The sequence below is a fragment of the Labeo rohita genome, chromosome 1, assembly GCF_022985175.1.
Source record: "Labeo rohita strain BAU-BD-2019 chromosome 1, IGBB_LRoh.1.0, whole genome shotgun sequence".
NCBI lineage: Eukaryota > Metazoa > Chordata > Actinopteri > Cypriniformes > Cyprinidae > Labeo > Labeo rohita.
In genome coordinates this window covers 17,230,190-17,374,368 of record NC_066869.1, presented here as the reverse complement: position 1 = coordinate 17,374,368, position 144,179 = coordinate 17,230,190, and the positions used below count along the sequence as shown (strand labels likewise).

The window sequence follows — 144,179 nt, the reverse complement described above, 5'->3', positions numbered from 1 at the left end:
GTCATGGTGAAGTTCTGTGCAAATGTACAGTCTAGTGTTTGACCCCACCCTCCAACCCCCCCGGCCCCACCTCTTAGATTAGGCCCCTCCCCTTATACTCCCTGTCTAGTCATTACTTACCTAACCATCTGTCTGTTTAATCCCTATCATCAATGGCCAAGGGAATACAGAAATCAAAGACTCCTTTCATGATTTCACACAACACCACAGCATCGGCTGAGCGGGGTTCTGTAAATATTTGCTGCCTTTCATTTGACGATGAATCGTTTCTTCGACAAGAGGATTCGTGGGTAAACAGGGAGCATTTCTGGAGGACCCCGTGGCCCCGACGAGTTTGTTTACAGTGTTTCTGCTAGCGTGCGTGCACTCGATGTCCTTCCTGTTTCCCATGGGCTTCTGTTCTATCTCATCACTCGGCCTTCCTCTTTCTCTATCTCCTCCTCATCGACCAATCGTCCTTCCTCCCATCCCATCTCAGCACCTCTCGCATCTCCCATGTGCTGTGTCCTTGCTTTGATTTCTCGCCTCACTGCCATAAACATTCCTCCCCAGTGGTCTCCTTCAATTTTTTTCATCTTTTGAGCATTTACTAAACGGCATGACTTTGATAAAGCGTGTCTGGAGAAAACTGATCAACTGCAGACAGCGCTGTGTTGGAAAATATTTGCACCCTTACAAACACGCAAACATCGGTTTATCCCAAGATACTGATTTAGCATCGGTGTTTGTTGACGGTGATCACCCAACATGGAAGTATCACATGTTGTGCCCATAAGAAATACCCAGATATGAAATACATACAATACAGATATTTATTTTCCATGTGCCTTTTTTACTGACTTCCATCTAATTTAAATTAAATTTATATTTAAATTATATAAAATATATATAGATGTAAAACAGATAACTCACCAAAATCATGTTTTTTTAATGTTATCATGTTTTATCGTGTTTTATTGTGTTAGTTAGCTGTATTTTTTTAGTTATCTTTACTTTATGTAATATATATATATATATATATATATATATAATACAGGAAAAAACTGTAAGATTCTAAAATATTATTGAAATTTTAAATAATGGTTTTCTATTTTAATATGTTTTAAAATGTAATTTATTCCTGTGATGCGAAGCTGAATTTCCATCAGCCATTACTCCAGTCTTCAGTGTCACATGATCCTTCAGAAATCATTTCAGTATGCTGATTTATTATCAAACTTTTTTTTTTTTTTTTGGAACCTGTGGTATTTTTTCAGGATTCTTTGTTGAATAAAAAGTGAATAAAGAACAGCATTTATTTAAAATAAAAACATTTTGTAACAAGATACACTACCATTCAAAAGTTTGGGCTCACTATTTTTTTCTGTCTTCTTTTGAAAAAAAAATTAATACATTAATATATAATTTCTAAATTGATAAAAAGTGATATATATATATATATATATATATATTTATATATATCTTTATATAGATATACATAGAAATTACAGTTTAAATTTATTTACAATTTATAATTAATAAATAAATAGAAAACATTTACAATAAATGAGGAATCTAGAAAAGATCATTGGTCTAAAATCTGTCTGCACAATTGTTCACAATATATAACTCATTATGGCTCTTACATATAACAAAGTTATCATTTTAAGATTTAGATGAATAATGGAAGGCAGACAAATTAAGATCAATATGAAAGTTAATGTTTAGCTACATTTGTGAGTTTAAAATGTGATGTCAGTTTGCCTGAATTCTGATTCAGTGTCTTAACTGAAGTGGTTTCCATTGCTAACAGACCACTGATAATAACTATACCCCTGTGCGCATCAGACTCCATTGCCATCTGACACAGGATCATCGGCACTGATACGCTGGGCCCCTAAAGGGATCGTGGCGAGCTAGTGGATTGGATCCCAGGGGTGACCAAAATGAAGCCCTAATCCAACCTCATCCACACACAGCGCAATTTTGCTGTCTGTTCAGCTCCACTGTGTTGTTTGTTGAAATAAACCACAGCTCGCTTTTTTTCCTCCATGATCCACAGAGTCAACTATGAAAGAGATTTAAAATATGTCAGCTCACACAGTTTTGGAAACTGTAATGAAAATTACTTGTGCATTGTAATCTACTAATTTAAGTTAATGACCTTCACCTAATAAACAAGCACATTTTATTGTAGCTCAAACAGTAGAGCATGGTGCAAGTGATGCCAAGGTCATGGGTTTGATTCCCAGGGAAAGCAAGAACTGGGAAAAAGTGTAATTTGAATGCAATGTAAGTAACTGTACATAAAATAGTCTTCCTAAACATGCCTGAAGATTTTAACAAAGAGGATGCAGTTGACCCTTCGCAAAAACCCACCCTCCCTACTGTTGCTATGTCCGACAAACAATGCGACTCTGACAGTGCACATCATGTTCTCACGCAGTGAAAATTACATTGTAGAACAAAGAAGAAACTGACAACACACCAACAGACAAGAAAAAGCAGGTTACTTCTGGTATGAAACAATGTCTCAGCTTTAAAATGTACAATAAATGTCATCTTTAATGTATTGTGACAGATCACTTTATTGCTTTATTAGATCAATCAACGTGAACCGATCGTCTTTCTTCTTTACTTAAATAAACATGAATGGATATCAGAATGTATTTTATTTCAACTGCGGAAAGATATTAATACACACAATTTTTCAAGTTTAAATCCACCAAAGTTAATCTACTGTCCTGTCTGATTTGTTGGACATAATGGCAAATTCAGCGTTATGATTGGTCAGGTAGCCTGTCAATCAAGCTGTTTGTGAAGAGTCAATTTTTTGTAGGGCTGCCCCCTAATAGTCAACTAACCGTTAGTCAATGAGAAGAGGCTTGGTTGACCAAAATTTTATTAGTCACTTAGTTGCAGGAAAAAAAAAAATCCACAGGAAGTGGTGAAGTCATGCAGTCCGTGACACACAGATCATTAACGTCTGTCACAATATAGCACAGCTCACCTATCATTCCTCGACCTCAAATATGGCTTATCATCTAAAATATGTAAGTAGTAGCAACTTTACATGGCCGCTTAATCTAATGTTAACCTAGAAAATTGTGCGCTATTCAAGTGTCTGTGCGGAGCGAGGAAGCTGAATGACAGATGGAGGCGCTGGTGAGGTCAGTTGCTCCACCATCTTTGATCATACAGATAAAAGTAATGCATCTTTCGAATCTGTAAAGGCTCTACATTTATTTGTGTGCACCCACAAAAACAATGAAACGTTGTGCTTTTGTAAAATAATGAAAGCAAACAGGATGAACTTTTTGCTGTCTAATTCTCTGTGAACTTGAGCGCAAAACTTGAAGCAACCCCAATAACATGATATTTAGCCCCTGGAAGGTGTCTCTCACATTGTTCCACAGCAACATTAAAATAGTGTAGATCAGTGTACAATGTTTTGTTCATTTAGCATATTTAATATTGGGGGCATGCAAGTTATCTGACATTTTTGAACATTTAAAAAAAAAACGTAACACATTTCAAGCTTTTCAACACATTACAAGCTTTACATACATTTCTCAGATCTGTGAGGCATGTATTTGTGGAGATTCAGGTTGTTTTATTTATGTGTCTTACCCTGTTTATTTTATTTATTTTACAAAAGCACATTGTTTTGTTGATATTACGATGTGTTCGGGTTGAAGCGGCCCCAATAACGTGACATTTAGCCCCTGGAAATTGTCTCTCACATTGTCCCACAGCAACATTAAAATAGTGTAGATTAGTGTACAATATTTAATATTGGGAGAATTCAAGTTATTTGACATATTTGAACTTATTTGAAAGTAACACAATAGTTACTTTCCCTGGTAATTAGTTACTTTTATAATGATGTAACTCAGTTACTATTTGTGAGAAGTAACTATAACTAATTACTTTTTTAAAGTAATGACAGGATTTTCATTTTGGGGTGAACTATCCCTTTAATGTGTTTACATGACCTTAAAGTGACAGTTCACCTAAAAATGACAATTCTGTCACCATTTACTCACCATCAAGCTGTTTTAAACCTGTATGAGTTTCCTGTTCTGTTGAGCATAAAAGAAGGTATCCTAAAGACAGTAATCTGCAGTCTTTAAAATATCTTCTTTTGTGTTCACCCGCTGAAAGAAACTCATACAGGTTTGGAACAACTTGAGGGTGAGTAAATGATGACAGAATTGAATTTTTGGGTGAGCTTTTTCTTTAAATGGTTATTAAACTGGTGTAAGACACGACAGTGTGCTCTGTTCACCTCTACCCAAGTGAACTACACCGTATGACCCTGTCGAAAGCACATTTGCACGATGATGGATAGCATCATAAATCACATTACGGGAATCTTCCTCTAATCTGAATATTCCAGGACTTTTCCCCCCGTTTTTAACGAGGGTACAGTGTGTATTCTGGGAGGATGAGTGTCTGGCTGATGGTGGTGATTTGTTGGAAGGCTCCATTGTCCCGTGTTAATGATGTCCCTTTGTGAGAGACGGGGATGAGGGCTGAAGACGTTGCCCGTGGTAAGGGAGCGGGCGGCTGAGGGTCTTAGTGTGACTGGCAGCTGGAATAATCCTCCCTTTGTACCCTCTGAGGGGCTCGACGAGTGTGCCCCATCGCTTCAGACCAGCCAGATGGAATCACAGAGAGCGGGAGCGAGCGAGCGACAGAAAGTATTCAAAGCCACACAAAAGCCTTCAGGCCAGACCACATTTAGCTTATCTTAGGTTTGGTTTTCGAGTGGCGAGGCGCGCGAAGCCTTCGGTCGCGTACGGCAGCGGCGCGGCCGGCCCGAAGCGTGGCAGAGAGCTCTTTGATTGGAGCGTGTCTCTTTGTGGCTTCGGCTCGGAAAAGCGGCCTTTAGTAAACCTGCGGTAACTCGGAGCGTCCAACACACTTTATTTATTTTCGCTGCAGGCCTCGGAATGATATACAAGTGTGTTTTACAAGAGTTATATAAGAGTTGCTCTCTTGAGTTCGGTTGACATGGATTCTGCCCAGTTGTGCTTGGCTCGGTCACGCGATGCGGTTCTTTCCCAGCAGTCTGTGCCGTTACGGCTCGAAAATGTCAAAGGCGAGCCTTCGGCGATGACGCGACGGCAATCGCGCATTCTGTCGGCGGTTTCGGGCACCGTTAGATCTGAGGGATCACCATTGTTTGCGCACGGCAAGCAGTCTATCTTGATGTTCGTGTTTAGATTGCAAGTGAAACCCTTAAAACTCCTAAAACATATTATGATCCCCTGAAACCAAAATGTAGATGGCAGCTCTTTGATTTCCAGTGAATGAGCCTCCTCACTCCGAACTTCAAATGAGACATTAAGCAAAGGGATTTGATGTGAAACAAACTCCATTGATCTTCTAGCTTTCTTCTTAATTTTTGACGAAACTGTTGGATTAACACCAAAAAACTTTTCGAAAGCCTTCAAAACAGTCATTAATTCCGGCTCGGTAAATCCAGTTCCTGTGCCGAATGCTTTTCAATGCGGCGGAATCCCCTCAACTCAAACATAATTTTCCAAAACGTTTAGCTACACGAGTCCCTCGCAAGCGAGCTAATCGTTTGCTCAAACGACAGATGGGAGCGATTATATATTTAGAATCAAACACGTAAACAAAAACGAACGCTAATATCACGGAACGTGTGTGCGAAACGTCAACACGTCCGTGCGTTTTAGCATAATCTCACCAAATCGGAGAGAATCTGCATATTGTGTGTACGGCAACAGACCGTCCGAGTCGTGAATAGCAGTTTGGGCTATGAATCTATTGCCTGTTGAATAAATTGGCCAGAGAGAAAGAAAATAAGGGTTAAGAGATGTCTTGCTTGAGTGTACAAATCCCACTGAAGGGGCAACAGTAGCTTTGAAATGAGACTCAATTCTTTGTGAGTGACTGCGCGTGTGTGTGTACGTGTGTGTTTTGCACATGTATAATGAAAAGCGGTTAGTGAGTGGACCATATCCTTTGCCCTGAGTGGCTCTGGCTCAGGCTCTCTTAATTTAAGAGGGGATTAGGCTTGTGGAAGAACACTACACCCTCCCTCTCTAATTGGAGACGGCTAATAGCTGGACTCCTTGAAAACTGAGCCTTTTATCTTCCCAAGCTGAAACGGACTTAAAACATAGAAAGAATTACAATATATCCATCCGAGCATCACACATGATTTCGCTGGCTGAGCTCCTAAGCACCCGGCGTAGCCTCTCGCTGAATTCGTTTGAATGCACATTGACTCGTGATGATGTCAAAGACCCGGTGGGGCCATTGTGATGTCACCAGCACAAACGTGGTTGGCTTTATGGCAGCGGTTCACTATTAGCTGGCTTCAGAAGGCGAATTCTAACAAAAGTTTTTATTATGCATTGCACAGGCCCCAGAATAAGTGTTATTACCTGTGTTTTACAGCACAAAACATGAGTGGCCTTAAACCATGCATGAACACAGGTTCATTTAATGTAGACTACGTCATATTTTCTTACACATTGTGGAGGTTTTTGAGGATAAGGGCATGTCATGCATGTTGGCACCTCCTTAATTTAACTTTTTTTTTGTTTTTATTGCAACCTACCGAATGAAACACCCTGCTTAAGAGCACAATATATTTCTCAGAATTATTTGTGAAATAAACAAATGTATATCTTATTATATCTTATTATTATATCTTATTATACATTTATATATGTATAATATAATATAAATATATTTTTATTTTTATTAATTAAAAAAAATTATAAAGTCAAATATCTTTTTTTTTATTTACATATAATTTTGTTTAATTAATTAATTAAACGACACAATATATTTTTCCTTAGAATTATTCTGAAATAAATACATTTTTCTTAATCAAACAATTATAAAAGTGTTACTTGTGCTACTTAAAAGTGCTTCTTGTTTTTCAAGCCATCAATTGTTTTGTTGATAAAATGGCAGACAACTAAAATAAATTAAATATAGATATTTTTTTTATTATTTAGATTTTTTAAATATACTTTATTTTGATTAAACAAAAATAATAAATTCAAATAATTGTTTTTATTTTGTTTTATTTTATTTACATATAATTTTGTTTAATTAATTATTTTTAAACAATAAAGAAAATTTAAAGAAAATTCTTATAGCGCTATTAGTTTTTAAGGAAATCTAATTTCTTGTTAATGACAAAATGGCAGACAGCAGCTAAACAAAGATAACTTATATAATAAATAGGTTAAAATTATTTAGATTTTTTTTTTATTTAAATTCAATTTCTTTTGATTAAACAAAAATAATAAACTCAAATAACTGTTTTTTATTTTATTTACATATCAATTAATTATATTTAAACGATTAAAGAAAATTATTATAGTGCAAGCAATCAAATTTTTGTTGCTGATAAAGTGGCAGATAAATTAAATAAAAAAATATTTTTTATTTACATGTTTTCTTTTAAATATAATTTCAATTTTATAAACTAAAGATAAAAATAATAATAAATTCAAATAACTGTTTTTTATTAATTATTATGAATTAATTAAATGGCACAGTTCTCCTTAGAATTACTTTTATTAATTTTTAATCAATTAAAGAAAATGATAGCGCTATTAGTTTTTCAAGCAATCAAAATTTTTGTTGATGACAAAATGTCAGACAGCAACTAAATTAAGATAAATTTAAATAAATATTTTTAAATAATTTTTATATATTTTTTTTATTTAAATATAATAAATAGTAAATTCAAATAACTGTTTTTTAATTTGATTTACATATAATTTTGTTGAATAAATTAATTAAATGTCACAATACATTTCTCTTATCTTAATATTTAAACAATTAAAGAAAATGATAGTGCTATTAATTTTTCAAGCAATCAATTTTTTTTTATCAAATGGCAGCAACTAAACTAAGATAAATTAAATTTAAATATCATTTTAATAAACTGAAATAAAGATAAAAACAAGAATAAATTCAAAGAACTGTGTTTTATTTTATTTACATATAATTTTGTTTAATTAGCTAATTAATTAAATGGTATATATATATATACATACATATATATATATATATATAGATCATATTTTGTCAAATAACTGTTTAACTCATACGAACTACAGGCTGTCAAAAACAGATCGTGCTCAAACTAGTTTTGATGATGCAACATACTTCCAGATGGTGTAATTTATTATTATATTACAATTCAGTTCTTAGGCGTACATTTTTTAATTAGTTTTGGTTCATCAGTTAAAAACTACTCAAACTTAGTTTGGACTTCTTCCTATAAACCCAAAAAAGTTTCATAAACAAAAGCGAATGCAAATGTAACGAGATCATAAAAATTTCAAAATCAACTCTCAAAGTTTATTTACATCAGTATTCTTTGAAGTCCTGTCACAAGTTGCTCTGTCACCACTGGTTATGAATGCTGTCTTTAAATATGGTACTGATTCAACTCATGACAAATCAAAGGCCGACGAGATCATGGAGAAATCTGCGATATTCCTGCTGATGTTCTCTTTTAAACAGTCCTAGCAGTACAGCTTACATAAAACGTTGCAACCGAACTTTTTTTTTCCCCAAACTTCTCGAATTCTATGTGAACTGTACAACGTCTTCGCGAGACTCTCCAAGGGCCGAGCACTTCAAAACTCTCCTCAGAAGCCTTGTAACGGGCCCAAACCAGCCTTAGAGAGCACACACAGAAAAGAGAAAGAGGAAAGAAAAAAGAAGCAAGATCTGCAAGAGCAAAAGAATCTCTAAGAAACTATAATTGAAAGAAAAGGCCAAAAACTCTGGGTTTTAAAGCAACGTCTGATCAGATGAAATAAGCGCACAAGCTTGTTTTTTCCCCCTTTCCTTTGCCTTTTCTTGCAGCTTACTGAAATAAGGCATTTCTTTTTTCCATCTGATTGAATGTAAGACTAAAAGAGGACTAGAGGAAGCGAGACCAGCTTGTGTGTGCCCACTAGCTTTTAGTCCGTAGCCTAATGAGTTCCTGAGGGAAGGGGCGCTGTCAGTCATCCAGTGTTCCCTTTTTTCATCTCCCACCAACTCTGTCTGTACCGCAGAACTGAGGGGCATGACATAATTAGAGATCACTAAGTTACCACAACTTTTTCCTTTTTTTTTAACATGCCTACATTAAACATGGGAAAAAAGCGCTATGATTTGATCAATTACACGATGTCCAGAAAGTAAAAAAAAGGAAATGTAGGTGTGCTGGTTTTATAGCGTAGGATCAGCATCCTTTTTAACCCCTAAAGGTCGTACGAATGCAAAAAGCCTGAGGGTGTGAAAGTGAGAGCATGAGAGATGAAAACAGGGATATTATGATGTTTTCATTTGTTGTATGCGAAAAAGGGTGGCAGTAAGCAGTGAGTAACAAACAGATGGGAGGAGTGCTGATTGATGGGTCATGCGAAACAAAAACAAGACAGGGATTTGGAAACATCTGCATGTGAATGGAGCTCGCTCGAATATGCCGTCGCTGAAGAACAGACGCCGGCAGAAGCTCGAAGTAATTGCCGATGAGCAGTATCAGAGAGAAAAGGCTCTAGCGGTGAAGACAAGAACACGTATAGCGCTCAAGAGGAGGTGTGCGAGACAACAGAGCTCATACATCACGTGTAGCGACTCGGGTTCATTAGAGGAAAATTCTGTCTTTATTTACTCGCGTTCGGCTTCTGTGGAACACAAAAGGGGAAATTTTGAAAAGAGTTCATGAGAGGATGGGCAGAACAACTGAGGATTTGCTCTTTGAATTCATGAGTAGGAATTTGAATTAAATTAGCCTAACATTACTTTGAAATGGAATGACAGGAAAAGGAATTTATTCAATTTTATGCTGCCTTCACATGTGAAACTGGTACCTCCAAGCTGGGCATTCAAGGAAACATAGCACAAAAGAAGCCTTAACAAAACGAAATTGATATATTGTGAACTATGAACATACGTAATGTATTTGATTTATGTAAATGGTTCATTTCTGTCACTTATTTACACATGGCTCTATGATTTCCACAATGCGGACAGAATTGCAGAATCTAGTCATAAAAAAGAAATTAACTGTATAACACAGAATGTCAAAGAATCAAAATTAGATCAGTTCACTTAAATCAGATCACGGTATAGACTAGGGTCTGTGAATATTAAGCCACAAAAAAACATGTATGCTCTGCGTATCTCTGTGTGAATGAATGATGCAGACGAGGTTTCGTTTACTACACATGCTGAAGTGTGTGTGACGCTCATCGTGTTTTCAGCATCTGTGGTCTGACTAAATGAGGACGTGAGGATATGAACATCGTCTCCAGAGCTGTTCTAAAAGTCACTTTATGAGCGTTTTACAGTTTGTTTTGAGACAAAACCTCCGTTATATCATATACACGCACAAACAAAACTCTTCACGACAACCCGTTAAAATAAAAGTCCTGTTAAACTTGAAGAAACTGTGTCGGTGCTAATAGCCTTGTGGGCAGCACGCCAATATGCCGTGATGTTGTGCTCTGGGAATCCCGATCTGTCCTATTCTAATAAAGGCAAAAATGGCAAAAAATAAATCTTAAAAAAAAAAACTTGAAGAAGTTGTGACAGAAATATATGACTTTTGAACAGCAGAATGTATGCCTTAACGTAATGCTACTGCTACTAATAATACATTTATTATAATATTATTATTATATATTTTTAAAGGAATAATCACACAATTTTTCTTTTATGTTTTAACACCCGTTGTGCAGCACTTTGTTTGCAAGAAATCGAAAGGGTTTAATTTTCATTGATTTACGAGAAAAAATAAATTAATGTTCTATGCCTTTATAAATTGCAAAATAAAAGTATTTTCATATGGACTTAAAAATGTCATTAAAAAAAAAAACTTGTAAAAAATTGCCCTTAAATTGTGTAAATTTCATGATTTCATGACATGCTTTTTGATTTATAAACTTTAAACTTTAATTTATTTTTGGAGTCCATAAAAAACAAAAAAACAAAAAAAAAAAACATGAATATTAAAATGGAAAAAAAAACATTTTATGAAAAATTTGGAAATTTAGGGGGAAAATACAGTGGATTTCATAGGGCCCTATAGATAACCTATCAAAACTAAATGTTTGTGTTAATCAGCTATCAGCTGTTTTATGCCTTCATAAATTGTTATATAAAACGTATTTCATAGGGGCCTAAAAATGTAATCTTTGTTAAACTTTTGACAAATTGCTATTAAATTGTTGAGGTGTCAATTCAACACATGCTTTTTGATTAATATACTTTAATTTAAGTATTACATTGGAGTCCAGAAAAATAAAAATAAGGAAAAAATGGAATCCAGAAAAATTAAAGTACGGAAAAAGACGGAATTTGTAAAAAAGTAAAACAGAATTTCAGAAAAAATAAAACGGATTTCATAGGGCCCTAGGAAAAGGTGAAAGTCTAATGATGTTTATCAATTGTTCCACACTTTGATGCTTGAAAAACGACTGAATTACATTATGTCAAACTGAACTTGCAAAATCATAAATTATAATTCCCTACAGAGTAGACTTATTTTTCAGCTGAACTCTATGTAGGTTATAGATATATTACATGATTATAACTATATCACACAACAGTGTTTCAACTTTCCACTTTCCAACATCACACTTTTCCCACTCAATTATCCCATTAAGTAGAGTATTTCCAACTCCGACTGATGGGCACATTTATTCAAAGATATTCAACAATTTCTGGGAAATGAAGTGTTTTTCCACCCTGGACCAAAAAAAAACAAGTTAAGGTTAAAGGTTTGTCTTGACAAACTTTGCTCTTTTAGTTAAAAAAGTATACTTTTTTTTTCATTTTAATGATCTTTTCTGTCATGCAGTAAAAGCAAACAAACAAATCTATATCTTTTTTTTTCATCTACACTCTATAGAGTCTTCTAAAGTGTTTTTTGTGTAAGGAACAGACCTAACACTATTTACAAGTAATCTTCTCTTAAAACTCTTAAAATATTATTCACAATTGCATTAGAATTTTTAGGTATACCTTCATAGAAGAAAAGACCTGCATGAACATTCTTCAAAGATTCTTCTTTTGTGTTCCATAGGGACAAAATGCAGCAACACAAGGGTTTAGGATGGCATGATAGTGAGAAAACAATGAGAGAATTTTGTGTGAGCTGTTCAAATTAAACTGCTGAGCAAAAAAACATAACGCCATTGAAAAAGGAAATCCATTTGCGACTGCACAATGAATACACTGGTCATAAAGAGAACGAAAATGGCATGTTTACCCTTGCAAATATCCAAATTTTAAAGCCAGGCGCCTCTTTGTGATACTATCACGTCATCCCATGCATGCGGAATTTATATCAACCTCGTTTTTTGACCAAACACACACCGTCCCCATTAAGAAGGAAACCCACAGCTTTGGGTTAATTACCCCACTGTCTCCCCACAATGCAAAGGCTGCGATGATCATTTTCGTCTCTTGTGAAACTCACTGGGCGCTCTGGCAGCCAGGCCACGGCCGTGCCAACAGGGAGGAGTGTGCCAGCCTGTGAAAGGGTTGAGTGCGGTTGACCCCCATGGGTTGTGTGGGCATTGGACGCAGATCAAAGGCTTGGAGCAGCGGAGAGGGGAGGAGGTGAACAGCTACGGTGAGGGTGGGAGATGTGCCAAGTCGGATTTGCATCCCTGGAGACACAGAGAGGTGTGAGACAGAGAGAGGCAGACAGACACAGAGAGATACAGGATTTCCATCTCCCTCATTATTTGCTTGCTCATGATAAACCCAACGATGCAATGTGAAAGGTGTCATGGTTTATTTGAATAAAGAAGCGGTCGAGTCAGGTTATACTAGCTCGCTCAAAGCCGTCTACACTTCCCAAATGTCCAAACTGTTATATAAAATCAATGTAGGACGTCTTGGAAAATATTAAAAATGCCTAATCTGCCTTGTATAACCACCTCTTGCTCAGCAGCCATCTGGACAGAAACTTTTGCTTAAGTCTCCTGTTTCTCAGTTTTGTCTCTTTTTCGCTCTTTTTCTCTTTATGGAAGCCTGTTTTTGCTACTAAGTAAAAAATAAAAAAGATAAAGATATAAAACGAATAAACAGATACTTTTTATTTCACAATTCTGACTTTTTTCTAGAAAGTACAAGTTTACATCTCACAATTCTGGCTTTTTTTCTCAGAACTGCAAGTTTACATCTCTCAGTTCTTATTTTGTAACACGCAAACCACGAGTTAAGTCAGAATTGTTAGTCCTTTTTCCCCTCAGAATTGCGTTTTTATCTCACAATTCTGACTTTATTTCCCACAATTGTGATATATATCATGCAATTCTGAGAAAAAAAAATTGCAGGTTATATCTGACTGTTTGTTACAATATCTCGCAATTCTGACTTTATAACTTGCAATTGCAAATTTATATCATGCAATTCTGAGAAAAAAACTCAGAATTGTGAGTTTATATCTCATAATTCTCACTTTATAACTTGCAATTGCGACTTTATATCACGCAATTCTGACTTTATAACTCACAACTGCGAGTTAATATCTCACAATTGTGAGAAAAAAGTCAAAATTGTGAAACAAAAAGTCGCAAAACCTTTTTTCTTTTAATTTAGTGGCAGAAATGGGCTTCCATAAAAAGGTATTTTAGATTGTGCACAGATTTAAGAGCATGCAAAAGTTTGCAATCAGATTTTAAATACAAACCAGTTTACCATAAAATATTTTACAATGAACAAATATTTATGACTTTTGAAAAAAAAAAAAAACCTTAAATGAATAAATAAATAGTGAATAATAAAAAAAAAAAAAAAAAAAAAACTGAACTGAATATTGGTTAGTTTACCATTGCAAAAATCCCAATTTTAACCCAGGTGTTTTTTTTTAGTGATGATCCCTTCACATAAAGAATTTATATAAACCCTATTTTTGGCCAAAGAAAACCCAGATCTTTGGGTTAATTAGCCAAATTTTAAACACAAACCAATGTACCATCAATTATTTCACAAAGATCAAAAGATTTATCCACATTAATTTTAAAATAATTAAATGAATAAATAAACACAGCTCTTTCTATAGTTTTTTATAGTTCTGTACAACTGAAAGCTATAAAAGAGCAACCACTGCAAATAAAAAAATCCTATTGAACCTCTTTTAATGAATTGATCCACTCATTTCACCTCTTCAGCACACACAGCGTGAGATTTACTCATTTATCTGATCACTAACATTTATCGCCGCACTATTTTTCCCCAACCCGTTCTCCGTCGCTCCCCTGTTCACCCACCTCCACACCTGAGTTTGACATCAGGGCCTCATTTAGTGTCAACTTGTGTCTTCTCTTTAATGATGGAGGGATTAGTGTTGTGCAAATGCTGGGCACCCACACACGCACGCACACCCGCGTTCCCGCTGTGAGTGTCTTTTTAAGAGACTGATCAGCGTCACTTTGGCATACTATCAGTGAAGCTTAACATGACTCTACCCAGCATGGGCTGCAATTTTTACAGCTCACTCTGAGATGTTACGGGCTTGTCGAGTTTAAATGGCTAGAGGGACAACAGAGGAAGAGCTAAAGCCCCAAATGCTAATGTCTTAGCCCTCAGTGGGAATCTGGTTTCGGGAGTAAAGGAAATCCATATTTTGCAAAGGAGATCTCATGATTTTCAAATAAACTAAAACTGAAGGTTGAACTAAAAATACAGAAATCCAGCGCTTGGAATTACATTTAAAGTAGCGTGAGAGCTAAGAAAAGTGCCTTTTCAGTCATTCATTTATTCATGTGTTCATTTCTTCTATCTATTGTTTATTTGTTGAGTTGTTTGTTTGTTACTTCCAAACAACAAACTATATATTTACCGTTATACTGTAGTTATTGTTTTTGGTTTGGATGGGCATTTAGTCTTTTTACCTAAAGGTCAATTAAGGTGTTTTTTATGCAAATAAACTTTCAAACCTTGACAGATCCAGGGCCACCTCCTTTCTTTGAATAACACTGTTGTTCCGACCTGGTCCAGACTGAGTCGTCCAGATCATGGAGTAACAGCCATGAGTCAGAGTGTCGGGAATCATGGGATGGGTTGTAAACGCCTCTCTGTCGGTCATCACAGTCGTCGCCTCGGTAAGGCCTCAAACACTTGGAGCAACATTAAAGAGTCGCATCTTCAACATGTGACTGCTGGTCCTGCAAGAGAGAAATATGCAGAAAAAATGATATTGACAGAGAAGAAAAATGCTTAAATGCACGCCAGACAGTCTTGGTGGTAGATGAGGCATGTGGCGCAAGTGGGGAAACTCCCTTTTGTTTTCTGGGGGGTCTCAAGGTGTGGCTCACTTCACTAGAATGCGATCAGCTCCGCTAAAGGGTTATGGATTAGCTTCGGCCTGTGCTGACAACACAGAGCTTATCTATGTGAAGGACGATACCACCAAAACAATCGAAACAAGTGTTTGCTCAAACCCCTCCCAAAGTACAATCTCCAACAAACAGGCCGGTCGGAATTTCCAAAGGAAACTGACAAGAAAAAAAATGATGGGAGATCCCACTTTTTGGGACAAGGGTGGCAATGGCAGAAGTTGATATTTCAAAGCACTCTGTTGAGACCTTGAAAAGCCCAGTGTATAATACATGTTTGGGAAGGAGTCTTTCACCTTACGAAAATTAAGTATGGTTTGGAAAACGAAAAAACATGGTTACCACAGTATATAGTTAAACTATAGTATCAACAAATTAACCATGGTTTTGCTGCACTAACCATAGTTTAACCACTGTATTAGTAGTGAAACTGTGGTTATACAAATGGTACACAATACTACAAAAAACCTTGGTTACTACACTTTTACTATATCGAAACTATGGTTAATTTTTGTAAGGGTTGGAGCATCTATACATGAGAAATGTATATAGAAATGTATTTATGAAATAATTTTTAACAGTATAGTGACAATTTCTCAGATTTTGAACTCCCAAAATGCAGTTTACATGCGGCTCCAAATGATCCCAAATGCGGTTGTAAACGATCCCAGCAGAGAAAGAAGGGTCTTATCTAGTGAAACGATCAGTTATTTTAATAAAAAATAATACAATTTATATACTTTTTAATGCCAAACGCTTGTCTTGTCTTGCTCTGCCTGGACTGTTTTTGTTTTCCAGTTCATGACAGTTATGGTATATCGAAAAACTCCCATCTCATGTTCTCCCTCAACTTCAAAATCACCCTATATCGCTGTTTTACCTTTTTTGTTAAGGGTGTTTGATCTTCTTTGCATGTTCACTTTGCAAAAACTGGGTCGGTACTTCGGGAGCAGTGTAGGGTGATTTTAAAATGATTTTTGAAGTTGAGGGAGAAAATACGATTGGACTTTTTCGACATACCCTAACTGTCTTGAGCCAAAATACACAGAGTTCAAGCAGAGTAAGATGAGTGTTTGAGATTAAAAAGTTTTTAAATTGTATTTTTTTAATGAAAATAACTGATCGTTACGTTAGATAAGACCCTTCTTCCTCGGCTGGGATCGTTTACAACCGCATTTGAGAAAAATGCAGAAATGTTTTCCTCAAAAAACATAATTTCTTTACGACTGAAGAAAGAAAGACATGAACATCTTGGATGACAAGGGGGTGAGTACATTATGTGAATGATTTTGGAAGTGGACTTCTCCTTTAATAGTTCGTAAAGATATTTACGAGCAGTATTAAGATGCTAATATTTCACCTACCTGACTGGAAATGAAAAACAAACACGAATGTTGTCAATATTCTTGACCTGGAAATCCTGGTTCAATTTGGCCAACCACAAACGCCTTTTGTTCCTCAGACAGTTTTTTTGCACTCTTCTCCTTGATTTGTTATAACTTTTGGCAGTCTATAGTGCTCCAAATGTGATTAGCACAGCCCAAACATGATAATAATTGACCAATATGCGAGTTTCGTTAGGTTCAGTAACGTTCAGTGCCGCCAATAAGGCCGATTGATGACGGGTCGTGAAAACACACTATATGACAAAAATAACACAGTTTAGAAAAAAAATAATCCACATTTAACAGTATATTGACGATATTCTTCTCTTTCTAGAGTTCCGTTTTTTAGCTAACAACGTTTCCTGAGGTAAATTTAACATCGGATGACATGTTGTTCATAAACTGATTTATTGACGTGTTTCTGCGGCTAAAACCCTGATTGTGTGATTCCATTTCATTTTAACATACCTTCTGATTCTCATTCATGTTTTCTGTAGTAAAGAAACGTAAAAGAATAGATCCACGGTCCAGCTGCGTCGACGTTTGAACTTGAAGTGAAGCAGATACGATCCGTCACTGCACATCAAAGAATGCCAAGGTACTGTTTGAATTTCGGGATAAAGTTGATGTCATTGGAAAGCTGAGACTATTGATTAATCAAAAACATCAAATTCATTTAGGTTCAACGTCTCATTGCTGCTTCCTACACATAACGACAGAGCGTTAGGAAATGTGTACACATTCACTACAATGGAAGTTGCTTTGAATAAAAACATCTGCAAAATGTAATATATTTACACATAAATAATACAAGTTCAAGACAACAAGCACTTTGCACTACCTTACGTGCATTTAATATCTATTTAAAACTCAGCAGTTTTTAAAGCAGTTCAACATCTAGGAAAATGTCTTACAATTACTACAGCAGATTTTAATTCATGGCAATTTGACTTTTAAGTTCAAACAAGTCAAGTCAATAAATTTAGCTCATGTAATTGTTTTAAAGTTATATGAACATTTTTTTATATATATATATAGTGTTGGTGCTCCAGTGTCATCTCGTCCACTGTCGGTGTTGTTGTTTGAGGCTGCCTGTCGAATCCCCAACAGATCCCAGCCCTCCGCTGAGCTTAGCTACTGAGCCCTCGCACAAGAGCCAGATTAAAAGGTTTGGTTGGAAACACGACAGGGAAAGAGAAGGGTTGCCTTTTCCATTGTCAGTGGCTTTTATCCCTCGCAAGCTTGTGAAAATTCATTCAAAATTAGCTGTCAAATTTGGCGAAGAGAATCATCCACACTTGACAGCAGATTATCGTGTTAAAGAAAGCAAGAAAATACGTCAAGTAATTTATTTTGTTGCGATCGAGAATGCATCTGGTGCTACGAGCAGTTAAGATGAACTGTATTTCATCACAAAAACGGGCCATTTTAATTGATCCTCATTTTTAGAGGCTAATTCTTCACTCGTAGGCTTTCATACTGTAGTTTTTTTTTAACGGTCACAGTAAGAAGGCACATTGCAGCCAGTTAATCGAAAGATTGCTGTGCAGTAACGAACTACGGATTCGGAGAAAGTTTTAATTGGAGAAGAAGAAAGCATCCTCCCCATCATCTTGAGTGAATTGGGCAAATCAAAGTGACTGCAAAGTTAAGACATTCTGAGCACAGGCTTAATGATGAGGAAAAATATGCTTGTCCGTGTGTGTACAAGTGCAGGATAGATATTTGATTGTATACTTATGCATATCTAGGCCTACATGTTAATATATTTGGATGTGTATATTGAGAGCAACTGTAAGCGTTGTCTATTTTTAGGAGGTAAAACTTGCCAATACAAGAATTTATAAAATGGATAGTTGGACAGGCATTTATTTCTACAAAGTATTCCCAGATGAGTTCTTGAAATGTACCTACCGAACATCACCTAAAACTAAAACAACAGTCACACTCCATATAATGACAAACCAGTAATAAATGCTCTATTCACAGCTTAGCTTTATAGCAGTACAAAAACACACACACAAATCAACAAACAACATGAGGTGCTTAAAGGTTTTTTATATTTGGCACAAATCTGACAGCTTTGTCACAGACTTCTTTTCCCGTTCTGTACTGATTTCATTTGTATTTTTATCCCACTTTTAAAATGAATATTTCATTATTCTTAAAAAAAATGCCAGTGATGGCCTTTGAAGCTGCTGTCTTCTCATGCATATTTGTGACATTGCAGGATCCGCAGAGAGATCAAACTCCTCCTCTGGTTAGAAAACATGAAAAGGTATGAATGCAGGACTAGTAGATGTGTTTGGGCAGCTTATTGTTCGGGAAAAAAAGTGATGGCCGCATATTCACGCAGCAGTTGTAATTTAGGAGCTTCTTAATATAGCCTTTTTATCTGTGGTTGTTTTTAGAAAGGATCTTGGAATGGAGCAGTATAAAAATCACACACACACACACACACCAATCTCTTTATTTTGTTAAGGGCTAACTAAAATAATTTTGTTGTCATTAAAAGACAAAGTGCATGCATGCCTTTGTGAGTTCACTGAAACAACTGTGCAAATCTGTGGGTGATGTTACCAAAGCCATTTCATGTGAGTATGTGTGTGTGCTCACTGTAAATCACAGATTGCGTGTGTGAATGACATACAGCTCCAGAGAGAGTTCAGAGTCATAGAGAACAGCGGTACAGCCCTGAGGTGTGGAAATCCCCCTCTACACAACATTCACTCTCCAATTAACTCTTACTGCCAACACCTGTGGATGGATGGATGGATGGTTGGATGGATGGAACTATCGATAGATAGATAGATGGACAGAAGTATGGATAGAATGATAGAACTAACAATGGATGGATAAATGGCAGAATGACAGAACAATGAATAGAAAGAATGATAGAACAATAAATAAATGGATGGATGGATGGATACAATGATAGAACAAAAGATAGACAGAATGATAGAGCTAAAAATGGATGGGTGGATGTAGCATGATAATAGAACAGATAGATAGAATGCTAGAACTATCAACAAGTGGATGATTGGATGGATGGTAGAATGATAGAATGATGGACAGACAGATCAACAGAAGTATAGATGGATGGATGGTAGAGTGATTGAACGATGGACAGACAGAATGATAGGATGGGAGGGATGATAGGATAGGATGGATGGATGGATAGATAAATGATAAATAGCCGGAATGGTAGAACTAACAATTAAAAGATGATGGTAGAATTATAGAACAATGGATAGACAGAATGATAGAACATAAATGGATGGATGGAAGGTTGAATGGACAGAATGATAGAACAATAGATAGACAGAATGACAGACCTAAAAATGGATAGGTGGAATGAGCATGATAGAATGATGGATAGACAGAATGATAGAAGTATCAATGGATGGATGGATGGATGGATGGTAGAATTATAAAACAATGGATAAACAGAATGATAGAACTATTGACGGATGGATGGATCAATGGTATCATTTTGGAATGATGAATAGACAGAATGATAGAACTATAGATGGATGGATGGATGGAATGATAGAACAATGGAGAAAATGACAAAACTATCGACAGATGGATGATAGATGGTAGGTTGATAAAATGATGGATAGACAGAATGGTAGAACTATTGACAAATGGATGGATGAAAGGATGATAGAATTATGGAATGATGAATAGAATGATAGAACTATTGACGGATGGATGGATCAATGCTATCATTTTGGAATGATGAATAGACAGAATGATAGAACTATAGATGGATGGATGGATGGAATGATAGAACAATGGAGAAAATGACAAAACTATCGACAGATGGATGATAGATGGTAGGTTGATAAAATGATGGATAGACAGAATGGTAGAACTATTGACAAATGGATGGATGGATGGTAGAATTATGGAATGATGAATAGACAGAATGATAGAACTATTGACGGATGGATGGATGAAAGGATGATAGAATTATGGAATGATGAATAGAATGATAGAACTATGGATGGATGGATGGAATAAGAAAACAATGGATAGAATGAAAAACTAACGACAGATTGCTGGATAGATAATAGATTGATAGAATGATGGATAGACAGAATGATAGAACTATTGACAGATGGATGGGTGAATGGATGATAGAATTATGGAATGATGAATAGAATGACAAAACTATCGACAGATGGATAGATGGTAAATTGATAGAATGATGGATAGACAGAATGACAGAACTCTTGACAGATGATGGATGGATGGATGGATGGATGATAGAATTATGGAATGATGAATAGACAGAATGATAGAACTATCGACAGATGGATGGATGGTAGATTGATAGAATGATGGATAGACAGAATGATAGAACTACTGACGGATGGATGGAGGGATGATAGAATTATGGAATGATGAATAGACAGGATGATAGAACTATCGACAGATGGATGGATAGATGGTAGATTGATAGAATGATGGATAGACAATGACAGAACTATTACCATATGAATGGACAGATGAATGGATGGATGGATGGTAGAATGACAGAATGATGGATAAACAGAATGACAGGACTATCGACAGATGCAGGATGGATGGTAGACTGATGAATAGACAGGATGATAGAACTATGGATGGATGTATTGAATGGTAGGACAATGGATAGACAGATTGACAGAACTATTGACAGATAAATGGATGGATTGGTGGTAGAACAATAGAGTGATGGATAGAACAGAATGATAGAACTATCAACAGATGGATGGTAGAATGATGATTAAACAGAATGATAAAACTGTAGATGGATGGATGGATGGACAAATTGATGGTAGAATGATAGAACTATCAATGGATGGTTACAATACTACTTGATTACTATAGTGAATTTACGATAGACTTTTTTAAAAGTGAAACACCTTTTGTGAGGTAAATGCAGAAACAAAGGTCTTTAGTTTTAATATGACACAAATTACATTCAAGTGCGGAAGAGATGATTCAGCATAAGCAATGCGCGCGGTGAGGTAAATTAAATCCTGTTGCGAGAGGGCGGATTGTAATGTACAAAACAAGTCCAAACCGAACTTGATAAAATAATCATAAGTGGGTAATTTTCTTAGCAATTCTATGCTACTACTTAAAACCTTTCTGGATGCTCTCACGAGTCCAACACAACACAGGCAGCCTTTTGTTCACCACAAGGCACTGATGTGCTTTCAGTTTCCATGCCAACAGACTTTCATCTTTCATCTTCCTTACCAGCTCATCCTACGCTTCAGATGAATTAGGTTTGTTACAAATTCTTTTGAAGTGTGGAGGCAACCCCCCATCCCCAACCCCACTTCAGCCAAAACAAAACAAAACAAGCCCCCCAAAAATAAAGAAATAAATAAATAAAGCAAGCAGAGTGGATGCACGCAAGCCAATAATCAGTAGCTATTTCGCCTCCTTGGCCGACCGATGGCGTTATGCACGGGAAATCGCGTCTTCATTTCGAGTCAGAATATTCCTCAGCTGCTCCCCTTCATTTTCCCGAGCGGCACGCGTTGAAGTGCGCCCTACTATTCAGCTCCATTATGAAGCCCAAGCTCTGTCAAGATGCATTGTGGCTGCGTAATGATCTTCAATTACGCTGATGTCGGACCCGTAGGGAGATGTCGTAGGGGCAGGGGGGGTCGATGAGGGAAGTGTATCCAGAACAAAGCCTTAAGAGCGGGAAGAACCTCCACGTCCTCAGATATGGACGTCTCTCAAGATGCTGCGGAGAATTACACCTCTAGACACAAAGAAGCAATTTTACGAAACCCCGCGTTTTAGAGTGCTCCAAGACGGAGAGAGCGACTTGGGCATGAATGCTGGCGAAGGCCAGTGTCTTTGAAGAGTTCCCACAATAGTGGCGCGTTCAAAAGCCTGTGTTTCTGACTTCATTTTCATTTATGCTCATTTCAAATGTTTTTCGCTGTGCACCAGGCATTTTGCAAATGAAAAGGGAAGCGTTTCCAGCAGTATGATAGTTTGTTTAGGTGCACGACAACAACTCGTTTTGGCCTTGAACAACACAGAAAAAACTACATTTTCAAAAATACAAGGCAACTCACTTTTCATAACTTTTATTTACACCATTTATTTCTTCTCATTTGTTTCTGGTCTTAGCTGGTGTAGTCGCCCGGTGTAAAACCAGTCAAAACAACATCTTAAGTCATCTAAACAGCTTGGTTTTAGATGTTTTTCAGCTACATCTAAATGTAAATAGAAGCTTTCCAACATTATGACACTTAGTTTATGTGCACAACAACAATGCATAAAATTTAACCACTTTCAACAATGACAACACAGACCAACTCCTGTTCTAGAAGTATCATTTGGAGATTATTTTTTCATCTAATTTTTTTCATGTCATTTGATTCTGCCAACAGTCTTAAAGTTAGTTTTGACTATAGGCTTTGTAGTTTTGGCCTTAAAAAACACAAAAAAAATCAAGGCAACCCCTGTTCGAGAACTTTCATTTGTAGATTTCATCTATTTTTTTCTCATGTCATTTGATTCTGGTCTTAGTTAGTTTTGACTCCAGGTGTAAAACCCCTCTAAAACCAGCCAAAAGAACATCTAAAGTCTTCAAAATGGCTTTAGGTTGTTTTAAATGTATTTCAGCTATGTCTAAATGAAAATATAAGCATTTCCGAAAGTATGACACTTGGTTTAGGTACACAACAACAATCCGTTTGAACCTTGAAAAACATATAAAATTTTACCACCTTCGCAAATACATGGCAACACAGTTCCATTCCTGAACTACTATTTAGACCATTTATTTCTTCTCATATCATTTGTTTCTGGTCTTAGATGGTTTAGTCTCCCAGTTTAAAACTGCCAACAGACCATCTAAAGTCATCAAAACAACTTAGGCTGGTTTTAAATGAAAATAGAAGTGTTTCCAAAAGTATGACACATGGTTTAGGCCTTCAAAAAAAAACAAAAAAAAAAAAAAACAAGGCAACACAGCCCGACTCCTGTTCCAGACGTTTATTTTGGATTATTTATTTTTTCTCATGTCATTTGTTTCTGGTCTTAGTTGATTTAGCCTCCTGGTCTAAAACCAGCCGACAGACCATCGAAAGTCATTAAACCAGCTTAGGCTGGTTTTAGATCTTTTTCAGTTTAAGTGTGCAACAACTAATTTTGTCTTTGAACAATACATAAAATTTTACCACCTTAAAAAATACATGGCAACACAGTCCAACTCCTATTTCAGATTTTTAGGCCTTTTATTTCTTCTCATGTCATTTGTTTATGGTCTTAGATGGTTTAGTCTCTCAGTCTAAAACCCCTCTAAAACCAGCCAACAGACCTTCTCATAACTCGTTTTGGCCTTGAACAATTCAAAATCTTCAAAAAAAAAAAAAAAAACAAAAAAAACAAGGCAACACAGACCAACTCCTGTTCCAGAGGTTTTATTTGGACCATTTATTGTGTCTCATGTAATTTGTTTATGGTCTTAGTTTAGGTTTGGTTTAGTCTCCCAGTCTAAACCCCCCTAAAACCAGCCAACAGATCATCTTAAGTCATCAAACAAGTTTAGGCTTTTTAGTTTTGGCCATGAACAACACCAATTCAGCACCTTAAAAAATTACAAGGCAACCCCTGTTCAAGAACTTTCATTTGGACCATTTTGGTTTGTTTCTGGTCTTAGTTAGCTTAGGTCTTAGCTGGTTTAGGCTCCTGGTCTAAAATCCCTCTGAAAACCAGCCAACAGACCAGAGTTTGTTTGGTGCACAACAACAGCTCGTTTTGAAGAAAAAATCAGCTCCTTCAAAAAAATACAAGGCAACACAGACCAGCTTCTGTTACAGAAGTTTCATTATTTCTCATGTTATTTGTTTCTGGTCTTAGTTGGTTTGGTCTCCTGGTCTAAAACCAGCCGACAGACCATTGAAAGTCATTAAACCAGCTTAGGCTGGTTTAAGATCTATTTCAGTTTAGGTGCACAACAAATCATTTTGGCCTTGAACAACACAGAAAAATTCATTGCCTTCAAAAATACAAGGCAACACAGACCAACTCCTGTTCCAGAAGTTTCATTTGGACCATTTATTTCTTCTCATGTTATTTTTTTCATCCAAATCATGAAAGTTGCATTTCTCCAGTCCCGCAGAGAGAAGCGCTACCGATCGCTGGTGACATCAAGGTGTCTTGCGCCTTTGTGTGCACCTTTTGAAGTTCACTCAACTTGAGGGAATAAAGAAATCAACACAGCACAAAAAACACTATCCAGGTTTTGGAAATCTAGGTGAGGTGTCTGCGATTTCAGAGGTGAAGTGGAGGGCTTTGAAAGCAGGAAACGGTGAGAGGAAGTTAGCAGAAAACCAAAGAAATAAAAGCAAGCTTTCATTCTGTCTGTCAGCGAAGAAAGAAAGACAGTGCAGTTAAATTTAGAGTGAGTTTCAGACTGCAGAAGGCCTCGCTTTATGATGCCAGTCGTGGCAACCGAACATCTGATCGTATTTGTCTGTGGCACAGCGCTCGCAGAGTGCGTCTGATTATTGAAAGCTCTTCTCGAATGAGCTCTCATATTGTGTGTGAAATGAATAAAACCATGGTCTCAAAACACTTTTTCATTAGCATTTAAAAGACTGGCAGCATATGGGCACAAGCGACTATTTATTTGCATCAGAATGAAATGTTATAGATCACCACACAGAGTGAACACACACAAAAATATGGACAATAATTGAGCCGCAGTTTCATTTCGTGATGTCAAGGTCAATAGTTTTTTGTTTGTTTGTTTCTAAACAACAAAATTAATTAGGTGCTGCTTAATTATTAATCATCCATGCAGCAATCAACATAATAAATGAACAAGAAGTATAGAGACATTATAAGAAGGAACCACTAATAGGAGAAATTGCAAAGTACAACAAAATGAAGTGCCACATTACAGATAAATGAGTCAGTTGTTGTTTCTCAAAGGTGCATTAGCTGGAACTGTCAGAAAAAAAAAAAACATTTTTTTTTATCTTGCATTAAATAAATAATGTATGCAAACCCTCTAATTTGATCAAATGGTATTCGTGCACACATAAAATGTAATTAGCGTAATCTAGAACAGTGTCTGTGAGACTATAGTAAATTATAATGAGAATAAAATAAGGAGATGATGAAAAAGAAGGCTGCTATTCCCAGCATGATTATTCTATTTTCTATAAATATCATCTAATGTATACATTACAGTTATTTGAATTCATTCAAGATTTTATTTGGTATATGAACTGCTAAACCTGAGGCGGTATGAAATCATATTAATAATGGCACTAGTACTATTAAAGGAGAAGTCCAAATCCAAAACAAAGATTCACATATAATGTACCCACCCCCTTGTCATCCAAGATGTTCATGTCTTTCTTTCTTCAGTCGTAAAGAAATGATGTTTTTTGAGGAAAATGTTTCAGGATTTTTCTCCATATAATGGACTGATATGGTGCCCCGATTTTGAACTTCCAAAATGCAGTTTAAATGCGGCTACAAACGAACCCAAATGCGGTTGTAAACGATCACAGCCAAGGAACGAAACAATCTGTTATTTTCTTTAAAATAATACAATTTAAATACTTTTTAATCTCAAGCGCTCATCTTGCTTTGCGCTGCCTGAACTCTTCTGTATTCTGACTCAAGACAGTTAGGGTATATCAAAAAACTCCAATCGTATTTTCTCCCTCAACTTCAAAAATAATTTCAAAATCATCATACATCGCCTACAAATACTGACCCAGTCTTTGCAAAGTGAACATGCAAAGAAGATCTACCACCCTTAACAAAAAAGGTAAAACAGCGATATAGGACGATTTTGAAGTTGAGGGAGAACATGAGATGGGAGTTTTTCGACATACCCTAACTATCACGAACCGGAAAAAAAAAAAGTCCAGGCAGAGTAAGACAAGACGAGCGTTTGACATTAAAACGTATATAAATTGTATTATTTTCATGAAAATAACTGATCGTTTCGCTAGATAAGACCCTTCTTCCTTGGCTGGGATTGTTTACAACCGCATTTGGGATCATTTGAAGCTGCATTTAAACTGCATTTTGAAAGTTCAAAATTGGGGCACCATATCAGTCCATTATATGGAGAAAAATGCTGTTGTCATTGCAGTTTCCAACAGAAATGAACACATTAGAGGTGGTAAAACAAGCATTTGTAATCATTTTCATACACAGTTATGATTACAGCTCCATATATTTCGCTTACCGGACATAACATGCTTGTTAGGTAGCTCAACTGGCCCGAAATTGGATTTAGGATGTGGAATCCTTGAGTACAAATCCCGTGAAAAACATAACTCACGATGGCCTAAAAGATGAGTGATCGAAAAACAAGCTAAAACGGCATGTTTGCGATTTCATTTTTACTTCATATTCGCTTTTCTTCATACTATCGGGTAGGTTTAGGTGTAGTGCAGATGGTACGTTATTTTAAAACGTTACGGAGCATTAAAGTTATAGTGCCACTTTCAACTGTGGTAACACATACAAAACCAATGTCGCATAAAACGTACCATATGTATTTTCATCTGTTCCAGGAATAAAACAACTGCTCTTTTACCTCCACTCAATGGACATTTCACATCGAATATGTCACGAAATGCACATGGCGGTATGTATTTCGTGGTACGTTTTTTGAGATCAGGTTGTCGATAACACAGCAAGCATGAGATGAAACGCATTTGCTGAAGCAACCATGCCATTTTAGCTTGCTTCTAGTCATCAGGCTCACTTATCGTGATTCGTACAGAATTTGTATTTGAGCACTTAACATCGCTAGTGCAGTACTGTACCGGGTGAGCTAGCAAGCAAGTTTACTATGTTAAAAAGACCATATGTGACCCTGGACCAGAAAGCCAGTCATAAGGGTCAATTATTTGAAATTGAGATTTATACATCAGCTGAAAGTGAAAGTGTTGGGATAAGACAATATTTGGCCGAGATACAACCATTTGAAAATCTGAAATCTGGTGCAAAAAATCTAAATATTGAGAAAATCGCCTTTAAAGTTGTCCAAATGAAGTTCTTAACAATGCATATTACTAATCAAAAATTAAGTTTTGATATATTTACGGTAGGAAATTTACAAAATATCTTCATGGAACATGATCTTTACTTATTATCCAAATGGTTTTTGTCATAAAAGAAAAATTGAAAATTTTGACCCATACAATGTATTTTTGGCTGTTCCTACAAATTTACCCATGTGGTCCAGGGTCACATAAGTGGAGCTGGTTTTGTGATGCAAATGTCAAAATGTTACATTATTAAACGTCAAAGTATTAGTTTACAAATCATGCACTATGGCAAGAGTGTTTTGAGATCATAAAATAGTTTTGTGCGAGGAAGTATGTGAATATAAGTTGGAATGGAATGAAAGGTTCATGGTGGACTGAGCAATCTTAATGGTTATGTTTCTGTGCACATTACAGAAACTAGAGATATGTGATAAACACCTGTGTTTGTACACATTAACATTTTAAAAATCTTTAAATTGATTTAAAGGAAAGTGAAGAAGCATGCCAGTGTAGCACATGTCTTGAAGAACATATAGATAAGAGTGTAATCAAAGATGGGCAATCCTTGATTTGAAATATCTCTGGCCCTGTTTTTCTTTTTTTATTTCTTCCCCCTAACCAAACTGACTCATTAACTTCAAAGCCACTGATAGAGCTTTTAATTAAGAGGAATGTAACATTGAGGCACAGATAAGCCTCCCCATATTCTCCTCCTCTCCATCTCTCCTTAAACACACATCATTAGAAACTCACTGTAGGTTTACACTGCAGAGCACTAATCACATACAACCTGCACCGCTAATAATACAGCTTTCACCTGACATCATGACAGCTCAGATCATTAGAGAAGATGCTACTGTGCGTGATGTCACTTCCTGTGGGGCAAAACAAAGGCGCATCCAATTAAAGTGTAATATCTATGAATGCAGAAAAAGTATAGCATGGAAAAGCAGTGTTTTTTATAATAATAAGCAATTAAAACAGATCTAATATTTCAAAATGCTACAAACTATACCATTTGTGTTGTTAATTAATCATCTTCATTTCTGTAAATAATACATTTGATACATTTTTCATAACATGTTCAACACTACTGTTCTGAAAAAAAAAACCTGAAAAAAGAAATAAAGAAACCCTGCTGTATAAAGGTAATAAATAAATAAATCTGTAAACTAAATAAAACAGGAGCAAACAAATAATCTAAATAAGCAAGCAACAAACTAAATAAATCTAATTAAATAAATTATTAAATACATAAGCTAACAAATTAAATAAAGAAAATAAATAAACACAAAAACAAACAAATAAAATAAATACATAAATAAATAAGCAAACAAACAAAACTACAAGTTAAAAGAATATTTTCGACAAAAATGAGTTTTTTTTCAAACAAACTAAAAATAATATTAATAAATAAATAAATTAATCTAAATAAATAAGCAAACCAACCAACAAACCATAAGTAATATATGGATATTATCAGGGTCAGAACAAATCTGTGGTCATGTTGTGCAAATAATCATCATAATAATAATAATAAATAAGCAAACAAACAAACTATATAAATAAGGTAGCAAACAAACAAATAAATAAATTACCAAAATAGCAAGCAAAATATAAAGAAAGAAAGAAAGAAAGAAAGCTAAATAAAAATTTAAGCAATATTTTGGATATTATCAGGGTAAGAAGGAATCTTATGGTCATGTTTTGCAAACAAACTATAATTAAAATAAAATAAATAATAAAAAATAAAAAAATAAATACGCTAACAAGCAAAATAAATACATACATATAAAGAAAGCTAACTAAAGAAACAAAAACTACAATAATAATTATACTATAATAATAATACAATTAATAATAATAATAATAATAAATAAGCTAACAAATTAAATAAAGAAAATAAACACAAACTAACTAAATTAATTAATTAATTAATTAATTAATTAATTAATAAGCGAAAGTTGATCATTATTGGCTAAAAATCATCTGTAGTGAGGTTTTTCAAACAAACTAAAAAATAATATTAAATTTATGAATCAAAATAAATAAGCAAACAAACCAACAAACTATAAGTAATGTTTTGGACATTGTAGGGTCAGAACAAATCTGTGGTCATTCTGTGCAAATAATAATAAATAAATAAATAAATAAATAAGCAAACAAACAAACAAACAATCTATATAAATAAGCTAACAAACAAACAAACAAATAAATAAATAAATTATCAAATTGCAAGCAAAAAGAAAGAAAGAAAGAAAGCTAAATATTTTGGATATTATTAGGGTCAGAAAACCCTAATAACCCTAATAAAACCCTAACCAGGAACCTGTGGTCATGTTTTGCAAGCAAACTATAATAAAAAATAAAATAAAATAAATAAGTAATAATAATAATAAATAAACAAACTATAAATAAGTTAGCAAGCAAAATAAATAAATCAGATCACATATTTTATCAAAAATGATCATTATTAGCTAAAAGTCATCTGTGGTGAGGTTTTTCAAACCAACTAAAAATAATATTAAGAGCAAATAAATTAGCAAATAAATTAACTATATAAATAAGCAAACATACTAATTAAATAAGAAAACAAGAAATTACTTTTGCCCTACTGGATCAATTACAACAAAGAATACTTTTCCGCATATTAGTAATTCAGTACAATTTCTCACTGTGCTTGCCCACTATCCTCAGTCAACTTCACCGGCACAGTCTGGCAAACCCACCCTCCCACCGAACACCTCCACCCTCTCGTCCCCCCTACCGCAGGGATCAGTGGCAGGCCGAGGGGAGTGGGGTCTCACCCACAGAGAAGGCTGAATGTTGGCCAGATTAATTGTAGGTTGTGATTGAGCAGCGCTCTGGGAACACACACAAACACACACACACACTGACAGCTTACAGACAGCACACCCCGTATCATGCACATGTCTGTACACTCACGCACGCACGCATGCACGGCCACACATGCACACGTCGTAGATACCATCCGTCAGCATGCTTGCTCCCAGATGAGCATCTACACCCACCCGGAGGTGCTGCTCTTTTGTCTCCAGGTAGCCGAGACCTGGCAAGCGGCCCACTGCCTGCTCCTTTCATGTGGGCGAGGGGAATTATCTCCCTTTATGTGTGTGTGTGTGTGTACGAGTGACTCATTCAGAGGTAGCTTCCATATCGGTGCTCTGGAAGCGGGCCAGCCACCTGTGTGCTTTGTGTGAGTGTGTGTCTGGTTCATCAGCTCCAGAAGCATCTGAAACAGCGGAGCAGAGCGAGGCCAGGAGCCTGCAGGGGACAGAAGATTAAGAGGAGCGCTTTCACACAACGTGTGGAAAAGTGGGGAATAACAACCTGCCTTTAATTACTGTTACTATGAATGTGTTTGTATGTGTGGTAGGGGTTTTCTGAGGAAGACAAGTGAACAAATGAAAGTCACAAACCTCAGAATCCTTGTATCAGTGTCTATCAAATGGTAGAATCTGCTTTGTTGGTACACACATGTATATTAGAGGTCGCATTAACCGAAAATTGTCCGTCACTGACGGAATTTTTTAATCAGTGATGGAAAAATCTGAAGGCCGTCTGTCACTTTGACAGATACCACTGAGGGTGATCTACTGTAAATTGTAGCTGCAATTCCCACTCCTGTCCAGTTGGTGGTGAGTGCACTCCAGTCAGGCAGCAGAGCACGGGATCCAGAACAAAAACGAAACTGTCACAAATCTTTTGCTATGCATTTCATTATGTACAGGAGGGTACATAGAAACTACAACAATCTATTTTCAGCCACATTAAAGAGCGCCAAAACGGTATTTACTGCTTGAATCTCCTAATGAAATGGACAGAATTTGAAATCTGAGACTTTGTTTCATGTCAAAAGTAACACAAAGCTTAGCCTATTGCTATTTATTGGAAGAAAGCCGCACTGTGTACTGCTCATTTATCAGCTGAAAACAGCATAGACCAAAAGATCAGTTGGGATTTAAGAATCATAATTTGTTTAATCAAAATGAGAATCTATTAAATTCAGAAATCGCCTTTTTGTTTTCTTTTGTTTACCCAGCACTAGCATCATGTAGGTTCATGATTACAGTTTTTCTCAGTCGCTTTGGTGCATTTCTCACAACACTATTTACATTTGCACAACAGTTAATGCATTTCTCAAAACAATTAGTACAAACTGCAAAACCTAGTTGATAACCTGCAAAAGCGTGTCACTTGCTCAAAATGGATAGCTCATTCCTCAAAAGCAAGTATTCATGTCAATGAAAGTGTCAGTGTCATCAAGATGAAAAGTCCTGACACCATTGTTTATGAACAAGATAGTCAAATGGCTTTGTCATGTTTTCATTATGACAGTTTACTCTGTAAATTTTTTCCTATGCAAAAAAGTCAGATTTTGGTGACACTTCCTGAAAATGCTCAAGACAGCACTATATACTATTTGCACAGCCATTTGAAAACTACAGTAAAGCTAGACATTACTGTATTTAGTGAGGTATCTGAGTACAAGACACTGAATATGTATGTTTCACATTTTTACTTCATATGCTCTTTGCAATTCTAATTTATTCAAAGCATTGTGCAAACGAATAAATACACCCTTATTTACAACAAACATAAACTCCCTTTGGGTAGAGCTGTGCACAATTGTAAACAATATTGCAGTACATATTGGAACTGAACCTACAACATATAGGTATGTAAATCATTCATGCACATTTGCAGAAATTGTTCAATTTAGAAGACATTTTCAGGAAAAAAAAGATTTAAAATTTTTTATAAAATTTGCTTGACAGATTTTGACAACTAGTTCAACATTTTTGTATGTAATGACTCAAGCAATGAAATGAGGACTATTAGTTTTATATGGAATGACTATTCAGCATTCACAAGTTTAGTTAATTTTGACTGACATGACATAAGCAAATGATAATGTTATAAAACAGCAGAGAGTTGTATGAAAGCAATTGATGCATGTCCAAAAGCATTTGCAATTTGTTGGAAGGAATGAGAAACTGCTACTATGATGTGCACAAATGACTAAATGTTGTGGAGGTTGAAGTAAATGTTGTGCAAATGTAAATAGTGTTGTGAGAAATGCACCAAAGCGACTGAGAAAAACTGTAAAAATGAAAATGTAAACAAAATTAAAAGCAACTAAATGTGTTATTATAATTAAAATATAAAAATAAAATGACAGGTAATAATAGATTATGACAGAATTTTTAGTCTAACCTCTGATTGATATATATATATATATATTAGGGCTGTCAGTTTAACGTGTTAACTTAATTAATTATGAAAAAATAATGCTGTAATAATAATGCTAAACCTGTACATCATCTTATATTTCATACATTTAACTGCTGACAATTATGATGCAGGGCAACAACTCCGCAAATGCAGTTATGCCCTAAAATTCAAGATATTGGTGTAAAAAAATGTCCCTGAATGTGTTTTGTCTCATATTTATATCACATATCACACTATATCACACAGGCAGCAATATGACACGAGTGCTGATTTTGTCCTGATCTATCACAAACTTAAATGTGATTTTATACAACAGTATAGTAAATAAGAAGTTGATACTGTGTTATATTTTAAATACTACATTATGTGTTTTTGCTCAATTTTGCAGAGAACATATGTGACCTAGACCACAAAACCAAGTCGTAATTGTCAATTTTTCAAAACTGAGATGTATACATTATCTGAAAATTTAATAAATAAGCTTTCCGTTGGTGTATATGATATGATATATGATAGGACAATATTTGGACAATATTTGAATATCTGGAATCTCAGAGTGCGAAAAGATCAAAATATTGAGAAAATCACCTTTAAAGTTGTCCATATTACTAATCAAAAATTAAGTTTTGATATATTTGCGGTAGGAAATTTATTAAATCGTTAATTAATATTCTAATGATTTTTGGCATAAAAGAAAAATCGAAAATTTTGACCCATGCAATGTATTTTTGGCTATTGTTACAAATATACCCATGCTACTTAAAGGGGTCATCGGATGCCCATTTTCCACAAGTTGATATGATTCTTTAGGGTCTTAATGAAAAGTCTCTAATATGCTTTGATTAAAAATTCTCAATGGTTTTGTAAAACAACACCCTTTTTACCTTGTCAAAATGAGCTCAGCAAAAACCATCTCATTCTAAGGGGTTGTTCCTTTAAATGCAAATGAGCTCTGCTCACCCCGCCCCTCTCTCCTCTCGGTGGAAAGACGGTTTTGTTTACATTAGCCGCATGTAGCGGCATGTAGCCGCGTTTAGCCGCTAAACTTCCTAACTACCACGTTATAAGGAAAGGCGATCGCAAAGATTCATAAAAAAACCCTTATACTCACTTTTGCTGTAAGTGAAGCTGGATCATGAATGATTCGCGCGAACATAGACAGATATATGTAGATTGGTGCATTCCCTTCACAAACAAACCTAATCTACTGCATGTTCAGCGGCTCAGATGTCGGGAGTAAATGACGACCATTATGTTCACTATTACATCCAGCAACACAACACCTCAATTGCTCAATCGGAGATATTCTTGTCTAACTTACATCCCTGCCCTGGCATCGAAACAAAGAGGGCGGACTGTTACAGCTGATCTGAGGTAAATCGCTCATGTCAATCAACTATTGTGGGAGTGGCCTCTGTCGGTGTGCCGTCACACATCTGAGAACGGCTCGATTTGAAAAAGGGAATATTATTTTTACAGATTAATTAAAAACCACTGCATGAATTTTTATCATTATAGGGTAGATTTGTACATACACTGCCAACACACATTAATGTTCAAACAACATAAAAAAGTGAACTTAGCATCCGATGACCCCTTTAAGGCTAGTTTTGTGGTTCAGGGTCACATGTTACCTTTGAAGCCATAGCAGAATTGTTGCATGTCTCTGAACAACACAGCAACACATTCTGAATGAATCCACGTTTTGAACTAATCGTGAATCAATGATTCAAAGCCCATTCATAAAGAGAGCCATTTACTTAATTCCTGAATGAATCAGCCCTGAATGAATCAAATGAATAAATGACTCATAAAGACATTTACTGCCACCTGCTGACAGATTTAGTTTCTTCTTTAGAATATCATTTCATTAAAAAATAATATCAATAAAAATAAAAACATTAAAGGGATAGTTCATCAAAAAAATGTAAATTCTGTCATCATTTACTCACCCTCATTTAATTTCAAACCTTTTTTTTTTTGTGGAACATAAAAGAAGGTATTTTGAAGACTGTTGGTAACAAAGCTGTTTTAGTTTACTAATGACTTTCATTGTATGAACAAAAAATATTGAGATGTTTCTCAAATTATCTTCTTTTATGTTCCATAGTTTACATTTATGTGTAATGAATTCTATGTTGATTCAAATAAAATATGTCTTTCTAAAGCTACAATTTGCAATGTCTACTTGATGCTTTCTCATTTAACACAAAAATAGCTGAAAATAATCTCTTGCCAAATTTATTTGGCAATGAATTAGATTTATTAATTGAAACGTCATGTAATTAATTAGATTAAAATCCAGATATATATATTGCAGTACTTTGGATCAAATAAATGCAGGCTTGGTGAGCAGAAGAGACTTCTTTAAAAAAATAAAAAAATAAAAAAAAAATCTTACTGTTCAAACTAGGGCTGTCAAACGATTAATTGCGATTAATCACATACAAAATAAAAGTTTGCCTAATAAATGTGTGTGTACTGTGTATAATTATTATGTATATATAAATACACACAAATCAATGTATATATTTAAGAGAAATATGTTATGTACAAAATATTTTTTATATATAAATTACATAAAAATTATAATAAACATATATATATACTTGTAAATATTTCTTAAATATATACATAAATGTGTTTGTATTTATATATATACATAATAATTACACACAGTACACACACATATATTAGGCAAACTCAAACTTTTATTTTGTAATCGTGATTAATCGTTTGATATATATATATACACACACAACAGACATTTATTTGGGGTTGATGAAGCAAGTGTATTATACTGGGGTTTTTTTTTTTTTTTTTTTGGCTAGGCTTTTCACAGGTTTACCAGAAATGATAAAGAGCCAATGGTTTCTTGTAAACCTGTGAAAAGCCCAGCCAAAAAAAAAAAAAAAAAAAAAAAAAAAGAATTAGCATAATACGCTTGCCACATCCACCCCAAATAAAGGTCTACACCTGTGAGCTCCACCATTCTTCCATCAGCGCCGCAGGTATGTGTGGTCTGACGTAAAATAAGGCAAGTCAAGGGCCACAGGTGGCCCCTATAGCGCAAACAAACGCCTCCGGGTTGTTGATGTCTTGTTTGGGGGAAACGCCCCCATTCTCCCCGGGTGCACCTGCATTATTTGAGGTACGTCCACGGCAAACATGTCCGTGTGTCTTCGGATCCATATTAAAGTGTGTGTATGTGTGTGTCTGGCCGCACAGGTGTACTTCTCAAGTGCTCTCAAAGGAGAAAAAGCTCTTATCAGGTACACCATCTTGCTTTATTACATATGGCCTCTAAATTTTTGCAATCATAAAAGTAGATGAATGTAATGGTACATAATGAAATCTAGCAAGTGACTGGCCTCAATGAAATTTGGCATCATTGCAAAAAGATCAAAGAGAAATGCTTCATTGATTGCTGCCTAGTCACTAGCCTCCTCGGAGATAGAAATCTATCTAAAGAAAGTCTATGTGCTTTGATGTGAGGGTGTCTGGGTCTTACATCAGAGCCAAGGTCGACAACCTTGAAAGGCAAGCCTATTAAGAGAAAAGTAACAAACACGTCTCCCCGCTTTTACGGCAACGGGAGCGAGGGCAAATTTCCTCCGACAAATAAACTTTCACTGTAAACCCCATCGTAATTGCTGTGATGCAATTAAAATGCTGCGCACATATTTGCTTGGCTCAAAACAATTCGTCCGCACATATATACAACACGCATCTCGGCATATCAGTTCACATCAAGATCAATGTTCGCACTCTCGTGTGTATGCGCTCGCGTTTGTGATGGAGAGAAAGGCTTGTTCGCACATCAAAGCGGCGGCGAAGCCTGGTCTTGCCGTCGGATAAGGCCGGTAAACTACTCTCTGCTATTTAAGATCCCGTCTAACTCTGTGCTATTTATCTTCATGGGTTTTAAGCTTCACTCTAGACCTTCTCCTCTGAGTCACAGAGGAGCAGCTCTTTAAAAAAACTCATTACCGCCAAATCTGAGCATGTCTCTTGATTCTGCCTTGGTTGTTTGCCCGCAATGGATTTATCGCTCTTAGAATAATTTGCTAGACTTGGATAGATGAAAACATATCATATTAGCTTTAGTTTTTCCTCTCTGGTGTTAGTAGCTTTTTATGATATATTCTCAACATAATAAAATTTTCTGATAAAAAAGTAAAAAAGGAAATGTACATGAATTTGCATGTACAGACATTTTGCACGTACAGTTTTGGTCAAAAGTTTACATACACCTTGCAGAATCTGCAAAATGTTAATTATTTTACCAAAATAAGAGGGATCATACAAAATGCATGTTATTTTTTTATCTAGTGCTGACCTGAATAAAATATTTCACATAAACGACGTTTACATATAGAGAAAATAGAGTTTATAAAAATTACCCCATTCAAAAGTTTACATACTCTTGATTCTTAATACTGTGTTGCTACCTGAATAATCCATAGTTGTGGTTTGTTTTTGGTTTAGTGATAGTTCATGAGTCCCTTGTTTGTCCTGAATAGTTAAGCTGCCCGCTGTTCCTCAGAAAAAATCTTCAGATCCCACAACTTCTTTTGTTTTTCAGCATTTTTGTGTATTTGAACTCTTTCCAACAATGACTGTATGATTTTGAGATCCATCTTTTCACACTGAGGACAACTGAGGGACTCATATGCAACTATTACAGAAGGTTCAAACGCTCATTAATGCTCCAGAAGGAAAAACAATGCATTAAGAGCCTGGGGGTGAAAACTTTTGAAAAGAAAAGAGATGTGTACATTTTTCTTATTTTCCCTAAATATATAAATGTTTTTCACTTAGTACTGCCCTTCAGAAGCTACAAAAGATACTTACATGTTTCTCAGAAGATAAAATAAGTTAAATTTACCCTGATCTTCAAATTCAAAAAGTTTTCACCCCCCGGCTCTTAATGCATAATTTTTCCTTCTGGAGCATTTGCACCCTATGTGATCCCTCCTATTTTGGTAAAACAATTAACATTTTGCAGATTCTGCAAGGTGTACGTAAACTTTTAACCTCAATTGTATTTCACACTTTTACTGAATAATGGTTTCTTCTCACCCATTCCACTTTTATTAACATTTACACTGATGATCTTTTTTAGTAGGATTAAATATTTTGATAAAAAATAAATGCAATTTAATTGCCAAACGCTGAGCTGTTTACATATATAAAAATTGATCATGGAATGCATTATTAAAATCACAAGTTGTGTTTGTTAACATTAGTTAGTTCACTGTGAACAAACATGGACAAACAACGAACAACTGTATTTTTATTAACATTAACAAAGATTGATAAATAATGTAATAAATCAATTGTTCATTGTTCGTTCATGTTAGTTAATACATCAACTACTGTTATCAAATAACACCTAATTGTAAAGTTTTACCAAATTATTCATTCAGGAATAAAACAAGAATGGTTGTATGTTTCTGATTCACTAAAAAGAACCAGTTCATACTAGTCATTCGTTCTATATTCAGACTACACTGATTCAGCCTCGTTGTTAGTTTCCCAACCCTACACTGTAAAAGGAGTTATTTATTAAAAATTTCACACTAAATTGTTGTATCGTGATATTTTATCTACAAATTTTCTCCAATAACATCACATGAAATCTGTAAATATAACAAAATCTGAAGTTGTTCCATGCAGATGTGTTGCTATAAACAATTAGCAAGCTCTTTTTGAGCAGGGTCGGCACGTAAAGCGGGTCTCAAAGACGCTGGGGTTTCCCCTCCACCCTTCTGTGTCTGAACATGACTTCCTATGTCTGTGAATACTGTATTAATATATGGCTACGAGCGCAAGCCGCATATCCTGTGTAGTTTCCATACAGATGGAAATCTTTTTTTATGACCTCACTGCTAGTTAAATGCTAGACACACGAATGAAATATGCCTTTGATAGAGATGGAGAATTGATTTACGACCTGACTTTTATCATCGCTCCCTCATAACCTGTTCACCCTCCAGCGCAGCTTTTGGTGCAGACGTCTCACAAGAGAGGAAACCACCTGCTTTGATTTACTGACAGCAGAAACAGGCCATCAAGTCAGATCTTCCCAAACATCTCAACACTCAGCCAAAATGAGTTAGGCTACTTGCGAGATACTTGACGCTAATATAGATAGGATAAGACGGCGAATTGACCTCCCAGTGGATATTTCGAGAGTAAAACCTTCTCTTTAATTCTGGTTCCATGACAAACCTTTGACACCCATGTAACCTTTATTTGTCTTCAGATTTTTAAAATGTTCTTCCCAGTGAGATAAAAAGACATGTTATTTTTAAGAACTGTTCACTGAAAGGTTCCAAAAGTGGTTGTTCAATGGCATCGCTGTGAAATCCCCCCATTTCAAGAGCGTGGAGGAGAATGAAAAGGTTAACTGCTTTTGTACGGCTAATATTAAAACAACCTGATGCCGCCAAAGCTGGTGCAATCTGCATTGGAAATGAATGTATAGAAGGCCCTGTGGGCACTGCTATTGTTTCACGGCTATCTGCACTCCTACTCACTAGAGTGCGGGGGCACGCCGCACTGCACCATGGGATCTCTGATCACACAGCTGATAGACATCGCAGCACAGATTCCATTAGATTCCAAATTAAAACAGGCACTTCAAAGAGCACAGAAAGAAAAAATAGAAAACGAAGGCACCGCCACCAAGAAAAAAGCTAGTTTTTGCAAAGTTATGGTTCAAAGACCAATTCAAAGCACACAAAATGCATTAACTTTCTTGTTACCATATTTACCAATTATCTAAATTATATTAATTATAAATGATCTAATTTTAGCCATGCAAAACACACTGTCAAATATGAAACTGATTGATCCAGTCTGGTTTGAAATAAATTTTAGGTTTAAAATTGGTTATTTGTTTGAAATATTTAATATTTTATTACACAGGTCTTTGGAATGCTACATTCTGACGAATCAATCACGGAATTCTAAATTTCACAAACGTTCTAAACCTCAAAAAATTCATCAAAAATTCATCAAAAAAACTTTTTTATGATGTTTGCAGTCATTTACACAACTGTTCAAAACTTTGGTGTTATTAAGAATTTTTTTTTTTTTTTTTAAGAAAATTCATCAAAATATAGTAAAAACAGCAATACAGTGAATTATTTTTATTACACTAAAAAATAATTGCTTTCTATTTTAACATATTTTAAAATGTAATATATTCCTGTGATGCAAAGCTGATTTTTCAACATCATTACTCCAGTATTCAGTGTCACATGATCCTTCAGAAATCATTCTAATATGATGATTTGCTCAAGAAACATTTTGTATTGTTTTGTTGATTAATATTTTTGTGGTTTTGCAACATTTGTAACACAAATGCTTGTACTGAACTGTTGATTCATTTTTGCGGAAGAAATTGCTGAATAATTTGTCACAAAAAAAAAAAAACAACAACAACAGATTTTTCAACAATAGTATAAGACAGTATATCTAGTTGGAAAAATTATATTGTGAACAGAAATACTATAATAATTGGATTTCAGTGTAATACAAGACCTGTATTTTGCGACTGTAAATTATCATTCTCATACTATATTCTCACTCCTCAAAACCAGTCCAAAAAGAGGAAAAAAATTCTCAAGGCAGTTGTTTTGATATGCTATTTCTCATTAGATTATGCTATTTATTTATTTTTCGGTCAAGGCTGGAAAATTCATGATTGCATCCCTGGAGTTTGGCTGACCAGGTTATCAGGAAAAGATTAGCAAAACATTTCTCAAAACTAGAGGTAAAAATGCGCTACGTGACCTTGTTGCGATCGCCTGGTGCGATTCCCTGGCCTCTCCTACAGTAAACCGCGTTGATCGAGGTTGTTGGAAAGGGCTTCCGAGAGGATGCTGCTGTGGATGATGGGGCAGAGACCCTACAGCTAGTTGGCTGATTAGATCGCTACATGAGTGTGGCTTCAAAGACTCCCCTGCCGCCCAGTTTGACCAGATAAGGGCACTCAGGCCACGGTTCAGCTCCTGGACAGGAACACACAGAGGGGTCAATGATAGGACCATGAGGGCCCTTATGCACAGGAAGACATCAGGGAAGACACTAAGGAAAACAGATTCGCTGGCCCATGTTAGAACATTCTGGGTTGTCGGGTGTTTTTCTACTGATTTGAAGCACAGCTGCCGTCATATGGGATATTGCTATTCCACTTTTTTTTCTGAAAAATATGTCGAGTGTACAACATACATGGTTCTAGAAAACTGTACTGAGATTGCTGAAGGGAGCAGAAGCCTGGACACGCTTTTTCTAGACTAAATAACACAAGAATTTTTTCTTGAAAATATTCATGCTGATCACAAAGCTGACTTTTTGTCATTTTCTGTAAAAAATAAATAAATATGTGAATGATTTTGTTTGGCATTCTAACACTTCAATAATTATTGAATTAAAATGATGCATAATCATTAATAAAAAAATTGCATATAAGGTTTTACATAAATTTGCAGTAAGCCCTTAACATTTAAGTAATTCATAGAAATATCAGGATATATGAACTGAAATGAAATGAAATAAAAAGAATGAATTTAATTTGAAATTTAAATTAAATTAAACAAATGCATTTAAACAAAAAATTTGATTAAACAAAAATTACTTACAGTTTTTCTCAGTCGCTTTGGTGCATTTCTCACAACACTATTTACATTTGCACAACAGTTAATGCATTTCTCAAAACAATTAGTACAAACTGCAAAACCTAGTTGATAACCTGCAAAAGCGTGTCACTTGCTCAAAATGGATAGCTCATTCCTCAAAAGCAAGTATTCATGTCAATGAAAGTGTCAGTGTCATCAAGATGAAAAGTCCTGACACCATTGTTTATGAACAAGATAGTCAAATGGCTTTGTCATGTTTTCATTATGACAGTTTACTCTGTAAATTTTTTCCTATGCAAAAAAGTCAGATTTTGGTGACACTTCCTGAAAATGCTCAAGACAGCACTATATACTATTTGCACAGCCATTTGAAAACTACAGTAAAGCTAGACATTACTGTATTTAGTGAGGTATCTGAGTACAAGACACTGAATATGTATGTTTCACATTTTTACTTCATATGCTCTTTGCAATTCTAATTTATTCAAAGCATTGTGCAAACGAATAAATACACCCTTATTTACAACAAACATAAACTCCCTTTGGGTAGAGCTGTGCACAATTGTAAACAATATTGCAGTACATATTGGAACTGAACCTACAACATATAGGTATGTAAATCATTCATGCACATTTGCAGAAATTGTTCAATTTAGAAGACATTTTCAGGAAAAAAAAGATTTAAAATTTTTTATAAAATTTGCTTGACAGATTTTGACAACTAGTTCAACATTTTTGTATGTAATGACTCAAGCAATGAAATGAGGACTATTAGTTTTATATGGAATGACTATTCAGCATTCACAAGTTTAGTTAATTTTGACTGACATGACATAAGCAAATGATAATGTTATAAAACAGCAGAGAGTTGTATGAAAGCAATTGATGCATGTCCAAAAGCATTTGCAATTTGTTGGAAGGAATGAGAAACTGCTACTATGATGTGCACAAATGACTAAATGTTGTGGAGGTTGAAGTAAATGTTGTGCAAATGTAAATAGTGTTGTGAGAAATGCACCAAAGCGACTGAGAAAAACTGTAATTTGAATGTATTTTGGTAACAAGACAGACAGACAGATAGACAGATGGATAGACAGACAGACAGACAGATATAGAGACAGATGGATAGACAGATGGATGGATGAATAGATGGATAAATAGACAGAAGATAGATAGATAGATAGATAGATAGATAGATAGATAGATAGATAGATAGATAGATAGATAGATAGATAGATAGATAGATAGACGGATGGACGGATGGATGGATGGATGGATGGACGGAGAGATAGACAGACGGATGGATAGATAGACAGACAGATATAGAGACAGATGGACAGACAGACAGATGGATAAATAGACAGACAGAAGACAGACAGACAGATACATACATACATACATACATACATAGATAGATGGATAGACAGACAGATAGATAGACGGATGGATGGAGAGATAGACAGACAGACACATAGATGGATAGATAGACAGACAGACAGACAGATAGATGGATAAATAGACAGACAGATGTTAGATAGATGATAGATAGACAGATAGATAGATAGATAGACAAACAGACAGATGGATAGACAGACAGACAAATGGATAGAGACGGACAGACAGACAGACAGACTGATGGATAGATAGACACTGATGGATAGATAGATGGATAGACAGACGGACAGATACACAGACAGGCAGATGGACGGATAGACAGACGGACGGACAGATAGACAGACAGCCGGACAGACAGGTGGATAGTCAGAGACAGACAGACAGACGGATGGATAGATAGACAGACAAATGGATAAGTAGATAAATAGATGGATGGACAGATAGATAGACAGACAGACAGACTGATAGATAGACAAACAAATGGATGAACAGATAGATGGATAGACAGATGGATGGACGGATAGATAGACAGACAAATGGATAAGTAGATAAATAGATGGATGGACAGATAGATAGACAGACAGACAGACTGATAGATAGACAAACAAATGGATGAACAGATAGATGGATAGACAGATGGATGGACGGATAGATAGACAGACAAATGGATAAGTAGATAAATAGATGGATGGACAGATAGATAGACAGACAGACAGACTGATAGATAGACAAACAAATGGATGAACAGATAGATGGATAGACAGATGGATGGACGGATAGATAGACAGACAAATGGATGAATAGATAGATAGATGGATAGACAGACGGATGGACAGACAGATAGACAGACGGACAGATAGATAGACAGACAGACAGATGGATAGATAGAGACAGACAGGATAGATAGACACTGATGGATAGATAGATGGATAGACAGACGGACGGACAGACAGACAAAAAGACAGAAGGATAAATAGACATACAGATAGACAGAGACAGACAGACCGACGGACGGATAGATAGACAGACAAATGGATGAACAGACAGACATATGGATAGATAGACAGACAGACAGACAGATGGATAGACAGATAGACAGACAGAAAGACAGACGAATGGATAGTTAAGAGTTAGACAGCCAGCCGGACAGACAGACAGACAGACAGACAGACAGATAAATAGATAGATAGATAGATAGATAGATAGATAGATAGATAGATAGACAGATAGATAGATAGATAGATAGATAGATAGATAGATAGATAGATAGATAGATAGAGAGAGAGAGAGATTGAAAATTTCTGATGTCTTTTGTCTATTCACAAACAGACAGGGATTCATAGAGGCTTAGTAATCCAATGCTGTCATTTCACGGGTGTGAATCACGCCGCTCATGCTAAAGTTGCGCTGCGTCTAAATAACCCCTGCACTTCTGCTTCAGGCTGAGTGTCAGCACCTGGTAGAGCTCATATATCACAGACCGCAGCCGAACGGTCGCAACCCTCTGGGCCTGGAGTATGGAGATCATCCCTCCTACGCTGGCTGGAGTAAGGCTTCAATCACAGCCTATCTATCCAAAAGATAAGAACTTCAATACAACCCTGAGGGAGGTGGGCTTCTCATCCTGCTTGGAAAGCTTTTGGCAGGTAGAGTCTAAGTACAAATGGTAAGATGATTTTCTGTGCAAACAAGCCTCAATTCACCTAATGACAAAGATGTGAGGCGCCCACTACAAGAAAGAACAGACAGAATATACTCAAGAAAATGACATAAGAGTCTAGCTACAACAATGTGACATATGACTCTTCGAAATGACCATATATACCAACTTTTAGCCAAGATGAGAAAAAAAAGTGACACACAAAGAGAAAATTAGTTGTCATAATACATTTTTATACACTTTTATACTGTTTTGTGTCTTTTAAATCAAACAGGCTTACAACACTGTTTAAAAATTTGGGGTCAGTTTCTGCTTTTATTTGATCTAAAATATAGTAAAAACAGTAATAATGTGAAAAAATATTTCAAATGAAAATCAAATGAAATTTCTATTTGAATCCATATTAAAATATAATTTATTTACGTGATGCAAAGCTGAATTTTCAGCATGATTACTCCAGTTTAATATGCTGATTTCCTGCTCAAAAAACTTTATTATCAATGTTGGAAACAGCTGTGCTGTTTAATATTTTTTGTAGAAACTGTGATAAATGTTTTTCTTTTATGAATAGAAAGTTTAAAAAAGTACCTCTAATCTCGCCTTTTGGTTTGCATCCAAGTTATACACAAAAAGAGGCACTAATAATTAGAGATGAAGTACTTCCAATTTGTAATGCGCCATATGGTTATTTAATGGTATGAAAGTTGCTATTCAAATAAAATGATATCATAGTACAACTTCAAGAAGTTCTTGCTCAGAATATGAACCTTTTGTTTTTACACATATTCAAAAAATGGCTCACCTAGCAACACAAATTCATACAATCCCTTTTCCTAAGAACAAACGTATCCGACCTTGAATTTTGCTTGTATCATTTTGTTATTGCCTCATTACGCTGCATTCAAAGAAAACAATAACATCTGATGAATGTAGAAATTACGACTTGGCTAGATCCACACGCTACTTAATGGGAGGTGAAAGGGCTGTGAGTGATTTATAGATGCCCTAAGGAACTAACGTTTAATGATTAATGTTCAGTGTCTTTTGCGACTTATCTTCCCGTTTAAATATGACTCAGACTTTGCGAGAGAACTCCTCAGATCTCGACTTTGCAGGCACCGACCAGAGGCCCGCTCGGCTGCCAGCAATCCTGTTTTGTTTGGAAGAAGTCGCCCTTACATTAAAATAATGGGAAACAAATTGCCTGAGCATGTCCCCCCTTTAACCATGGGATTCCCTAATCCAAATCCACCAACGCGGAGAGAACCGGGGGAAAAGTGAATCACATGGTGAGCAATGCAGAACCCTGAAAAATGAAAAAAGTATTTTACTTGATACTGTATTTCCTAAATGCATGTACTTATTCATGATATAATAATTCTTAATACAAATAATAATTAATATATGGATATTACACAAAAATATACATGCAATACATTTATATTACCTTAAAATATTATGTGCAGACAAGCTGCATGTAATATTCTTTATGCAGGCTACACACCCAAAACAAGCTGGGAACTGTGTATCTGAATTTATTTACACTCTTTCATTGAACAGTAAATCAAGACAGTGACCAACTTCACGCTGGTCCGCTTGGCAGCATAAAAAACAAAACTGTTTTTCAAATTTTGAATAAATTACACTCAGAAATGGAGCAATGACAATGCTAAACCACTTCCATCCCATTATAATCAACAAAGCGGCCTACACTGCACAATAAATCTCTTATTTACATGGTGTCTACGCCTTGTTCTAGTTTTGCAGTGTCACTCTCTTCCAGTATATGTTGGGTGTTACGATGTCTACGTCGCAAATGATTGGCGCCACGTCTATCAAATCTAAAATAATTCCAAATTACAGACAGTTCTTTTTGATTTGGTTCCAAATTTATTAGATGATGTTTCTTAAAGGGACAGTTCAACCAAAATCAAAATTTGATCATTATCTACTCACCCTCAAGTCATTCCAAACACGTATGACTTTGTTCTGTGGACCAAAAAAAAAGAAGTCTATTTTTAAAAATTTTTAATGCATACAGTGAAAGCAATTGTTAAACCTAAGTTTGTTAAACTAAACCTAAAACTATTACAAATTGAAATAAAACAAAATAAAATTTAAAATAAATGTTAAAATATAAAATATAAACATTACACATAAAACTAAAATGAAAATTAGAAAATTAGAAATGCTGCTTTGGCAGCTACTGAAATTAAGTTTAGGCTGAACTACTGGAATTACTAGAAAAAAATAAAATAAAATACAATAAAATGTAATATAAAATATTCAATTTTAAAATATAAAAAAAATTAATTATTTTATTTAAAATATTATAGATTTTAATTTAATTTTATTTTATTTAATAAAATCTAAAATAAAATATAAATATTACACATAAAACCAAAATGAAAATTAAAAAAATTCTGCTTTGGCAGCTACTGAAATTAAGTTTTTGGTTGAAGTACTAAATGACTAAAATAAATTAAAATAAAATAAAATATTCAATTTTAAAATAGAAAAAAAAAAATGAAATATTATATATTTAAAATATATTATGTATAATATATTTTATTTAAAATAAATTTTAAAATATAAACTATAGAATTTTATTTAACATTTTGTATATTTTAAATAAGTCATATTATATATATAATAAATGTTAAAATATAAAACCAAAATGAAAATTAGAAATGCTGCTTTGGCAGCTACTGAAATTAAGTTTAGATTGAAGTACTGAAATTACTTAGATAAATAAATAAAATAAAATATTAAAATTTAAAATATAAAACATTTTATTTAAAATATTATATATTTTAAATATGTTATATATAATATATTTTATTTAAAATAACTTTTACAAAATAAAATAAAAATGTAATACAATTATTATTATTATTATTATTAATAATAATAATAATAATAATAACATAAAATACAAATATTACACATAAAACCAAAATGAAATTCAGAAATGCTGCTTTGGCAGCTATTGAAATTAAGTTTAAGTTGAAATACTGATATTAAAAAACAGAAAAAATAATTAATTAATTAAAGTTTTGAGAAAGTAATTAATAAAAAAAAAAAAAAAAAAATCCTACTTTTTTTTTTTCTTCTTTGATTCCTACCATAAACAGAAACGCACATTAATCACACATTTGTGGATTAGGCTGGATAAACCTCAGTTCTTAAGACTGGCTATCATTATTTAAAGACTTACACACTATTTACCTCTGAATTACCATTAACAATTATTTAAATTGCGGCAGCGTTTCTTTTCCAAGTCGTGTTGCGCGGACCGATAAATTGTGCTGGTTTACCTGTTCACAGCCGTTCACCGCTAAACCTTTAGATTGTTGACCACCATGGTGTTTGTGGTGAAGCTGGTTGCCTCAGAAGTTTTACTGGTTAAGCTAGTTAAATAGCCTGGTGAGTGCACCAACACCGAAATGCAACATATGCCGCTGCTGGTCTTTTCAGCAGGGGAGTGGGGGAGATAGCGAATGCTCCTGGCATGGGAACCCCAATATGAATAAATCACATCATAATCCCAGTCACCACAAAGAAAAAAATGGGAAAGGAAAAATCAGGCCAAACATATGGCTCAAAGAGAGAGAAAGAGAGCAAAAGAGACCACAGTCACGCTGCTGGGGAACAATAGAAGCCTTTCACATGAACTCATATAAGCATTGATGAGATGTCATAAGGGATGAGGGTGACGTATCAAAGATCCTGACCGCCAGAACCGATATTCCACCGTTGTAGAAGAGGAGATCCGCGTTCAACGGGAGGCCTCGCCTCGTAAAGGGAGTCAGGAGTGCGTGTGCATGTGTGTGTGTGTGTGTGTGGCGCTCGGGCGGGGTGTGTGTGTGTATGTGTGTGTGAGGGTTGTTCGAGTCCAGACATGAAAAGGAATTCTTTCATCATTGCTAATCTGCAAAACATAAACATTAGAGCATCCACACAGTCTGTGAATCTTTCTCTGTGTGCTTCGGGTCCTCCACCCTGTGGATTGTGGTTAGGGATGTGGGAGCTCGTGTTTGTAAGTGTGCGTGAGTAGCTCCGACTGTTTGTTTATGCTTGCCAGAGTCATTGTAAGTGCACAGATCGATATCCGCAAAGTCTCGAGGCGAGATTGGAGGAGACACGAGTAATTGTCAGGAGTCGTGGAACGCAAAGTGCACGCTGTGCAGGAACGCTTGTCGTCGATGAATGTTTTTAAATGTGGTTTTGTGCATTTGTGTTCTCAGAAAGAACATTGCATTGCTCAGAAATGGCTCAGGTGAAATAGTCAAGTGTGCAAGTGAGTCATTAGTGGCACCAAGCAGCAAATATAATGCAAAATAATGGTTTCCAAAGCATTTTCACATACTCTCCGTAGGAAAAATAAAACCCAGTAGAAAACAGAAAAAAAATACTGGTGATTTTCTGTCAAAACATACAAAGCCGGTTTCACAGACAAGGCTTAAGCTGTTTTAACTGAAAGTAAGTTGCACTGACTGATCTTAAAATATATTAGTTGCATTGTTATGTATCAAAATGCACACCAGTAGTATTTTTTTTTTTTTTTAATCTCAGACATGTTTATAAAAGCTACTTAAATGTCCTGTCTGTGAAACCAGATCTAAGTGTATAGACATTTTCTTTAAACCTAAAACATAACACAGGGCAATGCATAATTTAAAATATGGATAAAACACTTTTAATAAATCAATATGGAAAATTTCTTCATATCAGCACAGTGGGAACACATTGGACCCTGTTGTACAGACTTTCTTAAAGTGCTCACCCTTGTCTGCCATTGGTCAAATAAACAGATAACCACGCCCCCAAACTCACACTATTGGCCAATGTTGTAGCCACTCCAGCAAACATTTTTAAATCCATTCAATGCTGCTAATGGTATACAAGTTACACAAGTCACCCTTTAGGCATCAGTTTTGTTGCACAAAAATTCTTTAGGATAAATTATAACAGGCATAATTGCACAATTAAATTTGCACTGAAGTCAATTTTGATGTTTGATGTTCATATTGTGTCAAATTTGAAAACAGAATGATTTAATCGTATTGTCTTGGAGAAAGTATTGAGATATTAAAGATATCTTGGTGGTGATTCTTCTTTTCTTTGGGTTTGTATGTGTATCTTCGCTTGTGTGGTTTAAATGTGAACTTACAATGCAAAATTCTTGAGTGTTTTCTAGTAAATCAAAGCACAAAGAAATTAATTTGAGGAGCAACACTGTGTAAGATTTTAATACTTCATAGACTGTACACTGAATGTACAGTTGAGGTTGAAAAGTTTATATCCCCCTTTCAGAATCTGCAAAATGTTAATTATTTTACCACAATAACAGGGTTCATACAAAATGCATGTTATGGTTTATGTAGCGCATAAAATATGTTTATATATAGTCCACAAAAGAAAATGATAGTTGAATTTATAAAAATGACCCTGTTCAAAAGTTCACATATGCTTGATTCTTAATACTGTGTTGTTACCTGAATGATTTTTTTTTGTTGTTGTTGTTTAGTGATAGTTGTTTATGAGTCCCTTGTTTGTCCTGAACAGTTAAACTGCCTGCTGTTCTTCAGAAAATCCTTCAGGTCCCACAAATTCTTTGGTTTTCCAGCTTTTTTGTGTATTTGAACCCTTTTCAACAATGACTGTATGATTTTGAGATCCATCTTTTCACACTGAGGACAACTGAGGGACTCATATGCAACTATTACAGAAGGTTCGAACACTCACTGATGCTCCAAAAGGAAAAACAACACATTAAGAGCCGGGGGTGAAAACTTTTGAACAGAATAAAGATGTGTACATTTTTCTTATTTTGCCTAAATATCATATTTTTTTCATTTAGCATTGCCCTTCAGAGGCTACAGAAGATACTTACATGTTTCCCAGAAGACAAAATAAGTTACATTTACCCTGATCTTAAAATTCAAAAAGTTTTCACCCTCTTCATGAACAACTATCACTAAATAAAAAACACAGTTTTGGATCATTCAGGTAACAACACAGTATTACGAATCAAGCGTATGTAAACTTTCGAACAGGGTCATTTTTATAAATTCAAATATTATTTTCTTGTGGACTATATGTAAATGTCTTTATGTGAAATATCTTATTCAGGCCAGTACTAAAAAAAAAAGTAACATGCATTTTGGGTATCACTTTATTTTAAGGACTAATTCTCAGTATTAACTAGTTGCTTATTAGCATGCATATTACTAACATACTTGCTGTTTCTTTGTACTTATAAAGCACATATTAATGCCAACCCATACCTAAACTTAACAACTAATTTACTATAATTAATTATTAATAAGCAGCAAACAAGCAATTTGTTCAGAAAAAAACTCTCAGTTAATAATGAATATGTGTTCCCTATTCTAAAGTGTTACCGCATTTTGTATGATCCCTCTTATTTTGGTAAAAAATAATTAACATTGTGCAGATTCTGAAGAAGATTTACAAAAGTTTGAGATCAGTATGATTTTTAAAAGAAATTAATACTTTTATTTAGCAAAAATGCATTAAATTCATCAAAAAATACAGTAAAACATCTGTAATGTTACAAAAAGAGTAAAATCTTTTTTTTTTTTTTTGCACTTTCTATCAATCAGAGAATCCTGAATTTTGAATGTATCATGGTTTCCACGGTTTAGATATTAGAAAATGATGATAAGAATAAATCTTAAACGCATATCAAGATATTAAAATGATTTCTGAAGGATCATGTGACACTGAAGACTGGAGTAATGCTGCTAAAACCGTAGCTTTGAAATCACAGGAATAAATTATATTTTAAAATATATTCAAATAGAAACCGTATGTTTTAAATTGTAATAATGTTTCACAATTTTGCCATTTTTACAGAATTTAGAATCAAATAAACCCAGTCTTGCTGAGCGTAGGAGACTTCCATCAAAAACATCAAGAAATCTGACGTCTTCAATGTTTGAACATTAGTGACAAAATGCGTATCTTATCAGAAACATTTGCTCAAAACAAGTCGCAATATCAACAGTGTTGCTTATCATATAAATCCATCCTGTTGTAAAGATTTTTCTATATTTTAACTAAAATTAGGCAAACGGACTAGGATGTTTGCAGTGTATGTGCGGTTCTTTGTGTGCAAGCGCGTGCAGACATGGCGGCCTCTGGCTACAGGTTTATGACTGTGCACAGATTTGCCAGAGACAGACATTTATATTCTCAAAATAACCGACAATTAGTCATATTTTCACGTCTAGCTCACTATTCACTAATCATGTATAAAATCACCATAATTGGGTTTAGGCAGCAAGTGCGGTGGAAGAGCATTACTAGCCACACTCTAGTAGTCACTTGCTGCTTAAGTGGAAACTATCCATGAAGAATTATCCCTCCCTGAACGATACCATAATTAGTTTTTAAAGCACAAATTGAAGTGAAATGTCGCATTGGCCTCAAAGATTATCTTGGATGCCTGAAACTTTCCATTTTTCTCCCCATTGCCATTTCCTTCACATAAACACAGACGGTTCTGCTGCGCAGAAGCCAGACTGGCTTTTTGGGAGCATTTAAGAGATAAACCCAGTCGGTTTACGCCAATGTACCGCCATAATCCAGTTTTCAGCCCCTCTTCCTTTTCGAGCTCCTACTCGGTGGTCACCGCCATTCATCTGCGTATCTGTGACAGATTAGACCAGATCAACCTGGATTACCTTCACCACATCAAGCCCTTCGACACTGACCATGAACCAGACCCACGTTTCCATCTATCTAGCACATGAAGCGTTTTAAAAACGGCAAACGGAGATGCTTGCTCAAACTACGGGACAAAAGAAAGGCAAGCGGCACGTGGAATATAAAATGAGATCGAGGGAAGGGTTGGTGGTGGAAGAAGGGAGATAATCCTGTTTCGTATGGGTTGTACGTGAGACCCTTTTTCACCGTGGTTATCGCCCCCCAAGAGTTTGCTGAGACTACAGGACGAAGGCTGCAGTTTAGCGAGCTAATCCATCCCGAGCTGGGGCATTAAATCTGTCCCTCTATTCACACTTGCCGCTCCAAAGCCAGTGTGTACAACATACTGAGCCCTGCGCTGTGTCATCTGCTGACTGCAGTGTTTAACTCCATTATGAGGGAGTATAATCTCGGCCACACAGTGAACATTCACTAAGGTCTTTACCTCCTAATCCAGGCCTGGAGATGTGAGCATGTGATGTTTGGGAAGTCATACTCGATGTTGTTTTAGGGTTTTTGTCATCCAAAGTTGCCATTGTAACTTATTTTTTGTCAAATAAGGTCTTTATTATAATAAATGATCCTCTGAGGGAAATTTGACCTGAAATATAATAAAAACCTAGAGACGTCTGACTTACCCTCCTTTGTTCACAGTTCCATCTCAATGCACAGCTCCCTCAAGTGGAAGACAAGTGGAGCAACATCTAAAACAGATAAAACAGTCACTAATTAGTCATGTTATGATGAATCTGCTATTATGAAATGTGCTTAATGTCCTTGCATGCACATATATACCACGTTTCATCATATAGAAACATCTGCTTAAAAAAAGATCTGCTTTGTTGACCTCAAAATAAATTTGACACGATTGCCTTTTTAGAGCAAAATTGGCCTTTGTCTCATATTTGATGACATTTGCATCATTGCTTCTGTTTTTGATTCTGATTTTCCTGTTTATTACTATAAAGCTGCTTTCAGAAAATCTGTATTGTAAGCATTGACTTGACCTGATTTATGTTTTAAGGCTTTAAAGGGATAATACAATTCTGTCATCATGTGCACACCTTCATGTCATTCCAAGCCTGCATGTCTTTCTTTTGTAGAACACAACCATTGACTTACATTGTATTTTTGTTCATACACTGGAAGTCAATGGGAACCGAAACTGTTAAAATACACTACTGGCCAAAAGGTTACTTTTTTCAAAAGTAACCTTTACTTTTTTTTTTTTTTTTAAAAAGACGTCTACCCACCAAACCTGTAATCACTTGATCCAAAATACAGAAAAAGCAGTAATATTGTGAAATATTTTTATCTGTTTAAAATAACTGCTTTCTATTTTAATATATTTTAAAATGTAATTTATTTCTGTGATTAAAGCTGAATTTTTAGCATCATTACTCCAGTCTTCAGTGTCACATGATTCTTCAGAACTTCAGAACTGATTTGCTGTTCAATAAACATTTTTATTATTATTATCAATATATAAAACAGCTGAGTAGTTTTTCTTTTTCTTTTTTTTCAGAAGTGATAATAGAGACATTTATAATATTACAAAAGATTTCTATTCAGATAAATGCTGTTCTTCTGAACTTTCTATTCATTAAAGAAACCTGAAAAAATTCTATTTAGCTGCTTTCAACATAATAATAATAAAAAATGTTTTTTGAGCAGCAAATCAGAATATTAGAATGATTTCTGAAGGATCATATGAGTGGAGTAATGATGCTAAAAATTCAGCTTTAAAATCACAGGAATAAATAATATTTTAAAATATATTCAAATAGAAAACAGTTATTTTAAGTAGTTAAAATATTTCAAAATTTTACTGTTTTTGCTGCACTTTGGCTCAAAAAAAATGCAGGCTTGGTGAGCAAAAGAGACTTAAAAAAAACATTAAAATCTTCCTGTTCAAAAACTTTTGACTGGTAGTGTATCTATTTTTATGTTCCACAGAAAAATCATACAGGTTTGAAACAACATGAGAATGAGTAAATGATGGCAAAATATTCATTTTTAGGTGAACTATGCCTTTAAATTTATTTAAATGGACAACAAAGTTCATGTTATCAATCTTATACTACAAGAAATATTCAACCTAACATCTTAACTAATCAATTATCAGCATTATCAAAATATCTGGCCAAAATTTGTCACATAGCAAACACTATTTCCTTCCTCCCATGGCGAACCATATCACCTGAGCTCAATCTCAATGATGCCTATGAACTGTCATCTATGAATAAGAGATGAATGGAACACAGGTCCCACAGGTAGAGTCGTGAACTCTTTATCAGACTCCCACCTCCCGCTCTGAAGCTACAGCGGCATCAGCTTCAAAGATAAGAGCTGGAACCGAGGGATGATGCATTACTTTCAACCTGTATCTGTGAATATAGATATCGGGTCAAAGGTTTAAACATCTTAAGAAGTGCCACGGTCCCTAGTTTGCTCACTGGTGAGTTCCATTAGTGCTTAAAGGGATAGTTCACTCAAAAATGAAAATTCTGTCATTAATTTCTCACCCTCATGTCATTCCAAAACCATAAGACCTTTGTTCATCTTTGGAACACAAACTAAGATATTCTTGATGTAACAGCAAGAGCTTTCTGACCCTGCATGGAAAGCAACAGAAATGACACGTTCAAGGCCCAGAAAGGTGGTAAGGACATAGTTATAGATAAAGTAGTCCATGTGACATCAGTGGTTCAACCATAATGTTATGAAGCAACGAGAATACTTTTTGTGTCATATAAGTGTGATATAACAATAAAAAATTTACAATCTACCAATCAAGTTGGGTCAAAAATGCAAGTTTGACTAGGACCCACTTGCAAAAATACTAGGGAACGCCGTTGTGGTCAGTCTTGTAAATTACTTTTTTATGTAATTGCTGAAATGGCTTTAAATGGAGATTTTATTTATTTATTTATTTATTTATTTTAGCTACAATTTTTGGAGCAAAAATAGAGCAATAATGGAGTTAAAAATGAGCAAAGCATGATTTTTGAACACTAAATTAACAGAAAGAAGAATGATATTTAATCATTTTAATTTACACAAACCAATAAAGCAATGCAAAGTAAAACGAAGCAGAAATATTGACTTTTTTAAAGAAATGAATACTTGTATTTATCAAGAATGCACTACATTTGTAATGTTAAAATAGATTTTAATTTCAAATAAATGTCTATTCATTCTGAAAAAACAAACAAACAAACAATGTATCACAGTTTCCACAAAAATATTAAGCAGCACAACTGTTTTTACCATTGAAAATAATAAAAAAATATTTCTTGAGCACCAAATCAGCATATTAGAATGATTTCATTAAAAATCCTACTAACCCAAATTTTTGAACGGTCTGCACTTTACTAAAACATGTTAACATATGAAAAATGCCACCTGAGGTTGCATTAAAACATTTAACCAGGACCCACCCGGAGAAATATTAGGGAATACATGTTCTTTGCTGGATCCAGTGCGGGTGTCTTTGGGACCCCTTGGAGCAGACACAAAGACAAGACGAGCCAGGGCTTACAGACGCCACAACAACGGTGCAGCCTCATTGTTTTCTGCTCTTTTCATCTCAACTCACTCTCTCAAAATATTTAGAGGAATGCTCTGAATAACACGAAGTACTGAGAAACACTCGCTCTGTATATTGTTGAAAGGAACTCTGTCTGCAGAACTTTTCTTCAAAGTCTATTTTGTTATGTTATATTTAGCTCTTTTTTTTTGTTCCTGATGTATTTGCATTGCGAAACACAATATGAAGGATATCTCATTGTTCTAAGGACTCAGGATGGTGATTGGTGGCCATCTGTCCATTTATTTTTCAAGCTTATCATGATTTGTACACGCAGAGACAAAAAATAGAAGATTATATTAAACATAACATAATAACAAAATAACATAAAACAAAGCTTTTGTTACTTCTTAATTGCATAATCACTATTTTAGCAGTACTGAAAAGGTTAAAATTCAGTCATTGTTTATTTATCCTCAAGTCATTTTAAATCAGTATTTTGATTTGTACAATGAAAGTTAATGGGGTCCAAAACAACAGTGCACCCACAGACTTGTCTTGTTGGTTTGGTAAAAATAAATAAATAATTAATAAATAAATGGACTATTCCTTTAAGGCCCAGCAGTTGAATTGTTATTATCATATGGAACAAGACTAAACGACAGCTTTAACTAAGTTATAAACTACACAAAGATAGAGAAGTGTTGTGATCAGTGACAGCCATCTGGGCACATTTGGGTAGGGCGTACCGCATGCGCCGCTCCCTGTTATCTGTTCAATGGCACGTTCCTTGGGATGCTGCATTGATTAGGCCCTGAGGGGGCCCTGTAGTGCCGCTCCGTCACAGGAGCCAAATGACTGACAGCTCTAATGAAGTGTATAATCATTGGGGCAGAAGCGTCAAAGCTGCCAAAACTTCAATCGCTTTACGTGATGACCAAAGAGTCTGCTCGCTCTTCTGCGGATGCTCAAAAGTAAGTGGGGGCCCCATGGGACCATATGACTCTGTCCCATCTTGGAACATTATTCATGCAGCCTTTTGGTGCAAACCCTGTGATCAGATGGCAGCAGGACTGGGTGATATAACTAAATAGATGGATGACAGATAGATAGATAGATAGATAGATAGATAGACAGCCAGATAGATAGATAGATAGATAGATACTGTAGATATACAGTATAATAGAGATATTACAAGATTTACATATTTGCAATACAGTTGAGGTCCAAAGTTTACATACACTGCATTCAAAATGCATGTTAGTTTTTATTTAGTACTGACCTAAATAAGATATTTCACATAAATGATATATACATATAGTCCACAAGAGAAAATAATAGCCTTATTTATAAAAAGCACCCTTTTCAAAAGTTTACATACACTTGATTCTTAATACTGTGTTGTTACCTGAATGATCCACAACTGTTTTTTCATTCACTGATGCTTCAGATGGAAACATGGCTTAACCAGGGTTTGAAAGTTAGTGAGGTTAAGAATTGTGCTTATAATAGCCCCTACAAAAACAACTCATTATATACACTGTTTTTGATAGCAGTGACAGCATTTTCGACAGATAATATAATTATGTTTTTTGCGTTTGCCTTACTGAATGTGGTATCCTGTCAGTAGGCTTTTTTGAGTGCTGTCAGTTTAAGTGCCAGCAATGCAGTGTTGCCAGATATTGCTATGAAAACAAAGAAAAACTGAAGAAAAAAAAGTAGTTTAAATTTTCTGCAATTAAGATAAGACAAAGATATTGCTAACCCATTTGCAACTTCCCACTTTATTATCTTTCTAAACTATCAAATTAAGTGCAACAGACAAGTTCAAAGATGCTTAGAATACATGGATCTGGCAACAAAAACATTGGCACTAAACATTCTTGTAAACTGTCTAAACTTAGTTACACATGTAGACACTCATATAAGGAGTTTTAAACTGCTAATTAGTCATTCAGACATCAAATTTTATTTTTTTAACATTAAAAATGTACCAAGGTCCAGACCTCATAGCTGGCTACGCCATGGAAGGAACATGCATTAAGAGCTGGGGGGTGAAAACTTTTTGAAGTTAAAGATCAGGGTAAATTTACCTTTTGTCGACTGGAAAACATGTAAGTATCTTCTGTAGCTTCTGAAGGGCAGTACTAAATGAAAAAATATGATATTTAGGCAAAATAAAAAAAAATGTACACATCTTCATTCTGTTCAAAAGTTTTCACCCCCCTGAGTCCCTCAGTTGTCCTCAGTGTGAAAAGATGGATCTCAAAATCATACAGTTATTGTCAGAAAGGGTTCAAATACACAAAAATGCTGAAACAATTTGTAGTACCTGAAGGATTTTTCTGAAGAACAGCAGCAGTTTAAACTGTTCAGGACAAACAAGGTAAACTAAGTGTATGTAAACTTTTGAACTGGGTCATTTTTATAATTTCAACTATTATTTCTCTTGTGGGCTATATGTAAATGACTTTTATGTGAAATATCTTATTCAAGTCAGCACTAAATAAAAAATAACATGCATTTTGTTATGATCCCTTTTATTTGGGCAAAATACTTAACATTTTGCAAATTCTGCAAGGTGTATGTAAACTTTGGACCTCAACTGTATATAATGAGGTTTGTTTTTTTATTATTAATATTTTAATTCAGTGAGAATGTATTAAATTAATAAAAAGTGACAGTAAAGACATTTATAAGGTTACAAATTATTTCTAATTGTCTAATTATTCTTTACTTTCTACTTTCTATTCCTTTTGAACTTTGTTTATCAAAGGCTGCTGAAAAAATGAATCATAGTTTCCAGAAAAATATTAAGCAGCACAACGTTAATAAAATTCAGAAATGTTTCCTGAGCAGCAAATCTTCATTTTAAATTGTATTCAAATAGACAACAATTACTTTAAATTGTAATAATATTTCAAAATATTGAATGATTAAAGTATGACACTTTAAAAAAAAAAAAGTGTAATCAATCCATTCTAATCAACAGATTCAGAAACTTATCAACTCTAATGCCATTTTGAGGCTTAATTAAGAGACAAAAAACTTGTCTTAACGCCACCATTACTAAATTTCCACACTAATGACATGTCTTTTGGAAACCTAATGGCCTGATTGAAAAGCACAAACGACAGCAAAAAAATATGCACTGAACGTATCACCCAGCCCTAGATGACTTTTGTTTCGCTACTCAAGAATATGTACAGAAGTTCTACCCATCATCCCCCGTAAGCGTATGTGTGGGCATCTGTTATCTAACCCGAACATCACAACAGCACAATAATATGTCTTTTTGCATTTAGCATTTGTTTTCCACCCATCAGTGCATTTTATTATGATAAGGCAGATCTCTTTCCACCCTCTTCCCCCCTGCACTCAACAGAGGGGTACTGAAGAGCAGTGGAACCTCAGAAGGCTCATTCTGTCTTTGTTCTATTATTCACCAGCCCGGGCTTCAGAACTCACCCGGTTCTCAGCGGGTTTGGAGATCTGCTTTTACAGCATGCGAGAGACGGATCGGAATATACTCGGATAGATCAAGCAAGCAAAATGCAGCCTCTCTGGAGAGGTGTTTCCACCTTGGACCGGGACCCGCTCGCGAAGCTGCGCAGTTCTGTGCTCATGAAAGCAGAGCGTCATTAAAACGTTGGAAACCGGTGGCACTCATTTATTGATATCATGTTCGTCGTTACACCTGACTAAAGACTTTTGATCTGAGATAAACCATTGTTATTGATCATTTACGCCAAGTCGCAAGGCACCGAAACTGTTTTAATTTTAGCATTCGAGAGTATTTGTTTACCCAGAATGCTCATTTGTACCAGCATAAACAGTTATTTGTGAGCTAAAGGCGCGTGTTTGTTTTTCCTTTTAGACTCTTCGCTGTCCCACGGGCATAACATACACTTTGGTAATAAGGACCAGACAAATGTTTAGCACAAGCAGCGTTGGAAGCTTTGATGTACTTTTAGATTAAGTGAAGTCTACAGTGATGTCTTCAAAAATACAAATATAAAGGGAGCAAAGTTAAACTATCTTCCCATCTGCACTCTCCCCCAAAGCAGCGATCATTAAAGGCTCCGTATGTAGTACTGTGGCAGCTGGAGATTTGTATGGACCTTGTTGAAAACTTCTGATGAACCATTCCCCGATGAGAAGCGAGCTAAAGAAGACCTTCAGAGGGATATTTCTCTGACTTATTATATCCCAGCAGAAACTGTACTTCAGTGAAAAGCAAACTTTAAGCATTAGCTGCTTTGAATCAAGATTGGTTTATTAATGATCTAAAGCCCCAGAGAACCGTGCTGATCAAACTTAGCGTGCCGTATATAAGCATGAGACGTTTTAAAAAATAAGATCGCTTCAAAATCCTGTGCCAGAGTTTTCAAGCTTTTCTTGTACTGTCAATACAAGAGCAGAGTTGATCCCACCGGATGTCTATTTACTGTAAATTACATTACGTCATAAATAATTAAGCACAAACAATTTACAGTTTTCAATATCTATTTTGATTGTTGAATTTATAAAAAAAAAAAAAAAAAAAAAAGGATGAAATGCCTTGTATATTTTATTATTAAATAAAAAAAAAGGTGAGTTGTGTCACAATGCAATACATAAATAAATAACATCATACTCATAATAAATCTCAGCTAATTTCCAAGACAATATTTCTCATTTTCATTTAGTATAACTGGGCATGCCAAGATAACTAAAAATAAATCTGAAATTAAAAAAATTAAAAAAAAAAAAATTGTTGGAACCTGTGATACCTTTTTGTAGGATTCTTTAATAAATGAATAGTTTATTGCATTTATTTAAAATATAATTTTTTTTTTGTAACAATACCTTTTAAAAGTTTGTGGTCAATATATATATATATATATATATATTAATTACAGTTTTTCTCGATTGCTAAAACACTATAAGTAGTCTTTTGAACTAAAATTTCAAAACCATAATGCCATTTTTCAAAAAGCACACCCATTTTCCTAAACTATAAACACTACTCCCCTGCTTTAACACATGAGTCAGATTTGGTGAACTGTTACTGCAAAACTCTACACACAAATCCCTACATTTCTCAGTGCTTACATCATGTGGTCATTTAGAAAGCACTAGCATTCAATATTGTTCACTCAAGTCTGCAAAGTTTGAGCTCAATTAGCACACAATTACCCAAGTGGAAACACTAGGAGTCAAAATTTATCACACACCAATCAGAAGCTTCGATTTAGATAAAAGGGCCAAAGTCAGTTTACAGTTTGGTGCTTTTCTCAGATCAGAAATTAAATTCTCAAAACTACTTGTTCAACCTCCACATCATGTAATCACTTGTGCACATCATAAAATGTTTCTAATTTTTTTTTTAACAAGTTGTGTTTGCTTTGGTACGTTCATGTAACTGATTATGCAATGGATTTGTCTGCTTTTTCCTACATTTTCAGTCCCTATTGTCATGTTGCTATAGTCTTACCCCTCAAAACATCAAGTCATTAGCTCATCGTATATGTCTTTGCAGGAAATGCTAAACTTTTTATCTAGTTGTCATAAACGGTCAAGCATATTCTACACATTTCTATTAGACTTTTTGTATATTTGCCATAAATTGTTCAAGTGAATACTGACTTTCACCAGAGACTACAGATCAACCAATGATAAAGCAGTTCTTTGAAATAGCTCAAAGGTACATCTCAACATCTCATGAACCTTCAATTGGAAAGCATATATAGACAGAGGACAACACAACACAGTTACAAATTCTGACAGTGCACTTTCTAATGTATATTTCCGCCTTTGCCCATATTTACTTTTTTCTTTCCTATTGCACAAAGACTTTGTAATGTATTTATATGATATTTTTTTTTTTTTTGTCAGACCACTAGTAAAAGTGTAACTGTGAATACTATCTGCTCTTTTTCAATCAATATCCCGCATACAGTAATATGCAATTTCGAAGACAAAGAGTATAAGGTGAAGAATGACGACAACAACATGGAAGAGAAATAGGAAGGGCAAGAAAACAAGCAGTCTTATATATTTTAGTTGATGCGTGCCATGCAAGGGGATTTTACCCCTGCTGCCTGTCCATGCCCAATTTAGTCTGTGATGTTGAGGAGGTAATTTGGCCTGTCCCAGACCAAAGACAGGGTGCTGGGGCAGAACAATTATTTTTGTTGTTGTTTGCTGTTCTACAGTACAATAAATTAAGGATTAAAACACTTGCAAATGCATACATTTGTTGTGTTCATCGTGTTAATTTAAAAAAAAAAAAATTCCCCAAGCAACACTTTTTACCAGTTTTCGTAGTATTGTTTTGAATTGATCTCATCAGTGTGTAAAACTGTGTTATAGTGTGTGTGTTTTTGAGGGTTTGTGTGTCATGTCTGAGAGCAAAGTTTGTTTTTTCAGCAAGATTGAGTGGTTTTGAGTGGAGAGCTTCATTTTGACCTGAATATAGTAAGTTTAGGGAATTGAGTTAGAAGTTACGGATTTGTGTTTAGAGTTCCGCAAAAGCGAGGCATAATTTCAAGAAATGTGTTTAAGCAATTGAGAAAAACTGTATTATTAATAATACTTTTATTCACCAAGGATGTGTTACATTTAAAAAAAAGTGATAGCAAAGACTTATATTGTTAGAAGAGATTTCTATTTTGAATAAATGCTGTTCTTTTAAACCTTTTTATTCATCAAAGAATCCTAAAAAATACAATAAAAGTACAATAAAAGTAAATAAATCAGCATTTTAAAATGATTTATGAAGGATTATGTGACACTGAAGACTGGAGTAATGGCTGATGAAAATTCAGCTTTGCATCACAGGAATAAATTATATTTTAAAATATTTTACAATATTACTGTTTTTTCTGTATTTTTGATCAAGTAAATGCAGCCTTGATGAGCATAAGAGAATTCTTTTAAAAACATTGAAAGTCTTACTGATCCCAAAAGCAGTGTATATAATGACAAAAACAAATACTAAAATTACTAAAACTTAAACTAAAATGAAGAAAATATAAAAATAAAAACTACTTATTTGAATCCACAGAAAGATAAAACTTTCAAACCAAGCAGCTTTTTGTACTTGAATTGGTTGCGAAATCTGCATTTGGAAAATTTTGCCTTAACGTGTAATTTCCAATAGTGTAGAACTGACATTTCGTCCATGAAGTTTTGCCAAACAGCGTTAAATGTGTCTGCTCCGTAAGTAAGATAAGTACTGTCTGATCTGCACTTAGTATGATATAAAGTTCAGACAAAGAAAGAAACAGAGATAAAAACACCAGGATGGTGTTAAATCAGGACAGAGGCTTCGCCATTCCCTTCCAATGCTCAATTAACAGCTTCTGTCCGCTAGCTTCTTTTCCAAGTCGTGAATTATTTATCTTTGAATTGTTAATAAATAATAACAGAGGGCCCAGGGGACCCTGCCCGGTCAATTAGGCGATGAAGAGGGTGAGTCGGAGCAACGGGGGGTCGACGCATTATTAACATCAGCCCCATCTCTCACTTTCTTCATCTTCATTATATCGCTCGCCGTCAGACACAATAACGCCCCAATACAATGCCCGACTTCAAACAGCTTGACATACCCACTCCTCATTTTCTACTCACCTTCTTCTTTGGCTCCCTTTTTGTGTATTCCTAGTTTTTTGCTCTCTTTATGCATTGTTATTCTTTGCCATGCTGGCTCCCCCTTCTGATGACAGCTGCTTGAGAGCTTTCTTTGGTGTTCTTCTGTTGAAAATCAAGGGATGGATGATAAGTGGATGGATGGGTGTACATATGCATTAGACACAATTATTAGACATTAGCATGATTATATAGGCCTAATTCACTTTGCAAACAAGACAACCCCTTCAGCAGCCATCTTGGTTACCTCAAGCGATGTAAAGTTGACTGTTTACTGAAATGAGGAACGATCAGAATCATCAAAGCTGTTCAGTTTAAATTACATATTTCAAATAATTAATAAAATTACAACTTTGGTCAAATATATATATATATATATATATATATATATATACATTTTTTTTTCCTTTTTAAAAATGCACACTTCCCTTAACCCACTGAGGGCTGTTCATCCACAAACACAAACTATTTTAAAGCCTACAAATTTTAGTACTTTTACTGTGAGTATAGCGGGAGCAAGAAGTCAAAGTCTTGTGTCATTTAAAGGGGTCATCGGATGCCTATTTTCCACAAGTTGATATGATTGTTCAGGGTCTTAATGAAAAGTCTATAATATACTATGGTTAAAAATTCTCAATGGTAGTGTAAAAAAACACCATTTTTACATTGCCAAAATCAGCTCTGCAAAAATCATCCTGTTCTGGTCGAGGCTGCTTTAAATGTTAATGAGCTCTGCTCGCCCCGCCTCTCTCTTCTCTCTGCGGAGTGACGAGCCTGTTTACTTTAGCCACTAAACTTGCTAACTAACAGGTTATTAGGAAAGGCGATCGAAAAGATTCATAAAAAACCCTTATACTCACTTCTGCTGTAAGTGAAGCTGGATCACGAATGATTTGTGCAAACATAGACGCGTTTATGTAGATCGGGAGGTGCATTCTCTTTACAAACAAACGTAATCCCTGCATCTTCAGCGGCTCAGATGTCGGGAGTAAATGACAAACACTATGTTCATTATTACATCCAGCAACACAACACCTCAATCGCTCAATTGGAGATATTCTTGTCTAACTTACATCCCTGCTCCAGCATCGGCACAATGTAGGTCGGACTGTTACAGCTGATTTCGGGCGGTCTGCGGTAAGAGGCTCCTGTCAATCAACTATTGTTGGAGCGGCCTTTGAAAAATGGGATATTATTTCTACAAATTAATTAAAAACCACTGCATGGATTTTTATCATTATAGGGTAGATGTGTACATACACTGCCAACACACATTAATGTTCAAACAACATGAGAAAGTGAACTTTGCATCCGATGACCCCTTTAAGTATCAATTCTGCTTAAATTTTGAGTAGCCGTTGTATCCACAATCTCACTGTGTAAACAATGAGTGACGTATACGCGCGACAGATCGCTTCCGTGCGTGCTTCTACTATGCCAGAGCACTTTGATTCCAGCTACTGCATGGAACAGCTGAATTTAGCATTTTGCACCTTAGTAAATCTGCTCAGACACTAAGCTTCAGTGAAGAACCAGACTCCAGCTATTGCATGGAACAGCTGAATTTAGCATCCTGACAGGCTCAATACGACCAGCAGAATGTGCTACCACCTCAATAAATGAAGTCAAATTCATAATTAACAAGGGGAATCAATAACCACAGAAGGTCAGGAGACCAGTTTAATGCCTCATCTGAAGAAAGCTCCTTTTTACAGGGGCTGGTTTAAAAAGCAGGTAATATAACTATAATTGTCACCTGTCATGCTAATATGAACGGAATTTGTGTTCTTGTGTGGGATCCTCTGACAAGCCCTGTCTGTTGAGCTTCTCTTGCTCTGGATTTGTTATATTGACACTCTTGTAACCCATGTATAATGCATCCACCAGATGGCAGTATAAGCATCATGTTCTCATAGGGTAAATTAAACGGTCAGCTTTTGCTATCATATTCCGGTTGTAGATGTACTGTCATGACCTCTATTTCTGGCAAAATATTTTTACTGGTCAGAAATCAATGTACTTGGTGTAACACTGTAGGAGTTAAGGTCTCCAAACATTTGTTTTTAGATAAATGTGATTTAATTCATGATAAGTGTAGTAACTAATCAATGATATCTCTCTGTTAATGTCTTTTTGGTGAATATGTTTCACTCATTTTACTCAACTGAAGAATTTTCTATTCATCAGACCAAATGGAATAACTTAAAGCCTAATTTTGCTCATTTTTGCTTAGTTTTTAAAATATCAAAAAGCCCTTAAAATCTGTTAAATATTTAATTTGTTTGTGACGCCCTTTAATTGTAATTTCATTCTGTGTTGTTATTGTTATTGCTGTTTTTCTATTTGTGCTTGCAAATATCTTGAGAACGTTATTGTTGCTTCGAAATAAAAGATAAATAATTTAAGAAGTCACCATAATATGCTCATAAAAACAGGTTTATATTACAAATGTGTTTGTTCAATATTGCATTTTGATAGGCCACTATGAATATATATTATTATGGAAAGCAATGACTTGGTCCACAGTATCTACTGTTTAACTTCATAGTTTTATATCACTGTATCAGATTTGTGAATCTTTAAATATACTCCAAAAATGATGATGAACTACATATATACATGTTATTCCTTCATAATTATGCATATAACAAGGCTTGATCAGTAACCATGTGTCATATTACAAACCTTTGTGTAAATCTAAGTAGCATCTTATTAATGTAAATAAATTCTAATTTGAAAAAAAAGTCACTCACACTCAATCAGTCATTTACTGTACAAACACGCACAGTATTACATTCATTCATTGTAACATTGGGTATTGCACCATTTCATCAGCTCATCACTGAAAGTCTCTGTTTCATTCTAAAGTTTTGTCACTCCAAGCTAAAGACTTCCTCTTGGCGAGCTCCATCCAGGACGGCTGAGCTCCATCTGACCTCGACTGCTGCTGCTGCTGCTGCTGCTGAGAGAGGTCTGTTGGTGATGATGATGAGGTTGCTGGAAGCTCAGATGTGACAGTAAGTGCTATTGCAGAGGAACATACACAAACAATAATATCAACACCAAACTTTAAAAAGCATAAAAATGTACAAACTTTTAAAAATGACAGTCAAAGCAGTGCTTTACCTTCTGTGTTGCTGTTAGGTGCTACGGGTCTTGCTGCTCTCTTTGTCATGTCATCTTCTGGTGCACTGTTTCTGCCTTTGTCCTGCAAAGAGTAAATAATTGCTCTTTTATTATTTTGTAAATTATTTTGGATGCATTTTAACAATATTATATTATTTGATATTATATATACACTACCAGTCAAAAGTTTTTGAATAGTAAGATTTTTAATGTTTTAAAAAAGTCTCTTCTGCTTACCAAGCCTGTATTTATTTGTTCAAAGTACAGCAAAAACAGTAAAATTCAATAATTAAATAATAACAGATAACAGTTTTCTATTAGAATATATTTTAAAATGTAATTTATTCCTGTGATTTTAAAGCTGAATTTTTAGCATCATTACTCCAGTCACATAATCCTTCAGAAATCATTCTAATATTCTGATTTGCTGCTCAAAAACATTTATTATTATTATTATTATGTTGAAAACAGCTAAGTAAAATTATTTCAGGTTTCTTTGATGAATATAGAACTAGAAATCAGAAATAGAAATCTTTTGTTCCATTCTAAATATCTTTATCATCACTTTTGATCAATTTAAAGCATCCTTGCTAAATAAAAGTATTAATTTCTATAATTCTATATGTAAAAAATTAAATAAATAAATATATATAATACTGACTCAAGCTTTTGAATGGTATAGTGTATAATGTTACAAAAGCTTTTTATTTCAGATAAATGCTGATATTTGGATCTTTCTATTTATCAAAGAATCCTGAAAAAATGTACTCAACTGACTTAAATATTGATAATAATAATAATAATAATAATAATAAATGTTTCTTGAACAGCAAACCAGAATATTAGAATGATTTCTGAAGGATCATGTGACACTGAAGACTGGAGTAATGATGCTAAAAATTCAGATTTGCTCACAGGAATAAATTATATTTTAAAATATATTAAAATAGAAAACAGTTATTTTAAATAGTAAAAATATTTTTTAATTTTACTGTTTTGCTATACTTTGGATCAAATAAATGCAGGCTTGGTGAGCAGAAGAGACTTCTTTAAAAAACAGTCCAATGTACTGCTTTTGATATGAAGGAATTTTCCGTATTGATTTTTCATTGTGTTCTGCTGTAGGGTTAAATGAAATATTTGTAAATTTAAGTGAACATGTCGTGGAACAACAATAACAGTACATTTTCTACAGATTTTTTTCTTACAGTCTAAATATACTGAATATTCTATTTAATACATATATTTATGAAGTTCATATGACAGCATTTTATCATTAGTAGAGAATAAACAATAAAAGACAGAAGAAACCTGCTGTTTAGCTGAAAGTGTTTTTTACTCTCTAGCCATTTTTACCTGCCAGTCTTTTGTTCCACTAGGTACTGGTTTTGTCGGAGGTCTCTGTGAAGTCTGTAGGCTGGCTGTTTTCATTGGATGAAGCGAGGTGGTCATTAGCTGTGTTTTAGGCTGTAACGCTGGTTTGGGAGGCTGCGCAGGAGGAGCTGTTGGAGATGTAGGGTGGACTGGTGACTGATTTGTGCCTAATCTGCCCAAGAACGGCTGGTATGCCCTTGTCTTCTCCCTGGCTAGACTCATCCAACCCGGCTCAGACACAGCCTCTTTACTCGCTCCTGTTGTGTTTTGTACAGATGGTCTTCCATCTGTAAAACAGTACTCGTTTTTATTAAGGCTTGCACATCAACTAAGAAGAATCATACATTTCACTTTGGTTTTTATGACTTATGACTCGGTTTCGCATAACTCTTAGCAATAACTATTACTTCTGGACAAATTCTGATTACAATTTCCTATGTGTTTTCATTGCCCAAAGCGGCTGTGCTGTCATTTGAGTGAGGTTTTTCCACTGTTTTCTGTTGTTGTAGTAATAACTTTAAAGGGTTACTCGACCCCAAAATGAAAAGTTTGTCAGTTATGACTTAACCCTATGACTTTCCAAACCCGTAAAAGCTTTGTTTGTCTTTGGAATACAATTTAAGATATTTTGGATGAAAACCGGGAGGCTTGAGACTGTCCAATCGACTGCCAAGTAACGTAAATACCACTGTCAAGACATAGAAAAGTATGAATAGTCAAAATAGTCCATCTGCCATCAGTGGTTCAATTTGAATTTTATGAAACAACGAGAATACCTTCTGTACGCAAAGAAAATAAAAATAACGACTTTATTCAACAATTCGTCTCATCTTTGTCACCATAGCGACATTTTGAAGAGTATCCGCTGGACGCAAACTGCATATGTTGTTCTCTGTCAGCCACACCACACGGATACATCTTCTACATTCTTTACGCTTTGATTTGAACGAAAACAGCGTATCCATGTGGTGGAGCTGACACATAACAGCGTACGCAGTTTATGTATATTGCGGATATTCTCCAAAATGGCGCTACGGTGACGTAGATAAGACGAATTGTTGAATAAAGTCATTATTTTTATCTTCTTAGCGTAAAAAAGTATTCTCGTGGCTTCATAAAGTTCAGATTGAACCACTGATGGCAGATGGACTATTTTGACGATGTCTTTCATACTTTTCTGGATCTTGACAGTGGTATTTACCTGTCAGTCAATTGGACAGTCTCAAGCCTCTCGGTTTTCATCCCAAATGACTTAAATTGTGTTCCCGAAGACAAACGAAGCTTTTATGGGTTTGGAACGACATGGGGGTAAGTGATAACTGACAAAATGTTCATTTTGGGGTGGAGTAAACTTTTAAATTGCACGTATGTAAACGAACAGTGATTGGGTGCTGTACATGTTACTCAGACTCTTCCTATGTCAAATGAACCAATTCAACTCATATATAACAAAAAGCAGAAATCATTTGCACTCACTGTCTTGGGGTGCAAGCGGAAAGTCCAGGCTCTGTGAATCTATTTTTTTGGGAACACTCGGTTTACTCTTGGAATTACTTTCACACGTGTTCTTGATGGTTTCTGCTTTTGCATGCTCCTCTTCTGAGACTTCTGTCACTGTGTTAGACTCTAAACTGTACCGTTTGGTTTCATCTTTGATTTTGGACACCTCCGAGCGATATTTCAGTGACATGGAGGTTGTGCGGAGCTGCACGCCAAAAGCATTCTTCCTGTCTTCGGGTTCCTCTAGTTTCTCTGTTTCCTCATGTTCTGTCGCGGTATCGACAGTCTTCTTGAGATTAGTCGCTGTTATTGGTTTGGACATAATGGGAGGTGGAACATCTCTACGAAAACTGCTTTTTCTCTCTTGCGTTTGATGGAGGAAATTCTGAAACTCTGTTGGTTTCATCTCTCTCACTTCATCCTTCTGCAACTCTGGATTGGGTTTGTTGGCTTGTGTTTTGATTCCTGGAGAATGTTTCAAATGTCCCTCAATCTGCTTTGTCTCAGTGGCTGTTTTGGAGCGATACTTCGCAGATGCAATTAGAAACTGGGATGATCCAGCATTAAGTGTCCGTTCAGGTGCAGTTTCTACTCCAGCTTCCCAAAGTTTTGTTAGGCCCTCACCGAGTCCTTTTGGGGACGGAGGGCTCTTTTTATCTGTTTTGGGTTTTGTTAAGTGAGGCAGAGGTGCAGGATGTCTAAATGTTGCTTCCTCTTGGATGCTTTCTTTTTTGTCTGAGCCAGGCACAAGATTCTCACTCATCCCAATCTGGATATCGTTTGTATCATGTCTCTGGATAGGTGAATGGGCTCTTAATGACACTATTTCTCTTGATGGTGATATAGATTCTGGAAGTCCTGAAGGTGATGGTGGACCTGAGGAGATCAAGCCAAAAGTCACTGGCTGCAAATAAAGAGGATTTGTGGTGCCTCTCACTTCAGTTTCAAGAGACTCTTCTGACTTTAGGATTTCAGCATCCGGAGATGGGAAATTGATTTCAGTTCTGTTAGGGTTCTCCTCCTGGTCCTGTGCTGACTTTTCAGGAGCTGATTCTGTAGGTTCTGGAAAGGTGGGTTTCTCTGTTAGCTCCAGAGTTGGAGAAGAGTACAAGCAATGGTGCACAGTCTCTGTGGACGTTATGGTTTCATCTTCCTCCTCAGACAGAACATTATCCAAATCACTGATGCTTTCTGAACGATGCCTGGGAGAAAGAGATACCTGGGAAAGAAAGGTTTTTTGTTGTTGTTATTGTTTAAAACAATAGTTTAGAATGAGCAGTGACTAAGTATTTGTAACCTCATAATCTGTAATCTCAGACTATTCAATACCATTTTTTATTCATTTTTATTTTAGTTTAGTGATTTTTTGCATTTTAACTTAAACTAAACTTATTTAAGTATCATTTCGTTTTCATTTGACAGTTAGAGAATTGTGAGCCTCTAACTTAAACTCTAGTGCCACCACTAGGCCAAATAGGCAAATTTTTTTCCTCTGATTCTTTGGCTCATGCTGAGTCGGATGCATACCAGAATGTAAATTTCTACAGGTCAAGATTTTTCACAATTTTGAATTGTGCATAAAATCTATTTTCTCTAACTGATTTTGTCTGATTTTCTCCAAAATTGGCTCAGATCATCTTCCAACAATGCTGGCAAAAAGTAATCAAAAGATTTCCAACAAATCAAAGTATTCTCATAATCTGTGTTAACAAATTTGAAAAAAGTGTGCAAAAATGTACATAAAGCTATTTCTTCAAAATGCTTTAACAGAAATCAGCAACAGTATAATGTATATATTAATCCTACTTCATATGAGACTTTGAGTTAAATTTTAAACTGAATTTAAACTGAAAATCTGATAGTTGAATCAACTGAATAAATAGACTTTCCATTGATGTATGGTTTGTTAGGATAGGACAATATTTGGGTAAGAATACAACTATTTAAAAATCTGAAATCTGAGGGTGCAAAAAAAATCTAAATATTAAGAAAATCGCCTTTAAAGTTGTCATAATGAAATTTTTACTAATCAAAAATTATGTTTTGATATATTTAAGGTAGGAAATTTGAAAAATATCATGGAACATGATCTTTACTTAATATCCTAGTAATTTTTGGCATAAAAGAAAAATCAATAATTTTGACCCATACAATGTATTGTTGACTACTGCTACAAATATGCTACTTATGACCCTGGTTTTGTGGCCCAGGGTCACATTTAAACTACCTTACTTTAAATCTGATTATACATACAGTTTCATGTGAAGTAGCTGAGGCAGTACGCATTTTATAACGTTCATGGTCTTACCTGTGGCCCTCGTTTTCCCCTTGTACTGGCTCGTTGGTTCCTTGGTTTGACTGACATGCGATGCCTGGCAGCTGAGTTATCCAACCTGGGCATGTAACATGCAGGGCTGCTGAAGTCAACTCCTGCAGTGGGCGTGGTCGAGGCTGAGACGGGAGAGATGATTGGCTGAGGGGACGGTCTGGAGACTGGGGATAGAGGCCTTGAAGATGGCTGGAACGGATCACCCTGGATGAGATGATATTTGCTACTGTCACATATAATGTATATTTATTGAATTTGTAAAGACTGTTTTCAATGTTGTGGTATGTGATGATTATTATTATAATACAAGAACATTACCTGTTCCTCTTCTTCACTTCCTGTTCCTGCTAAACTCAGCGAGCTCAGATGTTTCTGAGATTCGGGATACTGTAAGAAAAATGGCATTCGGATTCCATTAATGTACACTGTTATGTCACAGATAAAAGTACTAGATAGTGTATGTACTACATGTTTTACCTCACCTAAGCTTATATCTCTGATGTTCATTTACCTTGTAAACTGCTCCATGCATGACTCGCTCATGGAAGGACATCTCAGGTGGGCTACAAGGCAAACCATCGTCCTCTGAAGTGGTTCCTGAGTCCTCTATGCGTTTACCGGGAATCAGCATTGGAGGAGGACCTAGATGTAAGTTCTGCTGCTGTAGTTTCATCTGCCGAATCAAAATATAAACCGCTTGCAATTTAACAAACCCCTCAAAGGAATGTTGGAATATAGTAAGAGTAGCTCAAATAATCTGAAGCCTTTCAGATCTTCACAAAGAACATACTTGTAAGGCCTTAATTTTGCCATGAACATTTTCTTGTGAAAGAACCCGGGTTGGTTCCGTGGATGTAGTCTGATCGGTAAAGAAGATGCTATCGTGAGAAAGCGCCCTGGAGCTCAGACACTGCGGGAACCTGCAGATCAGATTCAGTAGGTTTGTTTTATTAGATGCCCTCATGGCTTATTCCTCAAACTGATGCGACAGATAAACCACTTACGAAAACTCATCTTCAGAGTCGTAGCCTTCCCTTCTGCCCTCTGGAGCAGTGATGTCACTAGCAGACTGGCTTTGTTTAATCTGCCCTTCGTTTTCCTTTTTCTTCAGTCTCCCAAAGAGACGTGTCTTCAGCTGCTTAAAACGTGACTTCTTCCTTCCTGTTAAAGAAGCCACAAATCAGCATGATTGGTTTGAATGGATTTCCAGAAATAGAGATTAATGACGTCATGAGAAGGTCTGTTTGTAAAGTACAGTCAGATTTGGTTAAATAACTTAAACGTAGTGAAATCACATCCCTTGTGGGATATTGCATTAGTATTTCTTGAGAATAAACCCTTAAAAAGAAAACACGTGAATGTTTCCAGTCAGAAACTATAATGTTCACAAACCTGTGAGATCCTCTCCATTTTTGTCCATTTCTCCAAAGCTGGATTCCATGTTTTTATCTGCTAATCTACAGTAGAAGGAAAAATAATTATCATTCAAAGACACTTAAAAAAACAGACTGGACTAATGGCATTAAAACCAGACATTATCCAGACACTTGCTCATTTGTGTGTCTTCTGAATGTCTTGTGTTTATAGCAGTGAAGATCAGATGACCACAGTTAACTGATACACTCTGTTTGCACTTTAGTACATAATTTCCTGTGTTCAAAGGTGACAAACCCTGTTCTAAGCATTTGTTAGATTCTTCTGCTATGCCCTTATAAGGAAAAAGCTGATTTGTTTTCAGTTTAAAGGTCCTTTATAAGGAGACAATTGCTGCATTCAGAAACAAATACTACCGTACAACTCTTAAAAGTAGTATGTTAATTGCTTGTGTGTATATATATACACTGCTGTTCAAAAGTATGGGATCAGTAATATTTAAAAAATAATAATAATAAAGACTCTTATGCTTATCAAGGCTGCATTTGTTTGATTAAAAATGCAGAAAAAGAATGTAATATAAAAAATTATTGCTTTTTAAAATAACTATCTCTAAAATACAATTTATTAATTTATTAATGAATTTTCAGCATCATAACTCCAGTCTTCAGGTTCACATGATCCTTCAGAAATCATTCTAATATGCTGATTAATTATCAATGAATAAAAAATGTAAAAATTACAGCAATCATTCAATTTCACTACTGTTCAAAGGTAATTTTTTTCTTTCTTGAAAAAAATTTATACTTTTATTCAGGAAAGACGTACAAAAATGATTAAACGTGATTATATTGATTAAAAGTAAATTCTTATATTGTTAAAAAATAATTTCTATTTTGAATAAATGCTGCTCTTTAGAACTTTTTATTTAAAAAAAAATTCTGAAAAAGTATCACAGGTTCAAAAAGCACAACTGTTCCCAACACTGATAAGAAATCAACATATTATAATGATTTCTTAATATATTAAGTACATTCAAATAGACAACCGGTCATTTAAAATTTTAATAATATTTCACAATGCTACAGTTTCTTCTGAATTTTTGATTAAATAAATGCAGCCTTTGTGAGCATAAAAGGTTTCTTTAAAAAAAAAAAAAAAAAAACTTTTGAATGGCCATACAGCCAGTTGTAAATGTGTACTACTAGAATTACTACTACGTCACATTACCCAAACTATTGCTTACGAGACTGATGACGTAGATGAAAAGACAGAGTCATGTGCTGATTTCCTTTCTTCTTTAATAATGGCAAACATGAAGACGCACAGCATCTGCTTTTATCCTGTTGGGCTTGTCTTATTGGGAAACCACAGATTGTGCAAAGGTCTCCTGTGTCTTTATTGGCTTTGTGTTGTGATATAATCAGTGGCCTCTTGTAATAAAAATACAGTAACTACTAAGAGAAAAGAACAGGCAGTTCACTCAGGCACCAGTTGCCTAGTGATGCACACGGGTGACGCTTTTTAGTGAATATTAGATTGTGTCTACCTGCATCCTGGGAAACCGAGCCCCGGTCCAAGCTCTTAGAATTCATTAAGCACACACACATACATACACGTGCGCTCAGTTCTCAGATCTATTCTTCTGAGTGTTTGTAGAACAGCAACTTTGACATTTACTGTTGGTTTAGTTCATTAAATTTCTAGTATCTCATCCATGGATTAGATCAACAACCAAGCCAGCTAAATAGTTCTGTGTAGTTTCGGTGCATGGTTAGTTACTACAGGGGTGTGCTATTATGCCAAATTTGAATACTTAGGGTTTAAAGCCCTAATCCTAAGTCTAAGGAAAAATATAGTGATGCTAACAATATTAAAAACAAACATCAGTTTGTTCTCTTTTTTCCATGGCTGTAACTTTATCCTGTTGTTTTCCTCCATATAATGATATGGTTCTAAAAAAAACTTAAGCAATCAATTCCAACAATGTTTTATGTACACGGCCGTGCCTGACATAAGTGTTAGCATACGCACACACACCTGCTATTACTGTCCATGCTCCTTAACCAAACAAACTAATGACAGAAATACCAATAAGCCCTGTTGTTCTTGCTGTGTAATATCATAGTCATAAAGCCATGTGGCTCTAAGCATGCAGAGGATGACAAAAGTTCTGTACGTTCATGTTACGCACTAGTGGTGAGGATTAGGATCAACATAATGCCAGACAATAGTGTCCTGTTTAACCAAAAGATCAATCTTATGTAATAGCAGAGGAAAGCTAGGGGATCAAGGGCTGACTTTCTAAGTCATCTTCCTGCAGGTCGTATTCATAAATATCAATGTGTTTTGCATAGTAAGAGCGATAAATATGAATGTATTAGCTGCTGAGTAATGGCTTCTGAAAATTCTGCTTTGTTAAATAAATTTTAAAATATATTTAAGTAGAAAAATGTTATTTTATAACAATATAGGTAAAAGGTTTATTTGAAAATTTTCTTTGTTTAAAGACCTGGAAACAGAATATTCGGAATTTAAAATTTCTCAGAATTCTAAATCCTTTTAATTAGATTTTGAATCCCAGATTTCCAATTTGGATTCACATTTTATTAAGAAAATACATTCCTGATTTGGTTTTAAACTGAAATTAAACAAATGCATTAATGAGAAACTTCTAAACTTACCAGAAGCTTTAAGTTAATGCAGAATCTTCCTCGTCTGAGAGTTTCCTTTGTTTTCTTTTTGGCCTTTTTTGTGGCGGTCTCCTTGATAGTTTTAGATCACTGACATCTGCGAATGACATTGAAGAGGGGATTATAGCATTACAAAACGAGCTAGGGAAAGAGAGACAGAGAAAGTGAATGAGAGAACGAAAGAAAGCGAGAGGGTAGGAACAGGATGTGAGGGCAGTAAATCAGATGTTGTAAAACTGACTAGGATCTTCTCATTGGTTACTTGAGGCTTTTTTGTCATTTGTGACCTTGGACCACAAAACTAGAAATAAAGGTCAATTTTTTTTAAATTGAAATTTATACATCATCTGAAAGCTGAATAAATAAGCTTTCCATTGATGTATGGTTTGTTAGGACAATATTTGGCTGCGATACAACTATTTGAAAATCTGGAATCTGAGTGCAAAAAAATCTAAATATTGAGAAAATCGCCTTGAAAGTTGTCCAAATGAAGATCTTAGCAATGCATATTACTAATCAAAAGTTTTGATATATTTATGGTAGGAACTTAACAAAATATACTAATGGAACATGATATTTACTTTATATCCTAATGATTTTTGGCATAAAAGAAAAATCAATCATTTTGACCCATACAATGTATTTTTGGCTAATGCTACAAATATACCCGTGCTACTTATGACTGCTTTTGTGGTCCAGGGTCACATTTTTGGAGCTTGACAACAATCTGTTCCCATCCACTAGCACTGTACTGCTAAATTGATCCTTTTGCTTTAACAGAAGAAAGAAAATCATACAGGTTTGGGTCGACATTAAGGTTAGTAAATAATGACAGAATTTTCATTTTTATGTGAACTATCCTTTTAAATTGTTTTCTGTATTCGCATTCACCTTCCTGACTGCTTTGAGCTTTGGGAAAGTCCCTCTAAAAATTCAACAATCTATAGTAAAAGCCCTTACTAAGGCATCTTTTTCCCCTCTGTAGGAGTTAATAATTACAGTAGACATGTGGCTTTTCACCTAAATATTAATGTGATCACTGGCTTTAATAATTGCCATGAAGGAATTAAATTCCAGGTTATTTTTTGAAATGGAAAAACGATCTAAACACCATATTGTAGGTAGAGCATTCACAGTGGTTTAGAATTTGAATAGGTTGAACTGAAACTGGGCCATGGCTTTTTACCAAGCAACAAATGTCTCCTAGAGACAAAAACCTGAAGCATAAACCATTTCACTATTACACTTGTACATTTTGTACACAGTGTATACATGTTTATGTTATAATGTGTATTATGCAAATACTGTTTACAGTGAATATATTATGTATTCTGTATGTCTTAAGTTACATTGTGGTTACTTTTTAAAACATACATGTATATTGTGTAAAAATGTCACTATGCGACTGCAGTTTTGCAAGGCTTACACTTGTGCCTATGATGCATCTACAGTAAAGTGTTTTTATTGATTTGTAAAATCTGGATTGGCATCCTGGCTTGCCAGATAATGACTCACTGAAGCATCTCGGGGATGCAGTTAAACATTCACTTTCAACTACAGATCACCAGCGAATAGGATTTTGTGTACTGCTGTTCAGATTTTTGGCATGTCATGTTGCCTTCATTAAAAATCTGGCATTAATGTTCTTCTCAGTCCAAATGGATGCCAACAAACAACAACAACCCAACCCTCTCTGTAGTTAGTTGCTCTTACCAATGACATGGCCAAGGGAAATTTGATTAAAAATGTAATTTTGTTCATTAGCTTCCTGTCCTGTTCCAGTACTGACACTGAAAATTGCTGGTTTAAGCATGCCAGGTGCATTTTTTAGTATTTGCATATCTCAGTGGCCCAGAGTGCACTAAACATATGTTGATTTAAAAACTAAGCATAATGCTTAATGAAAGGCCTCTCAGGTTGTATTTCTGACTGGGAAACTTGGAAAAAAGATAACTGGGAAAAACATCACTTTTATGCCCAAGCTTCTACATTGGACAGGCCAGAAAAGTTAAAGGGATAGCTGACCCAAAAATGAAAATTCTGTCATTAATTAATGAAACCCTCATGCTGTTCCAAACCCATAAGACCTTTGTTCATTTTCAGAACACAAATTAAGATATTCTTAATGAAATCCGAGAGCTTTCTGACTCTCCATAGAGAGTAATGTTACCGACACGTTCAAGGCCCAAGAAGGTCGTAAGGACACTGTTAAAATAGTCCATGTGACATCTGTGGTTCAACCGTAATTTTACAAAGCTATGAGAATAAGAAGAAAAAAAAAATGACTTACCACATGCACACATGGACTATTTTAACTATGTTCTTACAACGTCTGGGAACATTTCAGTTGCACTGCTGTCTATGGAGGGTCAGAAAGCTCTCAGATTTTATAAAAAATATCCTAATTAGTGTTCTGAAGATGAACGAAGGTCTTACAGGTTTGGAACGACATCAGGGTGAGTAATTAATGACAGAATTTTCATTTTTGGGTGAACTGTCCCTTTAAGCTTCATTCATTTTTCCCACAGCATATGCATTGCCTTCTAGTTCTGTTACAGTCATTACGTTAAATAAATAACCGTTTGTTGCATATTGTACATTGCAAAACTACTTTATTAGACTTTTATTGGAACTCCTGACTGTCTAGATAGTGCAAGGAATGTTTATATGGTTGCCAACGAATAGGGCACTACATTTTATTCAAAATCAATTGGATGTTGACTAAATATATTCAGTACATTTTGGTATTATTAGATTTCCTCAAGAAATAGGCAAGAATGAACCTGGAATGAACCTTCATTATTCCTATTCTTTTCAACACAACAAATGCACAATTACGACTTCAAAAGTGGGAGGAAGGAAATTTCCGACAGCACATGAAGGCTGTGTGAGTTCTGATTTTCGAAATGTAGTTTTGTGTGACGTCATTTCCTTTCCATCTTGTTTGCCTCAGACAGGTTAGCTTACGTTTAAACAGTGCAGGTGACACCGGAGGAGTTTCCCAGAAGACCTTTCCAAAAATAAGCTCTGAATCAACAGCTTACACAACTTGCGAATGTCAACAAGTTTCACTCGACCTTTCAGCATGCTCCTAAACACCCCAAATTAATCCTTTATGAGCAACCAAAAGAAGAAGACAACATAATGTTGCTAGCAACAAGTGGTTTTGGCCTGATGTAAGCCAACACCCTGAGACTGCTTCAGTAATGCCGTCTCTTTTACTTTCTCTGGCTTCGATCTTTCAGATTGTACCTTCTCTTTTCTTCGGGTATGAACGCGGCAATTCAAGTACCGTGTTACCCAGGTGAAATGCAATCTGCACAGTCGAGCCCATCTTTGTACACCGTACAGCATGTACTATATTCACTTCATTCAGTAAAATCCCTTGACTTTTGTTTGCTTTTTTAGGTTGTCTATGAGACATATAATAGGATATACCAGCTAACAAAAGAGTTACTTTTGAATGTTCTCTGAAAGTTCTAAAACAAGTAGCCAGCTAAAATGTTCTAAGAAGTTTTTGCTAATGTTCCATTATGTCATAAAAGTAAACAATGCATAAATTACATTTTTGTTCTAACATTTTGAGAATATTATGAAAGAGAAATTAGCTGGTAGACTATAAAAGTTAACAAAAATAACATACTAGAGCACTAATTATAATTTGGGTCTGAGTATGTTTTCCTGTTGTGGTCACTCCATATCAGAACTTTTTGAACTCGTGTCCTAGTATTTGTAACATAATTCTAAAAAATAATGAAAATCTGTAAAATGTATTCACTCTGATTAATCCTTTACGTTTCCTTTCATGACATTTTGGCGCTTGTTCTGCAAACATTAACTCTTTCAACAAAGAGAGAGTGACTAATCTGCTTGAACATTAACTGTTTGGAAGGTACTCGACCCCTCCTAAATGCTGCTTTCATCTTAAATGAACTGACCTTTGGATTACAATCATTTTAATGTGAGCTCCACACAGACTTCCCTTCCTAGAAAACATCCCACACCTGTACATACAAATGCAGGAGATCAATCACAACATGATCCCTTGATAAACAGCCGTACGAAAGGAATTTCACTGTATAGCATCTTAAATTATAAATTAATATCTCTGTAGGTTGCTGATATGTAGTGTTATATAAGATACATAACACTGCAGGAAACATCAGCATGTCTATATGTCAGTTATTAAAGTTGAAGTGAACTTCACAAGCCATGCACAGTAACCAAGTGTCTAGTAATCATCTTTAACTAAACACACTACCCTAACAAGTGCATGATATCATACAGTAACAGTGGACATGCCTTTGATGCACAAATAGATATTCATTCAAAATCAGACTTAAAATCAGCTGAGCATCTTTTAAAATCTCTGATAGCCCCATTCTTTCTAATCTGTAATAGATAGATAGATAGATTCCAAGTTCAGCAAAGATCTTTCCTTAAACTTATACGTCGATTTTTACAAAAAAAACACTAAACTATCACGCTAATTATCCTGGTAAATATGGATATGAATAGAAAGATTATTACAGCAGCATCATATTGTTGTCTTACCTCTGCGAAATGAAGATGCAGAAGCGCACACCTGCGCTTAGATCATCAAAAATACTCGCGCTGCTCAGGAGACTGAGCGAAAGTGTTGCGCGCACGTGATTGGCCACGCCCGCGTGATGACGACACACGTGGCGTGCTGAGGCAGACAGGTGCGCTTCTTAATGAGCATTACGCTGGTTAGCGTATCGTTTGTCATGTGTTTTTAAATTAACTGAAGCGATTATGAAGAGGAACGTTACCATTACCCTTTCCTAATAAGGAAATGGAAAAATAAACAAAACAAAAATAGAGATAAAAATAAAACACAAAAAGGGAATTGATGTCAATGACCAAACAGAGGGTTTAAAGCTGCTAAATCATATAGAGAAGCACTTAGTAAGCAGGAAAGGGTGCAATATTTTGACAAACTAAGTTAATAGGTGGTAAAGATACATACGAGGAGTATTATTATTAAGATACTAGCCTAATATTTCACCTACTTGACCAGAAATGATAAGAACAAACACGACTGTGAACACCTTTTGTTTTATGCTCTCTTCTCCTTGATTTGTCAGTCTCTAGTACTCCAAATGTTTTGTTTTTAGTAAAGCCCAAAACATGACAATAATCATCATTTTCAGCAGCAATAATCAGCAAAATCTGTGAGCTTTGTTTGCTTAATTGCCATTGTTTACGTTCACTGCTGCCAGTATGGCCGTTGAGGCATCATAAAAACAACAAATAAATAAATCAATGAATAGTCTATGATTTAAGTATGAAGAAACACACCCCAGCACAGAGAAACATTGTTATTTATATTAAAAAGGACTGGCAACTTGTGCCATACAAAAAAACTACACTCTAAATAAATACATTTCTATTAAAATGAATCAAGCAGAATCACATTTTTGTAGAAATATACTAAAACATATAAAAAACACTTATCATCAAGCCACTCCAGAATTATTTACAACTTTACTGTGTGTGTCAATGTCAAACAATTTCATCAAAACAGTCAAAATCATAGTAAACATTTGATTTATTGAAACACATGACTAACTTCACAGTAAATCTTATAAGATCTTATACTAGTCTATTGATTGTCTTCAGAATCCAAGAATTAATGACGCCAGCCAAAATATGGAAGAGTAATGAGATCTTCTTAGTCATAAAGGTCCCTGAAAGTCAGACTCCTGTTCAAAAATAAACAGATAAATTATTACAAATGAATAAAACAAGCAGCATGGCCACTATTTAAACCTAGAATGACAAATCTGCCACTGGCGCGCACCTGTCAGGGTAATGTGACACAAGCGGTGGATCGGGTGTGCTGTGATGAGAGCGTTCTGGAGACCATGATCTGTGAGGACTCAGAGAGCTGCGATGGGAGGTGGATGAGGAGCGCATTGTGGAGGAGAGGACGGGAGAAATAGCTGAGAGACCTTGCCTGCGCAGTTCCTGTGCTGCGCGCTGCCTGATAAACATAGATAGGATATTAAAATCCTTAGTCTTTGTTGTTCAAACCACAAATAAATAAATATATTCAATACTGGAACTGGAACAACATGAGGATTTTTATTTTTGTCTGAACTATGCCTTTAAGATTTGTGTCTCACCTTTCAAAGCGCTCAGTGGCCAGGTGTCTCTTGGTCATCTCGAGATCTGCCTCCAGCTGGGTTGATCTTGTCCTCAGTTGAGACATTTCCCTACTCTGAGAAGTCCTAGAGACAAGGATGAAGACAGTGAGTGGATGACAAAGACAGAAAGAGAGACAAAAACAGCTGCTTTGCTCTGTGAAATGTGTGAATGTGTATGTGCTAAACTCACACTTTACTGTCAGCCATGCTGAGTTTGTCCTTGAGAATTTGTATTTCGGTCTGTCTTTCCTGAGAGGTGAGCTGCTTCTGTAGCTCCTTTTCTCGTGAAGACACAAGCAGGCTCTCCAAAGTCTGAAGGGACAGACGTTCACTGGTCAGCTGCTTTTGCAACAGCTCAATCTCAGAGCGGCAGGATTCCAGCTCACGCTGCACCTGTATGTAACAGCACATAGACATTTATGTTATTTATTTACATTTCGGTTTGTCCTTAATTTATTTTCTCAAAGGAAATTTGGTTTCCGCATAAAGCCGATGTTAAATGCATTGATTGGAAAGTTTAGATTTAAAAATCCATTTTGCATTTGTTTGAGGTTGAAATTAGCTAAAAAGGTATATTCAAAAGCCCCAGGATGAGGATTAAGAACCAATGTGTCAGTGTCTGATGTTGGAGAATGTGGGTATAAATACAGATTTGCTTTGTTAAGCAAAAGGAAGTCAAAGTGCAATCGAGGCTATGATTATTTACAATATCTTGCGCCCAGTGGCCTAATGGATAACTGGGGATTATGGGTGGGTCCTGTCTGGGTTGTGTTTGCAGTGCTGCAAAAAATTTGATGGAAATTTGGTTAAAAAGAAAAAAACTCTAATATGCATTGTATTTCTACAGAACGCCAAACTCAATTAATACAAAATATAAAACAAGCAAGCAGCCCAGTGGCCTAAAGGATAGGGGTTGTGTTTGAAGTTTCTAAAGTTTCTGAAGTTTCTAAATAAATAAACCTTTAATGTATTTTGTGTTTCTACAAAAAGCCAGACTCAATTAATAGTGAATGTAAACTGTCTACGAGGCCCAGTGGCCTAATGCATAAGGCATCAGCCCATGGAGCTGTTGTGGGTTCAAGTCCCACCAGGGTTGGTTTTGAAGTGCTATAAAAATTCTATAATTGTGCAACTCAAGAGCAACTTAAACATGAGGCCCAGTGGCCTAATGGATAAGGCATCAGCCTCTGGAGCTGGGGGTTATGGGTCATGTTCAAAGCTCTGCAAAAATTCAATGATAATTTGTTTTAAAAAAAAAAAAAAAAAGTATATAGTACACTGTGTTTCTGCAAAAAGTCAAACTCAGCTAATAACAAATGCAACTCAAGCATGAAACCCAGTGGCCTAATGGATAAGGCATCAGCCTCCGGAGCTGGGGATTGTGGGTTCAAGTCCCACCTGGGTTGTTAAGTGCTCCAAAAACTCTATGGTAACTTGTATTAAAAGAAACTTATATTGTTCACTGTGCTTCTCCAAAAAGTCAAGCTCAACTGATAACAAATGCAACTCAAACCTGAGGCCCAGTGGCCTAATTGATAAGGCGTCAGCCGCTGGGGATTGTGGGTTTGAGTCCCACTTGGGTTGTGTTTGATTTGCTACAAAAATTCTATAGTAACTTGTTTTAAAAATCATGTTGTGGGCTGTGTTTCTGCAAAAAGCCAAAATCAAGCAACAGCAAATGCTGAGTTACTAAGAAGCCTAATTGATAAGGCGTCAGCCCCCGGCGCTGCAGGTTTTGGGTTTGGGTCCCACCTGGTTTGTATTTGTAGTTCTGCAAAAATTCTACAGTAAAAAAAAAAAATATATATATATATATTGCGCATTGTGTTTCTCCAAAAAGTCAAACTCAACTAACAACAAATGTAACTCAAGCCTGAGGCCCAGTGGCCTAATTGATAAGACATCAGCCTCCGGAGCTGGGGATTGTGGGTTCAAGTCCCACCTGGGTTGTATTTGAACTGGTGCAAAAGTTCTGCAGTAATTTGTTTAAAAAAAAAAAGAAGCATGTTGTGGGCTGTGTTTCTGCAAAGAGCCAAACTCAAATGATAGGAAATACAGCTAAAGCATGAGGTCCAGTGGCCTAATGGATAAGGCATCAGCCTCCGGAGATGGGGATTGTGGGTTCAAGTCCCACCTGGGTCATGTTCAAAGTGCTGAAAAAATTCTAAGGCAATTTGTTTAAAAAAAACACACACACAAATTGGGCACTGTGTGTCTGCAAAAAGTCAAACTCAACTAATAACAAATGCAACTCAAGCATGAGACTCAGTTGCCTAATGGATAAAGCATCAGTCTCCAGAGCTGGGGATTGTGGGTTTGAGTCCCACTTGGGTTGTGTTCTACAGTGATTTGTTTAAAAAAGTATGTTGTGGGCTGTATTGCTGCAAAAAGCCAAAATCAAGCAACAGCAAATGCTGAGTTACTAAGAAGCCTAATTGATAAGGCATCAGCCCCTGGCACTGCGGGTTTTGAGTTTGGGTCCCACCTGGGTTGTATTTGTAGTTCTGCAAAAATTCTACAGTAAAAAAAAAAAAAAAATATATATATATATATATATATTGTGCATTGTGTTTCTCCAAAAAGTCAAACTCAACTAATAACAAACGTAACTTAAGCCTGTGACCCAGTGGCCTAATGGATTAGGCATCAGCCCCCAGAGCTGGGGACTGTGGGTTCGAGTCCCACCTGGGTCGTGTTTGCAGTTCTGCAGAAATTCTACAGTTTAAAAAAAAAAACTTAGGTTGTGTTGCTCCAAACAGTCAAACTCAGCTAATAACAAATTCAACTCAAGCATTAGACCCAGTGGCCTAATGGATAAGGCATCAGCCTCCGGAGCTGGGGATTGTGGGTTCAAGCCCCACCTGGGTTGTGCTTTAAATGCTACAAAGTCTCTATGGTAATTTGTTAAAGAAAAACTTATGTTGGGCACTGTGTTTCTGCAAAAAAGCCAAAATAAATTAATAGCGAACACCAAGCTACCAAGAGGCCTAGTGGTCTAATGGATAAGGTGTCAACCTCCAACAATGAGGATTGTGGGTTTGAGTCCCACCTGGGTTGTGTCTGTAGCTCTGCAAAAATTCTACAGTTGGAAAAAAAAAAACTTATGTTGTGGTTTGTGTTTCTCCAAAAAGCCAAACTTAACTAATAACAAATGCAACTCACATATGAGGCTCAGTGGCGTAATAGATAAGGCAACAGTCTCTAGAGCTGGGGCTTGTGGGTTTGAGCTGTACCAGGGTTACGCTTTAAGTCTTACAAAAATTCTTTAGTAATTTGTTTAAAAAAACTAACATTGTTCCCTGTGTGCCTGCAAAAAGCGAAAATCAATTAATTCCAAACACCAAACCAGCAAGCGACCCAGTGGCCTAATGGACAAGGCATCAGCCTCCGGAGCTGGGGATTGTGGGTTCGAGTCCCACCTGGGTTGTGTTTGCAGAGCTGTGAAAATTCTACAGCAATTTGTTTACACAAAAAAATGTTTCTACGAAATTCCAAACTCATCCAATAGTGAACATAACACAAGTAAGTGGCCTAATAGAAGACAAATCAACCTACAGAGCTGGGGATTGTAGGCTTGAGTCATGTTTGCACTGCAAAAAACTATGGCAGTTTGTTTAAAAAAAGCCTTAAAACATGCTTCATGTTGCTCCAAAAAGCCAAACGTAATTAATAGCCAAAAAAATTCACACAAGAGGCCCAGTGGCCAAATGAATAAGGCATCAGACTCTGGAGTGGGGTTTTATGGGTTGGAGTCCAACATATGGGTACTGCTTGAAGGGCTAGCTTTAAATTGGTGGTAAAAGCAGCACATTGTGAAAAAATACATAGCTCTGGTTAGTATTTTAAGAAAATGAAATTCAGGCCAGGTCGTTGGCCAAGTAGGTAATATGCAAAAAAAACCCTACTTGTTATAAACCAGTTACACCACTTACAGCTTCTTTGCTGGCATCCAGTTTGACGCAGAGCTCTCGTGTTTTTTCCAGGTCTGTCTGCACCTGTGTGCGCTCAGTTTGGGCCTGACGCAGATCTTCCTCCATGTGAATCATCTTTCGGTTTAGCTGAGACAGCTGAGTAGTACAACTTCGCTCTGCACTCAGTGCCTGGACACAGCAACAAACCACAATTTATGAGAGAATTTATGAGAGTTAACTAAGCCAAGTGCACACTACCAGTCTAAAGAACATTAGCAATGGGCACACTCTTTGTCTGATTCAATATGAGGCTTCAAAAACTTGATGAGCTTCAGTCTTATAGTAAGCATTTGGGTTAACCAACACCAACATGGCCAAGTAACCTGTTGCAGGCTGCTCTCCACACTGTCTGCTCTTTCTTTAAGTCGAAGTATCTCTAAGTTAGCATTGTGAAGCTCAAGACGCAATTCGATGACAGTGGTTTCAGCATGTCTGGCTTGTTCCTCCCAGCTTTCCACCTGAAGAGATGCTTTCCTTCGAGACTCTTGCAGTTCTCTGCATTCACGTTCCTAAAAGGCAGCAAGCAAAAACAATCACAAGCATGCTACATAAACTGCATGATGTTCATTTTAAGAGCCTTTTTTGACCTTAGCAGACAGCAGATCTTCAGTGCGTGAGACGTCAGCAATGTGAACTTGTACTTTTTTCTGCAAGTCTTCTATTTCCTCATTAGCTTCATCCAGCTTGAGCTGCAGAGTCTGAAAAGAAATATAGAACGTTAGAGGTCTTACCTTATTTATTGCAATGAATTTGCATAAAAACAGTTTGGTACAGTACCTGATTTTCCAGACGTGCTTTGTCAAGGTCGTCCCTCAGCTGACCGTTCTCTTGCAACGTGGCGTCTTTGACTTTCATCACTGTGCCCATCTCGTTTTCAGAGTCTGACAGTTTCCTCCTCAGGACAATCAGCTCTCTTTCTCTGCCAGCTACGGTCTCCTTCAGAGCTCTGTAGACAGGAAGTCACATCATCATAATTAATTTTCAAAAATCATTGAAGAAATACAGCATGTTATAGGATGTAATAGTCTTATTGGATACTAATATATTAGAGTACTCAAAACTACAAATGCTAGTTTATATTCTCTAAATATTCTTGTATTACAAAAACAGAGGAAACTACACTACCATTAAAAATTATTAATACTTATATTTAACAAGGATGCATGAAACTGATCAAAAGTGACAGTAAAGACTTGTATAATGTTACAAAATATCTATTTTTTCTAAATAAATACTGTTCTTTTGGATTTTCTTCTTAAAGAATCTTGAAAAATGTATTATGTTTCCTCAAAAATATTAAGTAGCACAACTAGATAAGTAGAACTGTGACACTAAATACTGGAGTAATGATGCTGAAAATACAGTTTTGCCATCAAAGGAATAAATTACATTACAAACAGTATTAAAATAGAAAATAGTTGTTTTAAATTGTAATAATATTTTACAGTATTACAGTTTTTACTGCATGTTTTGGTTAAATGCAAATGCAGCCTTTGTGAGCATTAGAGACTTCTTTCCACAACATTAAAAAATCTTACTAACCTCAAACATTTAAATGTCCATGTATACAAAAGAGAAAATCTTTCTAGGAAGTTATATGTTTTGTGTCCAGGTGACAATGTGAAGGAAAATACATGTTACCCGTGCAATAATGCACTACAAATAGTAAGCATGAACTAGAGTCAAGAACAACTACTATATACTATAGTCTAATTATAATACATCAACATTTGCATTATTCTTATACCTGGATGGTGAACATAACACACTGTGTAAGGAAAAGAAAATAATACATTAAGCTATATTTTACACAGAACTGTTAAAAACAAAAGTTTTTAAAGAATTCTTCACTATGCTACACAATCACTACACATGACTGTCTGTTAATCTGTTTAATTTAATAGAGAACTTACATTAGAGTTGTCTCAAGATCCTCGGTTCTCAGCTTTAAGCTCCTAATGGTTTTCTCCTAAAAAACAAACAAACAAAAACATATCACCAAGTGTACTAACTAACTGGAAAGCAAGTAAAAATCTAATACACAACCAAAAATATGTGTTTTAGTGTGTAAATAATAGGTAGTGCCTTCTCATCTAGCTGGTCATTTGCTGTGCTGAGCAGATCTGTCTTTTTCTCCAGTTGTTCCTGCAGCAAATCTCTGTGCTGGTCCAGCTCTGAGACTGTGCACCGCAGTGTGTTCACTTCCTCTTGCATAGCAGTCACCTGCATTAGGAGAGAGTCTGAAACACACAAAGGAAAAATGATGCAATGATACACATATACTCTTTAAACACTAAAATTATTGTGACTGTCCAACTGATTAATTTAAAACATTTTGTAATGCTTTTGAAAAAAGTCTCTTATACTCAATAATGCTGCATTTATTTGATCAAATATTTTACAGCATCATTACTCCAGTCTTCAGTGTCACATCATCCTTCAGAAATCATTATAATATGCTGATTTGTTGCTAATGAAACATTTCTTATTATAATCAGTTGTGTATGCTTAATATTTTTGTGGATTAATGTAGATTCTTTAATAAATAGAATGTTTAAAAGAACTAAATACTTCTTTACTGTCACTTTTGATCAATTAATGCATCCTTGATGAATAAAAGTGTTAATTTCTCTATTAAAAATCTTAATGATCCCAAGCTTTTGAATGGTATTGTATATTTTTGTTTGTCCCATACCTTCGCCATAATTTCAACTGAGATATCAATGGATTAATCAATGAAACTGATGAATATCAGCACAGATTAAATGTGTTGTCTGGTTTTCTTACCATTTTTTTCATCCAGCATTTTATTTCTCTCATGAGTGTTTTGTAGCTCTCCAATCCTGCTGGTCAGTCTCCGCTGATTCTCACTCAGAGAGATTTCCAGCTGATTATTTGCCAGTCTGGTATACACACACACACAAAGAAATTAATAACGAAAGTACTGCAGCATTAAAATATGAACACATCTTGTTGGTTTTTTATTCTGGGTGTACCTGAGGCTGCTGCACTCATTTCTGAGGCGGCTGAGCTCTTCCTCACTGGCATTGAATTTTCGGTCCAGTACTTGAGCTTCCTCCTCCAGACTCATCATTGTCTCCCTCATCTGAGCGTGCCTGCTTTTCTGTTCCCCTCGCTCCTGCTCCAGCTGGGACATACACAAAAAAACAATGACACTAGTCCACAACAATAACTGCATTAAAATCAGTAGTATGATACAGTATAATATCGTGCATTACAATACAGTAAGTTGTACTGTGGTACTATTTGACATGATTTAGCATACACTACCAGTCAAAAGTTTTTGATTTTTTTGTTTTTTAAAGATGTCTATTTTGCTCCCAAGCCTGCATTTATTTGATCCAAAGTACAGCAAAAACAGTACAATTTTGAAGTATTTTTACTATTTAAAATAACTGTTTTATTTAAATATATTTTAAAATGTAATTTATTCCTGTGACTTCAAAACTGAATTTTTAGCATCATTAATCCAGTCACAGAAATCATTCTAAAATTATGATTTGCTGTTCAAAAAATTTATTTATTATTATTATTATTATTATTATTATTAGTATTAGTATTATTATTATTATTATTTATGTTGAAAACAGCTGAGTAGATTTTCTTCAGGTTTCTTTGATGAATACAAAGTTCAGCAGAACAGCAATTCCAAAAAATAAATAAATAAACTATATAATGTTACAAAAGCCTTTTATTTCTGATAAATGCTGATTTTTGGATCTTTCTATTCCTCAAATAATCCTGAATTAAATGGTACTCAACCATTTTAAATTTTGATAATAATGTTTCTTGAACAGCAAATCAACATATTAGAATGATTTCTGAAGGATCATGTGACACTGAAGACTGGAATAATGATGCTGAAAATGAACATTTGATCACAGGAATAAATTACATTTTAAAACATATTCAAATAGAAAAAGCAGTTATTTTAAATAATCAAAATATTTCACAATGTTACTGCTTTTGCTGTATTTCAGATCAAATAAATGAAAGTTTGGTGAGCAGTAGAGAATTCTTTAAAAAAAAACATTAAAACTCTTACTGTTCAAAAACTTTTGACTAGTGTAGTATAGCCCAAAGGAAAAATGTATTGCTCAGAGGTTTGGTGCACATAATGCACTTAATTAACATAAAATGCATTAGAAATAAAGAAATAAAAATAGAAATAAATTAGGCTATTTTTGATACACAGTATGAATAAAGAGTCAATAAATATGATAGAAGTTCACACACATTTTTTTTTACAAAATTTGATAAAAATGTAAAAATAAATTTATAATTCTAAAATCATGATACACACGTCTTCTTGCTGTGAAATCTTGATTGATTTTTTATGAAGTAAATGAATAACCTATATTATTAATAATATTACATGTTAAAAACCTACTGGACTGAAGCATCTTCTTCTTCTTTGATTATCTGTACATACGTTTTGGAACAATCATGTTAAACTAAGTATCAGTCATCACTGTATTGCATTGCATTATATATTTTGCCCCCAAACAATATTTTAGGACATTTAAATATCATCTCATTAAGACATTATTGGATGATATAGAGTGACAACTGATGTTTATGTACATTTTATGTGAGTAGCCTGGTATACTGCTATAAAGATCTCACTGGTTTACATTACAAACTATCAGAATTTCATCTTACTTTCATAAAAATAACATCTGCATCACATTTAATAATTTAGTTAAATTTGGGCCTCTAAATAAAAGGTGGGTTTTTCTCTTCAATAATGAGCTTCATAAAACCCTGATGTATATATTTTTTATTGAACTAAATGTTAAGTAATCGTTGTTTTAAAAAATATATATGATATGGTATTTTTAATATGTTGGCCTTTACAGGCTTAAATACGTCTCCATTTGTATAACTGAGCAATAATTGAGATCTCATTTGTGATTTTGCTTTGCTGCAGACTATAGTAAGTATATTATGTTCAATCTACAGCTGTCGTTACTGTTCTATGGCAGTCCATAAATACAGAGCTCTTACTGTGAGTACAGCAGCCTGCAGGTCCTCCACCCTCTGCTCCAGGTGAGCTCTCTCGCTGATGGCTGTCTCCTGAGAGATCTGAGGCGACGTGCAGTTCAAAGAGAACACACATACACTCAGCGGGCTAAAAAAAGCACACCTCTCTCCTGGTATTATCGCTCTGCTCCCCAGTGAGATGACTCAATTTATTACTGTACTCTAGTGCGTAAGTGATTTTCCTTTAGTACTCCTAAATAACATCTTCATAAGCTACACACGAGCAAACATGAATGCATACAAATTTGATACAGCACATATACAGCCAGTGTATAGAGATCAGGCTGTTTCTCGTACCTTGAGTCTTTCTCTCAGACTGTCTCTTTCTGTGGTCATGCGATTAAGGTCTGCTATGGCCTCGTCCCGTTCGGCCTCCACTCGTTTCAGGATGCTCTGAGCAGTCACACTGCTCTTGGGCCCTCGTGCGGCTTTTGACATCATGACCTCCCGCCGAAGAGCTGCTATCTCCTCTTGAGCCTGCAGGGGGAATCAGAGCACATCTGAGGCCACATTGTGTAGTGAAATACTAGTGATATATTGGTCAGTGCTTTTGTTCTGTGTAAGAAAAATATTACAAATAAACTGTGAAAATATATTGTGTTTCTAAATCTAAATAATTATATATGTATTTATATTACATATATTAATATAAAATATCCAAATATACATTAATTTGTTAAAACTATTACACTAAATATTAAATTAACATTGTTTTATTAATTTAATATTTGAATATAAAATTGAAATAAAACAATTGTTTTCACTGTATATTGTAATTGTAATGAAATCAGAACAAATAATTAAAATTTAATCTGGCCAATACTACTACTAATAAAATATAAAAATATAATAATTTGACCAAAAAGATGCAAAATGTTATGCAAAAAATATATTAAATATACAGGCTATATTGTTTTATTAATTTAAATTTTTAATTAATATAAAATTAAAGAACTGTATTTACTGTATATTGTTAATGTAATAAAATCAGAACAAATGATTAAAATATAATCTGGCAAATAATAATACTGATAAAATATATAAATATAATAATTTGACCAAAAAGATGCACAATTTGATGCAAAAAAATACTGTGTTATATAATTACATTGCTGATTTATTAATTTAATTGTTTAATTAATATAAAATAACTGTATTTTTTTACTGTATATTGTCATTGTAGTGAAGCCAAAACAAATGCTTCAAATATTATTTGGCAAATAGTACTACTAATATATATCTTATTATATATTTATATAAAACGTATACATATAATTTGATCAAAACAAATTTAATGCATGTACTAACAATATTATGCTACAATATTAAATAAATATTGTTTTATATAAATTTAATTTTAATTAATATGAAGTTAAATATATATTTTATGTATACTGTTATTGTAATGAAGCCAAAACAAATTAATAAAATATAATCTGGCAAGTGATACTACTAATAAATATATAGCTATATATAAAATATATAATTAGAATAATTTGCATGCAGTTAAAATGTATTGTGTAAATTATAAATTATAATATTTTAATCATTTTAAAAAAATTGTTAAATCTTTTATTATTATTTTTTTTTATTATTATTATTATTATTTGCATGTTGCCCAAAATGAACTGACTGAAGAATTCTGGGAGGTTTGGTGCTGTCTACCTGCTGGTAGTGCATTCTGGTCTTGTCCCGTTCGGCTGTGAGCACTTTAACATTGGCCTGAACCTCTGAGAGGTGCCGCTCGTGTTTCTCCAACATGTTTTGCAGTTCATCTCTTTCTCGTAACACCCTCATTAGCTCTGAATCGTACGTGCCACCCTTTAAAAACAAAGAAAAAAGGAATTAGGAGAATTAAAATAAACTAATCTCACTTTTATGACTGCAATGACAACCTAGTAGTACTTTAACAGGTGACTGTCTGGTGGGACTGCGGTGAGCGGATGCCCCCTTGATAGGGCTGGTAGAGCGACGTGACCTCAGCATCCTTCTCAGCGCCTCAGGCTCGTCAACTGGATCAGAATATTGAGAAATAGAGAAATAAACATACAAATGTTCAAGCAAATGTGAGGAACAGGAGACTACAACAGTAGTCTTGCATTAGTCTGCAAGCTCACCTAATCCAGTTCACAAAGTCCAGACTCTCTGATCCAGTTTTGACGGTTTCTGGCGCCACCTGTTGGATCTACTGTATTACTACAACCTAAAAAAAGCAAAACTTAAATGAAAAAAAGTAAAAATGGCATCTTTGGAGCATCCTGTCTCACAAGTTAGTTGACTAAATTGAAAGTTTTACCAGTCATTAGTTTGAGCTCTAGTTTCTAGGCTCTATGTATGAAAACATTTAGTTTTTTAAAGTTACTTAATTCTCTATAAGAAACAAACATTTTGATGAGTACTGAAAGCTATATATTTCAATAAAGCATCATTATATTTACATGTTTATACCACATATTTACCAGGTGTATGCATATATATCTCATTTCGTATCACTAAAAACAATTTTTCTTAAGCAAAATGTATAAAAGCAAACCACAACGTCGACACACGTTGCCACGGCAACTGAGATACTACGTTTGCACGTCACTGAAAATGCGTCCCATACAACAATTCTACTTGGATTCCATTATGATAACATTATATTGTATTTATCATTTTAATGATTACTGATAATTGTTGCAAGCCACAGCATGCACTAGAAGTAGTATGCTTAGCACTGACACCAATATATTTGTACACTGGCACATAAAATCATTCACATTTAAAAATAACTGTATATTTGAACCTCGCACTGATAAAAGTTGCAAATACGGTCTGTTTTCATGAAAGACAACGCAGAAGACAAAGCACGGTTTGTTTAAGTTAGTTAGTGTTACCTCTTGTAGTGGTTCTGGCAAATGAAAACGAGTGTGGTGAAGTAAATCTCAACACGTTAAACCTCTTTACCCGGAGGGATAAACATCAACATTGACCAATCACAGCACAGCATTTAACTGCCAGTCAAGATAGTTAGAGAAACGGCAACCAATCAGAACTCAATCTCCCGTCGTTTGCGTCCGTTGCCTTGACTACAAGTTGTGAACGCTCACGTTCAGTAGTTTCGAAGTTGAGGTGAAGCAGTGAAGCGGAACCAGGTGAAATAATTATAAAATATTAAAAAACAAATGTATAATGTAATGGTTGAAACGGTGTATGAACGAAAACAGTAAATATTTAAAACTATAACTAATGTATTAGTCTTAATGTGTTATAAATAGCTCACCTAAAAAGTACTGTAAATAAAGCAAAAAATTACTAGAGTACCTTTTCCAAGAAAAAATAGTTCCGTTTATCCACTTCAGAATTTCACGTTTAATTAAATGAGTATTTATCGTAATTATTTGTTAAATATGTGACCCTGGACCGCAAAACCAGTTCAAAATTGAAATGTATACATCATCTGAAAGCTGAATAAATAAGCTTTCCATTGATGTATGGTGTGTTAGGAGAGAAAAAAAAAAAAAAAAAAAATCAAAATATTGAGAAAATCGCCTTTAAAGTTGTCCAGATTAAGTTCTTAGCACTGCATGTCTGACCCTGGAATACAAAACCAGTCTTAAGTCGCATAGGTATATTTGTAGCAATAGCCAACAATACACGGTATGGGTCAATATCATTTTATGCCAAAAATCATTAGGATATTAAGTGAAAGTCATGTTCCAAATACAAACCCCATTCCAAAAAAGTTGGGACACTGTACAAATTGTGAATAAAATCTGAATGCAATGATGTGGAAGTTCCAAATTTCAATATTTTATTCAGTATAGATCATAGATGACATGTCAAATGTTTAAACTGAGAAAATGTATCATTTTAAGGGAAAAATAAGTTGATTTTAAATTTCATGGCATCAACACATTTCAAAAAAGTTGGGACAAGGCCATGTTTACCACTGTGAGGCATCTCCTCTTGTTTTTACAACAGTCTGCAAACGTCTGGGGACTGAGGAGTTGCTCAAGTTTAGGAATAGGAATGTTGTCCCATTCTTGTCTAATACAGGCTTCTAGCTGCTCAGCTGTTTTAGGTCTTCTTTGTCGCATCTTCCTCTTTATGATGCGCCAAATGTTTTCTATGGGTGAAAGATCTAGACTGCAGGCTGGCCATTTCAGTACCTGGATCCTTCTTCTACGCAGCCATGATGTTGTAATTGATGCAGTATGTGGTCTGGCATTGTCATGTTGGAAAATGCAAGGTCTTCCCTGAAAGAGACGACGTGTGGATGGGAGCATATGTTGTTCTAGAACTTGGATATACCTTTCAGCATTGATGGTGCCTTTCCAGATGTGTAAGCTGCCCATGCCACACGCACTCATGCAACCCCATACCATCAGAAATGCAGGCTTCTGAACGGAGCGCTGATAACTTGGGTTGTCCTTGTCCTCTTTAGTCCGGATGACATGGCGTCCCAGTTTTCCAAAAAGAACTTCAAATTTTGATTCGTCTGACCACGGAACAGTTTTCCACTTTGCCACAGTCCATTTTAAATGAGCCTTGGCCTAGAGAAAACACCTGCGCTTCTGGATCATGTTTAAATATGGCTTTTTTGACCTGTAGACTTTTAGCCGGCAACGGCGAATGGCACGGTGGATTGTGTTCACCGACAATGTTTTCTGGAAGTATTCCTGAGCCCATATTGTGATTTCCATTATAGTAGCATTCCTGTTTGTGATGCAGTGCCATCTAAGGGCCCGAAGATCACGGGCATCCAGTATGGTTTTCCGGCCTTGACCCTTACGCACAGAGATTGTTCCAGATTCTCTGAATCTGTGGATGATATTATGCACTGTAGATGGTGATAACTTCAAACTCTTAGCAATTTTTCGCTGAGAAACTCCTTTCTAATATTGCTTCACTTTTTTTTGGTGCAGCATTGGGGAAATTGGTGATCCTCTGCCCATCTCGACCTCTAAGAGACACTGCCACTCTGAGAGGCTCTTTTTATACCCAATCATGTTGCCAATTGACCTAATAAGTGGAAAATTGGTCCTCCAGCTGTTCCTTATATTTACATTTGACTTTTCCAGCCTCTTATTGCTACCTGTCCCAACTTTTTTGGAATATGTCTTGAAATCCAAAATGAGCCAATATTTGGCCTGAAATTTCAAAATGTCTCACTTTCAGCATTTGATATGTTATCTATATTCTATTGTAAATAAAATATAAGTTTATGAGATTTGTAAATTATTGCATTCCTTTTTTATTCACAATTTGTACAGTGTCCCAACGTTTTTGGAATCGGGTTTGTACACCAAAACTTTGGTTAGTAATATGCATTGCTAAGAACTAGATTTGGACAACTTTAAAGGCGATTTTCTCTCATTTTTTTTCTATATTTTGATTTTTTTGCACCCTCAGATTCCAGATTTTCAAATAGTTGTATCTCGGACAAATACTGTCCTATCCTAACAAACTATACATCAATGGAAAATTTATTTATTTAGTTTTAAGATGATGTATAAATATTAGTTATAAATATTGAGCCTTAAGACTGGTTCAGGGTCACATATAATAGCAATTTCTTAGTAAAACTTGTTTTTACACCTTTTTTGCCAGTGTATTTGCGTGAAGACAAATCAGTGTTGACATCCACGACGGCAGGCGCCAGTAAAGCGCAGGCGCGCGTCACCGAACCCCAGCGAAGAATCCGCAGCTCCTTGTGAACGCGCACAGCGACACCACCAAATCCGCTAGATTAAAGGAGGCGCGCACACGGGAGGCGCATAGTTTCTCCTGACAAAAACTATTGTGCGTTTTCATGCGTTTGGAGCGGTTTTGTTTTTAACCCAGGACCGGAGGATGTGCGATCTGTGAAGACTGGGATTGTACCGGAGATACAAACATTTTACCAGCCTCCTGTCAGACTTGATTTAAAGAGAAAGAGAAACAACTAGATGTTTTTACGGATCAGATCCATGAAAGTCCGAGGAACAACAACAACCTCATGACTTACCTCGAAAGAGCCAGACGCCGGATTTATTCAACTCAAGATCGCCTTTACACTATTGCACGTAGTAGAATAATGAATTTTAATGATTTATTTTTATTTTGAAAATATGATATTCTGGACTTCAGATATCAGAGGAAAGAATAGCTAGAATCAAGAATTTTCTTTGTCTGCATTGACACACTGATTGCTGTCTGACTGCTAGTGGAAGACAGCAAACAATCCAATTATAACGTGCAAAGACGAACATGTCAACACTCAGACTATTTCCTGATTAGACAAGAGGCTGAATAGTATTGAATTGCAATGGGAATGCAATAGCAGTTGCATTGATTTACGCCTTTTTAGACATTAATTAAAAGAAATCAACTGTTTAGAGGCAGAGACGTGTGGGATCTGGCTATGTCCTTCTTTAATTTCCGAAAGATCTTTAAATTGGGAGCAGAGAAGAAAAAGAAACAATATGATCACGTGCACAGGGACACAAATCCGGAGGAAATCTGGGAGATTGTGGGAGAACTGGGGGATGGAGCCTTTGGAAAGGTGTTCAAGGTAAAATAAAAACATTGAAATTGTTTAATCTTCCCTTACTGTTAGAGTTTATATCTGTTTCGTGTGAATTATGAATAGGTGTGGGGTTACTAGCATGTAATGCACGTGTAATAAATTGTTCTGTTGATATCTATCTATCTTGTGCACATACTAATGAAAGTGCAAAAAGTTTCAGAAGTCTTTAAGATTTATGATGTAACCACTCAGATGACATCATCAGGCACATACCCCTGGTTGTCATTCACATGACCTCATCCTGTAGTGTCCAGTCTGCTTGATTGTTTTCTTGTCTTGTCCCCATTGAATGCTTTCTCTGTTTTAAGGCTTAATGGTACTTAGTTTGTTAGTGGGATAGGGTGATTTGGAGATTAAGTCTAAGGCCATAACCTCTGTACAGTCAAACACTGACATTAGAACAACTTCACGCTTCCATCAAGTATGACGGCATGGGTTTGTGAATAGTCATTTTAGTCTGCTCACTAATGTTTAGTTGGATTGAGGTCTGGGGTTTTTAGTAATCACAGTGTGGTTTTGTTTTCTGTCGGAACTCGAACAATAATGACTGTTTTCAAACAGGTTTCCCACTTTAGATTCCCACGAATAGACTCACCAAATACAAATCTGTTATAGAAATTATAAATATTTTTTTTAGATTGTGGCTGTAATTATTTTAGTGCCATTAAAACTCAGGTTTGCATATTTAATTTTTCTTCGTAATATTTTCTTAAATTAAAATTAAATATTGTGTGTTTTTTTTGTCTTTTTTTTATTAGTTTATGTTATTAAAATATCTTGTTTGTATTTTATTTAAATATTTTATTTGTATTACAAATACACTACCAGTCAGAGGTTTTTGAACTGAGATTTGTAATGTTTTTTTTTTTTTAAAGAATTCTCTTCTGCTAACCAAGCCTGCATTTATTTGATCCAAAGTATATTTGTGAAAAAGTATACATTTTTTGAAATATTTGTACTATTTAAAGTAACTGTTTTCTTTTAGAATATATTTTAAAATGTCATTTATTCCTGTGATTTCAAAGCTGAATTTTTAGCATCATTATTCCAGTCACACGATCCTTCAGAAATCATTCTAATATTCTGATTTGCTGCTCAAAAAACATTTATTATTATGATGTTGTAAACAGATGAGTAGAAAAATTTCAGTTTTTTTTGATGAATAGAAAGTTCAGAAGAACAGCATTTATCTGAAATAGGAAATCTTTTTTAGTGATGATAGAGACATTATAAATTTAATTCTAAGTTTCTCAAATGTTTGAATTCTAAAAGTGAAATGTCTTGATAACTTGTTAAATACACCTAAAGCAACTGTGTCACGCATAGCAACCAAAATACAATCAAACCATTGCACATTTTGTTCACAATCACCCTGCAATAAACACCAGACTTTGACCTGGTTAATTTTTCACTACTGAGTCACGTTAGCTTCGAAATACCTTAGATTACCACTCATTTATTGGGGCGAATTGTTCTGTGACCTTCATTGCTCAGCACTGCAGAAAGACTCATTACTATGAATGACACTGAATGGGATTTCTGTTGAATAGCGAACTGCGTCATACTGACTGCATGAGTCTAATTAAGTTTTTTCCTCGAATGTACTTGTATTGCTGGTTATTAAATGCAATTATGATTACGTGTTGAATCATTCATAGTCTACACGTGTTCACACCCCAAACATTTAGAAGGTTTATAGTAAACAGTAACCCCATAAAAACAAACATAATCTACTATAATTAATGTCAACCATTTGTCATTCTCATCACTAACAAAATATTTGTTCAAGTGTCTGCCAACCATTCTTGCTTTGTTGAATGTTGTATCTACACATCCTAAAAAATTGTTTACTTAGACTAATATGATTCATGCTTTAGAGGGATTTGTATAAATAACCTTTTTCTTTTTATTCAGGCTCAAAACAAGCAGACAGGCATTTTTGCTGCAGCAAAGGTGATTGATACCAAAACTGAAGATGAGCTGGAGGACTACATGGTGGAGATCGACATCTTGGCATCATGTGATCATCACAATATTGTCAAGCTGCTTGACGCATTTTACTACGAGAGCAAACTATGGGTGAGTGTGGATTTAGATTACGTTTCTTTGTTACACAGATTTTGTTCTGATTGTGTTTTCCATAGCAATATTTTGAAATCTTTCTTTTTAAAAATTATTTGGCCCATCTTGTTCAATAATGTTAATATGCTTCATATTGAATGGTGACTACATAATACCCTTTGTTTTCTACAAGAAAAGATATAGGATAAGAAATAGGAGACAACCCTGCTTGCTTTCTTGTTGACTCAAACCATTTCCTTCCTGCACCGTGGAAGTTTAAAAACTAGGTTGAAGTGGCCTCAGACTTTCAGGTCACTTTAGTCCAGCCTCACTTCAATATGGACATTAGAAACTTGGAGGTTCAAATAATAAGGATATGTACTAATTTTTATTCTTCACTTTGAAATCAGAAGTATAAAAAATAATTATTATATTTGGAGAAATTTTACAATTACAGTCAAACCAAAATTTATTCAGACACCTTCAACATTTCTCACATTATCATAGTTTATTCTCTATAGTTTAGACAATGGTCATAAAATATGACAAGAACTCAGAGATAAACGGTGTCAGAACAAAGTAATCTTGATAATGTCAGGTAACTTTGATAGAAAGGGGTGTAATGGATTACAAACTACCAAAAATTCAGACAGTTGTTAGTATGACAGTATTTACACAAATATCAATACTTTGTTGAACAATTACCCAGCAATGCTTAATTTTGTCTGTGGTGTAAAAAGGTTGCATTAGCAATTAAACAAAAAACAAAACATGGTCAGGTCTCACATTTCTATGGTAGTCCACTGTGTGAAGATTTTTTGGGTATAATATGTCACAGTTTACTTTATTTTGCTGTCCTCACTTACATAAATTAACTATAGTGTCCTGCACCCCCTGTATATTCAGGTGCATCTCAATAAATTAGAATGTTGTGGAAAAGTTCATGTATTTCAGTAATTCAACTCAAATTGTGAAACTCATGTATTAAATAAATTCAGTGCACACAGACTGGAGTAGTTTAAGTCTTTGGTTCTTTTAATTGTGATGATTTTGGCTCACGTTTAACAAAAAAAACAAAAATTCACTATCTCAGCAAAATAGAATACTTCATAAGACCAATAAAAAACATTTTTAGTGAATTATTGGCCTTCTGGAAAGTATGTTCATTTACTGTATATGTACTCAGTACTTGGTAGGGGCTCCTTTTGCTTAAATTACTGCCTCAGTTCGGTGTGGCATGGAGGTGATCAGTCTGTGGCACTGCTGAGGTGGTATGGAAGCCCAGGTTTCTTTGACAGTGGCCTTCAGCTCATCTGCATTTTTTGGTCTCTTGTTTCTCATTTTCCTCTTGACAATAGCCCATAGATTCTCTTTTGCTGGCCAGTCAAGCACACCAGCACCATGGTCATTTAACCAACTTTTGGCAGTGTGGGCAGGTGCCAAATCCTGCTGGAAAATGAAATCAGCATTTTTAAAAAGCTGGTCAGCAGAAAAAAGCATGAAGTGCTTTAAAATGTCTTGGTAAATGGGTGCAGTGACTTTGGTTTTCAAAAAACACAGTGGACCAACACCAGCAGATGACATTGCACCCCAAATCATCAAACTTAACACTGGACTTCAAGCAACTTGGGCTATGAGCTTCTCCACTCTTCCTCCAGACTTTAGGACCTTGGTTTCCAAATGAAATGCAAAACTTGCTGTCATCTGAAAAGAGGACTTTGGACCACTGGACAACAGTCCATTTCTTCTTCTCCTTAGCCCAGGTAAGACGCCTCTGACGTTGTCTGTAATTCAGGAGTGGCTTAACAAGAGGAATACGACAGCTGCAGCCAAATTCCTTGACACGTCTGTGTGTGGTGGCTCTTGATGCCTTGACCCCAGCCTCAGTCCATTCCTTGTGAAGTTCACCCAAATTCTTGAATCGATTTTGCTTGACAAGCCTCTCAAGGCTGCAATTCTCTCGGTTGGTTGTGCATCTTTCCACACTTTTTCCTTCCATTCAACTATTCAACTATGTTAACATGCTTGGATACAGCACTCTGTGAACAGCCAGCTTCTTTGGCAGTGAATGTTTGTGACTTACCCTCCTTGTGAAGGGTGTCAATGATTGTCTTCTGGACAACTGTCAGATCAGCAGTCTTCCCCATGATTGTGTAGCCTAGTGAACCAAACTGAGAGATCATTTTGAAGGCTCAGGAAACCATTGCAGGTGTTTTGATTTGATTAACTGATTGGCATGTCACCATATTCTGATTTGTTGAGATGAGAATTGGTGAGTTTTTGTTAAATGTGAGCCAAAATCATCACAATTATAAGAACCAAAGACTTAAACTACTTCAGTCCATGTGCACTGAATTTATTTAATACACAAGTTTCACAATTTGCAATATATAATTGAATGAATACATTAAGCTCCGTTTCAAGTGGAATATAGTTCATTATTTGCTTTGATTTGAAAGTGAATATGATCTAGACATGTTCTTCAAATGTTTTCTAAGATTTGCCAGGAAAGCAAGTTTTTGAATCACTATATTCACTTCTGTCAAAGCACCTCTCATCAGAATAACATTGTATTTTCTCAGTGAGAACAGGCATGAGTACTCAATTATTTTTGTACCCCTCCTCTCAGTCAGTGCCTGTTTTCTTCATCTGCTTCTTTGTGTAACGAACAATGTGTACTGAAAGAGGTGTGCATATTTTACTGTGATCCAGGAAATAGACTGATATCAGCCTTGCCCATTTCCGTATGAAGAAGTAGGAGGGCTTTGATTCGTCTGTGATTCAAGGAGTGTTTGAACTGGATTATTCATTAGCCATTTATGGCTTAAACAGAATAAATAACACACAAGTATCAATACAGGCATTCTGTATCTAAAATTGATTAGATATTAGAGAAGAACAGCTTAGATAACATCAATTTCAGATGCCACTTAGTTTGATACTTTGCAATATGCAGTGACATTTTGACATTTTTAAGTGTAGAGCCTCTCTATGGTATATATGAGTTTTAATAGTGCATTCTGTTATCCAGACAGTGGGATCAATGGGAATAAACAGAATCCTATACTTCACAGTTGTAAAGCAAGCCTCATCTTATGTTTTGAGTATGCCCATTGTATTCCTCAGACTGAATGACCGCACTGTGTGGGTTATTGTTGTTCTCGTAGCTGTCAGTCTAAACCAGCATCTCACCCACAGTGGAACAGAGCTCGAGAATGAATAACGCTGACTGTTTTAAGTGCAGCGTCAGTGTTTACACAATAGTGTGAGAATCAGACATTAACACTGTTTTAAAGCTTCATGTGTTTCTTGGCTGAAGCCTTTTGCGCTTTTACTCACAAGTTTGAGCTCATTTTGAGTCCATAATTATTTAGGGAAGTAGTATGATTTTAGACTAAATTAAAGTTTAGGATTTAACCCAATGATTCTTCTGATTCGTTAAAAAGAACCGCACTGATTGAGTCAGTTTTTGAAAGCTAAATTGATAATTTGTTGATATATTACTTTTCAAAAGTTTGGGGTCTGCATGTTATGGGATATTTTTTAAATATTTAAAATTTGAATATGTTTTAAAATATGATTTATCCCTGTGATGGTAAAGCTGAATTTTCAGAATCATTACTCCAATCTTTAATGTCACATGGTCCTTCAGAAATCATTTTAATGTGCTGATTTGCTGCTCAAGAAACATTTATTATTGTTAATGTTGAAAACAGCTATATATTTGTGGAAACTGTGATACATTTTTATGATACTTTGAGTTTAAAGGTTTAAAAGAAGTGTTTTTTTTATCTATTGTAATGTTATAAATGTCTTTACTGTCTCTTTTCTTGGCAGTTGAACACATTGGAAAAATTAAAAAAATTATTAATTCACCAAAAAAATTGTTTTGCAAACATTTGCATGCTCGTGTACTTTTTGTAGTTCTATATGCAATATACAGCACTTAACTGCTCAAAGTTTTGGGTGTGTATTTTTATTGTTTTGAAAAGGTGTTCTCCAAGGCTTTTTATTTGATTTAAACATACAGTAAAAATATTGTAATATGTAACCACCTGGACCACAAAACCAGTCATAAACCAGTCAATTTTTTTGAAATTGAGATTTATACATCATCTGAAAGCTGAATAAAAAAGCTTTCCCATTGATGTATTGTTTAGGATAGGATAATATTTGGCTGAGATAAAATTATTTGAAAATCTGGAGTCTGAGGGTGCAAGAAAGTCTAATTCTTGAGAAAATCGCCTTTAAAGTTGTCCAAATGAAGTTCTTAGCAATGCATATTACTAATCAAAAATTAAGTGTTGATATATTTACAGTAGGAAATTTACAAAATATGTTCATGGGACATGATCTTTACTTAATATCCTAATGATTTTTGGCATAAAAGAAAAATCTATAATTTTGACCCATAAAATGTATTGTTGGCTATTGCCACAAATATACTTGTGTTACTTAAGACTGGTTTTGTGGTCCAGGGTCACATATTGAGATATAAGGCGATTTAAAATAGCTATTTTTAGTTGTGTCATATTGCAAAAAAAGTAATTACTGTCAAATCAAAAAATGCATTTTGCGATAAATACAAAATTCAGTTAAAACAGCATTTATTTGAAATACTGACATCTTTGATCCATTTAATGCATACTTAAATGCATAAATAAAAGTATTAATTTCTTCTAATCCCAGCCTGTTGAACTGTACTCCATTTCACCTGTATTTCTCTCAACTCGCCTAAAATATAAAATATAGGGCCTAGTATTTGTGTTTCCACTCCTGAATTGCGATGCAGGAAACACTGTTGTTGTTCAGTAGAGACTATGTGAGCTGCCCATCCTCTTCAGACAACCCCAGCCGTGACCCCTCCATCCGCCTGGTGTTCACGGAAACTCTCCTGTTCTAATCCTATTAAGACAGAAAGGACACAATTCTGTGCAGAAAGCTTTCGTGCTTCCTCGTGCTCATACAGGCCTCTCTCGCTCGATCCTGTTATGTCATTCACCATATTGAGGAGCTAGAAAAGCCTTCAAGACTCAGCAGCTTCATTGCCCAATCATGACTCTGCAATGTAGCATTGCTGACCAATCACAGCCCTGGGATGTGAATTGTTTTGTAATAAACTGGGCTAGTATGTCCAGGTTGTTAAACTGGAGTTCTAGTTTTATCCATTGATTTGCAACAGGCTAAACTGAATGAGTGTTCTAGATTAGTTTTGTTTGTTCCCATGTGTACAAGAATAAATGAATTAAATGAACAATAGCTCTCAGAATGAGCTGGTTGCAGGCTCATGTAGGAGTGTTCATTACAATAGGATAAACAGATTTGTCTACAAAACATAATGCTGGTATTGTTCCCGGCTGAATGTTGGGACAGTATGCTAATCGCAGTCAATCAGAATTGTGCAGTGTAATGTACGCACCCATGCTTTTGTGTTTTGGGAAAGACCCAGTTTTATGTTCGCTATGTTTGTGTCTGCAGATCCTGATAGAGTTCTGTGCTGGTGGAGCTGTCGATGCTGTTATGCTCGGTGAGTTCACACAGTGTTTATCATGCAAGACTGCGTCAGGAAAAGGTCACTTACAGTGACCAGTTCCTTGTCATTAGTCAAAAACACATTTAATTCTCAAAGGTGAAGTTGAACTTTAACTGTGCATTGATTATTCTCTCCAGTTGCATGACTTGTTAAAGCAATCAGTTCAGTTTACCTTATTAGTGTCTAAATACAGATTTGTTTTGTGTCATAATCCCATAGTTTATGAATGAGGGTCAGATTTTTTTAAAGGAAATTAATACTATTATTTATTAAGGATGCATTAAATTGAACAAATTGAACAAAATAGACTGTTACAAAAGAGTTCTACTGCAAATAAATGCTGTTCTTTTGACCTTTCTATTCATCAAACAGTCTTTAAAGTATCAATGGTTCCACAAAGATATAAACGGGGGGGGACATTAAATCTTACTGACCCCAAAAGTGCAAGCTGAAAGTTACATTTTTTTTTCCTTCTTAAAAACGTATGTTGGTTATGCATATCACAATATACAATTTTTATTTAAACACAATAATAAAAAAAAAAATTAACTTTTCAAATTAAAGGGAGACCTGTCACACATATACTTATTAACATTATTAGTAATTAAATATTTACAGTTGGAAATTCAAAAGTTTACATACACTTGCAGTATCTCCAAAATGTAAAATAAAATATTTTTTATTTAATACTGAGCTGAATAAGATATTTCACATACTGTAAAAGATGTTTACATATAGTCCACAAGAGAAAATAATAGCTGAATTTATAAAAATAACCCCGTTCAGAAGTTTACATACACTTGGTTCTCAATGTTTTTGTCTGAATGATCCACAGCTGCGTTTTTTTTTGTTTAGTGATAGTTGTTCATGAGTCCCTTATTTGTCCTGATCAGTTAAACTGCCTGCTGTTCTTCAGAAAAACCTTCAGGTCCCTCAAATTCTTTGGTTTTTCAGCATTTTTGTGTATTTGAACCCTTTCCAACAATGACTGTATGATTTTGAGATCCATCTTTTCACACTGAGGACAACTGAGGGACTCATATGCAACTATTACAGAAGGTTCAAACGCTCACTGATGCTTCAGAAGGACGAAAAACGATGCATTAAGAGCCAGGGGGTGAAAACTTTTGAACAGAAGTAAGATGTGTACATTTTTCATGTTCATAGTTCCATTATCATAGTTTTTTCATTTAGTACTGCCCTTCAGAAGATACTTACATGTTTCCCAGAAGACAAAATAAGTTAAATTTACCCTGTTCTTCCAATTCAAAAAGTTTTCACCCCTCGGCTCTTAAAGCATCAGTGAGTGTTTGAATGCATTTTTATAATAGTTGCATATCAGTTGTCCTCAGTTTGAAAAGATGGATCTCAAAATCATAAAGTAGTTGTTGGAAAGAGTTCAAATACACAAAAATCCTGAAAAACCAAAGAATTTGTGGGACCTGAAGGATTTTTGTGATGGGGTCATTTAAATAACTTTTTTTTTCTCTTGTGGGCTATATGGAAACTTATTTTATGTGAAATATCTTATTCAGGTCAGTACTAAATAAAAAAAAAATAACATGCATTTTGTATGATCCATTTTATTTTGGTAAAATAATTAACATTTTGCAGATTCTGCATATTCTCTTTGGCAACTATATATAATTACTCAATGAAAACACATGTTTAATCCAGATATTGCTTAGTAATTCCTAAGGCTGTTCACTCAATGTAATTGCTTCTCGATGCATGTTTGGCACAGGTAGGAAAACGTGACAGCAGAGCTTAGATCAGGGGTCACACAACCAATCAGTAATGACACTGATTTAAATGTTCACAAATTTTGTATTTCCAGTACACAAAGTTTGCGTCAGTTTGACTGAAATTATCTTAAAGTCAGTTAGTGAGTCATATGTTGATTCAGTAACCATTTGGACTGAGGCAAGGACTCATCAGGTTGTGTCAAACTGATTCAAAGTTTGTGAACTTTAAGTATCAACAACTAATTTGACACTCAAAACACTCATGTTAGAAAATGGAAAATATTGTAGTATATAAATGATCTTAAATCTTTGTATAAGTGTGTTTGTCTATGTAAGCATTTTCCTGTTCATGTGTGTGCATAGAGCTGGAAAGGCCTCTTACGGAGCCGCAGATCCGGGTTGTTTGTAAGCAGACTCTGGATGCTCTGCAGTATCTGCATGACAACAAGGTGATCCACAGAGACCTGAAGGCAGGAAACATCCTGCTGACACTCGACGGAGACGTCAAACTGGGTGAGTGAGTTTGTAGGGAGCGTTTAGAGTGCTGGATGCTACAGATTCAGTTCAGAAAGTTTATTCACAATTCACAATGGAGTGTTTTTAGTTTTTGTTGCTCATCAGCTACACATAACTGAGTGCAGCAGGAGATTTCAGCTGTTTCAGATACCCTGTGCTGATGAGTAGTTTCACAGTTACGTAATAACACAGTGGAGACACAGAGAGGAACTGAGGAGGGTAATTTACATGTCAGACTAAACCGCAGCTAAAATAAACTTTACATCATTGACCAGATGTAAATTATTCTGTGATGAATGTCATTGCATCAGACAGCAAAATATCAAGGCAAGCAGTTGCACAAGCACTCTTTTCAGGCAGAATGTTTCCCAAAAACAATATTTTCTGTTTTTTAGCTGACTTTGGAGTGTCTGCCAAGAACACAAAGACTATCCAGCGAAGAGACTCTTTCATTGGAACCCCTTACTGGCAAGTTAGAGTTTTGTGAAATGAAACTGCTTGTATGTAGACACATTGACATCACTGACATGCTGATATCACTCTGTTTTGTTAAGGATGGCCCCAGAGGTGGTGATGTGCGAGACGTCTAAGGACAGGCCGTATGACTATAAGGCTGATATTTGGTCTTTAGGAATCACTCTGATCGAACTGGCTCAGATCGAACCGCCCAACCATGAGATGAACCCAATGAGAGTTCTGCTCAAGATCGCCAAAGCTGACCCACCTACTCTCATGCAGCCGTCAAAATGGTACAAAACCAAGTGATTTGTGTATTTGTGACCCTGGACCACAAAACCAGTCATAAAGGGTTCATTTTTTTGAAATTCTGATTTATACATCACCTGAAAGCTGATTAAATAAGCTTTCCATTGATGCATGGTTGGAAAATCTGCAATCTGAGGGTGCAAAAAAAGCCAGATATTGAGAAAATCACCTTTAAAGTTCTTAGCAATGTATATTACTAATCAAAAATTAAGTTTTGATATATTTACGTGAGTAAAATTGACTAAATATCTTCATGGAACATGATCTTTACTTAATATCCTAATGATTTTTGGCTAAAATATTTGTGTGAATAATATGAACAGAATATATATTAAAATTGTTGTTCATACTTTAACTGAATCCTTTAGATAGCGTGCATTGTGAAAGTAGTTTAATGCATTAATTATGCCTTATAATGCACTTTACCATGCGTTGTATGATTTCATGAATAATTGTTACCACAGTTATAATAAATTATAATGTTTATTTGTTCATTGTTACAACTTTGGACAAAGAAACCTTTAAATGTTATAATGCATTTTAATTTTGATTACAATTATGAAAAGACAAAGCATTACAGCATACATTATGAATACCTTTGTAATGCATTGTTCATATGGACTTTAAGTAAACAGTTACTAGATTTTTATTTTAATTTAAGTCAACAGAAATAAATTGCATTAATTATTATTAAAATTTCTTAAGATAGAAAATATTTAACAATTGGTAAAAAATTGACAGCAACAAATACAGTGGAAAATGAGCCTCTACAAATAAATATGCAGTAAATTAAAATTAATTAAAAAACTGTGTTTATATTTGTGTGTAAATGTGTATGTGTGTATCGGAAATGCAAAACTGAATTGGCTTGTCATGATCTCAAACATCTTTTTCTCTCAAGGCTTATGCTGAAATGCCTGAAATTACTTTTGTAGACAAATGTAATCATGCAATATCATTTTTTAATGTATTTATTTATTTATTTACAGTATTTTTATCCATACCTCCATTTAGTTCAATTCAGAGTTTTAATAACTGCTTTCGTCATCCGTCTGCAGGTCTCCTGAGTTTAATGACTTCCTGAAACATGCACTGGATAAGAACTTGGACAACAGATGGAGCACAGCACAACTTCTTCAGGTGAACTGTCCGTCTTTTATTTCAACGCTTATAATCTAAGACCACATCCACACAACCGTGGCCTAACCTAACCCAAACTAGCCTCTGAGCAGCCTCTCAGTATAAAAGCCTGTTGTTTGCCATCACCCTGGTGTGCTGCTTGTTCACCTGCTCGTCCAGGTGGCCTTTCTTGCCACATGAATCAGCAGCTGTTCATTCATAAGTTTGTCTGTGTCAGGCACTTTCCACACCAGCCTTCATCCTAAGAATTGACGTCAGCAAAGGAGATTTTCTTTCCGAGGCTTTAAGTAGGCCAGCCTAGCACTGACCACGCACATATGCACACACGCTCACTTACATGCGCCAAACGCTGCATGAAGAAGCTGAATGGGGTTGAAAATACAGAACTCGAGTTTTCCTCCAATTAAGGTGTTAATATCAAAAAAGCTGCACATTCTCAGACCAGCTATAGACTGTCTGCAGCAGATCTCAAAGCCAAGAAAGGTAAGAAAAGGAGACTTGGATCTTCATAGGATGTCGATTTTTGTTGTGCTCGTTTTCCTCTTATCTGTTGAACACTTGAGTTTCAGATGCTTCTTGTTTGGCTTATGACAATGCAGTAAATCTTAATTGTCCTAAATTAGCCTTTTGCTTAATGCTAGTGATGCACAGTGTATCAGTACTATATTAGTTATCATTCAATTTGAAAGATTTGTTTTAATTATTATTTTATTTTACTGGATATTTAATTGTGGATGCTCTTTTACACTTACTTTTACAATTAGATTTGGCTGTCAAATACATTTTTTGGAAACACTAATAATTTATTTTAATTAATTTTATTATACTTGACCAGCTCTTCTCAAATTATATGAGACAAGGGCTGATTTATGTAAAATATATGTGTAAATATAGTGTTATGTTTTACTCCTAAGACAGTTTATTCCTTCCTTCCTTTTTTTTTTAACTTCATTTTATTTTCTAATTGTTGTATAGAAAACACCAAAAATTTAATGGTTATGTTAAATGTAATATTTATCAAATCTAAAAATGCATGTTTTTTTAAAATTTATATATATATATATATATATATGTCAGTGATGTGACACCTACATTTTTGGTCCCATTCCATTTTTTTAAAGTTATGAATTGGTTCAAATGCATAAAAAAAGATGCCATATATTTGAAGTACCTCTCCCAGTTTTCTGTAATATCAACGTGTCAAAATGTCATGTGGTGCCACCGTCCGGCCTTAACTGTTTTCGGAAACATATTTGAAATTGCCCTAAAATTATTTAGATTAATTTTCTGCACAATTTGGCATGGTTTCCAAAGTGTTTTGTAATCCTGTATAAAATTGCAAAGCATTTGTATTTATATTTCTGTCATAACATACAAACAAAGTTTGTCGATGATTTCCATTTTATGAAATATCATGTGGTGCGACCATCAAGAAACTACTATTTTGGACTTTTATGTTGAAATCCTTTCAAAGTTAGGACTTTGAATCATATATCAGTTTGCCAATGACCCATGGAAGCATCAAGCAGGTTTTTAACTGTCTTTTAAATTTGAAAAAATAAATAAATAAATAAATAAAATTTTAATGGTCATGGTCATGTGGTATGACCTCTAAAAAACAAAACAATGAATAACAAGTTATTTTTCCAAGTATTTATTTTTATTATCATTTTCATTTAGTATCATTTGGAATAGACTGTTGTGCAATTTCAGACAGTTTTATGTTTTTATATGTATATAAGAACACACACACACATATATATATATATATATATATATGGTTTCCTTCATCTGTGCAGCACCCGTTTGTGAGTACTGTGACTGACAGCCGACCCCTGCGGGAGCTCATCGCTGAGGCCAAGGCTGAGGTCACAGAGGAATTCGAGGACCTGAAAGAGGAAGAGGAGGAAGAAGACCATGAAGGAAACCTGGTGAGAGATTATAGGAACTGCCAACAAATTTAGAACATCTTTCAGAGAAAGATTAAACGTAGTGTAGACTGCTAAGTCTGGATAAATACTCAGCATACCATTGGCTAATACAACGTCTTGAAATAGTGTGCATTTATTGCATGGCAGCACGTTTATTTTTTCCTACTTCAATATTGTGCTAACATTTTTTAAAAATGATCTTTTCCTCAGCTGCTTCCTGGACACAAACGTGCACCATCTGACGCTAGCGTTGGAAGCTCTGAAGATGAGAAGCTTCCTCAGTCACCATCCACCTTGGAGTCTGTCCCGGAGAAGATCGAGGAGGTCGCTACACCCAAACTGCCTGATGATAATGTTATAACTGGAATAAAGAAGGAGGAAGAACCTCTGAAGGTGGATGAGAACCACACTGAGGATGTAGCAGAACCTGAAACCAAGGAACAAGCTGTGGACGTATCTCCAAAAGAATCTAAAGCTGAAGAGAAGCCGGTAGAACCAGAGACTCCTGAAGATTCAGTAGTCCAGACAGAAGAGCAAAGAGCCAAACCTGATGGAGAGAAACTAGAAGAGGAAAAGGAGGTGGTGGGCAATAGTGAACTCATAAAGGAAGTGCCTGCATTAGACATTTCTACATTGGAAACAACAGAGCCTGCTAAGGAAGCTGTGCCTGATGAGCCAACTCCACTGAAGGAAGCAGAGAATGTTGAGGAGAAGGAACAACCTGAAGTGGTGGAGAAACAAAGCCCAGTGAAGCCCAGGTATGTGAAGAAGGAGGACTCAGACTCTGGGATCAGTTCTTCAGCTGACAACAGCAGCATAGACCTGAACTTATCCATCTCCAGCTTTATTAGCAAATCCAAGGAGCCAGGAACCATCTCTCAGCAGGTAAAAACACCTTTTAAAAGCTGGCATATTTTGTCATTTTACACTCATCCAGTATTTTAGATTTTGAATATTTCATTGTCTTGTGACTAGTAAGAATGAAAGCGTTTCAGTAGAGCATTTGATTTAAAATTCAGTTGTTAAAAATTTTGTTACACCTAGTTTTATATTTTTATTTAATCCATTCAAACTGGTGTACTGCATCAGTTTAAAAACTCAGTGACTCAGAGATTTGCTCATGTTGTCATCTAAAAATGTGTGCCGTTTTTATTTTATTAAAATGTTTACATATTAATATAATAGATAAAAAATATATATTTTGTAACTTTATCATTTAGTGAAAATTTAGTCAAAACAAAATCTCTTAATTGTTTTATGTAATTTATTTAATTTTATTTTTTAAGGGGTGTTTACATTTTAAACATTTTTAGCATTTTGTATAGGTTATAGTAATTAATTAATTAATTTATTTATTTAAACCGAGTTTAAGTTGTAAAATGGTAAGCATTTTGAAAATACAGGTTAAAAATAAATTGTAGAAAATATATTGTAAATAAATTTTGTAAAAATTTAGTTTATTTATTTATTTATTTATTTATTTATTTATATTTTACTGGGTTCAAGTTGTAACATTTAAAAAAATGTAAATCTCCAGGGACCCCCAGGGGGCCACAAGGAAGTGCTAGGGGGTCCTTAAAAATGTTTGGAGAAAAAGCATTAAAAAAAAAAAAAAAGTTAAAATTATATTATTATTATTATTATTATTATTATTGCAATTATAATTATATGTTATTAGTTATATATACTTATATAATTATAAAATAATTAATATAAAAATAATGAAAGAAATGAATTATCCAAAAAATGATTAAAATAAATTGAAAATGAAAACAAAGAAATAAATACAAATTATAATAAAATTAATTATAACATTTTGATTAAATAAATACTGTACTTTATTTTAGAATTCAATTTAAAATATTTTTAAGAAAAAAAAAAATTTAATAGAAACTAAATATTTTTCAATCAATTTAAATTTACTTATAATATGAATTTTTTTTTGTTATATATCATAAAGGCTAAAAAATGTAGAATTGTTTTGTTGTTGTTGTTGTTGTTATTATTTTTTTATTCAGTATTTTCAAATAAATAATATTTAATGTGTTCTAGGACAACAAGAGGCAGAAAAAAACTCTGAAAAAGACTCGCAAGTTCATCGTGGATGGTGTGGAAGTGAGCGTAACCACGTCTAAGATCATCACAGACAATGACACCAAAAGCGAGGAGATGAGATTCCTCCGGTGAGCCATCAGCTGTTTAACTGCTCTGAGATGATTTGCATTTTAGCTTCATGTTTGCATCATATTTGCATTCATTGGTAATGCCTGTTTCATGTTATGGTAGAAATTTTATAGCAAAAGCTTCTGCCATGGCTGGTTCTTGTAACAGCATCTCCTGTTTTGGTAAATGCACACAGACTGATAGTGGGCTTAAGTCTTCATCATCATCATCTTTCATAAGTGAGGGGGTGTTTTTAAACTACAAAGCAACAAAAAGTTTCCCCTGCAGTGTTTATTAGTGTGGTTTACAGATAAAGGCCTCATATTCCAACACCAGATGTGCTAAAGGGAAAACAAGATGAGTGATACTTCCTGTTCCTGTCTGGTTGAGCATCCTGTTAGACTGGATAGTGCTGTTTCCAAAAAACTTAGCAGTTTTCATACTTAAGCAGTTTTAATTTAATGTTAATTTAATGTGTCTGGTTTCATCCACGGCCAGCTAATTTTAGCTGTACAAAACAGCTTGTTTGCTGCTTGATATTGCATCTGGTTTGTCTTAAAATATTATTTTAATGTATTATCTTAATTATGAACACACTGGTTTGTAGCGCAAACCGTTTTACCATTTACTGCACTTTGTTATTTTTCTCGTTATTTCCCTACGGCCGCTTATAAACCGGAAGTCTCACACATTACCAGAAAACACCTTACTCCCGCATTGAAAAATAAGGTGGATAAAAGTAATTTAAATATGGTGCATTCTTAAAAATAAAGATTCCAAAAAATAACTTTTTCCCAAAAAAATGCTTCAGCTTTTAATAGAACCTTTTTATTCTTAGTGTGAAGAACATTTAAAAAATCTAAAGAATCATATTCCACTAAAAGAACTTATGGAATGGAAATGTTCTGTTTTTCATTATGAAATGATAGATGCAAATAAAGAACATTTTTGTTGTTGGATGAGTGTAAAATTAGTGTAAAATTTGTGTGTTTCAGGCGTCAGGAGCTGAGGGAGTTGAGACTTCTGCAGAAAGAGGAGCAGCGAGCCCAACAGCAGCTCAGCAACAAACTTCAGCAGCAGAAAGAGCAGATCTACAGACGCTTCGAACAGGAAGTCACGGTGAGCAAGAACAAAAAGGCATTAAAGGGATAGTGCACCCAAGTATGAAAATTCTGTCGTTAATCACTCACCCTTATGTCGTTCCAAACCCGTAAGACCTTCGTTCATCTTCAGAACACAAATTAAGATGTTTTGATGAAATTCAAGAGCTTTCTGACCCTGCATAGACAGCAATGCAACTGACACGTTCAAGGCCCAGAAAGGTAGTAAGAACATCATTAAAATAGAATAAAGTCGTTATTTTTGTTGTATTGGCGCACAAAAAGTATTCTTGTAGCTTCATAACATTACGGTTGAACCAGATGGACTATTTTAACGGTGTCCTTACTACCTTTCTGGGTCTTAAACTTGGTAGTTGCATTGCTGTCTATGCAGGGCCAGAAAGCTCTTGGATTCACAAATATCATAATTTGTGTTCTGAAGATGAATGAAGGTCTTAGAGTTTTGGAACAACATAAAGGTGAGAAAGTAATGACAGAATTTTCATTTTTGGCTGAACTATCCCTTTATGATACAAATTGCTGTCAACTGTTGATGTGATTATTTACAGTTATTTGTTACATTAATAGCCTTAGTTAAGTGTGTAAACATTTATTCCTGACACTAGTGATGACACCAAACCCAGAAACACTGTTGAGAGCTACACTATATTATATTACATGCTCAACAGCTTCACTATTTTTAGGGTACATAATCAGAGTTCGACTATTAATGGGAGGTCAGTATTTTAAGCTACCTGGAATTGTGCCAGTTAACCTGGTCAAGTGTCATTTTACCTGTTAATTGTATGTATGTATGTGTACTTTATTCCCCTCCTGTTTTACATAATGCCATCAACAATGGCAAAGATTTGTTGTTCATATCTGTTTCTACATGACATATCTCCATAGATCTGCTTTATAATATCCGTCTTTTCTCGACTTACTAGAGTAAGAAGCGTCAGTATGATACAGAGGTGGAGAATATGGAACGGCAGCAGAAACAGACCATTGAGCGTCTAGAGCAGGAACACACCGAGCGCCTCCGAGATGAGGCCAAACGCATCAAAGCTGAACAGGACAAAGAGCTTTCCAAGTTTCAGAGCACGCTCAAGAACCGCAAGAAAGAGGTATGGAAGAGTTTAGGGTGTTTTTACACACTTTCCAGTAGATGCATAATAAGCTTATGAGCTCATTTGCCAGACTTCTGATATAACCTGAGATTCCCGCCTGAGATTCACTCTGTAAAATCCACCCAAATTTTCTTTATCTTCCCTCTGACATTTTTTGGGGAGTGCAGGAACTCTCACCCAAACATGTGAACATCCTGAAACATATTAGGGAGGATCTAATACAAATTCCTTGTGAGGAGGTAACATCCAAAAAAATTCCTGAGGTTGTTTTTCACTACTTGGTTTTTCTATATGAGGCACACTTTGACCAATTTTAGTTTGTATAATGAATGTATTCTTTCAGATCTATTTTTTTTTTTTTTTTAATTTCTTGCATCCTGTGTTGTTCGTTGGTTTGCACGACACTCAGATTAATATTTTATAGTGAATTAAAAGTGCGTGACACCTCTGATTATATGGCGCATGTTACACGAGCACAATGAAGGCAATTGTTTAAAGGATTGGTGCACCTTAGAATAAAAATTCTGATAATTTACTCACCTCTCTGTCATCCAAGATGTTCATGTCTTTCTTCAGTTGAAAAGAAATGAAGGTTATTGAGGAAAACATTCCAGGATTTTTCTCCATATAGTGGACTTCAGTGGGGATCAACAGGTTGAAGGTCAGGGTGTCCGTGGGTCCTTAAAAAGTTTTAAAATGTCTTAAATACAGATTCGATGGGTCTTAAATATTTGAGCTAAAATATCTTCAGTCTGATGGACCTAATGATTGTTTACAATCATTGTGTTTTTTTGTTTTTTTTTGATTAGATTAAAACTTAAGTGACAAAAATAACCAGCGATGCATCGAAACTCAAGAATGATTCTTCTTATTTTAATACATTCAACATAAACAGTGACTGGTAATGGATAGTGTATTTCTGGTATCAAAATCGCGCTGCCTGTCTCTTTATGAGAGACTTCAAAACAAATGAGCATAACGGCACACATAAAGAAACTCAGAAGAAACACACTAAGGTAAAAATTAAAAATGTATAGTTTATTTTAATATGATATAGTTCACTAACATACCCCATACCATATAAGATGGTATTAAAAAGTCTTAAATTTCACTTGTTTATATCTGTAGAAACCCTGAAGGTCCAACTTGCACTTTCAGTGCAGCTTTAAATGGCTCTACACGATCCCAGCCAAAGAATAAGGGTCTTGTCTAGTAAAACGATAGAGCATTTTCTAAAAAAAAAAAAACAAAAAAAACATTTATATACTTTTTAACCACAAATGCTCATCTTGCACTAGCTCTGCATCCAAGACTAAATGCAGGTCATGTGTGGTTAGTTCTTCGTCTGTGTACTCCGGTTCAAAAAGGTAGGGTAGGGCGAAAAACTCCATCCCATTTTCTCCTCCAACGTCAAAATTGTCCAACATCATTGTTTTGCCTTGTAAAAGGCGTTTGACTTTCTTTGCACGTTCGCTTTGTAAACACTGGGTCCACTGAAGCTGAGCTAGTCCAAGACTAAAAAAGTTAAAGTATATACTTTTTTTTTTTTTTTTTTTTTTTTTTAGAAAATGACTGATCGTTTCGCTAGATAAGACCCTTATTCTTTGGCTGGGATCGTGTAGAACCCTTTGAAGCTGTATTAAAACTGCAATTTGGACAATTTGGGCTCCCATTGAAGTCCTCTGTATAGAGGAAAATCCTGGAATGTTTTCCTCAAAGACCTTGATTTCTTTTTGACTGAAGTAAACAAAAAAGTAATTTTGGATGACATGGGGGTGAGTAAATTATCAGGAAATTTTTATTCTGAAAGTGAATTAATCCTTTAAACTCAGAAGATTGCAGATGTGTGTGTTTTGTTCATACGGTTTAAGTATGAATCCGTTATGTGTTTTAACTGACTGCGACTGACAGGAAGTACCTCATGTGATGACACAGTCTCTCCAGAGCCGCCCTGCAGGACATAAGCAGTGTGTCTGTTGACTGTGCACTGTGAAACACAAACTCTGCTTTCCTTTTTCTTATCACTTTACTGTCAGTGTTTGGTCTCAACTGCAGAAGTCTGTACAATATTAACTTATGTAGATGCTTAAAGCAATTTCGTCTTTTCGACAGCACTGTCATTAAAGTAATCTTCACCACAGATTAAAAAAAAAGTTGCTATTCTAAAAACCCTTTACAAATTCCCTTGGAGAATTAGCCTCCGGTTGGCCAACAAATAGACGTCACGATCGAGTAGCTCTGTTCACGTTGAATTTAAATATAGAGTTGTTTAGAGGACAGAATAGTGATTAGCAGTTAAGATCAAGCCTCTTTTAGTCTCTTGTAGGCTAGTGCTCTATATACTATTTTAATGCTAGTTGTTAATGCTTTGTGTGTGTGTTTGTAGGAGCAGGAGTTTCTTCAGAAGCAGCAGCAGGATCTGGACACCGCTCTGAAGAAGATCATTCAGCAGCACAAACATGAGTTGGCCACTATCGAGAGAGATTGTCTCAACAACAAGCAGCAGCTCCTGAGAGGTCAGTCTGGACATTGTCGCTCAATATTAGCCTTAAATGTCTCACTCTCATCGTTTACAGCTTTTGCAGTGTTAGCAGTTCAGACTATTCAGACAGGGCTTTAGTCAACTGTTTGTTCGCTAATGCTTGTCATGTGGCCTTTAGCAATCTGGTTTAGTCTGGTCTGGTCTGATCCTGCTGTTAAATCTGCTCCATATGGCATCCTCAGGCTACTACTGCAATGTCGAATGTAATTCCTACTTGATACTGTTGAGGTCAAAAGTTTACATACACCTTGCAGAATCTGCAAAATGTTCATTATTTTGCCAAAATAAGAGGGATCATACAAAATGTATGTTATTTTTTTTTTATTTAATACTGACCTGAATAAGATATCTCACATAAAAGATGTTTACATATAGTCCACAAGAGAAAATAATTGTTTAATTTATAAAAACAACCCAGTCCAAAAGTTTACATATGCTTGATTCTTAGTACTATGTTGTTACCTGAATGATCCACAGCTGTTTTTTTTTTTTGTTTGTTTGTTTAGTGATAGTTGTTCATGAGTTCCTTGTTTGTCCAGAACAGTTAAACTGCTCACTATTCTTCAAAAAAACCTTTTAAGTCCCACAAATTCTTTTGGATTTTCAGCATTTGTGTGTATTTGAACCCTTTTCAACAATAACTGTATAATTTTGAGATCCATCTTTTCACACCGAGGACAACGGAGGGACTCATATGCAACTATTACAGAAGGTTCAAACGCTCACTGATGCTTCAGAAGGAAACATGATGCATTAAGAGCCGGGGGTTGAATACTTTTTGAACTTAAAGATCAGGGTAAATCTAACTTGTATTGTGTTCTGGGAAACATGTAAGTGTCTTCTGTAGCGTCTGAAGGGCAGTACTAAATGAAAAAGAATACAATATTTAGGCAAAATAAGAAAAAATTACACATCCTTATTTGGTTCAAAAGTTTTCACCCTGGCTCTTAATGCATCGTGTTTCCTTCTGGAGCTTCAGTGAGTGTTTGAAGCTTCTGTAATATTTGCATGTGAGTCCCTCAGTTGTCCTCAGTGTATGAAAAGATGGATTGCAAAATCCTACAGTCATTATTGGAAAGGGTTCAAAAATGCAAAAGAATTTGTGGGACCTGAAGCATTTTTCTGAAGAACAGCAGACAGCTTAGCTGTTCAGGACAAACAAGGGATTCATGAACAACTAAACAAAAAAACACAGCTGTTTTAAGTGTGTGTAAACTTTTGAACAAGATCATTTTTTATAAATTCAGCTATTATTTTCTCTTGTGGTCTACGTGTAACCGTCTTTTATGTGACATCTATCTATCTTATTTATCTTATTCAGGTCAGTACTAAATAAAAAATAACATGTTTTTTGTATGATCCCTCTTATTTTGTTAAAACAATTAACATTTTGCAGATTCTGCAAGGTGTATGTAAACTTTTGACCTCAACTGTATCTCAGACGCCCAAACCCTGCTGTGTTGTCTGATGTTCAGAAGGTGATATATAGAGAGAAAAAGAAAGTTGGTATAAAGAAACAAAATGGCAATGATAACATTTGTTTGTTCAGGTTTGCACACACCTGTCTATGCAAATATTGGCTAAACCAGTTTTTTCTTGACTTTGATGTATTTTGGGCATCTCCAGACCCTTTCATGTTTATTGAAATATTTTGCCCTGGGTATTAGAGAGAAAATATAAACTACTGTTCAAAAGGAGTATCCATTTTTCGTATTGTAGGTTGTTTTGATGCCTACATTTGTAGAATTTAAATGAGTTTTTTAGACAATAAGAGAATTTTAATATTAGTCATGCAATTGAAAACAATGTCCAGTTCATTTACCGCAGTTCTTCTTGATTGTTACAGCCCGAGAAGCTGCTATGTGGGAGCTGGAGGAGCGCCACCTACAGGAAAAACACCAGATGCTCAAACAGCAGTTGAAAGACCAGTACTTCATGCAACGACACCAGCTGCTCAAAAGACATGAGAAGGTTACTTCCCAGATCAGTCTTGTATGTGCTCTTCTAACTGCTTTTGTTGTGCTTTCTAAGTCTGAGTGTGTTTCTATACAGGAAATGGAGCAGATGCAGAGGTATAACCAGCGTCTGATAGAGGAGATGAAGAACAAACAGACACAGGAGAGAACCAGACTGCCTAAGATCCAACGCAGTGAAGCTAAGACCCGCATGGCAATATTCAAAAAGAGTCTGCGCATCTCGACCACAGGGGTCATTCTGAACTCGGAACTGGAACGTGATAGGGTCAAACAGGTCAGAGGTCATATCGGGTTCAGACTAAAGGGTTAAAACAGATCATCCAAAAATGAAATTAGTTAAAAATGTACAGGCCATACAAGATTTAGATGAGCTTGTTTCTTCATCGGAAACTATTTAGAGAAACTTAAACACATGCTCACCAGTGGATCCTCTGTAGTGAATGGGTGGCGTCAGAATGAGAGCACAAACAGCTGATAAAATAAGTAATAAATAAGTAAAATAAATAAGTAATTTACTAAACTGCAGTCCATCAATTAACGTCTTGTGAAATGAAAAACAGCGTGTTTGTAAAAAACTAAACCATCATTAGGACATTTTTTAAATTCAAGCCTTAGCTAAAATAATATATATATATATATATACACACACACTACCGTTCAAAAGTTTGGGGTCAGTAAGACTTGTAATAGTCTTTAAAGTAGTCTCTTATGCTCATCAAGGCTGCATTTATTTGATTAAAAATATACAAAAAAAAAAAACATTAATATTGCAAAATGTTTTTACAATATAAAATAATGTTTTTTATTTTAACATACTTTAAAATAGAATTTATTCCTGTGATGAAAAGCTGAATTTTTATCAGCTGTTACTCCAGTCTTAAGTGTCACATGATCCTTCAGAAATCATTCTAATATCCGGATTTATTATTAGAATGATCAATGTTGGATAATATCAACAGTTGTGCTGCCAAATATTTTTTGGAACCTGTAATTTTTTTTTTTTTTTTTTTTTTTCAGGATTCTTTCATGAATAACAAGTTTAAAAAGTACAGTGTTTATTCAAAATATAAATATTTTATAACAATGTAAATTATTTATTATTAACTTTTAGGAAACTTTTAATTATTAACTTAATACATCCTTGGTGAATAAAAGTATTAATTTCTTTACAAAAAAAATGTAAAAATGTACTGACCCCAAACTTTTGAACGGTAGTGTATGTGTGTGTGTGTGTGTGTGTATATATATATATATATATATATATATATATATTGGCACAATATCTGTGCCATATTGGTTATCAGATAATATTAGAGATCTCTAAAATTGGCCAATAACAGATTACATATTGTGCATCCCTATATACAGTGTCTTGCAAAAGTAATCATACCCCTTCTTTTTTTTTTTTTTTTTTTAATAAGCAGTTAGTTAATACTGACATTGGCTGATATATATACAATCAACGGATACTGATTAATTAAAATCTGTAATATTGGCACAATATCTGTGACATATTAGTTATCAGAAAATATTGGAGATCTCTAAAATTGGCCAATAACATGTTGCATATTGTGCATCCCTATATACAGTGCCTTGCGAAAGTATTCATTTTTGTTCACGTTTTATGTTGCAGCCTTATAACTGCTTTAAATAATTTTTCCACATCAGTCTACACTCCATACACCATATTGACAAAGCAAAAAACAGATTTGTGACAACTTTGCAAATTTATCAAAATTAAAAAACTGAAATAAGTACATTGCATAAGTATTCATACCCTTAACAAGGTACTTAGTTGAAGCACCTTTACAGCCATTTCAGTATTTATTTTTAATAAATTTGCAAAGTTATTACAAACCTGTTTTTTGCTTTGTCATTCTGGTGTATGGAGTGTAGATTCATGTGGGAAAAAAGCTAATTAAAGCAGTTTAACATAAGGCTGCAACATAAATTAAAACACTAAAATAAGTACATTGCATAAGTATTCATACCCTTAACGTGTTACTTAGTTGAAGCACCTTTACAGCCATTTCCGTTTTTTATTTCTAATAAATTTGCAAAGTTGTTACAAACCTGTTTTTTGCTTTGTCATTATGGTGTATGAAGTGTAGATTGATGTGGGGGGACAAAAACTATTCATAGCAGCTTAACATAAGGCTGCAACATAAAACATGAAAAGAAAAAATGAAGGGGTATGAATACTTTCACAAGGCACTGTATTTAAAATTATTGCACAGATTATTTTGGTAACACTTTAGTTTAGGGACCAATTCTCAGCATTAACTAGTTGCCTGATATAATATATCATGTATATTACTAGCGTATTGGCTGCTAATTAGTACATTAAAAAAAAAAAAGTTAGTTAATAGTGAGAATTGGTTCCTAAACTAAAATGTGACTTATTTTCTTCTCACAGGCAATATATTTGTACTTGTATAGTAAATATTGTATGTTTGTGTGGCCATTGAACAGTTTGCAGCACAGGAGGAGAAGAGACAAAAGAGTGAGCGTGTCCTTCAACAGCAGAAACATGATAATCAAATGAGAGACCTGCAGACGCAGTGTGAAGTCAACGCCAGAGAACTACAGCAGCTACAGGTACACACTCAAGCAAACCATAGGAGAGGAACAGTACAGCATTTTAAAAACAAAAGTAATAATGTCTTCTGTGTGTTTCAGAATGAGAAGTGCCATCTGTTGATTGAGCATGAGACTCAGAAGCTGAAGGAGCTGGATGAGGAGCACAATGCAGAGCTCAAGGACTGGAGAGAGAAACTCAGACCCCGCAAGAAGGTACCACTGTTATTTACACTAGTACTGATTCTCAGTCGTAGTTCTGAATGATTGTATTTTTTATAAATCTTAGTAAACAGACTATTACAAGAATGGATCTGTAATGTCCAGCTATGAAAAGCATTTGTGTACTGCTTCATCTACCAACAGGTGTCAGTATAAGTCAAAACAAAACATTACTGAGTGCACCTTTAATGTTCACATTTCAATCATGTTACGAAGGTTTAATTTACCATATGCACTTCCGCGTAATGATAAGCCAGCTCATAAATTTCCAGTGTAGCTCATTTTATATGTGCTATATATAGGTAAAACTGTAAAACTTAACTGTAAAAGCTATTAAATAGCCTACATTCAACCAACACAAACTTGTTACTGCTGTAGTTTTCTTACTCTGAATTTAGTCTGAATCATTTAATGCACAGTTCTATTTTTGATATCGGCTTATTTAGTGGATTTACTCACGTCATTTTTTACACTCACATTTGTCATTCTTGAAACTGTATACACGGACGTTTGGACGCTTTTAGACGTTAAACAAAACTTTTCTTCTAATTGTGAATGGATTATGTAGAGAAAACGAGCGAAGGACACTCCTATTACGGCACAGTACAGTTGACCGGAAATGACTGAGCTGGCTTGTCTAAAACAAGGAAGTCATCCGTGCATATGGTCAGTTGGTGCATTTACTAAGAACATGAAACTTCTGCATGCAGGCCCTTGAGGACGAGTTTGCCCGTAAGCTACAAGAACAGGAAATGTTCTTCAAAATGAGCGGGGAGTCTGCATGCCTTAACCCCTCCACCCAGAGCCGGATCTCGAAGTTCTACGCCGTCCCACCTGTCCACTCCACCGGGTTTTAACACGCACATTCACACTAAAAGCACAGAGATGCTAAATCGCATTGTGACTGAACCTCTGCTGCCTTGTTCCCTCCACGAAAGAGGGATTTCATTGCTCCAGTAAGCTACAGAGAAATGTTTTGCTTTTGTTTTTTAATTTAAGCTTTAAAAGTAGATTTTCAGTGTGGTTTCCCTGAACATTTCTGCATAATGTGATTCTATATGCCACTAAATTGTTTTTTTTATTATTATTGATTTTTACCTTTTTTCTCAAAGTCTCAGTCTTGATGTGGTTTACTGTGGTATTTTTAGGATTATATCTGCATACATGGGATGACTGTTCAGCTTCAGGCTAATTTGCTTGCACTAAAGAGTCAATGTTTGATGTCACTAGTTATGAGAACCACATGAATGATTTAAATATCAATCATAATCTTTTTTTTTTTTTTTTTAATATTCTTAATTTCTTGCTTATTCTAATGAACCAGAGGCAAATAATTTTTCAGTAGAGACATAATTTCTTGGTTATTTCCTGCATGAGTTACAGGATATAAATATGACTGTCTGTTATATCACTTTTTTTTGAGCATATCATAAAATGGATCTATAGGACTTATAGTAGCAGCCACACTGTATGCAAATATCCTGACATCACTGTGGTTTAAAGTGCATTTGCGCTTGCACTGCTATGCAATGTGAACATGTAGCCTAAATAAATCATCTCAACTTTTAGATTTATTTGTGAACTTTAAAACAAGAGAGCTCAATCTCCTCACAAAAAGAATAGTTTCACCCAGACATCTCTACAATACGTTTGTGTACTTTTTGGTAAAATTGTATAGAGGATAATGTGTCCTGCACTAGACATACTTTAATCAGTCAGGTATTCTTTTATTCTTGTATACTGTAGCACATAGTTCAGTAATAGATTTAGTTTCATCTCAGCTTACAACATACAGTTCGAAATGTGTTTACTGCATTTACATTTGTGCCGTAGTCTGTAAAAACTGAACAAAACAACATTTAAAATCTGTGAAAAAAAAGTTCTTGTCATGATAACCTGCATGTTTTACAGCAGATTTGCCTGTATGGAGAGTGCTGTGCACCTTCTGATACATGAATTCCTGCAGGTTTTATGCCTGTTTGCATTTTCAAAGACTTTTTTTTTTTTTTTTTTTAAAGCATTTTCAACTGACGAGGTAAAGTTAGCAGCATAACAGTTGTATGTACTGTGTTTGTGTCAAAGAGCAAATCATTGTGATTATAGGATGCTACTGTAATTAAAACATTTGTGGTGAATAGTTCAGTCGTCTGTGTCTGTTTATGAACATTACTGTAGGTCTAAAGCTTAAAAAAAAAACAATCTTTATTCTCCATTTAAGTCAAGCCACTTTTGAGTCTAAACAAAGTATTTTAACAATGCAAATAACAAAATACACAGTTTATAGAATATCCCTAGATTATATGTTAAATCCCATTCTATAGTCATGCATTAGAACCAGTCAGAATTTCATGATGAGGAAAAAAACGTATGCAAAAAGTTTTTTTTTTTTTTTTTTCCCCTCCCTTTAAAAACTGGCATTATAAAGGTGAATTTGATGCTTGTTAATTCAATGTGAATATATTTAGCTTTTGGTAATAAATTGATCTAACTTTATGCGAAAAGAAAAGAATAAATATGTACATGTCATTTTTAAAGCTAAATGCACTGCTCTAAATGACTGTGCTCCTCCTCTTCCGACGAGTGACATATGAAGGCTCACCTGTGGGGGAAAAAGGTTTATGACATTATCCTGAAAAAACATGTTATGATCATTCATGTATTTTGTAAATTGATAAATACCCCTCTCTCCCTTTTCTCCTTTCATTCCTGGAGAGCCTGTAGGGCCTTGTAAGCCTGGATAGCCTGGAGAGCCTGAAAAGCCTGTGGCAGCAGTAAAACATGAAAAAAGTTTTAGGACATTATCATGAAAAAACATGTTATGATCATTCATGTATTTTCTAAATTGATAAATACCCCTGTCTCCCTTTTCTCCTTTCATTCCTGGAGAGCCTTGTAAGCCTGGAGAGCCTGGAAAGCCTGTGGCAGCAGTAAAACATGAAAAAAGTTTTAGGACATTATCATGAACAAACATGCTATGATCATTCATCTATTTTGTAAACTGATAAATACCGTTCAGTCCCTTTTCTCCTTTCATTCCTGGGACGCCTGTGAAGCCAGGTGGACCAGGGAATCCTCTGTCACCTGGATTATAATAAAGTGAAATAACAAGTGGAAGCATGAAAAACAAGTTAGATGAAATTTGTGAAGTTGCTGATGGACAAAACAGTAAGTTGAAATTCAGATAGTTCAGACTACTTACATTTTCATAAATATCAGTCGTCACTCTTTTTCTCACCATATATTATCTATTTAAATGCTTATTTTTATGTTCAAACCACTGTTTTTTTTATCGTGGGGGTTAAAACGTAATACAATGATGAACGATAGATTAACAATAAACTTTCCTCTAAAGACTAATGTATAATATTTAAAACATTTTAACATGATCTTCCTAAAAAATTTATGTATAAATGATCAATTAAACGTACTGTAAGACGCTCCAGTTCAGCAAGTGCTCATTGTGAAATATTACTAACAATATAAAAGTTACTTTTGTGTGTACTTAATAAAAATCAGACAAAAATATACGTGAACCACAATCTGAAGGATGTCATTTACAATTATAGTAAAAGACCTTTTACTTGCTAAAAAAAAAAAAAGTATAAACGATCAATCAGACAACAGAAGTGAGAGTCAAAATTGTGAGATAAAAACTCGCCATAACATTTTTTAATGTTTTATTCAGTGGCGGAAATGGTTTGCCATAAAATACAGTTGGCTTTACAGGGTTAATACAATTTATGGTTTATTGATGACAGCTGTAGTGCTTTCAGTTAGCACAGAAAATCATTTTCTATATTTGAAACTCAGCAAAGGGGCTGAAAGGTCTAAAAGCAGAAATGTAAAGCTCAAGTTTTTTGTTAAAAATATAATATGTTTGTTATCAGAGCTATAGGTCTAAATTATCGTTTTGAGCAAATTCTTTTAGGTTAATAAAACTTCCTATTATCTTTACATCATATGGGTAAGTGGTAAGTAGAACATGTACCTGTTTGTCCTGCTGATCCAGGATTTCCCGGCTCTCCTTTCTGCCCCGGTACACCTGGTGGTCCATTCATGCGGTGTTCTGTAGAAAGTCAATTGTAATTAAAATCATGCATGGTAAATATATCAGATTTTTTTTTTTTCAAGTTCCATCTTGCCTCTGATATAGTCTATGATCGGAGTCATGTTGGTGGAAGAAAAATCAATGCTGGTTCCTGGAGGCCCGGGGGGTCCAGGGACTCCATTGAGTCCTGGAAAACCTGGTGGACCAGGTGGACCTCGTGGACCTGGATTCCCTGTCAAACCATCTAGGCCTTGTAACAGGCCATTAGCTGTGGAAAAATACATGTAAGACTCAACAAAGAATTCCTACATCTGTTTGCCCATATCTTGTTCTTTTTAGGGCTGTTTATAAGATTATAAGACATTTAACTTACACTTAATATAATCAGAAACCTGTTTAGCGATTGCTGCGTAATCCAAATTCTCATTAGAGCTTGGGTGCCCTGCAAAAGTCAAGTCACATTTTTTTATACAGTGCTTTATGCAATACAAATGGTTTCAAAGCATCTTAAACAGGAAAACAACAGAATCAATCATGCAAACGTCATCAAATATGAGACATCTTCAAATAATCCTTTTAAGGCAGCTCTAAAAAGGCAACACTAGTGTCATTATTCATCTCAAGTCACTGTTGATTCAGTTCAATTTAATAACTATGTACAGTTCATCAATTACAAAAGTTAAATTCAATGTTGATTCAGATTAGTTTAATAATTTAGTTGTAAAGCAGCTAGTGTCATTCATCTTAATTCAGTTCAAGTTTAGTTCTCATCCGATGAACAAGCCACCAGTGAGCTGTTGAAGACAGACTTAAGATGAAATACAGTTAACAAAACACTCCTCTTACTTTTGATAAATTCCTGAGGTTCTGCGCGGATTTGCTGTTGGTTTTCGTTAACGGCGTAAGACACTAGTCCTCCGGAGCTTCCTGGTGGTCCTTGAGGTCCTGGGGGACCGGGAGGTCCCGGCAGGCCTCTTAAACCACCATCTAAAACAACACAGTTTGCACAAATAAGATATCAAATCATTTTAACACAAACTGTTCCTATATAAAATTAACCTTTTAACATCAGTAGTTAACAGATAAGGTTTGTTCAATGGCCAATTCTTAGTAACATTTGGTCTCAAACATTCTAGAAACTTTTCATCATATTAGACTGATTTCTGAAAGATCATGTGACACTGAAGACTGGAGAAAGGATGCTGAAAATTCAGCTTTGCATCACAGAAATAAATTACATGTTAAAGTATTTTCAAATAGGAAACACTTATTTTAAATTGTAATAATATTTCATAATATTACTGTTTTTACTCTATTTTTTGATCAATTAAATGCAGCCTTTGTGAGCATAAAGACTTATTTCAAAAACATTAAAAAATGTACAGGAATTTTATCTAGGCCATATGACCCGGGTCCTACCGTTCATCAGTCTCAACACACGTCCAGCAACTTCCTGAGTGTTAAAGCCATATCCACCTGGCACACCTGGGGGTCCTGGGGGCCCTGGAGGACCAATGAGGTACTGCCTCACCTCATCTCCTAAATATAACCAAAGAATGGTGGATCCACCAAAATGTTTCATTAGGCATATTAGTTGAAAGTTACTTTAAATATCAAATGCCAAAAAACATATTTCACACTCACTTTGAAGGTATTCAATGACACGGTTAGCCAGCGAATCTTCAGAGCCTGATCCGGGAGGTCCTGGTGGTCCAGGTGGGCCTGGAGGTCCAGCCAGGTATTCTCTAATGGGTTCACCTACAGAATACATTACAGTTTTTCTCAGTCGCTTTGGTGCATTTCTCACAACACTATTTACATTTGCACAACATTTACTTCAACCTCCACAACATTTAGTCATTTGTGCACATCATAGTAGCAGTTTCTCATTCCTTCCAACAAATTGCAAATGCTTTTGGACATGCATCAATTGCTTTCATACAACTCTCTGCTGTTTTATAACATTATCATTTGCTTATGTCATGTCAGTCAAAATTAACTAAACTTGTGAATGCTGAATAGTCATTCCATATAAAACTAATAGTCCTCATTTCATTGCTTGAGTCATTACATACAAAAATGTTGAACTAGTTGTCAAAATCTGTCAAGCAAATTTTATAAAAAAATTTAAATCTTTTTTTTTTTCCTGAAAATCTTCTAAATTGAACAATTTCAGCAAATGTGCATGAATGATTTACAGACCTATGTATGTTGTAGGTTCAGTTCCAATATGTACTGCAATATTGTTTACAGTTGTGCACAGCTCTACCCAAAGGGAGTTTATGTTTGTTGTAAATAAGGGTGTATTTATTCGTTTGCACAATGCTTTGAATAAATTAGAATTGCAAAGAGCATATGAAGTAAAAATGTGAAACATACATATTCAGTGTCTTGTACTCAGATACCTCACTAAATACAGTAATGTCTAGCTTTACTGTAGTTTTCAAATGGCTGTGCAAATAGTATATAGTGCTGTCTTGAGCATTTTCAGGAAGTGTCACCAAAATCTGACTTTTTTGCATAGGAAAAAATTTACAGAGTAAACTGTCATAATGAAAACATGACAAAGCCATTTGACTATTTTGTTCATAAACAATGGTGTCAGGACTTTTCATCTTGATGACACTGACACTTTCATTGACATGAATACTTGCTTTTGAGGAATGAGCTATCCATTTTGAGCAAGTGACACGCTTTTGCAGGTTATCAACTAGGTTTTGCAGTTTGTACTAATTGTTTTGAGAAATGCATTAACTGTTGTGCAAATGTAAATAGTGTTGTGAGAAATGCACCAAAGCGACTGAGAAAAACTGTAAATACGTAAGTATTGGAAGTTGCTTGTGTGCATAAAAGTGCTTAATTTTCTTTTAAACGCACTTCTGAGGTAGTCTGAAATCTGTTGAACAACATCTGGTGAGCCGCCACCCCCTGAACCAGGTGCTCCAGGAGGCCCTGGGGGTCCAGGTGGACCTGGTGGTCCTGGAGCGCTTCTGGATCCTCCACCTGGTAAAAACAATCACATGAAACTCTCTCTTTCACCGAAGAAATTATTATTGATTCATGTCACTGCAGATATTGGATAAATAGACCTGTTTGCCTACCGTAGGAATATCCTGGAATGCCAGGGGCCCCTGGGACTCCAGCATCACCTTTGTTTAAATAATAAAAATAAATATGCATTGCTAAGAACTTAATTTGGACAACTTTAAAGATGATTTTCTCAATATTTAGATTTTTTTGCACCCTCAGATTCCACATATTCAAATAGCTGTGTCTCACCCAAATACTGTCCTATCCTAACTAACCATACATCAATGGAAAACGTATTTATTCAGTTTTCAGATGAATCTCAATTTCGAAAAATTGACACTTATGACTGGTTGTGGTCCAGGGTCGCATATGTGAGAGCTATGCAATAACAGATTTGTTCCATTGTACCTTTTGGACCTTCTGGTCCCATGGGACCCAGTGGTCCTTGAGGTCCCTGTGGTCCTGGTGGACCCTCAGGACCTTGTTCTCCACGTGGTCCTGGTGTCCCTGGTTGTCCTGGAATACCTAGATTCAGGAAAATAATGTAAACTTTCCAGCCAGCTATTATAGAATACAGAAAGTTTTTTATTATTATTATACGAATCTGAATCTCTAACCAATTCCAGGTTCTCCAGGTAATCCAGGCTGGCCTAGAGCAGAGAAAGATCAAAGAGAAGTTTGCATGTAATCCAAAAATGTCAGAATGATTATTATATACAGTATGTGTGATTAAATGTGACAGCCTTACCAGGGAAACCTTGAGGACCAATATCACCTGAACGGAAGACATTAAACATTACAATTCAAGGGACTTACAGGAGGGAAAAAATTATATAATGTGTATTGGATCTACCTTGTGATCCCTTTGGTCCAACAGGTCCAGGAGGCCCAGGTGGTCCAGCAAAGAAGGTTTCTGATTGATTACAAAAACCACAGATTACTTTTAAACCATCATTTAAGATCCCAAACGCTAATACATACCGTAAATGAAAGCATACCTGAAGTGGGTACAAAGCTTCCAGGTTCACCTTTTTCACCAGGAGGACCAGGTTGACCAACACCTGTGGAGAAATGGAATTAAAAAATAGCTCTATAACAATACAGAAATCCCATCTGGAGATAATGAAATCTATGTACCTGGTTTTCCATCATTCCCAGGCGGTCCTGGTGGACCAGGTGGGCCAGGAGGACCAGGTTCAGAAGCAGCTTTCTCTGTTCAATTTAGATTAGAAGTGAATTAATGATGTAAAAGCATTTATAATATACATTTTTAAAGTGAGCACACTTACTTCCTGCACTCTCAGAGACTCCAGGCTTCCCATCTTCTCCTTTGTCTCCTCTATCTCCCTTTGCACCTGTAAAGATTCAAATGTCAGGAAACTAAAATGTTCTGATTTCAGTCTTTCTCTTTATAGAAAAAAAAAATCTCACCAGGTGGACCAGGAAGACCAGCAGGACCAATAGGACCTAAGGTTAAATTTTTTTTTAGCAGTTTTATCACAGGCATACTGCTGTTTAACTGATTCTTTTCATTTCATATTAAATGCATTTGAAGATAATCTATGATGAACTTCATGATACCTGATAGTCCAGGTGCTCCGGCAGGACCTGGAGCTCCAGGAGGTCCAGGTGGTCCAGGTACACCCACAGTGTTAGTATTAGCGCCTATGAGGAGTCACCAACAATAACATTATGATGAATGAGGTCACCATCAAATAAGCTAGATTTTTATTATTATTAATAATAAATAATTCTCATTTGTGTTCCCTCACCTGCAGAAATGACTCTTCCGGGCTCACCGGGCTCACCTAAAGATGACGTATGTGGTAAGACAAAGTGTATTTCTGTATATACATCACACCACTTTTACCTAATACAATCTTCAGTCATAATGCTATGGCGTTAGGTAGAATTTAGAATTAAATAGAATTAAAAATAGAATTTAAAAACGTAAATAATACCTTTAGATCCTGGCTGGCCTGGAGTACCTGGCAATCCTATAGTTGGGATATAAGTGGTTAAAATAAAATAAAATAAAATAAAAATTTGTCTGGTGAAGGTTAATATCCCCCCAAAAAAAAAAAAAAAAAAAACAACAACAACAACAAAAACATATGTTTTGTTTAATATATGTGGCTGAGAACAAGTGAAATCAAACCTGGTGGTCCTTGGAGTCCTGGTGCACCTGTGTAGAAAAAAACACTTTCTTTACATGGTGTGCATTATTAACAATTATGTATAAAAAGCATAAAAGCACATGATCTTTTTATTCATGGTGTGAATTTTCATTCTTTTCTTTTCATTTATACCTGGTATTCCTGCATCTCCAGGAGGCCCCGAGGGTCCACGAGCTCCAGGCAACCCAATCGGACCTTGATCACCTTAAATTTAAAGGAGAAACTTAGAGAATGCATGCTTGAAAATAAAGACACAGAGTAATATTTTCCTAAGGCATAGTATTAAAATTACCTCGAATTCCTTTAACACCATCTGGCCCAGGAGCACCTTTGGAAAAATGAAGTATGATATGATATACGATACATATGATACAGCACATACAGTCCTTTTTAAATTCACATTTGTTTAAATTTCTTATACACTATCATCCAAAAATCTGGGGTCGAGAAGATTTTTAAATGTTTATAAAAGTTCTCTTATGTTCACAAAAACAGTAATATTGTGAAATATTATTACAATTTAAAATAACTGTTTTCTATCTTAATATATTATAAAATGTAATTTATTTCTGTTATGCATAGCTCATTTTTCATCATTATTACGTCTTCAGTGTCACTTGATCCTTCAGAAATCACTCTAATATGCGGATTTGCTGCTTATTTTAAATACTGTATAAAGGTAATATACACTTTTTTTTTCTGTGATGAAACTTACCTGCTGATCCTTTAGGGCCTTTCTCACCAGGAGGCCCTGCTGGTCCGGCCTGACCTGGCTCGCCTGTCAAAAAATATTTTATTTTGCGATGTTGAAAATAAAAGTCACAGTAACATCATACAGTGATGATTAATGAGTGCCGATTAATGTATATATATACAGTATAGTTGGAAGTAAAATAACTCACCAGTGGCACCACGTGGCCCTCTCTCTCCGTGATCACCTAAATTAGCAAAAAAAATGCAATCATAATCATCAGCCTATTCACTTTAGACGTACATGAAAAAGGCCATTCCTGCAATGTATATCTAGCTTTGACTGACCTTTAACCCCAGGTGGCCCAGCAGGTCCTTTATCACCTAAAAATATTAAAAGTGATGAAAATAAATTGTTCACATGAAATTCTTGAATGAGAGAATGTTAAGAAAAGGTATATTTACCCTTGGGTCCAGGATCACCAGAATCTCCACGGAAGCCTTGGGGTCCAGGAGCTCCTTGAAGACCTGGTATGCCTTGTGCACCTGCGTCACCTGCAATGACAATGTTGATGTTTTTCCCCAAAAACTTTAGGTCCATCTTTACTAGCAGCTTCAACATAAATATACCTGTATGTGTTTATTTGTTTGCTACTAGAATAATTTCTGTATCAAGTACTTTTATTTCTCTGCTTGTTTCTCTCTTTGTCTGGAAGCAAATGATCATACCTTTTGGTCCCACAGGGCCTTGTGGTCCTGCTAGCCCAGGTGCACCAACATCGCCAGATGAGCCTAAGAAACGAATGCAGAGAAATTAGCACGTCTAATTTTTATCTTGTTGAAGGGCTTGTATATAAAAGCTTATAATATAACAGTAGCAATAATTATGACAATGGTATCACCTTTCTCTCCTTTCTCTCCAATTCCTGAGGGTCCCGGTTCTCCTCTGGGACCCGCTGGCCCCTCTCGACCCCTCGGCCCAGGTAAACCATCATTTCCTGATTCACCTGTGAATAATACACACACGCAGATGTTTTAGGCCTGAATCGTCTTTGTCACATGTCAACATCACAAAATCAGCCTTCAACTGTAATGAAAACAATCAACTAGTGGATGTTATTACTGGTTCAGTGTCTCTGCATCATACCTGCACTTCCCTTGGGTCCTCGAGGACCTTCCTGCCCAGGGTGACCAATGAGGCCAGGAGGACCTGAAAAGATGCCATTGATTACTTCAGCTCATTGATTTATCACATCTATATTTCTTTATTCATATATTTAGGTACAGTATGTGTCAGTACATTATACAGTCTGTGCAAAAGATTATGTTTTGTGAAATTAAAAAAAAATTACCTGGAATTCCAGGAAACCCTGTATCACCTGTAAAATTATTTGTAACATCATTTTTCATAATCATTTTCATTATATTTCATAATATATCTGATATATTTGTGATATTATTGTTATGCAGTTGTGATATTATGCGACATTATTGTGATGTATTTGTGATATTATATGAAAGTTGTGATATTGTGGTATGTGTGATATAATTGTGATGCATTTGTAATACTTTGATATATTTGTGTTATAACTAATACATTTGTGATATTGCTGTGATATTGTGATATATTTGTGATAATATGTGATGCTGTTGTGATGTGACATTATTGTGATATATTTGTGATATGATACTGTTGTGGTAATGTGTGACATTATTGTGATATATTTGTGATATGATCTGCTGTGGTAATGTGTGACATTATTGTGATATATTTGTGATATGATCTGTTGTGGTAATGTGTGACATTATTGTGATATATTTGTGATATGATACTGTTGTGGTAATGTGTGACATTATTGTGATATATTTGTGATATGATCTGTTGTGGTAATGTGTGACATTATTGTGATATATTTGTGATATGATCTGTTGTGGTAATGTGTGACATTATTGTGATACATTTGTGATATAATTGTGATACTTCTGTGATATGATACAGTTGTGATAATGTATAGCATTGTGAAAGATTTCTGATATAAATGTGATAAATTTGTGACATTATGTGACACTGTTGTGATAATGTGTGGCATTGTGATATACTTCTAATACATTTATGGTTTATTGTGATCCATTTGTGATATTATAATATATTTGTGATACTATGTGATACTTTTGTGATAATGTGTGACATTGTGATGTTTGTGATATAACTGTAAAACGTGTGATATTGTGATTTAATTGTGATACATTTGTAATATTGTAATTAATTTGTGATATAACTGATACAATTAATGACTATGATATTTGTAATATAATTCTAATACATTTATAAAATTATGATATATTTGTAATATAATTGTGATCCATTTGTGATTTTGTAATATATTTGTGATATGTGATACTGTTGTGATGTATGACATTGTGATTATTGATACAATTGTATGATGCAACATTATTGTGATTTATTTGTGATACTTTTGTGATATTATGATACTGCTGTGATAATGTTACATTGTTGTAAAAGATTTGATACAACTGTGATATGATGTGTGACACTGATATATGTGATACAATTGTAAAACATTTGTAACATTTGTGATGTATTTATGACACATTTGTGATATTGTGATATATTGGTGATGTTATATGATACTGTTGTGTTGCATAATTGTGATACATCTGTGATATATTTGTGATATTTTGTGACACTTGTGATAATGTGTGACATTGTGATATTTGTGATATAATTCTAATACATTTATGAGATGATTTATTTGTGATATAATCGTGATAAATTTGTGATATTATGTGATACTGGTGCAATGAATGTTTATTTGTGAATCTCACATTTTTGTGAGTCTGGTAGTTCGGTGTGATATTTTTATGAATACCTTTAACTCCAGGAGGTCCTTGGTCTCCTAGAATGAATTGCAAAGATATAAATTAGTAAACCTGAATTCACTCCTTTTCACTCTGTATTTTTCCAGACTTATCTATTAAATTTATTTATCCGTTAGTGTTACCTTTAGGCCCAGGTTCTCCTCTCTCACCCTTAAGTGAAGTTGCCAGTGAAGCTATAATAAAATCATAATAAATGTATAAATGTTCAGATAACTGACTGGGTAACACTATCTTATGTTTATCATGAATATACGGTAAACACCTCTAATGGTGTCCGACTGAAGCTCAGATCTGAGGATCTGTTGGATGGTCCTCTGCAGAATAACAGGGTCCTGTGGAGCAGATGCTGAACCCAGGTTTATAGTGTTATCGGCACGGACACCAGGGATGCGCTCAGCGTATGAAGACTCAAGTGGATCAATGATGTTGACAGCCGAGGAGGCGGAAAAACGACTGGTTCGAGCAGAGACTGCGTTTTCTCCACCATCAATAGCATCCACACGAGCCTTCAGCTTCCGAACCTCCTCGCCTAGACAGAGCAATGTTCATTATGAAGGAAACTGTCAAAGTACAAGCAATCAGGTCTAGAACAACATCTTGAGACATAACATACCCAGTGCGATGAGACCACAGAGAAGTCCCAGCAGAAGAAGAAGACCTAAAATCAATGCCAGAAGCCACTTCCACCATGAGCAGCAGGAACAAAATCCAAGTCCTGCACCATCTGAATCGTCTTTACGGATCTCTGTTGTGACATCAGAATATGAGACTATGATCAAAACCAGATCCAACAGGCCAGCATTTCTAAATAAGCTGATGCTTATGACAGTTTTAGCCAACTTGAAGATTGTTTTAAAGACAATATTTTGCATTTCTAGACGGCGTTTACCTGCATAGGTTGCCTTGTCTTTTGTTGAAGCTCTGGAAGCTGAAAGCACATAGATGATGCTTTTAGTGAATGAAACTTAAGGGAGGATCTTATTATTAATTTAATAATATACAATAAGTGACTTTATCTGAATGTACCAGTTATTGTGGATTCAGTGGTGCTGGAGATCATCTTTTTCTCCCTTTTGAGTGAATCTTCAGAATCTGTTATATGAAAAACTTTCTGTCACAAATACATTTCTACAAAAAACAATTACAAAAAATATATGTAAAATAATCATGGCATACACTAATCATAATGTACTTATTTTTTAATTATTTTAATATTTATTGTTCAAAAGTTTGGGGTGGGTAAGGTTTTTTATGTGTTAAAAAATGAATGCTAAAAAACTAGATGTTTTTCTTAATTAAATTACAATTTCATCTGTATATTAAGCTACAAAAATAAAAATGAAATAAAAAATCAGATGTAAAATATCTAGTCTCTGCTGTCTACCTGCTCCAGCACTGGTGGTGGAAGTGACGAACTGTTTGCCAGTGTTTTTGGACATGATCAGTCTCTCAGTCTCTTTCTTAGCTGCTACATTTTCTTTTCCAATCGCAACAAACTTGCCATCTTTCACAAACACGTCATCAGCGGTGATAGGGCTGCTGGGAACAGCTGTGAATGTGACATGAAAAAGAAGGAATTTTCATTTGCTAAAATGTTTTTATTTTAACACATTTTTAAGTAAACCATTATTACTAGTAATAGTGGTGGCCAATCCGGCGCTGCCAACATTCTTCTGTGCCCCATACACTGGAAGTACAAACAGCCATAATAAATCTCTTACTGTAGTTAATCTGCATGTACTGCAACAGTGTAATACAGTTATTATTTACAGTAGAAACAACGTTGAGTTTACCTTGGCCAGCACTGATTCCATTAACCATGAGAGCACCACCAGATGTCGACAGGTTATTATGCATCCCATATACTGAGAGAATCAGAAACACAGAGGACACCCATCAGGATAAGTCCAGCTAACATGGATTGTTCTGCTAATATTCTCCCAACATTATGAACAAACGTCTTTTATAATACTCAAAACATTAGCACAAAAATGTTACTTATACATTCTTCATTGAATGTTTTCTCTGAAATATTTTAGTTGAACATTCTGCTAATATGTTACTATTACTTGTTTCGGAATGTTCAGAGAACATTCAAAAGTAACATTCTGTCAATTTTTGCAAAATAATAAAACTCGAACGTTTTTTGTAGAACATTCAAAAATAACATTTTATTCATGGTACATTAGCAAAATGTTCAAAATAAAACATGATTGTTAGCTTGGAGGTACTTTATTAGTTTCATGAGGCTTTTGGAAATTTAAGATTTAACTAGAGCTCAAAACTGTAGTTTTATTACTGAAGTATGGTATAGTACGGTGCAGTGTGTTGCAGGGTTTTGTTATAATGGTGCGTCTTGAGAACAGTGTGAATGTAATGACCTGCACTACCGAGGGCAGAGGAGCTGAGGGTCAGATTATTCTGCATGCCACCTAAAACAAAACACCACATGATCAGTTACAATCTCTTACTCTCACAATTATCTTTTTATTTTATAATTCCTTTAATCTTTAGTGCATTGTCTCTGTATAACCTGTGGGTGACGATGGTTGTTGCAGTGTGGTGTAACTGAGATTGTTTGGGTTGGTGTAATATCCGCTGAATCCAGCATCCAGGACTGTGCCGTCACAACCTAAAAGACTTAAATTAGTGCTGAAAGACTGGATTTGCTGTGTGTATCGCAGGCATATCTGTGCTTGTGAGTGAGTTTTACCTGACTGGCTCTCATGACGCGTGTCCACACTGGCTTTTTTCGGGATAGGTAGAGTGTTCGTGGGTGAACGAGGTGGACTGATGCTCCCGGAGCGACTTCCCTTCAGTAATCTCTTCACATCATCCAGCTCTGTCCCTGAAATATATGAAACTATATATAATTTTCTGAAACTCAAGGCACACTAACTGCTGATTGTAAAATGCTTAATATCTTACAAAAATAACATATATCCTACATTACCAGTCAAAAGTTTTTGAACAGTAAGATTTTTCATGTTTTTTAAAGAAGTCTCTTCTGCTCATCAAGCCTGCGTTTATTTGATCGAAAATACAGCAAAAACAGTTTTGAAATATTTTTACTATTTAAAATAACTGGTTCTATTTTAATAGATTTTAAAATCCTATTTATTCCTGTGATTTAAAAGATGATTTTTTAGCATCATTACTCCAGTCACCTTGATCCTTCAGAAACCATTCTAATATTAAGATTTGCTGCTCAAAAAAGCATTTTTTTTTAATTATTATTATGTTAAAAACAGCTGTGTAGAATTTTTTCAGGTTTTTGTGATGAATAGAAAGTTCAGAAGAACAGCAATTATCTGAAACATAAATATTTTGTAACATTATAAATGTCTTTATCAAAACTTTTGATCAATTTAAAGCATCCTTTAATTTCTTTCGCAAAAAAAAAAAAAAATTATACTGACTCCTAACCTTACAAATCTTACTGTTCAAAAACATTTGACTGGTAGTGTATATGCAACATATGTACTATAACAATCTACAATTTAAAATATGAAATAACAAAAATACTGTACGTATATTTTTTGCAATTTCAAATTATTTGCACGGTGAAGCAGACTACGAAAGAACACTTTTGACTGAACGTGAGCAACACTGACATCTAGTGGAGGGTGAGGCGCTCTGCAGTCTGGCTCTGATCTCACTCTCTGAAAAAGATAACATTAAGACTTAAAATGAGACTTGAGAAAGACATAAAAGAGCAGTTTTTATGTTTTTCTTTTTTTTCAAATTCAAATTTGAAATTGTTGGGAAGTTTGTGAAACTACGCATTATAGCCTATATCAGAAATACCTCGTGTTTGTGTGCGTCCTCTAGTGGCAACACTTGTCGAAACTGCAAATGAAAAAAACACTGAAGCTGAATTTTGAGAAATGTAAGTATCACAGATGAAAGAAAAATAAGAAGTACAGTATACGCTTGCAATTGCACGATCCTAAAAGTACATTTTTACAAAAGTATACTTACATTTTACATAAGTATATTAAAGTATACCTATATTTACTAGTTTTTTTTCTAACCTTTCTCTCACCACAAAAGTTGGTGCCTTTTTTACCTCATGGAAGTACACTTTAACGAACATAAATTAACAAAAGGCTGCTAGCCTTTTTTCTTTTTTGGATAGATCATTGTCAAAACATTAATACTGTAATCATGTGTTATTTTATTATCCACCTTATTTTTCAACACGGATTGAAACATATGGGTGAGACTTCCGGTTCATTAGCCGCTATAAGGAAATAAGGAGAAGAATAACAACGTGCAGTAAACGGTAAAACTGTTTGCACTGCAAACAAGTATGTTAATAATTAAGATAATACATTAAAATAATCGGGGGAAAACCACACCAATTTACAAAATCAAGCAGCAAAACGAGCCATTGTACAGCTAAAAACAGCAGGAAGTGGATGAGACCAGAACCCACACCCATAAAATTTACAAATGTCCGCGCCTGCTCAAAAGTGGAAAAACAAGGTGGATAAGTTTGCATATATTGATGACTCATCCTGCACACATTTTCTGGCCAATCAAATGGTCCTAACAACAAGCATGTCCCGCCCCTCAAAATATTATACTGGCAGCTAGCAAATCATGTTTCACGGGTGTGACCTAAATAAAGATTTACATTTTTGAAAGGGGCGGAAGCCTTCAATATGTCCCGCCCAAACGTCCAGTTAAACACCTAAACAGTTACAGAGGTAAAAATGGCACTGGTAAGGTAAGTTAATGCTGATTAACGATACATTTCTTTTATGAATAACTTACTACAAATTACAAATGGTGAAATTCAGACCAGTCCCAAAACAAAATACTGAATGGACATACCGTATTCTTTCTTTATGTATTCAGGGGAAGAATTGCCACTGGAGCTCCCTGGGTAAATATAAATTATACATATACCATTTACTAAGTCTGATTAATAATGCTTATTTAAACTAATCTAAAAAATTACGCATAAAGTGTGAATTTCTTCTCCTTTGAAATCAACATGGTCATAATCTCTGATTTACCCTCATATCCTCCAGCGTGAAGGCTCAGACTAGTCTTCCTCTCTGTAGGAACTGTGCTGTAACTCAAACCTTTCCGCGTTCCGCTAGGCGACGAGGAGCTGAACTTGGTCACAGTCATGGAGCTGGATGTTCCTCCGGCAGACATGAAGGCAGAGGAGCCACCGCCACCTCCTCCACCTCTGGAAATGTTCATACTGCCTCCAGAAATACTAACAGAACCACCTGAAGATCCCGACACAAACTCAGAGGAGGAGATGGACCCGTATCCAGAAGAAAGATCTCCACCTGTTGCAGAGGAACTGCCAACTGTTGTGATGGTGGTAGAGATGCCGCTAGAGCTTTTAACTGCAGAGCTAGAACTTTTAACCATAGAGCTACTGATCGGTCCGGCTACACTGATTTCACGAGATATTTCGTTGAATCCGCTGATCACAGATCCCGCTCCTGAACTGCTGCTGGCTGAACTTCCAGATGAGGAGGCTAGAGAGAAGAGAGAATTATTGACCAACTTTAATAGTGGGGCAATGCATTTCTCTAGTATGGATATTCTAGTATATATTGCTAATTAATTTGAGCAATTTCTTATATATCTCATATAGAGCTGGTTGAAGCTGGATGATTTCTGGACTCACAGGATATGACATAACTTCTGGAAGTGCCTCCTTCAGCACTGCTCTGGGTGATGATCTTCTTCTCCACCAGAACAGCTCCTCCTGAAGCTCCTCCAGAGCCTGAGCTGTTCACTATGGAGGTCAGTACCTGTTGGCTGCTCACGGAGCTGCTGTTGCCCTCTAGTGGGGAGACAAACACACACACACACACACACACACACACACACACGTCTGGTTTATTATCCTTGTGGGGACTCTCCATAGGTGCAATGGTTTTTATACTCTCCACACTGTATTTTCTATCCCCTTACCCTAACCCTACCCCTAAACCTAACCCTTACAGAAAACTTTCTGTATTTTTACTTTCTCAAAAAAACTCATTTTGTATGATTTATAAGCTTTTGTACCCATGGGGACCTCAATTTAGGTCCCCACAGGGACACTAGTCCCCATGAGTCTGTGTGTATTCAGGTTTAGGTCCCCACAAGGATATAAAAACAAGTCCACACACACACACACACGTTTGTTTTTGTGAATTGTGGGGACTTTCCATAGACTTCCATAGACTTTTTACTGACCAAACGATATTGTCTATCCCCTAACCCAACCCTAACCCTAAACCTAGCCCTCACAGAAAACGTTTGCATCATTACACTTTCAGATAAACACCATTTACTATTTTGAATCATTTTTAACTCAAAAATTTCAGGTTTTACTATCCTTGTGGGGACATTTGGTCCCCACAATGTAGCAAAAACAGGTACACACACACACAAAAAACACTCAGCAGGGAAGGAGATTACGCAGTTTTTCAATTTAGAAAACAGCACGATTAAACGTTTTTAAATTAATGTAATTTCAAATCATACTAATTCCAGAAAAGACATTTAAACTTACTTGGGGGTAGAGATGTTAGTCTTGTGGTTGTTACAGTTTCTGTGTGTTTCTGGATTTCTGTCATTTTAATATCATTCAGATCAATGGAAAAATGAATTGACATTATATGCATATTTACAGTTTTACATGCAATATAATTGCAATACAAAATGCAGTAACATGCAATACATTTTTATATGCAATATGATGTGCATGCAATAAGTACAATATATGCATATACATATATGAGTATATGCAATTAATTTACATTATATGCAATTAACAGTTTTACTAATTCTTAGATATATAAAGGTGCTATTTTTGCATGCTCACCTTTTCCAGACCCTCCAGATCCCCCCTCTACTTTCACAATCTTGGTTGTGGCTAGCTTGTCCATTCCATGTTAACTAAACCAAAATGACTCTTATCAATAAAATAAGATTTTTCCTGTATCATCAACTTCATTAACACAACATGCTTTTTAAAGAATGGCTGCGAATAGAAAACAAACAATGCAGGACTGTTATTTCAAAAGCAATTAAAGCATATCCTCAGTGGTTGAGAAATGTATTTACATCTCATTAAATGATTCTTTAGCTACTATTAAAGACCTTTATCTTGCTTTAAACCTTCATGGTTTGTCTTGCCTTCTGTTCATTTTACAATATGCAGCAACATGCCTGATACACTCAGAAATAGTTTATACCTGATTATTTTTTAATATTATTATATATTATTATTTGTTTACTTGTTTATCATCTAAGAACTTAGACACTAATACACTGACTTAAGCAACCTATAAAGTATCCGGACAAGATCTAAACAGCAACTCAACTCAATTCTCTACAGCCAAAATGGGTTTTTTTTGTTTTTCTCTGGCTAAAAGAGGGTTCTTTGCTGAATCGAAGGTGCTCAAAAACACGTTAAAATTAATTTTTAGGAGTGTTAATTTAGTTAACTATAGACAAAAATGCAGAAAACTGCATCTGAGTTTAATATACAAATGTACAAACTTATATTGAAATTAACATATTGTACAAAAGCACATTTATGAAACCAGAAGAATTTCTGCTCAGAAGAAATTGACACTTACCACTTGTTATAATTTACCGTCTCATGTCAAATAGTCTGTCCTGTATTAACACACTGATGTTTTTCAATTCAAGTTCAATCCCAGCATGCCTCATAAAAAGATTTTTCAGCTGGGATTTCAAGCCTTCTTATCACATCTGAAGCCAACAAGTTTAAACCTGAAGTTTTCCTCAAGGCAGCAGCTAAAATATCCTCACCTGACGCATAATGGAATAGTGTATGTAGGATTTGAGTTTACTGTGAAAGGTCACCTTCATGTTAAATATATATATATTTTATATAATTATTTATTTATTTATCTATCTTGGTGATACTTAAGGTACCTTAAGGTTTTCTTAGCTTGGAGCTTTTGACATCCCAACAGCATTTAATTAATAAAAATTCATTTGAATTACTTTCTATTATTTAAAATGTACATTTTTGTACTTTTTATATATGTTTCATTTTTTGAGAATGAAAATGAAATAAATTCAGCAACAAATTAAATGCAACAGAAATAAGTAAATAAAATGCCACAAAACTCATTGATAGTATGCACATTGATGCTAGTCAATTAATA

General features: G+C 35.2%; 4 protein-coding genes and 4 non-coding genes across 10 annotated transcripts; 5 read left to right on the top strand and 3 right to left on the bottom strand.

Moving 5' to 3' along the window:
• Positions 1–66,037: 66,037 nt before the first annotated feature.
• cracdlb (cracd like b) lies at positions 66,038–80,675 on the bottom strand. Its single transcript, XM_051108131.1, has 12 exons — positions 80,570–80,675; positions 76,007–76,112; positions 73,341–73,405; positions 72,953–73,109; positions 72,739–72,868; positions 72,460–72,621; positions 72,267–72,335; positions 71,928–72,152; positions 69,596–70,838; positions 68,102–68,406; positions 66,746–66,827; positions 66,038–66,643 (listed from the first exon to the last, which is right to left on the bottom strand). Exons 3-12 carry the CDS (start codon positions 73,387–73,389, stop codon positions 66,477–66,479), a joined length of 2,589 nt encoding a protein of 862 aa, XP_050964088.1. The 5' UTR covers positions 73,390–73,405; positions 76,007–76,112; positions 80,570–80,675; the 3' UTR covers positions 66,038–66,476.
• A 737-nt stretch (positions 80,676–81,412) lies between these two features.
• On the bottom strand, positions 81,413–94,143 carry tsga10 (testis specific, 10). 2 transcript variants are annotated; one of them, XM_051116063.1, is made up of 18 exons: positions 94,097–94,143; positions 93,338–93,423; positions 93,126–93,232; positions 92,886–93,041; positions 91,518–91,697; positions 91,185–91,262; positions 89,153–89,304; positions 88,944–89,059; positions 88,242–88,396; positions 88,070–88,125; positions 86,934–87,102; positions 86,744–86,854; positions 86,480–86,665; positions 86,118–86,285; positions 82,376–82,578; positions 82,165–82,269; positions 81,840–82,022; positions 81,413–81,741 (listed from the first exon to the last, which is right to left on the bottom strand). In XM_051116063.1, the coding sequence occupies exons 3-18, from the start codon at positions 93,204–93,206 to the stop codon at positions 81,711–81,713; spliced, it is 2,130 nt and encodes a 709-aa protein (XP_050972020.1). In that variant the 5' UTR covers positions 93,207–93,232; positions 93,338–93,423; positions 94,097–94,143; the 3' UTR covers positions 81,413–81,710. The 2 variants fall into 2 exon arrangements, with proteins under 2 accessions (XP_050972020.1, XP_050972030.1); XM_051116073.1 differs by lacking the exons at positions 93,338–93,423; positions 94,097–94,143 and having other exon boundaries at positions 93,116–93,196.
• Positions 83,519–83,591, top strand: trnar-ccg (transfer RNA arginine (anticodon CCG)). Its single transcript has one exon. It is a non-coding gene; the product is annotated as a tRNA-Arg (tRNA).
• trnaw-cca (transfer RNA tryptophan (anticodon CCA)) lies at positions 84,806–84,878 on the top strand. The gene has a single exon. It is a non-coding gene; the product is annotated as a tRNA-Trp (tRNA).
• Positions 84,982–85,054, top strand: trnar-ccg (transfer RNA arginine (anticodon CCG)). Its single transcript has one exon. It is a non-coding gene; the product is annotated as a tRNA-Arg (tRNA).
• On the top strand, positions 85,540–85,612 carry trnar-ccg (transfer RNA arginine (anticodon CCG)). Its single transcript has one exon. It is a non-coding gene; the product is annotated as a tRNA-Arg (tRNA).
• Positions 94,144–96,934: 2,791 nt separating the features above from the next.
• slkb (STE20-like kinase b) lies at positions 96,935–125,308 on the top strand. Its single transcript, XM_051109006.1, has 18 exons — positions 96,935–97,755; positions 99,685–99,849; positions 105,310–105,358; positions 107,473–107,622; positions 108,021–108,093; positions 108,180–108,374; positions 109,449–109,530; positions 111,330–111,461; positions 111,672–112,346; positions 113,514–113,644; positions 114,620–114,743; positions 115,672–115,851; positions 118,241–118,370; positions 120,243–120,367; positions 120,449–120,646; positions 122,845–122,970; positions 123,052–123,165; positions 123,882–125,308. Exons 1-18 carry the CDS (start codon positions 97,606–97,608, stop codon positions 124,026–124,028), a joined length of 2,946 nt encoding a protein of 981 aa, XP_050964963.1. The 5' UTR covers positions 96,935–97,605; the 3' UTR covers positions 124,029–125,308.
• A 220-nt stretch (positions 125,309–125,528) lies between these two features.
• On the bottom strand, positions 125,529–143,768 carry col17a1a (collagen, type XVII, alpha 1a). Of its 2 annotated transcripts, none has more exons than XM_051108995.1 (54): positions 143,622–143,768; positions 142,862–143,020; positions 142,550–142,606; positions 141,674–141,832; positions 141,042–141,521; positions 140,857–140,904; positions 139,825–139,866; positions 139,632–139,679; positions 138,731–138,865; positions 138,551–138,649; positions 138,399–138,449; positions 137,811–137,882; positions 137,651–137,704; positions 137,402–137,566; positions 137,044–137,109; positions 136,907–136,945; positions 136,631–136,762; positions 136,280–136,546; positions 136,140–136,190; positions 136,008–136,034; positions 134,469–134,495; positions 134,264–134,326; positions 134,019–134,123; positions 133,846–133,908; positions 133,582–133,671; positions 133,465–133,500; positions 133,329–133,364; positions 133,142–133,204; positions 132,719–132,754; positions 132,559–132,630; positions 132,408–132,434; positions 132,211–132,246; positions 132,022–132,057; positions 131,831–131,914; positions 131,681–131,716; positions 131,539–131,604; positions 131,387–131,461; positions 131,248–131,310; positions 131,103–131,162; positions 130,998–131,024; positions 130,867–130,899; positions 130,658–130,774; positions 130,321–130,368; positions 130,097–130,222; positions 128,864–128,977; positions 128,639–128,758; positions 128,066–128,206; positions 127,593–127,661; positions 127,314–127,487; positions 127,160–127,237; positions 126,181–126,252; positions 126,025–126,087; positions 125,851–125,931; positions 125,529–125,770 (listed from the first exon to the last, which is right to left on the bottom strand). In XM_051108995.1, the coding sequence occupies exons 2-54, from the start codon at positions 142,923–142,925 to the stop codon at positions 125,721–125,723; spliced, it is 4,443 nt and encodes a 1,480-aa protein (XP_050964952.1). In that variant the 5' UTR covers positions 142,926–143,020; positions 143,622–143,768; the 3' UTR covers positions 125,529–125,720. The 2 variants fall into 2 exon arrangements, with proteins under 2 accessions (XP_050964952.1, XP_050964943.1); XM_051108986.1 differs by having other exon boundaries at positions 142,862–142,935.
• Positions 143,769–144,179: the final 411 nt, after the last annotated feature.

Coding starts and splice junctions, on each gene's coding strand:
- cracdlb (XM_051108131.1), bottom strand. CDS start 73,389: ATGGAATCCAGCTTTGGAGAAATGGACAAAAATGGAGAGGATCTCACA. Junction 73,110..73,340: donor AAATGGAGAGGATCTCACAG/GTTTGTGAACAT, acceptor CTTCTTTAACAG/GAAGGAAGAAGTCACGTTTT. Junction 66,828..68,101: donor GTGGAACAAAAGACTGGCAG/GTAAAAATGGCT, acceptor TACTCTTTGCAG/GACAAAGGCAGAAACAGTGC.
- tsga10 (XM_051116063.1), bottom strand. CDS start 93,206: ATGCTGAGGTCACGTCGCTCTACCAGCCCTATCAAGGGGGCATCCGCT. Junction 89,305..91,184: donor TGCAGGCTGCTGTACTCACA/GTAAGAGCTCTG, acceptor TGTATGTCCCAG/CTGGAGCAGGAGCGAGGGGA. Junction 81,742..81,839: donor GTGTCACATTACCCTGACAG/GTGCGCGCCAGT, acceptor ATTTTTGAACAG/GAGTCTGACTTTCAGGGACC.
- slkb (XM_051109006.1), top strand. CDS start 97,606: ATGTCCTTCTTTAATTTCCGAAAGATCTTTAAATTGGGAGCAGAGAAG. Junction 113,645..114,619: donor GAGGAGATGAGATTCCTCCG/GTGAGCCATCAG, acceptor TGTGTGTTTCAG/GCGTCAGGAGCTGAGGGAGT. Junction 115,852..118,240: donor TCAAGAACCGCAAGAAAGAG/GTATGGAAGAGT, acceptor GTGTGTTTGTAG/GAGCAGGAGTTTCTTCAGAA.
- col17a1a (XM_051108995.1), bottom strand. CDS start 142,925: ATGGACAAGCTAGCCACAACCAAGATTGTGAAAGTAGAGGGGGGATCT. Junction 133,365..133,464: donor TGGGCCACCTGGGGTTAAAG/GTCAGTCAAAGC, acceptor TTGCTAATTTAG/GTGATCACGGAGAGAGAGGG. Junction 132,058..132,210: donor AGGCCAGCCAGGATCTAAAG/GTATTATTTACG, acceptor CGTCATCTTTAG/GTGAGCCCGGTGAGCCCGGA.